Here is a 144,179-nt window from a genome sequence, read left to right as displayed (position 1 = left end):
CCCATTATTATTACTTTTACCAGTCAGACAGAAGATATATTTCATTAATAACAAGGACTGTAGCTAGTACCAGGACTTGGATTCCATTGATAAGAGGGAATTCTGGCAAGATGGAAGTCTCTCTAAAAATACTGATTAGCAGCTTCTCTGTAATACAGTCTTAGAGAGTTGTCTAAAGCATTCAGGGAAGGCATTAATTGGTTTATGAGAGCACATTTTAAAATGTTCAATGTAAGCATTTACATATATATATATATACACACATACATGCAAAATCCACATCAAATATATGCAATACAAAATCTAATAAATCAAGACTCAACTTACTGTTTTTATCCCACTCCTGAATTTTTCTATAAACATTTACTGAGTTCAAGAGGAGTGGAATAGAAGGTTTGAAGAATGAAGTCATCACCTAGTGACTATGTAATAGTAATAATAACAACAATCATTATTTCTATAGCTTTTAAAATCTTTTAAAGTATTCCAGATACATTATCTCATTTGAACCTCACAAAACCCTTGAGAGGCTAAGTGATTTGCTCAGGGTAATATAGCCAATATGTGTCAGAATTGGACTTGAATAGAGGTATTCATGATTCCAAGTCTACTCTCTATCCATTTAAACACTTGGCTTCTCTCAAAAAAATTTTATTAGATAGGAATATAACAACAATAACAGAACATTCATCTTTACTTCAGAGATATATATGTATTTATATGATACATGCAATCATTATTTATATGTGTATATATATGTACATATATATATACATATATATATATATACACACATATATACATATTGTCAGTGGTTGTATAGTGACCAGATGTTAGTTATCTACATTTGGGTTGCATGGATAACTGAGGTCCACATATAGAGTAACTCAATCCTCTAGCACTGTTAAAGAGACTGTATCTCCCAATAATTTTAATATGATACTTTCTATTATATCTATCTCACATCTTATTTCTTAATTCTGTTCCACAGAATTCATGGAGAAAATTCATGGAGAAAATAAAGTGAAGAATGGCATGTTTCAGACTGCATTCAGACCCTTTCAATTCCTTCTATATCAGTGGATAATCTTATTCCTTGTAAGTCCCTTGGAGTTGTCCTAGATCCTTACATTGTTGTTATTGATCATCATATTTTATTGCCATTGCTCTGTACAATATTCTCATGGTTCTGTTAACTTCATTTTGCATCACTTCATGTAAGTCTTCCCAGGTTTTTCTGTAATCATCTTATTTGTTATTTCTTATGACACAATAGTATTCCATTACAATCATATACCACAGCTTGTTCAGTCATACCCCAATTGATGAACATCCCTTTGGCTACCACAAAAATAGCTGTACAAGGAGGTCCTTTTCCTCTGTCTTTGATCCATTCTCCAATTGATGAGCATACACTTAATTTCTTTGGAATTATTTTTATGTTCTCTCTGACAATTCATAAAGTCCTTAAGAGCAAGGACTATTTTACTCTTTAATTTGTATGAAGGGCATTTAGTACAATGCTTGGCACAGAATAAACATTTAATGAATGCTTTTTATATATTGTATCAGTAAATTCAGACAATTCAATTCAATTCAACTCAATTCAACAAGCATTTATTGAATGCTAAGAAGCTAAACCATGAAACTTTGAAAAGGACTAAGAACATTTTCCTTGAAAGAAAGATGCACAAGAAAGTTCTAAATTATGATTGCTTGTCTCCCTTAGGAACCTTTTAGAACTTGGGAGATATTTATTCTGTTAACTGTCTTGTTTTTGACTATCTTCATGGAGCCTTACATTCCAATTGTTAGCTAACTTTTGGTCAAAATATGATTTTAGACTTTAAGCACAGTCCTATCCTCTAGTTGTTGTAAATATCCCTGGCATTCTAATTTTTCTAACTATAAAGTTGCCACGTGATATTTTGATAAAGAGAGTGTTTTACTCCCTTCCAATATTTTTCTAGGAGTACCAATGGCAGTGCTGTATAAAGAAGGTTGAAAGACTGTTATCCTCTGTATCCATTCCTTCCACCTCTCTCAGGATAGTGCACCTTATATGGAGATAGGAAAAAAATGACTCAAGTCCCTGCCTTCTAAGACATTGAAGTCTCCTTGGAGGAAATTGTGATACAATATCATTGTACATACAAAGCAAAGAATGTGTAAATAGTAAAGTCATTTGTGTTCAGGGACTATGGACAGAATACATGACAAGGATGGAGTCTTTAGTCCTTAGAGAGAAATTGTGTTAGCAAAGATGTTATTCTCTATGATAATACAGCAGATCACTCTTCTTCCAGGGTTTTTTTCTAGGTAAATTACTAAAAGTAGTCAGTTCATTTTAGGAAACTGATTTTCTCTTTCTAGGGTACTTTTGGTTTTTTTTTTTGCTTTCTTTTTTTGCTTTCTTTTTCTTTTTGTTCCTATCTGACCTCAGTTATACATCAGATGTCCCAAGTAGGAGGATGAACTTCTGTCTTTTATATTTGCCAATCAAAACTTACATTTAGGATGACAACAATGATTTTAGACTTTCCTGTGAATTCAGTTCTGTGAAAATTGACACAGGCAAATACAAGGTTATTTTCATTTTAAAATATATTTCAAATTGTAAAATTGAATCCTTTTATCCTGTTAAAGGATTCTAGACATTGGACTTTGTAAGTTGACCTTTATATAGAAAAATACTTAAAAGCATTTTTAATAATTCTACGTCAGCAATAGGGCTAAGTGCTAAAAAATCAAATAAGAAAAAGAAAAAGAGCCCCTTCCCTCTAGGAGTTTGTAGTCTAATGGAGGAATACATATAAAAAGAAGTATAAGTGGGAGAAGGACACTAGGGGTTATGATGTCAGGGCCTTTTCTTTCATGGAGTTCAAACCAAGTAGATTTACAGATGGAAAGTTGGATGTATTGGCCCCTGTCCCATATTAAAAAAGAAAGAGTTTAGTTCTCTATCCCCTAGACTTCCAATCAGAGAGAAGAGAAGGTTAAGGTAATTATAGCTATTGACTATGTAAGGCTGAGTTAAACAGGATGATGATGATGGTTAATATCCATGAACCTAGATCTGCTCTATAAAAGGAAACCATTCAAAGACTATTTCTAAGGTTTGTCCAACTCTAATTTTTGCAAACTATCAGAGTGATCTCATGTTCCTAAACCCTTGACATTGTATCATTCTGTAAAAAATTGAAAAATAGAGGAAAAGTAAATGCCATTGACCTACATAACTGGAAAATCAGGAGCAAAAAGAGGATGAGGGAAGTTTGAAAAAAAAATTAGAACAGAGCTTCAGAGAAAAGAAAGCCTTATCATGATTTTGAGTATATATTAGACTCCAGATACCTAATATCTGGTGTTTGGAACTCTTGAGTAGAGTCAAGATGGTAGAGCAGAGGGTAAGGACTTATCTGAACTTGCCCCAATTCCCCTCCAAGCAATATTAAAATAATGCCTCATTGAATTCTGAAGTGGCAGAGTCAACAAAGACAGTGGAACAATTTTTCTACCCAAGACAACTTAAAAGCCAGCAGGAAATGTCTTTTCCACTGGAATGGTGGTTGTGTCCAGAGTGCAGCACAGCCCCACCTCAGAAAGGCCAATAGCATGCCTTGGGAGGCTGCTGCTAAATCAGCAGCACTTGCTTCAGGAGCTATTTAAATAATTCTACCTTAGAAATTTTAATAAGCCATAAATGATCTCCCTAAGAAAACTCTTCCAGGCCAAAATGGATTCACAAGTGAATTATAACAAACATTTGAAGAAAATTAACTCCAGTACTATATAAACTATTTGATTAGGCAAAGAAATCCTATCAAATCCCTTTTACAACACAAATAAGGTACTGATGCCTAAACCAGAAAAAGTGAAAAAAAAAGGAGGAAAGCTATGGACCAATTTCCTTAATGAATATAGATGTGAAACTTTTAAATAAAATACTGGCAAGGAAATTACAGCAATGCATCACAAAGACCATACTCTATGGCTGGGAATTATTTTCATCAGGAATGCAAAGCTTGTTCAATCTTAGGAAAAATCTAAACCTAACTGACCATATTAATAAAAAGCAATAAAATATATAATTGTTAATAAATGCAGAAAAGGCTTTTGACAAAATACAATGTTCATTCCTATTTAAAAAAACAATAGAAAAGATGGAGCTTTCCTAAAAATGACAAGCAATATCTATCTAAATCCTTCAACAAATATCATCTGTAATGGGGATAAGATAGAAGCCTTCTGAGTAAGATCAGGTGTGAAGCAAGGATACCCATTATCACCACCATTATCCAATATTTTACTAGGAATGCTTTTTTTGGTTGTTTTGGTTTAGTAGTTTAATTATGTCTGATTCTTTATGACCCAGGATCTCACACCAGGACCTCCTATAGTCTCCTATCTTCCAAAGTCTATCCAAACTCATGTTCTTTGAATCCATGACACTTTCTATCCAGCTCATCCTTTTCCATCCTCTTCTTTTGCTTTTAATCATTCCCAACATCACAATCTTTTCCAATGACTACTGCCTTCTTATTATATATCCAAAGTATTTACATTTTAGCATTACTATGTGTGCTTTCTATGACTACTCTGAATTAATTTCTTTAAGATTTAACTGATTTCCGCTCCTGGATGTCCAAAGAACTTTCAGACATATTGTCTAACCCCATTATTTAAAAGTTCACTTCTACAGTGCTCAGCTTTCTTTATAGTCTAATTCTCACAGCCAAATATTACTACCAGAAAGATCATAGCTTTGACTATACAGACTTTTTTTGACAAGGTGATGTCTCTGCTATTTAGTATGCTGTTCAGATTTGCCATAGCTTCCCTTGCAAGAAATAAGTATCTTTTAATTTCATGGCTTCAGTCACCATTTGCAGTGATCCTTGAACCCAAAATATAAAATCTGAAATACCTTACATTTCTCTTTCCTCTCTTTGCCAAGAGAGGGATGGGCCAGTTTCTATGACCTTATTTTTTTAAGTTAAGCTTCAAGTTAGCTTTTACATTCCTCTCTTTCACGCTCAGCAAGAAGCTTCTTAACTCTTTACTTTTTGCAGTCAGAAAATTATCATTTGCATATCTGAGGTTCTTATTATTTCTTCTGAAAATCTAAATTCTGACTTTTGATTCATCCAGCCTGGAATTTTGCATGATGTACTGTGCATACAAGTTAAATACATAAGATGACAAGATATAGTCTTTTTGTACTTCTTTCCCAATCTTAAACCAATAAGTTGTTCCATCTTCAGTTCTAACTTGCTTTTTGACACATGTACACGTTCCTCAGGAGACAAGTAAGATGATTTGATATTCATATCTTTCTGAGGACTTGCCACATTTTGTTGTTATCCATTTAGTCAAAGGCTTTAGCTTAGACAAAGAAGCAATAGATGTTTTTCTGGAACTCCCTTGCTTTCTCAATAATCCAGCAAATGCTGGCAATTTAATTCTACTTTCTCTGATTCTTTAAAAACCAGCCTGCACTTTTGGTAATTCTTGGTTTGCATATCGATGTTGCAGAATCATAAGTATAACCTGGATGGCATGTGAAATAAGTGCAATTGTTTAGTAATTTGAACATTCTTTGGCATGGTCTTTCTTTAGGATTGGAATTTAAACTGATTTGTGCCAATCCAATGGCCACTATTGTAGTTTCCGTATTTGCTAGTATACTGAGTGCAGCACTTTAACAGCATCATCTCTTAGGATGTTAAATTGCTCAATTGGAATTCTGTGACTTCCACTAGAAATTCTTTCTAAGCAATAAAAGAAGATAAAGAAATTGAAGGAAACAATAAGCAACAAGAAAACAAAACTATCCTTCTCCGCAAATGATATGATGGTATCCTTAAAGAATCAGAGAGAACTAAAAAATAGTTGAATAATGAACACATCTCAAATTGGATTACGAGGTGGCAATCTTGAAAATAATTTGGTGCTAACTAAGAATTGTGGATCAGTGGAATAGATTAAATACACAAATCATAGTAGAAATAACCATAGTAATCTAGTATTTGATAAATCCAAAGATCCAGATTTTGAGACAAGAACTCACCATTTGACAGGAATTGCTTGGAAAACTGATAAGTAGTTTTGCAGAAAATATATATAGGCCAATATTTTACACTACATATGAAGGTGGGAACATTATTTAGACATAAAGGGTCATATAATTAGCATATCAGGGGAGCATAGAAAACTTTGGCTATCCAAATTGATGGATGAGGGAAGAATTTATGATCAAAGTAGATATTAAGAGCATTATGGGATGTAAAACAGTTGTTTGACTACATTATATTAAACATTTTTTTCCATAAATAAAACAAATGTCCAGATTAGAAGAAAAGAAGGAACTGGAAAAAACTTGAATAGCTAGTTTCTATGATAAAAGCTTCATATATCAAAAAATAGAGAATTGAGTCAAATTTATAAGACTACAATTTTTTCTTCAACTGAAAAATGACCAAAGGTTATGAACATGGAATTGAAAAAATGCTCAGAGTCAATATCAGTTAGAAAAATGCAAATAAAACAGTTATGAGATACCATCTCTCACCTATCAGATTGGATAATATGACAAAAAAGGAAAATGACAAATGATGGAGGGGATGTGGGAAAACTGGGACACTAATGTATTTTTGGAAGAGTGCTAAATTGATTCAACCATTCTGGAGAGCAATTTGAAATTTATGTCCAAAGGACCATAAAACTGTACACACTCTCACCAGACTACTAAGCCTGTATCCCAAAGAGATCAGAGGAAAAGGAAAAGAACCTATATGTTCAAAACATTGATTGTAGCTCCTTTTTGTGGTGGCAAAGAATTGGAAATTGAGGGAATTCTCATGAATTGAGTAATTGCTGAACAAGATGAGTATATGATTATGATGCTATTGGTCTCTAAGTAATAATGAAGAAAATGCTTTTGTTAATTGGGAAGATCTTTATGAACTGATTAAAAGTGAAGCAAACAGAACCAAGAGAATATTTTATAAAGAAATAGCAATACTGTAGGATGATCAACTATAAAATATATAGGTATTCTGAAAAATCAATGAACCAAAATTCAGGATGAAAAATACTATCCACCTCTATAGAAAAAACTAAAATGGAGTCAGAATACAGACTGAAGCATACTTTCTTTATTTTCTTATTTTTTGGTATGTTTTCTTTTTCATATGGCTAACATGGAAATATATTTTTCTTGATTTTACATGTATAAGCCATATCCATTTTCTTGACATCTTGAGGAGGAGGTAGGGAAGGCAAGAAGGAGACAATTTGAACCTCGCAATTTAATAAAAGTTAAGTTTTTTACATGCCACTGAGAAAAGTAAAATGAGTTAAAAAATAAAATAAAAACTTTGTTAAAAAATTTACTTCTAAGTACCAAACCAGGAATAAATTCATGTACATGTTTACATAGAAAAATATTTATAACAACTAAATGGAAATTCACTTAGGCATTTTAGTTACAGAAAGCTGAAAAATATAATTCTTATTTGTGCTTCCAAATCTCTGAGTATTTTTCTTCTTGGTGAAGTTTTTTAAGAATATAATTGTACATGCCATAAAAATATAAAGATTTTACAACTCATTTGTTTTATAATGTTACCTTCTCATTACGTTTAATATGGGGTTGTTTTGTGAATGTATGTATTTATGTATTTCCTTGCAATGAAACATTAAGTTTGAAGACATCAGCAATTTGAAGCACATTTAGGTTAACATAAGAAGCATTAAACAAATATACCCTTCCTAAAATAATATATATTATAGGTTATTAGAATATTGTTATTCCTCATTAATACTTAAAATAAATGTATAATTAAAAAAAACTGATACTATATTCAATAAAACCAAATCCAATCTAAAAATGGCAGCAAGGACTCAAAGTTATCCTTTTGACTACAAAGGATGGCATGAGAGTTTGTGGCCAGCTTTTGGTAATATATGACTCATTGCTGAGAGGGCTTGTGATATAAGATGATGAAGGGGCCTCTAATTCACTGAATTTACACGGGGATCAATCTAACTTTTCTCTCTTCCTTTGTGATATATGAAGACCGGTTAGGCAATTGTGCCCATCTGCCATTTAGTCTCTCAAGTCTACAAGTCTACAAGTACATGTCATGCTTAGGCAAACTTCCTTTTTTTTTTCTTGGTTGTCTTTGACACTTTTGTATTTTTCCCTGCTGAATTTAGGTAAATGAGCACCATGAGGTGGATATGTCAAAGTCTGGAAGTGACTTGTAAGTCTGAGAGGTCTACAAGTTTTGGATCCCATTAAATTGGAGCTGGTCAGGAGAAGAGGAAGTTCCTGTATTAAAGCAGTCATCCAAACACAAGTATACAGCCCCCAGCCTGTTTTTTTTTTCCTCCAGTGTTTTAATGAGGCTTCTAACTAAAAGGGAAATACAAAATGACAATTGGCAATATTACAAGATGCTTTATGTCAATCAATAAGTATTCATCAATAATTTGGGAGTCAGAGTTTCATATTTGAGGAAAAGCAGAAACATGGGCACTGGCCCATCAAAAAGTTCTTGAAGGAGAATAAAGTATAAAAGACTAGAAAGGAAAAGACATGAAAAGTTTTAAATGACAGTTGTTGGTTAGTTCTTTCAATAGTGTCTGACTCTTTGTGACCTCATTTGGGATTTTCTTGGAAAAGATACTGGAGTGGTTTTCCATTTTCTTCTCCAGCTCATTTTGCAGATGAGGAAATTGAGGAAAACAGGGCCAAGTGACTTACCCAGGGTTTCACAACAAGTGTCTGAGATTTGCTTTGAAATCAGGAAGATGTCTTTCTGACTCCATGTCTAGCACTCTCTCCATTGCTCCCCAAATACCAAAAAGAGATTTTTATATTTGTTCTTTGAAGCAATAGGAGGATTGTGAGTTTACTGAATAGAAAAATGACAGGATAATACATTCACTTGAGGAAAATCACTTTGGGAGCTGAATGGAAAACGGATTGGAGGAGAGAAAAACCTAAATCAGTGATATCAACCAGAAAGCTGTGGTATTTGTATATGAGATGATGAAAGTCTTCACTAAAGTGGTGGCTGAATGAATAGAAAGAAAGATGTATGTAAAAGATATGTTATGATGACATATCAATATCCCATCAGAATATAATAGTAATATTAAAATAAATTAATGAATCACATTTAATTATTTTTTTTATTAACACATGCTTGTTGTTGGTCCTTGTATTCTCTTTGTGCATAAGAATAAACTACCTATCTCATACCTGATTCATAATGCCCATTGAGTACTTTTTTTACTCTCTACTTTGAGAAGGTCCAGACATGAACCATAACCTAAGCCTCAAAGAAATGTAATGAGCCAGTGAGTGAGAGATGGGACCCTAAACCCTTTTATTAGAGGAAGATTACCTTAGAAACTAGTCTGCCTAACATCATGCTAGGTTATAGAAAAGGAAGTGGTGCAGTAACCAGCTACTATGGCTCCAGTAGCAATTATTCAAGGTTAGATAATCAGGGATTGATTTATTAATAAAAATTTTGTCTAATGCCTTTGCCTAGGCTGAGGATAGAAACAAATTATTTTTTTAATTAAAAACAATAAAAACAAACAATTCTTGCCTTCAAGTCGTTTACATTCCATCGAGGAGTTACATCTAAAGCTATATGTATCTATAAGATGATTGAGGAGGAAGAAGAGTATCACCAGTTGTAAGACTAACGGAAATATCCAACAGGATTGAGCCTGGAAGGAAGCTCTTAATTTTAGGAGTTTGAGGTGATCAGGTCATTTATCTCGTATGAGGGAGAATCTGTGCTAAGATGTAGAAGAGATGAAGCTTGATGAGGTAAAGAGAATGCAGTCTTTGGATATCATATGCTTTTAGTCCAAATCTTGGTTCTGCTAATCGCTATTGTCTTTTTGAACACTTTATATCCTTGAACTTCAGTTTCCTCACCTATGATATCAGGGATTATATCATATGTATATGAGGCTTCTTCCAGTCCTAATTTTGTGACAATAGGATCTGAGTTCAGAGATTTTAAGTAAAGAAAGTTAGTTTGGCAGAAATGTAGAGGCTATTCAGGGGAAAAATGTGAAATAAATCTGGAGATGGCATTAGAGCCATATTCTAAAAAGCTTTAGAGAATTTCAAAATAATAAATACTTATTAAACTGTATTACTTTCAGTTCCCTTTTCTAGGTGTATAGAGAATACCAAGGTGAATAAGGTATTATTCTTTTTTCATTAGGTGCACAATATAGTATTTGAAATTCTCCTAGACTGCTAGAGCTGGGAAGAATCTTAGAAGCCATCTACTCTAGCCTCCTCATTTTACAAGTAAGGAAATAAAGGTTTTAAGAGATTCTATTAAGTTCTACTTAAAGTGTTGGTATTAATTCATTATTCATTTGGTCTATACCTATCAATCACCTATTATGTCTGTAAAAAAGATGAAAAACTATTTTTGTAACTTAGAATTTTGGATTGTTTAAGAGAGTAGCATGATATATCTATGCAATATACTTTATTTCCCTTTGATTTGATTGTTTGCACTGGTTTTATGAAGAATTTTATTTATTAAGCCTCCCATTTTCAACTTTTCCCACAGAAAAGGAAAAAATTAATATTTTAAAATATAACAATTATAATGGGTTAATGTAGCAAAAACTAAAATAGTACTAGAGTTAAAATGAAATTTATTTGAACATGGAAGGGAGAAGAAATAGGACAAGAAGTAGAAATATGGAGATGCTTGTTGAAAAATTACAAGCTCTAATTAATAAAATTTGGGCTGTTTTTTTTAAGTGTCTTTCAAAACTTGAAAAGAAAAGAAACCTATAATCCCAAGACAAATCTCTCATGCTTCATAGAGTATATGAAAACAGTAAAGGGAGACAAACTAGTAAAAATAAATATCAAGTAGGTTCTCCCAAAGTCAGACATGTGTTTGCATTAGGTCCTTTATATCTATAGGGGATATATTCTTTTTTTAATTGCATAATGAATTAATTTAGAATATTTTTCCATGCTTTCATGATTCATATTCTTTCCTTCCCCTCCTCTTTCCCCACTCCTGCAGCCAACAAACAATTCCACTGGGTTTTACATGTATCGTTATTCGAAACCCATTTCCTTTGTATTATTTACATTTATTTCCATTGTATTATTTACAATAGAGTGATCCTTTAAAGTCGACATCCCCAATCAAATAGGGGATATATTCTAATACCTACTGTGGATATAAGCAAACGCATGCTGACCACAAATAAAATGTGATTTGTTTTTTGGTACATTACTCTATAGTACTGTACTGAAATATAGTTTTCCCTTTTCCTTGGATGATATGTTCTAAGACCATCAGTGCAGGTCTGACATTCAAGACAATTCTTGTTTTAGCTTTTAATATTTAACACTTAACCCCAATGTGAACTTTACTATGGTACTGGGCTTTCTCCCTGATCCTGCCCCTTAGCTCAGTGCTCTATGGCCTTCCATTCTCCCACAAAAAAAAAACAAAAACAAAAACAAAAAATCCTTAAAAAAACCACCCTTCAAGTGAAAGCAGAAGAACTGGCATGGGGCAAAGAAACTGCCTTCGTGGGCACAGAAAGAAGAGCCCCTTGTCCCACCGGGTTGCCTGCTGGACAGCCCATGTGTTTCTGCTCCATAGGATCCCAGCCTCCATATGTCCTTGATCCATGTGCCAGCCCCTGCATTCATCCCGCAGCAGCCCCATTCCTGCCTCTCTCCTTCCCTTAGAAGGACTAGGGAGAACTAAAACCTCAGAAAGTGAAACTACAGATGGGGAAAACTATTGTATACCATTCCATGAATTAAACATTCCCATGGAGTTTGCTGCTTTGTCCTCCTCCAAAATTATATGATTTCAAGGATAGAGGCAGAAACCCAGATGACTCTCCCAATATTCCCCCAAACTGCTGGGAAAACTTAAAAAGCAATTGGCAGAAACTAATCATAGACAAACATCTCACACCATATACCAAAATAAAGTTAAAAAAAGAGGTATAACATTTACATGTAAAGGATAATATCAAAAGAAATTTAGAGAAACATGAAAAATTTTACCTTTTTAAATCTATGAATGAAGAAAAGTATATGACCAAAAGAGAGACAAAGACAATTACAAGAGGTAAAATTTATAATTTTGATTAAAAGAAATTCAAATATTTGTGCACAAACAAAACCAAATTCAGCAAAAATTAGAAAGAATGTAGAAAACGAGGAGGAGTGTAGGACTTAAAACAAATTTCTCTGATAAATATGGAATTGCACAAGATGCATTAAAAAAGAACCTTTCTCCAATTTAGAAATGGTCAAAGGATATGATCAGGCAGTTTTCAGAAGAATAAAACAAAGTTACCTATAGCCATATAAAAAATGCTCACTAAAAATAGATCACTATTGAATGGAGACGCTAATTAAAGTAACTCTCAGCACTACCTCATAGTTATCAAATTGGCTAACATGATAGACTAGGAAAAAGATAAACAATGAAGAGGATGTGGGAAAATATGTACATTAATGTACTGTTAAGAACTATTTAGAAATATAGTAAAAAACTTTAAAACTCTTTGACCCAGCAAGACCACTACTAGCATCCCAAAGATATCAAAGAAAAACAAAAACCTTTGTGTGAAAATATTTATAGCAGTTCTTTTGGTAAAGTTGGTAAAGAATTGGGAATTAATGGGATATCCATCAATTGAGGAATGGCTCCATAAGTTGTGGTATATATTTGTGATGGATAATTATTGTGCTCTAAGAAATGACACATATGGTTTAACAAAAACCTGGGAAAACCTATGAATTGATGTAAAATGAAGTGAGCACATCCAGGAGAACATTGTACGCAGTGACAATACTATTGTAACACTGATCAACTCTGAAAGACTTAGCTACTAAGATCAATGCAATTATCCAAGACAGTTTTGAAATACTCATTATGAAAAATGCTATTCACATTCAGAGAGAATTGATGAACCCTGAATTTAATAATAGTATGCAGTAGTATATAGAAGTTATAAGAAGTTTTAAGTTTTTTACTTTCTTTTCCTTTTCCTTTTTTTTTAAGCAATGTGACTAGTCCAAAAATGCATGATTTTCACATACAATTGATATCATATTGCTTATCTTCTCAAAAAGTTGGAGAGTGATTGAAAGGAGAGAGAGAATTTGGAATTAAATTTTTTTCAGAAAAATAAATGTTAAAAACTATTTAAAAACAAAATTACATGATTTTCAGGTACTAATAAAGATAGAGACACATCTGAAATATTTGCCAATTAGTAAATAAGCATTTGTTAATCACTTACCTATTTATTAAACACCGGTACTATTCCAGAGACAAAAAGACAAAAGAAACCTTGCTCTCAAAGATTTTAACTCTGGATAAATCCTTAGATCCTTCAGCAGGGGAAGCATGAACACATGTAGACATACATAGATATGTTTCATGAAAAATTAATACACATGATGTACATATATGTTTACACACATGTACAATTAGCATAATAAAGAGAACTCCTTCTCCTATTCTCTCCCTTACACAATTGTTTCTGGCTAGAGAATACTCTGTAGAACATGCTGGGAGCTGGGTGTCTTCTTGGGACAGATTTTCCCTAGACCTTTTGATTGGCAGCCTTCATACAAGACATTCACAACCAGAATTTTATAGTAAGGTTCTATGTACCATATTTTCTTCCTCCTCCTTTCCCCACCATTGTCAAGTCTTTATGCTATGTACGCAGCATAGCTGTTTAAAAAGGGTATCTCCTATTAGTAGAGTTGATTGATTGACAAACACTACAACTATCAGAAAGAAGAGAAGAAAACAAATCTATACCTCCTCTTCCCTCCACTCCAAGAGAGGACAAGGATTATTAGCATAAGGCATTTATGTTAATAACATACTACTACTAACAACACAACCTCATCTTCTCTGTTACCCATTCCTTTATTTTTCTCTTATTTTATTTCATTTTAGGTTTTAATATGCTATTTTTATGATTTCTAGTATTGTTGGTCATTTATCCCCACAAAGATTCAAATGAAATTACTTGAATTTAACAAGATATTCTGTACTCCTTTTTTTTTAAAACTCTTGTCTTTTGTCTTAGAATTGATATAAAATATCGGGCTTTTGAGGAAAGAAAATGATTTGGGTTTAAGACATGTATAAGGGGAAAAAGAGGTTATATATATATATATATGAAAGGGTTGAACTGGATTATATTTAAAATAGGGCCACCAGGAATTTATATTAATTCCAAAGAGATTTATTTATAATTTATTTACAAAATATAGAAAGAGTGAAGTAAGAAAATCAGAGAGATGTTAGGTTAAGATATCTAGCTTAAGCACTAAGTAATTTACTCCTGGCCCTTGGCTCAACCCAGGCAGGGAGAGTTAGTCCTTAGGCCTCGGCAAAACCAAGAATCTGTGGAAATCTCTCCTGAGGCTAGTCTCTTCAGAAAATCTAATATGAAAGGAGTCAGCCTTTCACTCACCACATCTCAGGTCCAGTCAGCAGACTCTCCACCAGCCTCAACTCCAAAGCATGAAGAACTGTCAGTAGAACTCCACTCAGGAAGTTGTCACTCCCTTTTAAAGACACTTTCTTTTGCATCACTTCCTGTGCCTTAACCTAATTCTACATCTAGCAATCACAGTTGAAATTCTGCTTTAGGACTGCCCAGGAGGCAATCAGTCAATTCTGATTCATCGTTGTCAGCCATTATTGCCCACGTGGGTCACAGACCTCCCCCACTCAAGTGTGAATGGGGTGTTTACACCTTTGTTGATTAAATCTGGGGTGTTCAGGGAGGGGTAGTATCTCTGGTATGGAGGGCTTTTCGTGCCCTCCTAGGGCAGCTCTCCAGCCTCTGACCCCCACCTGACACCCAGCTCTCACTTGTGGCTCCCAGTAGCTGCTAGCATACGGCAGCTAGCATACGGCAGCGGCCATACCCCGGGCAACGGCTTCGGTAGGCCCGCTAAACCTCGTGAACCAGGGCATGTGAAGACTGCTTCGGCGGAACAGGCGGAAGAAACCAATAAGAAGGTTCAACGGCTGAGATGGCGACGCAGCAAAGCACTGTGGAGTGCTTAGGGCGTGATGGAGCACAAAAGACAACAGGGCCATCCAATGCAGCTGAGGAAGTCTCTAGCTGTAACGACTTTTCGTGCCAATGGACCCAGGCTTCCAACGCCAAGAGAGTGGGACTGTCTCTGTGCATCGACTTTTCCACTTACATCTTCATGCACAGGTGTCTTTGTGCACAAAAACGCACAAAGACAATCGTCATCCTCGGTTACTGAGAGACTACTACTACTACTAGTATCTTAGGATCATTGATTTAGAGTTGGAAGGACCTAAGCAATTATCCAGTTCAAATTCCCATTTCACAGATGAGATGAGTGAGACCCTAACCCTATAGCATCCCACTCCCCCAAACATATAATTGGTAAATGACTCTAGAGTTTTCATGGGTTACATGAAATACATACACAACCAGGGCTTTCATGGGTTATGAACACAAACATGATGGATAAGTACAGGCATCAGAACACAGGCAATGACAGACATCAAGGGGTCAGGCAGACTGGTATAGTCCTTAGTATGGTACAGACAGTATAAGTCCAGAACATCAACCCATCATGGATTGGTCAGGTCACAGCATGGGAAGTAACAGTGCCCAATGAAGTGAAACCACTTGCTTTGTTCTGGAGTTCCAGCAGGGGAAGGAGAGCTATCTGTCATTCTGTTTGTAGAAAGCTTCTGGGTTGTGTCAACCTTGCAAAGCCAGTCCTTAGAGCACAAGGGAGTCCCTAAAGGGGAGATCTGAGAATTTTTCCCCACACTAAGGCAGTAGATAAGGGTTTTAAAAAATAAAGTGCTTGGCACACAATAAATAGCGAAAAAAATCACTTTACTATTCATTCATTAATTAATTTGACTAATAGTTAATATTGGAGGAATTGAGGATTGGTCCTACCATTTTAGAAACTAATCTGAAATTTTGCAAAACAAAAGGACTTACATTCCTTTATCTTCCCATCAACTTGGGAATCACTTAAACATATGGTGACACATAAATATCCTGGAATCGAGTGTGTACTGTATATAAGAAACAATGACAGTGAAGTATAAAGAGTAGCAGAGTCATATGAAATTATGCAGAGTGAAGTAGAAATAGGTAAACAATACATACAATGAGGACAATAATGGAAATGTAAAAAACTAAACACCAAAACGGAATGCTGTATAATTATCATGACTTGGCTTAGGCTGGAGAATAGTAGAGAAAATAAATATACCTCCTCCCTTCTCTGCAGACATGGGGATTATGGGCAAGGAATTTTGTATATCTTTTTAGATGATTCATGGTACAGTAGAAAGTGTGCTGGGTCTAGAATAATAGCATCTATGTAATTCTAGCTTCAGATGGATTAATGTTTGTGTGACCTTGGTCAAGTCCTTTAATCTTAGTGAGCCCCAAGTTTCTCATCTGTGAAAAAGGGAATAATAAGAGACGATCTGTAGGACTTTCAGACCTTTATCTAGTCCTGCTGTGTCTGGGTTGGTTTTTGTTAGACTGCTTTTTTCTTCCTTTTTTTAAAATCTTTGTTAAGAGTGTAGGCTTATCCTACTTGATTTCTCTGCAGCATTGATATCTCCTTGATACTCTTCTCTCTAGACTTTTGTGACACTACACTCTCTTCATTCTCCTCCTCTATGACTACTCCTTAGTCTCTTTTTTTCTGAATTTTCTTCCATTTGCTCACAAACCTTGAGTATCCCAAAGACCTCTATTCCAGCCCTTCTCCATTCTTTCTAAATTATTTCACTTGGTGATCACATCAGCTTCCATGGATTCAATTAATATCTCTATGCTGCTGATTCTCATCTACTTATCTAGCTCTAACCTCTCTGCTGACCCCTAGTCTCATATTTCCAATAGTTTATTAGACATCTTGAACTAGATATCCTCTAGACATATTAAAATCAACATATCCATAACTGAACTCATCTTTCCTCCAGAATTCCCCTTTTTCTCTCTTTCCTTTTATTATGTGTTGCAAGCATTTTCCAGTCTCACACTCTAAGTGTCATCCCTGACTACTCATTGTTATCCCCATGCTCCACTGTCATCCTCACTCCCTTATCTATAGAGAATTGGTCATCAATAAATATTGTTGACAGTTTTCAAAGGAGGAAAATATCAAGGCTTCAAAGGGACACGAGTGCATTAAATTCTTTAATGTTTCTAAAATGTTATGCCTTCAAGATTCTAAAAATATCCCAGTTCTAGCCCAGAAGTGAATATAGTCATGAATGTAGTCAATTTCCAAAGAGAAGGACTTGGGAGGACACTGTCCTAGCATCTAAGACCAAGAACACTGACTCTCAAGTTAGGGAAGAGAAGCTGCTCGTGCTTACTGCTGATCATTATTTTAACAGTTTATAGCACAGCTGAGAGGCATTAGGTTTGCCTTAGGGGCTGCACACAGGGATTAGACAAGGCCTGGAAACTGCTTCAGGCTATGCTGGTCCATTGCAGAGTAAGGACAGGTCAGGGAGAAAAAGTTGAGCAGTTGTTCCCCCCCCCCCAGGTCAATTTATCTAAAACTTCCTACTTGTTCAGTAGCTGTTACATTTGGTATGGAGAGAAGAGGAAACATGAGAAGGAATAGAATTGCTTATTTTCCATTTCTGTTATTCCAAAAGCCAGAAGTTGATTACCAAATATTTATTTTGCCTATAAGCAAGTTTGAATTGTCAGTCCTCTTCCCCTCCAAATATCTACCCCATGCAGGTACTTTGCTCTCTCAAATTCTACCATTACATATTTATTCTTTTGAATGAAATCTATCCCGTACTTAACCTGTTTTAATATAAAAATGATATATTTGTTAGGGATTTTTGTGCTCATCTAGTCCAGTCACAGATTAGACACAGGGAGTTTAAATGACATCGCAGAGGTGAAAGAGGTAAAATTCAAACCTTTATTGTCTGATTCCATAGTTAAATTTTCTTTTCCTCTCTCTGAAGTCTAAAGTATTCTTCTTGCTCATTAAATGCATCTTCCTTTGAAGCACAGCTCAGAGGCTACATCCTTGGAAGATTTTCCTAATTTCCCCCCCATGTATTTCCAATTCCCTAATTGCTCTTATCTTAAGAACAGACTTCTGCTACTATATTGCTAATCTATATAGATAGGTTATAAATAAGTTAATCAACTCTTGAACTTAGAAGGACATTTCAGTGGTTGTGTAAGTATACCTTATCATCTCTTTGATTTAAGTCTTTCAAAATGAAAATATATATCCCTTAACTTGTGATTCTGGGCAAATCACTTAAGGTCTCAGTGCCCCCAGACAATTCATAAAGAGTAAAAATTGTAAAGCATACACTGCTGGTGATTTATATAAATTCCACATTCTATGATGTTCTCCATATCTGAAAACTCCATCCTCTGTTTCATCTCCTGTTTAGCTTGAGATGCATCTCAGTGATTCTGAACTCCTATAGGTTATCATCCAAACATTCCAGAGGGCAAAGTGGAAGGAGTAGGTAGCATCTGGTGAAGACCTTGAGGTGGGATGAGAATAGGGTTAGAGAATGGTGTTTGAAGATTATGGGATTTATGACAAACTATTGTTAAAATTTAGCACCAGCAAAAAGAAGAAAATAAAAACCCACCCTCCATTCATAAACCTAAAGATTTTTAAATTGAGTCTACTGTCCCCCTACAGTCACCAAAGAATATTTCAAAACACCTTAAAGTGGTTTGGACTATCACTAGAGTTTTTATTTCTTCAGGGAACCAAAGGATACTATATGGGAAGCTCTATAACAGAGGAATTTGAGGTGTAATGACATTAGATTTCCTCAGATATACAGGATGGATTTGAGCTTAGGTTCTATTATTCTTGGGTCATAGTTCTTTCATATCACCATAATTCCTGAAGCTATTCTCTACTAGGTGTCATGGAGCAGTAGAATAAGAACATGGATCAAGGAGACACCAATTTTTGAAACCTTCTTCAGGAAATGTCTTTGAACCTCTATCCTGTAAAGAAGTTATATTAATATTTCCTTCACAGCATCAATGAGAGAAATTTTATATATTGTTTTAAAACCTTTAAGTGACTATATAAATATCAATTAATAATATTATATTGAAGGACTAAAATTTTCTGAGAATAGAGGTTAAAGTTTGTTAGCAAACAAGTTCCCAGATTGCCTAACATGGAGACACCCTGCTTCCTTGTGATCCTTGTCCTTTTCGTATCACTTCCCAGATTATCCCAGGAAATTAAGGTTTATAAGCATTATATAAACCTATGAAGAAGGTGATTCAACTAACTTTCTTGGTAAAAAGTTCTAGCATTTGCACATTTCTTCCTTATATGTCACCTAATTCCATTTCTGTTCTCCATCTAGAGACTTCCAGGAGTACTTTCCCTCATTGCTGCCACGAAAGAGAATCTGGAGTTTCCTGCCTCCCTTTCCCTAAATTTTCTACATGCATATTCAGTTCTGGCTTAGTGCCATTAAAGAGACACTTTCTTTACCAGTTAGTAACAAGCAAAACCAACAATCGAACACCAGTATATGCTCAGGAATTCCTAATGAGATTGCAGTATGTATAGGAACATGCTGTATATACTCATAAGGACTGGGCTTTTGTTGACCAGTGTCTCATTACATTTATATTAACTAACTGTTGCTCCAAGGCTCATTAAACAGCATTGCTCTTAGTGGTTAGGGAATGCTTTAAAAATACAACCTTAGTTTGAGATGATTAGAAAATAAGTAGAAGTAATAATAATATATGCCAAGTATCTATTATAATCCACTGATGATGACCCCAAGTCATTTGGCTTCTGGCTTAGTTATTTTTGCCATATAATTTAATTTTGTTCCTCTTAACTCTTCTTTTTCCATTGACTTTTTCCCCCTCCTTCCCCCTCTTCTCCACATTGTTGCAAAATTTTGTCAATTCTACTTGCACAAAACATCTTCCATTAGTTTACTTCTCCCTAATCATCTGGCCATTCTCTTACTTTCACACTTATTTTAACCAACTGTTTTAGCATATCAATTGGATATCAGCTTTCAAGCATTTTCAAATTTCTTCAAGAAGAATCATTCTGACACACAGGCCTAATCATGTTATAGAACCACATAATTTCAGAATTAGAAGGAATCTTACAAGCTATCAATTCTGATCTCTTCCTTAAGAGAATTATCTCTGTTAAATACAAAAGTCATCCACCTGTTGCATGAAGATCACTAGTAAAGAGGAAATCATTACCTCTCAAATCAACCTATTTTTAAGAAAGCTCTCTTACCATCACATGTAAATTTGCTTCTCACTGACATCCATACATTTTTTTTTACAATTTTGTAGTTCTACCCTATGGGTTCAAACAGCACATGTCCAATTCCTCTTGCAATTGACAGGTTTTCAAACAGTCCCTCCTAAATCTCCCCTCAAGGGCCAATCCTCATAATTCCTTCAACCTAACCTCACAGGATGTGGTCTTGAGGACCTTCACTCTCCTGGTTTAGATAGTCTCTAGTTTATCACCTTCTTCCAAAAATGTCATGCCCTAGCCTGAAAATGATACTCTATATGCGGCCTGACAAGAGTGAAGTACAGTAAGATTATTGGCTCTCTAGTTCAGGATGCTATTCTTCTCTTAATGACACCTAAATTCACCTATGCATAAGGGGCAGTTAGGTGGTATACTGGACAGAACACTGGCTTTGGAATCAGGAAGATGAGAGTGTAAATATGGCTCAGAGAGTCACCAGATATGGGCCCTTGAGCAAATCACTTGCCATCTCTGAGCCTCAATTTACTAATCTGTAAAATGAGATGTCTGGACTCAATGGTTTCTAAGATCATTTTTAGCTTTAAGGCAATGGTCCTTATCTTATGCTACCAGATGGCATTGTTACTTGGACTTATTGCCATGTTAAAAGACTAATGCAATAGAATATAGTGGACTTCTCTACTAGCAGCACTGCAATGATCCAGAACAATTCAGAGGGACTTATGAGAAAGAACTGTGGGAGCAGAAACACAAAAGAAAAATGACTGCTTAATCACAAAAGTTGATGGGGATATGATTGTGGATAAATGATAACCCTAGTGAAAATATTAATAATAGGGAAATAGGTCTTGATCAGTGACACATCTAAAACTCAGTAGAATTGTGCATCAACTATGGGAGGGGTTTAGGGAGGGCAGGGAAAACACAAAAAGAAAAAAAAAGAATAATGCACCTGTGTCCATAGCAGCATGTATACAGTGAGCAAGGAATCTGTGTCTAGAATGCCATTGCTGTAAAGATTATTTTCTCAGACTCAAGAGTGAGACATTTTTATTTACTTCTGATGCCATTCTTTCCATGCTTTTAGTTGTACCACACAGTACTGAATTGTTCAGTCTGAATTCTTCTAACTAATCTTGAATCCTACCTAAACCTCTGCATTTGTTTTATTCCAAGAAATCCTTTGGTTTGATGGTGGCAAGGCAGTCTGTTTACCCAGATCCCGGCTTGAATCACAACAGGCTTTGTATACTTAGTATATTTCCTCAATCCTTAAATAGAATGAGTCAATTTTATAATTGTGGGAGGGACCAAGTTCCTAATACGAGGCTTGGAACCATATCCTACCTTTCCTCAACCTGGCCCATAAAATATTCAAAGCCTCTTTCCTCTAACATTAGTTCCATCTTTAGTCATATTTGTAATCATTTTTATGGAATTTCATCCAAAAAGCTAGAGGAGAAAGAACAATGATAAGGCATGACATTGGTCATGATGGGGATGGTATATGGATGACTAGTTTTGGAAAGCTTTCACAAGTCAAGAGCTAGGATCCAAAGATGAAAACTGAGATGTAGGGCAGCAGTAAGGAGAGTATCAGTCATAATTGCAGGTTAGACAGGTCAGGCAGGCAGTCAACACCCAAACTCCAGACTCTTACAGCCAAAACTATCTTCCTTCTCCTGGTCACCACTAGCACATCAGCACAACTATGTTTTCTTGAGAAAGAATCACTCTAATGAGCAGTGGCCAAGTTTTTAGTTAGCTTTCTTTCACCTTTCACCAAGGAGGACAAGGAAAGAGTTACACCATGGAGGGTCATGACAGGCAGCAAAAGATGAAAAAGTTAAATGGTAACTGCTGTCAGTGAACCGTGGGCTATGAAGAGAGACTTCTTTTAGAAGAGAAACCCCATTCCCAAGGTACAATTCCTATTAAAAACATGGAAGGAAAAGAATGAGGCTACATACAACCATGAAACCAGGGCCAATCTTGGCATCTTTCCAGTTATCTGTCTGTTGACCCATTTTTGTCAATTGGGATCTGAGTCCAGAGAACATAACTCTGAAATCAGAAGAGATAAAAATGAACTACAATAACAACAACTACTACAACTACCACTGGTACTACTTCTAGCATTATTACTACTCTTATTACTATTTCCACTACTACAATAATCAATAATAATTTTAAAAACAACTAACATTTATATAATTAGTATGTGCTGAGCACTGTGCTAAGTGGGTTACAAGTATTATGCCATTTGATCCTTACAATAATCCTGAAAAATAGGCATTATTATTATGCTAATTATATGAATAAGTAAATTGAGGCAAAATGGAGACTATGTAACTTGTTCCGGGTCCTACAACTAGGAAGTTTCTGAGACTGGAATTTATCTCTCTTCGACATGAAGCCTAGTATTCCATCCCCTATGCATTGTGACAAATTTGTGTGGTTGGGAGATGAGACTTATAATAAGTAAAATTCTTTGGAAATGTTCTGTCCGGTTCTGGTTCAGATTCCAAGGAGGAGACACACATGGTAATGCAATATCAAGAGGTACTTTATTCCAGCTATAGTTTGGGCCTCCACAAGAAGTGGAAGACCTCGAGCATTGCAGAGGTCTGGTTTATATAGAGGGATAGGGGTGGGGGGTTGTCTTGAGAATCATCAATCTTAGTCCCAGATGCTTTCTTTTAACATATGGTCTGGCCAGTGACCTAGGTCAGGTCAGTGAACATATGGTCTTGAGATAACATATCCTTATGGCAGTACATAAATAAGGATATGTCAGTTGTAGTTCTTGGGACAAGGGGCCCATTAGGGTATCATCTGGAGGTCAAGTTCCCATAGTAACATTATGGTTCTTCAGAAACCATATCTTAATCTTGTAATTATTATTCATTAAATAACAAAAAGTGGGCGAGAGAGAGAGCGAGAGAGACAGAAACAGAGAGACAGAGAGACAGACAGAGACAAAAGCATGAGGTGCTTGGCTGGCCAGTTCTTTCAACTTCTTAGAGTCAGGCTGTAAGCCCTGCTTAGTCCAGGGTAATAGGTGTGACCTTTTATTCCTCCTCCCGCCAATCAATTTATGCTTCTAATGATGACACTTTCCAGAACTTCTCTTATTGCAGGACTCAGAATTCAATCAGAACAAGAGGTAGGGTCTTTAGAGTGACTGCTTGTGGTGTACCTACCCTCTTCCCTACATGTGTCTATGTAGCTCATTTAGTTGTTTTGCCACCCAAGAGACTTCTTGTTTACAGATAAATCAAGGAGTTTGTCAGCAACCTGTCAATTCTTACCAAAGACAAAAGATGTAGACAAAAGTAGAGAGGTCCAGACCCAGTGACACAGCCTGGTGAGAGAAGCGAGTTCTTAAAATCAAATGTTTTTTAAGCTTTAAAATAAAAAGGATATTTTGAGGGGCAAAAAGGGGTATAAATTAATATTAACTTTATACAGCCTAAAATTAATATCAAGATTCAGCAAGTATAAATAATAACATTTCCTCCACTTTGATCTATACCTTTGTGAGATAACTTTTTTTCCAATAGCCATTAAAATAAAATATTGAAAACTGAACTTAGAACCAATCTTTAAATTGCTATATTACAAGACAAAACCGAAGATTTAAAAAAAATGAAGCATATTCAATCATATAGCTAATTAAGAATTAATAATCTTTAGTGAGGGTAAAGAAGAGTTTGTATTATTACTGAATGTAATAAAACTGATTTTAAAATAATCTTTTATTTGAATCATTTGTATTTTTATGTTTTATTATGTAGAAATGTATGCAGAATTATGTGTATGTAATTTAGGAATAAATAAAAAATACAGGATCACAGAATTGGATACAGTGCTTTTGAGAACATTTATTGCTTATTCTACCACTTATTAATATTTTAAGGATTTGTGATTTCATTGGCCTGTCAAAACAGATTTCCATCCTACTTTCCTTAGTAGATCTTTGTAAGTAGATTTGTTTGCAAAACTGTATGTGTAAAAATTTTTTGGAGCATGTTCCAATTACCTAACATGGAGGCAGCCATAAGAGAGATGTAAAAGACCTTCTTTTTTTGTTTGTTTGTTTGTTTGTTCGTCTGTTTGTTCCTTCCTTCCTTCCTTCTTTCCTTCCTTCCTTCCTTCCTTCCTTCCTTCCTTCCTTCCTTCCTTCCTTCCTTCCTTCCTTCCTTCCTTCCTTCCTTCCTTCCTTCCTTCCTTCCTTCCTTCCTTCCTTCCTTCCTTCTTTTTCCCTCTCTCCTTTCCTTCCTTTCTAACTCTCTTTCACTTTATGATACTAAAGACATAAGGAACATGATACAAAGTAAATTCTTCTATCAATACAGAGCAGTAAATCTTCTCCATCTCCAACTTGTAGAAAGTTTCCTGTGACACTTGCCTATGGTCACATTCCTAACAAGTATCAGAAATTGACTTTGTCTTTAACCCAGGTTATGCTGACTCAGTTATTGTCTCTCTGTCTCCTATAACAATGTGCCTCCTGAATTCCTCATGGTCACTAGTTTTATTTGATACAATAATATTGCATTATTTTAAATGCCATAGTTTATTCAACTGTTCTAATTTTGTGACCATTTATTTGCTTTGTTTCCAGCAGTAATTTTCCCATCACTCTAAAAATGCTGCTACAAATATTTTGGCCTATTCGAGATTTTCTGTCTCTAACTAAGCAGGGCTTAGTGGGGAATTGGCAGGGGAGAGAAGAAAACAAGAGGGGAAAAAGGTAAAAATAACTTTTGGATGAAGACATGGTGTCCTCTCTATCACTTCTGTTAAATTGGAATACATATTCTGAATGTATTGGTGTACCCTAGGGAATAAAATACAAGTCTGAAAGCAACAGGGAATTTGCTTCCTCAACTAAATCATAAGAGCAAAACTTCTTTCTTCCTTGGGCTCCAGGTCATATTTGAGGTTGCAAGTGGAACCCTGCTTGAGGCAAATAGCACCCATCTTTATTTTAACAAAATCATGTTCACAAAATGTTCAATGTGAAATATATTCAATGTTAAATATATTTGTGAGAAATCCCAACCCTATCTGCATCAACACAGCAGATCTGCACAGATGGGGAGATGTGATTTGTGTTGAACTCTTTTTTTCATAAAATTGCTGAGTTCACTTACACCAAAAAAGATTCCCCCCCCCCCCCCTGAGGCAAGGTTAGAGAAAGAGTTCTTTCTGGACTACCAAGGAAAAATGTTATAAAAAGCCAAATATTTAAAACATGGATGATCTAATTTTAATAAAGTCCTTGAGAAATTTTCTCCCTTCCTCCCTCCCAGCCCTGTTGAATTGTAACAATTGTAATAACCAGGAAATTGACTTTTAGAGAACAAATTGAGTGGGACTTTCCTAGTCTCAGTATTTTGTTTTTCTTGCCCCTGAAGGTGGTGGTCTGGTTCTATTGATTTCTTTTTGACACATACCTAGAACCTTTTATGTAAAACTCTTCCCCCTGCCCCTTATAGTTAATCTGCTTTTTCACTTGCCTAATAATAGCTTCTGAGCTTTTCTATTCAGCTTAGCACTTAACTCGAGTGTCAGGCTAAGCCTTTTGCAGTTCTCAATATTCAATACTTTTTTGCATCCTATCAAATTAGCTTTACTGGTTGCAGTTCACAGATTCCCCTAAAATAGTTTGTATTAACAGCATTCCCCTGTTCTCTCCAAAATTAAAGCCTCTCTTAGTCATTGCCTCAACGTTATTTTCCCTCCCTCAGAAGTAACCTCTTAACTTGTTATTATCATGTCTCAGTAGCAACTGAGCTTAAATAGAGTAGGATCTTACAGGATCTCAGATCTAGTGTTGGGAGCGGGGCGAGGTCTTCTCTTCCTTTCTTGGTTGATTAGTTAACATGAGAAGAAGATGGGCCTCCTGCCCTTGGCTGTCTGGCATTTGTGGGATTAGAATCCAACACTGGTATTTAATTTTGCCATTAACATCTTGGTAGCAACAAGTTTGCCCCAGCAATATTGTTCCTGACTTTCTTAAGACCTAACGTATTCACAGTCTAGCATTTCATGGAATCATTTTAATACTTTTCTTGTTCTCAATTCAATAATGCAATTCAATTAAGTAAGCACTTTAAAAAAATTCCTGCAAAGTGCCAAATCCTGAAGTTTAAGCTCTGAGAATACAAAGACCAAAAATCAAATAGTCTCTGGACTCAAGAAATTTATATTCTGCTCTCCCTTTTTAGATTCAATTACATTAAAAAAATTGTAATAATTTTCTATGAAGTGACAGGCACTTTGCTCATCCCTGGAAATAAAAAGGAAAAAAAAAGTCCCTGTCCTCCCTCAAAAAGTTTGCAATCTACTAGTGGTGTGAATGTTGGAAGGGCAACATGAACAAATCTTTACCCAAATACAAAAGAAATGAAAAGAACGGGAGGGAGCTTCAATAACTGAAGAAGCAGGAAAGGCTTCTTGGAGGCACCACCCTGGGTGAGATTTGAAGAAAACTAAGGGAATGGCCAGGAGGCACAAGTGATGAGGGATAGCAATCCAAAAATTGGAAACATGAAATGACATAGAGGTGGGCACTGGAATATCCTGAAGAAAAACTGAAAGTAGTTCAGGTAGGGGCAGCTAAGAGGGGCTGTGGATATAATGCTGGGCCAGCGGTCAGGGAAGACTTCTATCAGTTCAAATTTAGGCCTCAGACACTAGCTGGGTGACCCTTAGCAAGTGCCTTTATTTACCTCAGTTGCCTCATATGTAAAATGAACTGAAGAAGGAAATGGAAGACCACTTCGGATTCTCTGTGGAAAAAAAAAAACCCTAATGGGATAAAAAAGCATCAGACATGACTGAAAAATGACAATAACAACAAGAATTCAGTTTGATTAGAAATTAGGTTGCATAAAGGGGAGTAATCTGAAATTAAATAGATTATATATGTATTACATCACAATTACATATATTTCATACATATTACCTTATGAGAAGATATGGGTTGTCTTCTACCCCTAAGGGAAGGAGGGTATCATCTATTATTAGGAAAGGGGGGGAAATCCTCAATAAATCAGTGAAAACTCTTATGTATCTTTCTCAACTTTTAGTTAATCTATTGAAGATTACAAATGATTTAGAAAAAATCCACTATTTTTATTCTTTATGACTTGAAAAACCAACAAACACATACTTTAAAAAATAATTTCTTTTTTATTCCAACAAACATTCATTTTATCTCTGTTCCATCCCAGGCTACAGCCATGATTTAAAATAAAAAAGGAAAACAAAACTCCTGTAACAAATATTCTTGTAATGAACTTCTAACAAATAATTATATATTGTCAAATATAGTCAAACAAAACTATTTTAGTCATATCAAATATAGTGAAATGAAATTATATTAGTTATATAAAAAATGTTTCATCTAGCATCTTGAGACCATTAGGTCATTCTCAAGAAACAGAAAATATCCTTTAAAATATTTGAATTTTTATATTTATTTTTTAATAAGTCAGTTATACATTTTTGCACTCCCTCCAGCCCCTCCCCATCCATTAAGAAAGCAAGCAATATGACATCCCTTATAAATGTGAAGTCATGTAAAACATATTTTCATATTATCCATGTTGCCACAAAAAAGCAAGTAAGATAATTTATAAAAAATGTTTCAGCCTATAGGCAGAGTTCATCAGTTTTCTCTCCAAAAAATGGAGTTTTCTTTGTGAAATCTTTGGAATTATCTATGTTCATGGAACTGATCAGAAAACCTAAGCCTTTAATAGTTGATCACCATTACAATATTGCTGTCATTGTCAATAATGTTTTGGTTCAACTCACTTCATTTTGCATCAGTTCATTTGTCTTCCTAGGTTTTTTCTGAAGCCCATCTCGCTCATCATTTCTTATAGTAAAATAGTATTCCATCATAATCACAACTCAATTAGCTGTATCCCAAATCAATTTCTAATTTTTTGCTCCCACAAAAAGAGCTGCTATAAATATTTATATACATATGGGTCTTTATCCCATTTCTTTGATTTCTTTGGGATACAGACCTCTAGTGGTATTGCTCTATCAAAGGTTATGCGTAATTTTATAACACTGGTGATAATTCCAAAATATTCTAAAGAATGTTTGGAGCAATTCACAACTTCAACAGTGCATCAGTGTCCCTTTTTTCTATATTCTCTCCCACATTTGTTGTTTTCCTTTTCTTCACTAATCAATCTGAATTGTTGTGGAGTAATAGATCAGAATTATCTTAATTTTGATATCTTTAGTTATCAGTGATTTAGAGACTTTTATAAGACTATAGATATTTATTTATTCTTTTGTTTGTATCCTTTGGTCATTTATCAATTGGGATAAAGATCTTTTTCTTATAAATTTGGAACAGTTCCCTATATATTTGAGTAATAAAACTTTGATTAGGGAGATTTTTGTAAAATTTTCTTTGCTTACTATTTTCCTTCTAATTTTGGCTATATTAATTTTGTGCAAAACTTTTTAAATTTCATGTAATAAAAATGAAAAAAATATCTTATTATTGTTTACATCACCTTTATGTCTAAATTTTGTACCCATTTTGAATTTATCTTGGTATATAGTATGAGATGTTGATCTATACCTAATTTCTGTCTAACTGCTTTCCAGTTTCCTTACCAGTTTCTGTTACATAGTGAATTATTGCCTTGAAAGCTGGGATCTTTGGGCTTATCAAGCACAAAATTATTTTGGTCATTCATTTTTGTCTATTGTACACTTAATCTATTTCTTTGATCAAATCCACTTTATTTCCTTTTAGGCTACTATTTTCCTTTTGCCATTTTTCTTCAACTTGTCTTATTTGATTTTAAAATTACTTTTTGAGCTACTCCATAGCCTGTATCCAATACCGTTTTTTTTGTTGTTGTTTTTGTTGTTGTTTGTTTGTTTTTTTAGGCTTTGCTTGATGTTTTCTGAATCTTGTCCCTGACCATTGGTTCTGTTCTTTGGTCCTTACCCCTATAGAAATTTTCAATTGTAACTTTTTTTCCCCTCTTGTTTATTCATTTTATTTACCCCCCCCCCCCCATGGACTATATAAACTTGCCTTTCTGTTGATTTACTGAACCAGAGTGTTTGAGCTGTTATTCCTTGAGGCCAAATATTCTAACTTTTCTCAATCCTCTGCTGGTTTACTGGATTTAGCCAATTGAGCTAACCTGTTGAGCTGGCATGCTCTGAGGCAAATTTTTGACTGTAGCCAACCTATGTAGGGTGTCCAGCCAAGTGCCACCCCTCCAATTCCTCCTTACCAGTCCTTTTCAGAGCCCTAGACCACATGTGGTAGGTCAGAGGCAAACCCTCACAGCTGCAGTCTATGCCCAGGGCTTACACAGTCAACCAGGTCTTTTCATAGATCTCAGTGGTGGGTGGGAGGGAGAGTGTTCATCCAGCTGGTCTCTCTCCTATCCTGTGAAAATTGACATACTGTGCCTACCTTTCAAGTTCTTTTCAGTAGAAGAGTCTCAGGAATTCTTGTTGGGTTTGGATTTCTGTTTTCTTTGCATCATAATATGCAAATTGGTTTGGAAGGATTGTCTAAGAGTTTTGGGCTTTAGTACTCACAAGCCGCCATATTGGCTCTTCCTACACTTTATTTCTTATCCAGTATCAGATTGTGTTGATGTTCATTACTTTGGAGCATAGTTTGAGATGTGGTATTGTTTCGCCACCAATCTTCACTTTTTTAAATTGACTACCTTAATATTTTCAACTTTTTGTTGTTTCAGATCAATTTTGTGATTACCTTTTCTAGCTTTATAAAATAATTCTCTCATTGTTTGATATGACACTGAAGAATTAAATTTATTTAGGTAGTAGTATTCTTTTTATTACACTAATTCAGTCTATCCATGAGAAATTAATATTGAACAAGTCAATTAAATTAGGTAGTATCATTTTTATCATATTGATTCAGCTTCCTTTTGAGCAGTTAATACCTTTCTAGGAGTCGAGATTTGTCTTAATTATAGGAAAAATATTTTATAATTGCGTTCCTATAGTTCCTATGTACCTTGACAAGTAAACTCCAAAGTTTAAAAAAAATTGTAAATGTACAACTATTTTAAATGCAAATTCTCTTTTTATCTTTTCCTCTTGTGTTTTGTTATTAATACTTAATACAATGCTGATTATTTATGTGATCTTATTTTATATCCTGCAACTTTCTCTTAAAGTTATTAGTTATTTCAACTCATTTTTTAGTTGATTTTCATACCACAATTTCATAGGCAAGGAGTAATAATTTTGTTTCCTTGTTACTTATTCTAATTTCTTTATTTTTTCCTTTGTCTTTATAATGTCTTGCTTTCAAGTAGCTATTACTTATCATTTTAAGAAAAGTACCGCTTATTCCCATGCTTTCTAATGCTATTTTTTTCATGTCTAATGTTAGAAATTGGTGTTTTATTCCTGAAACTTTAAATATAATCGTATGATTTTTAAAATTGATTTAGTCAATTACACTTGCTGTATTTCTAATGTTGAACCAACCATGCATTCCTTTTTAAGTCTTAACTCATCATATTTTTATATTAGTATAGTCTCCTTGTGATTATTTTATTTAAATTTTTTTTGCATTAATATCCATTTGGAAAATTGGTTTAGAGTTGTTTTCTCTGTTTTTTTTCTCTCTCCCTGGTTTAAGTATAAAAGTCTTTTTTTTAAAAAGAGGTAATTTGTAGTACTCCTTTACCTATCTTTTTGAAAGTTTATATGTTTTTTGAATTAATTGTTCTTCCATATAAATTCTGTTTATTCTTTAGTGAGCTCACTTATGGCTTGTATAGTTTTTTCTATTTCCTCCTGTCAGTTTGGACAATTTATATATCTTTTTATAAATACTTATCCATTTAATTTTGAGTGGCATTTTTATTGCTATATAATTGAACAGAATAATAATTTCTAACAATTACATTAATTTCATCTTCATTTTTGCATTTATCATTTTCATTATGGATACTACTAAATTGTTTTTATCTTCCTTTTCAAAATCATATGTTATCTATTTTATTGTTATTTCATGAAACTAGCCTCTAATTTTATTAATTCAATTTTTAAAATTTAAAATTCATTACCTTTCAAAATATAATTTTAGAATTTCTAATTTTTGTTTAATTTGTTCCTTTACAAAATTGTATGCACAGTTCATTGATCTATTCTTTCTTTTACTGATATATATTTTTAGAAATAAAAAATTTATTCTGAGTATGATTTTGCCCACATCCCCCAGATCTTATTATATAATAAATGTTTACATTTTTCCAGATTGCATGTCAATATATTTCTAAAAATATTCACTTTGCAACATGTTGCCATCCATGCTTTCTAACTTCCTCTCACCCTTTGTCCTCCCCAAGAAAATAGTCAATGTGATATAAGTTTTTTTTTTTATGAATCTTTTGGAGTTGTCCTGGATCCTTTCCTTGTTGATAATAGTTAAGGCATCCCCAGTTCATCTTCATACATTATTCTTGTTACTCTATACAACTTTTTCCTAGTTCTCATTTCACTCTGCATTAATTTATATGTCTTTCCAGGTTTTTTGCAATCTTTTTTTTTGTCATTTCTTATGGCAAAATAGTATTCCTTTAAAAGCGTATATATCACAACTTGTTCAACCATTCCCCAATTGATGGACAAGTCTTCAATTTCTAGTTCTTTGCCACCATCAAAAGCTGCTATAAATATCTTGTACAGGTAAGTTCTTTCCCCTTATCTTTAATCTCTTTGGGACACAAATCTAGTAGTGGTATTGCTGGGTCAAAGAGTATGCAGTTTGATGGCTCCAATTTATTCCATAGAATGGTTGTAACTGTTCACAGCTCCAACAGCAGTGTATTAGTATTTTGATTTTTCCACAACACCTCCAACATTTATAATTTTTCTTTTTTTTAGCCAGTCTGAAAGGTATAAGATGGTACTTTAGAATTATTTTAATTTGCATGTCTCTAGTCATTAGTTATTTGGAGCATTTTTTCATGTGACTAAAGATAGTTTTATTTTCTCCATATGAGAATTGCCTGTTCCTTTCCTGTATGCATTTGTCAATTGGGAAATATTTTGTATTCTTATAAACTTGCTTAGTTCTCTATATATTTGAGAAATGAAACCTTTATCAGAGACTTACTATAAAGATTTTTTCCACTTTATTGTAAGATACATTTCTTTAACTGAGCATGGATGTTATTCCCACTTTGTGCCAATTTCAATGAAAGTAGTGTTTAAGCATTGATGACTACAATCCCCATCTTCTCGTCCACATTATTGATTCTTTTATTCCTCTTTATGTGAAATATTTTAGCCCCATATTTCTCTCCTTTTCTCTATCCCAGTGAATTCTTTTTTCTGATCCCTTGATTTCTTTCAATATCATTCCATTATATTCTACTCTCTATCTATGTATGCTCCTTTACTGCACTAATAGTGATCACATTCTTTAGCATCTTTAGTACCTTAAGCATTCTAAGTGTTTCAGATACCTTAGATACTCCAAGTATCATAGATATCCTAAGAATCTTACTTATTACCTAATTAGTAGTATAATCAGTATAACCCTATAGTTTCCCTTGATTATTATAAAAAATATTTAAATATCTTTTGTATTTTAAGTAACCCAAGTATTCTAGTTATCATTTGTCTATAAAAGGAATGTAATCAGTTTAGTCACATTGTTTCCCTTAATTACACTAAATATATTAAATACTTTAGGTATCTTTTGTACTAGAGAAATCTTAAGTATCCTAGTTATCATTTTCCCATGCAGGGATATGATTAATTTAACCCTAGTGATTCCTTTGAATTTTTTTTTCTGTTTACCCTTTTCTACTACTTTTGAGTGTGAAATTGTACTGTTTTATTTTCTGTTTAGCTCTGGACATTTTAATCAGGAACACCTAGAAATCCTCTATTTCATTAAAAATCCATTTCTTCCCCTGGATTTTCATATTCAATTTCATTGGGGAGGTGATTTTTGATTGTAGGCATAGAACTTTTGCCTTGTGAAATATCTTATTCCATGCCTTCAGATACTTTAATATAGAAGATGCTAGATACTGTGTAATCCTTATTGTGGTTCCACAATATTAGATTTTTTTTTTCCTGGCTGTTGATAGTATTGTCTCCTTCACTTGGGATTTCTGGAATTTGGCTGTAATATTCTTGGGTTTCAGCTAGAATACTCCCTTACTCTACCATTTTGGCTCCATACCAATAATTATTCTCAACAATTGGTTCTCTGGAATTATGGCTAGTCATTGCATTGATCAGAGCTTTCAATGTCTTTCAAAGTCCTGGATGTTTACCATGTAGTTAATTTATAAACTATTTTCCTAGTTATGCTCATTTTGCAGTGTTCCATTTCATGTTTCTTCCTCAGTTTCTCTGTCATCCTTTCTGTCATCTCTTGTATATTCTATTAAATCTATATACTATAATTCATTCAGTTATTCATATATATATATATATGTATATATATATATATTGTGCAGATAAATTTTTTTACTTACTTGGGGTTTTGACCTAGTAGTTTTTGACTGATATTTTTCAGTATAATTTGAAATTGTTTTCTAGAATGACTAGACCAATTCACTGCTCCAGGAAAATGAATTAATGTGCCTATTTTCTAACATTTTTTTCCAATCTTTGGCATTTTCCTTTTTTGGTCATCTTTGCCAGTGTGATGAAAATCTACCCATTTTTTAAATCATAGAAATTTCAGACTTCAAAAGAGTTAAGTGACTTGCCCAGGATTATACTAGTAAACTAGAAAGGATCTGAGAAAGGATTTGAACCCATGCAGATCAGTATACCTTACTCAAAGCACTGAGCCACCTACTCACCAAAAGTTACATCAAGGTCCTATCAGTCTATCTGTCCCATTCTCTAAACACATCACAAACACAAATTACTCTTATTTAGGTGAAAGGAGCATTGTGATCCTCTTATAATTCCCTCAAGTTGATGAAAAAAAAATATGTGAGTCCAATCTTTTTTCCTAAACATAGGTCAAACTTTTTTTTTAACATTAAATTATTATTGTTTTTCAAGATAATGTTGTATGGCTAAGAGGTGAGAAACACTATGGTCTTCAAAGAATGTAAGTTGAGCATCACCCAAAGGGCAACTGAGAAAAGCATAGTGAGGATGAACAGGCTGTAATTGATTAAAGACAATGAATTATGAAAGATACATGGTATAATGGAGCTCATCAGATAAATGTATAATAAAATTATGATGACTATTCATACAAAAGTAATATGCATTTCAAAAGTCTATAGGCAAAATAATTTGAGTAAGTGCTTCGGAATGTTAGGTTATCTGTGGTAGATTTAAGGGAGGACAGATTAGAAATTCCAAGATGAAATGGAATCTGTGATTTATACTACTTTAAAGATTACTCAAATCAATAAGATCACATACCTACTGGTATACTGAAGTACCATTTTAAGTTAAATCACTCTTAGATGACATTTTTTTTGTTATTATTCTTTGGTTTTCTTATGGTCAAAGATATTTTGGTTGATACCTGAAATATCATCATTATAGGATGTTTCTTGTGATAAAACTTCCTATATAAATGTAGATCAAACTGTTTTGCAGTTTATGCTCTTAGAAGATTGGCTATTGGCACTAAGAGGTTGTGACTTTCCCAGGCTTGTATTGCTTGAACGTGTCAGAGATGAGATTCAAACCACATCATCCTGTTCTGAGGCCAGGCGTTCTGTCTTCTATGTGTGTTTTCTCTCACCTTTTAAAATGGCACTCATGAAAAAGTCAAAAAGGAGAATGTTGAATTGGTGGCATATACAGAAGAAAGAAATGAATGAATGAAATCTAAGTTCTATTAACATCTGTCTGGAGAAATACCTCTTTCCTAATTAAGATTTGCATCTTTTCATGAACATAGTTCATTACTGATAGACTTTTAAAGAATTTCTACAAAAATTATAGACTTTTAAGTGTTAAGTATAGTGTAATAATATACATAATTATATTTGAATCAATTGAGCTTTATCATTGCACATGTATGCATACATATACATACATATGTATGTATAATCTAGCTATATATAAGTGGACTTGTGATTTTATTGGTTTAGAGAGGTTCCAATGAAGAAATTCCCTCTACCAATGTCAATGAGCACTTTTTTGAAAAAAAAAAAGTTGCTGAGGCCTTTAAGAGATTGTTACTTGCCCTTTGTCATCCTTTAGAATGTCATAAGTGGAATTTATAGCCTGTCTTCCTGATTTTGAGAATAGTTCTCTATCCATTAGACCACATTGCCTCTGCTATTGTTTTATAGTTTTAGAAATGAAATGTGCATGGAATGGAACACTCATTGTTCAGTAGAATTGTCTGATAAAGATATGATTTACTGGTGAGAGTTGGGGAGGGGACATATGACATATATTCATCTATAGTCACTGTATCTGTGTTACATAGTTTTGTAATTGAAAAATTAAATTCAAAGACATGAATATTCCCACATATCACCTTCTTATTAATCATATAATGTTTTATAATTTAGGGAAATCTTGATAAAGGAATCCAACATTTTCAGAAATAGAGTTCTAATTAATTAGAGGTACAGTCAAGGAGAATAGACTGCCACTCACATTTTATTTCCAAATTCATTTGTCATAGACAGGATGTCCCTGGTTATTTTAAAATGTAAAACATGACCTTAAAAGTAATATTTTCTGGCACTGAAACTTTGCTCTGAGTGGGGTTGGTTCAGGCAAGGCAGAAGTTGTACTAATGTAGGTAAGATATTAATTTGGAATAATTCCTTGAGAAATATAAGAAAATGTCTCCTCAAGTTTTATGTTGGAATAAATCTGAGAAATCTGTGAAATGATGACTAGCCTAAGGCACTTACTTTAAAGAGCTTCAGACAGCATTTTACCAAAAACTCTTGTGAAACTTTACTAAGTATTGGGTGACAAGTGTTGCAATGCCAACAGAGAATCTCACAATGATATTAAAATTACAGTATTAACACCAGAAAGAATCCATAAAATGCTTTCCTAAGAGCTGATTGATTTACATATTCTTTCCCATACCATCTTCCCCCTAAGTAACTCTCCCAAACCCCATCAAGTCTTTTTCCACCACCTAAGGTTTGGGGATGCCTGCATCTCTGCTGTAAGACATTAGTAATAGCTTTTAGATTTCATTCCAATTGAACTTATTTATCTCTGATAGCAAGAGCATTTGAAGAAGTTTTCTCCACTCTGATTCTTCCCATTTATGTCTAAGGATTTTCATAGAATCTTAGAATAAGGTTTTGATCTTATATCTGAAATAGGCCTCAGGGTCCTCTTACTCAACTCCTTTAATTTATAGATAGGAAACTAAGGTTTTGGAAGCAGAAATTATTTTTCTGAAACAGAAACTTCCAAAACTCAAGCCAAGGACTTCTGACTACAAGATTCACTCCTTTCCTTCCTTCCTTCTTTCCTTCCTTCTTTCCTTCCTTCCTTCCTTCCTTCCTTCCTTCCTTCCTTCCTTCCTTCCTTCCTTCCTTCCTTCCTTCCATGTATTTTTGAAGAGTAATTATTGTATTCATCAATTCCTTGCTTAATATAAAACATGAAACCATTATTTTTATGGAATAACCCATAGCACAATGTAATAGGAAAAACAAAACACTTGAATTTGGATTCAGAATATGTGGCTTCCAATCTTGATTATCCTGCTTTCTAGTTGCAAAAACTTGGGTAAATACCTTTACTTTTCTAGACCTTCAGTTTCCTCATCTACATATAGAGAATGAAGTTTTTTACTGGCCAAAATAAAGCAAGAATGTCATTAAGGCCAATTGAAAAATGACTAGTAGAATCACTTTCAGCTTCCATATTAATGGGAGGGCTTTCCACTGTAATTCCCAAGTCTGTGCATAAATCAGTCTTTTTTATAACTCTCTCTTTGAGTTAGATACCCCCCAATATCTTCTTTGTTTTAAAAAACAAATTAATTTGATCTATAATAAAAGACTTGCTTTGGAAGTTGGTCATTATTCTCCACCCCCCTAGCCAGGATTCTCATTTTTATTATTTCAACAATAAAGTAAACATAAACAACTAAAAAATTGGAAGAAGAATGGCTTCCAACTAAGGGAAGGGCTTTCCTTTGCAATCTTTAGGTCTACACAGAGATAGACTTTTATAACAGAGATAAATTATTTTATTTCTCTAGTGTTATTTTTCAGTCATAGGCGAAACTTCTCACTCTTAACATTTAAAATGAAGGGATTAGACCTCATGATTTCTCAGATCCCTTCCAGCTTTAGATCCCATGAATTTGTTTTATTTTTTCTAACTTTTTTTGTTGCATGCCTAATTTACTGACTTGCCCTTTCTCTCATTTATTGATATAATTTTTTAGAGATATAAAATTTCTGTAAGTATTGCTTTGGCTGTATCTCATAGATTTTAGTATGTTCTCCATTGTTTTCATTCTCTTCAATGAAATTACTAACTGCTTCTACCCACTTAAGATAAGTTGATCCACTTATTCTTTAAAATTAGATTATTTAGTTCCAATTAATTTTTATTCTATATTTCCATGACCTCTTTTTACATTTAATTATTGTTTCATTACAATCCGAAGAAGATGCACAATATTTGTTCTTTTCTTCATTTCTGAGCTTATTATGCTCTGACACATGACCAATTTTTGTGTAGGTACCATGTACTGCTAAAAAAGGTATATCCTTTTCTATTTCCATTTAGTTGTCTCCAGGGGTCTATCATATCTAATTTTTATGAAATTCTATTCATCTCTTAAATTTCTTTCTTGTTTATTTTTAGCTATTTTCATCTAGTTCTGAGAGGGAAAAGTTGAAGTCTCCCACTAGTATAGTTTTGCTGTCTATTTCATCCTATAAGTTATTTAAATTCTCTTTCAAAAATTTGAATGCTATGTTATTTGGTGCATATATGTTTAGTTTTGATATTGTTTCATTGTCTTCCATGCCTTTTAGCAAAATATAATGTTCTTTATCTCCTTTAATTAGATCTATTTTTTGCTTTAGCTTTGTCTGAAATTATGATTGATACTCCTACTTTTTTTTTTCAACTTCTGCTCCAACCCATTACCTTTATTCTGTGTGTTTCTCTCTGCTTCGGATAGTTTTCTTTTAGACAGCATACTGTAGGATTCTGGCTTTTGATCTGTTCCTCTAGCCACTTCTGTTTTATAGGTGAATTCATGCTATTCACAATCAGTCATAATAATTAACTTTCTATTTCTAACCTGTCTCTCCTTCAATCAGGACCTGCCTCCCTTTTCATCTCTCTCTGTCCCTTTGTTTTTCCTTATAGGGTAAGATAGATTTCTGTATCCAACTCAGTGTCTATATATTCTCTATTTGAGCCAAATGTGATGAGAGTAATGTTCAAGTATTGCCTTGATCATTTTTTAAAATCCTAGAATCTTTCTTGGTTTCAGTTGTGATCTTATTCAGCAAAATACACTATCTAAAAAAGAGCTCCTAAAATCTTCTCAAAACATATCCTTCTATGATTGTAATATTCAAAAATCACAGGATCTTTTAGATACCAAAAATGATGATTCTATCACTGTCCTGATTTAGAGAAGATTCTTATATCATTTATGTGTTAGAAGAATGTCCAAAGAAATAGTGTTATTTTATTTTGGTAAAATAATATATTAAAAAGGATTTTTTATATAAATTATGAAAACATTTCCTTTACCAATATATGTTATATGAAGTGACTTTCATCATGCAATGAATCACAGACTGAAGGAAGGGAATCTGATCATTGATATTTCTTGAATCAGACCTAGAGAAAGTCCTAGAAAATAATGCAACAAGAATTTAAAACTGGAAGTAACATTAGAGGTCTAATTCAATTCTGTCATTTAACAGATAAAGAATACTGAGGCTCAGAAATATGTTCAAGGTCACATGGTCAGTAGCAAGCCAGGATGTGAACTTCAGAATTGTTTTCCAAATCTACTGCATATTTTAGTAGAGAGGAATTCCTTAAACCCATTCTTACAATATGAACTTCTATGGCCTTCTGGTAAAACCTATAAACTTTTTCTCAGAATAATATTTTTAAATGCATAACATAAAATTCATAGTATTTCAAAGGAAATTAATTTTATTGAAATACAATTATCTATCTATCATCCTATACTTTAAATTTTAATACCTTCAAGGTTAAGAAATCATGTAGTAGACCATGCTGCCTCTTTTCAGAACAATCATGTAGGATAACCTAAGTTATTCAGCATTTCATTCACATTTCTAATTCCTAAGGCTGATGTGAAGATGGGATTAATTCTCCTATGCCTATTTTTAGATTTAATCACCAGAAGTGTAAACACACCACTTATCCTTAAGTATGGGGAGATCTGTGACCCAGTTGGCTTTAGTGGATGAGAAATCAAAAATGACTGACTGCCCCCAAGCAAAACTCAATTGGTCCACATAAAGTGGAAGGAAGGTACAGGAAGTGATGAAAAGAATGGTCTTGAAAAGTGGGAAAAACTTCCTGTGATGACCTATTTTATCTTCGAACTTGGCCGTGGAGGAGCTCCAGATTGGGACTTTGAATTGCTCTTGGATCTTTCCTTAGGACTACCACATGGGTGAGTGAAAAGGCTGACTCTTTTCCTGCTTCCTGGAAGGACCAGCATTTGTAGAGGTCCCCTTCCCCATCTTGAAGGAGGAGGCTATTTGGCTGGAACCTTTGCTTAATTTAACCCTAGACCCTCCAACTGTTTTTTTTTTTTTGAGCCCTTTGGAAGTAAAACCAAGGCCTGAGCAAATACTTTAGCTCATTAAGCTAGATTTCTCATTCTAACCTCTTTCTCTTTCCTCTACCTAATTCTTTCTCTATTTTGTAAATAAACTATTAAAAAGTCATTTTGAATTAAGTAATAATTTTGGTGACCACATTTTTATACATTTAGTCCAACCTTTTTAATTTTTTAACCCTTACACTAATAAAATCTTATGCAACCAGTACAATAAACAAATGTTTATATCTCATTGCTACTAAACACATGAAAAATAGATCTACTTTCTGGCTTGGTTTCCAGGGTCGCTATTGGCCTATGGACTGATACCAGGAACAGAACCTAAGTGAAGTTTCAAAAGTCTTTTAAAGAGAAGGAACTGATGTGAAAAAGGAAATGGGCTTAATTACTATCCAAAATTTTTTTACTATTCTAAAGTATTGGTATATCCCATTCAAGGGTAAAGAGTAAGGGTTTCTCAGGGTAGTAAGTGATAAGAAAAAAAAAAAACCCTTAGCATAAAGGGCTACAATTTATCTTGACACAACTAGCTTTAAGCAAATTCCATTTATAGCCTGGCAGTACTATAAACAGATTTTTTTTTCATTTGAACTAAGCATATCATAAGAATCATCATAATTGTCTAGTAGCCATGTAGCAGTTTTGATGAAATTGATGGAAAAATGATTGATTCATTCACTAACACATTTACAGCTATGTGTAATTCTTCACTAAAGTCTTGCCCTGATAGGTCATCTTGGTGTGAACTTATCATTGATTCAAGACTTTACAACTCTAGTGAAAGTTCTCACAGGTTTTATCAATTTGAAAATGTTTTGAGCATGAGCCAGCTATTCTAAGGATCATCTAAGGATCAACCTAATACCATCTGCGAGTTTCACTATAAGCAGTGGTTGAAAAAAGAAAAGGGAGAGGTAACCAATCCTTTATCCCAAAACACTGAAATATAGATGGCATGCACAAAGCTGATGTTCCTCTGCAAGGTAAGATCAGCATAGATTTTAGAGCTAATTTGAGGTCATCTTCTCTATCCATTTTATTTTACAAATGAAAAAAACTGACTCATAGAGATGTTGATTGACCTGTAGAAGAAAAAGAAAAAACAAAAAAAAATTATCTTAGTACATTATCTTGTTAGCCGGAATAATTAGTTGAAATGGGAAGCTGGCAGATAGTGAACTTCCTCTTCTAGGCAATCAATAGCCTAGACTAGTTTCTCTTTTGCCAGGTCTTACCTAATTGCCCACCACCCCATTGCAGTGTCCTCAGTTCTTTCCTCTTTCTCTTTGTCATTGGGACTTTATGTCTGAGTTTGTGATTTGTCCTGCTTAGCTTCACTGAATTTTGGAAGCCTGCTTCAGGTTCTAAAATTGATGATAGAGGTTATGCGTAAATCACCAATCAACAAAACAGTTTAAAAGCCTATTTTATCCTGGGACTATGCTTACTATTGGAGATGCTTTAAAAAAATGAAATAATCCTTTTAAGCACTCAAGGAGCTTACAATCTTTCAAACAGAGACAAAATGTACATATATAGTTATATACAAAATTTTGAAGCAGAAGAAGACATTATTAACTAGAGCATCAGTAGAGAATCCAAGTAAAAGGCGGTATTTGAACTTAACATTGAAAAAAAACCTAAAGATTCCCACATCTGGGAATTTTGTTATTGTTGTTCAACTTCTTCAGTCATGTCTGATTCTTTGTGACATCATTTAGGGTTTTCTTGCAAAGACAATGGAGTAGTTTGTTATTTCCTTCTTCAGTTCATTTTATAGATGAGGAAACTTAGGCAAACAGGGTTTAGTGACTTGCTCAGGGTCATACAACTACTGTTTGAAGATATATCTAAATTCAGAAAGATGAGTCTTGCTGACCTGAGACTCTATCATCTGACCAAGTAGAAATACAGAGGGAGTGAATTATGGGTATGGCAACAGTCAGTGTAAATTTATGAAGAAAGGAAATGGGATGTCATGTGAGAGTTACAGTAAGAGGGCTCATTTCTCTGGTCTATATTGTAGGTGAGCAGATTAATGTATATAAGGCAGCAGAAAAAGTAGAATTGGCTTAGGCTGTATAGGTCTTAAAATGCCACACAGAGGCATTGATGATATGGAATCTCTACAGTCTATTGAATAGAAGAGCAAGATGGTAAGAACTTGGTTTAAGAAAAATCACTTCATCAATTGCCTAGAGAATGGTGTGAAATGCTGATATAGTTGAAGCAGAGAGATCAATTAGGAGACTCTGCTGTGGCCCTGGTGAGAGGTGATAAAGGGTTGATAGTGGTTAGGAGAGAAGATGATGAGAAAAATGTTGTGGAGGAAGAAATGACAAGGACTGACAACCAAGCAGTTAAAGTTGTTGTTTTTTAACTTGTTTGTATCTGATGAAATAGGATAGATGGAGCCCTGGATTTGTAGTCAGGAGACCTGCATTCAAATCATGTTTCTGTTATTTAGATAGGTTAATACACAGATAAAACATTTAATAAGTCTTTCTTATGTTCCAGACACTGAACCATTCACTTAAACTCTCTGGGCATTTGTTTTACATATATGATCCTCTTGGAAGAATCATATTCCACGCTATTTGGTGTTGAATCTGACTCAGGAAAATTTTGTTTTGTTTTGTTTTTCTAGTAAGAGATTCAGTTAGCCTGAGAAAGATATTCAACAAGGTGAGACATTGAGGGTTTGTTGAATTGATGATTCAACTAAACTATTTCCTGGCCTAAGTTGCTCACTGTTTTGCCATAGTCAAGCATCAAAGTTAACCATGGAGTTCCTTATGGATGTTTTATCTTGAGAATCAATCAATCAATCAATAAACATTTATTAAGTAGTGACTACTTTGTGCCTGTGTTAAGCAGGAAATAATTACCAAATGGAAGTCACTGGAATTGATAATTTATTTAGGATTCAAAAGAAAGTAGGAAGGACAGTAAGTAGAATCCAGAAGTAGAACATTGCAAGGCATTGAAGGAAGAGAGAATTTATGTATTGTCCTGCTTGTGGAGCAAACCAAGAGGCAAGAGTCATCTATAAAGTCAAAGAGTAAATGGTGAGGGGTAAGGTGTGAAGAGACTGGAAAGATAGGAGGGGCTCCAAGTTATAAAGGGCCTTGCATGTCAGAACATTTTGTTTTTGCTACAGGAGTTAAAAAAAAAAAAACATTAGAGTTTACCGAGAAGCAGAGGTCACATAATCAGATCTACACTTAAGGAAATTTAGTTTAGTGACTGAAAGAAGGATTGATTGAAGGGGACAGAGACTTGAGACAGGCAGTTCCATCACAGGCTGGGCTATACCATAAGGAAAAACTAGCTTAGTTTGCATGTTCATTAGTTTTTCAGTCACTTTGAGGTGTTCTTGATAAAGATCCTGGAGTGGTTTTCTGGGATTTTTCCCTGTAGAAGATGAGAAAACTGAGGCACACAACTTAAGTGACTGGCTCAGGCTCACATAGCTAGTGTCTGAGTCTGGCTTTAATTTAGAAAGATGAGTCTTCCTAATTTCAGGTTCAGTATTCTTCTATTTTTTTCAAACCTTTACCTTCCATATTAGATTCAATATTCTGTGTTGGTTCCAAGGCAGAATAGTAAGGGCTAGGCAATGGGAGTTAAGTCAACAGGATTACACAGCTAGGAAATGTGTGAGGTCAGATTTGAGCCCAGGACCTCCTATCTCTAGGTCTGGGTTAGTTTTTCTTTAAATGTTTGGTAGAATTCACTTGTGAATCCAGCTTCCCCAGGGGATTTTTTCTTAGGGAGTTCTTTGATGATTCATTCAATTTCTTTTTTTCTGAGATGAAATAGTTTAAGCATTCTATTTCCTCTTCTGTTAATCTAGGCAATTTATATTTTTGTAAATATTCATCTATTTCATCTAGATTATCATTTTTATTGTCATATAATTGGGCATAGTAGCTCTTAATAATTGTCTTAATTTTCCCTTCATTGGAGGTGAGATCACTCTTCATTTTTAATACTTTTAATATGATTCTATTCTTTATTTCTGTTTTTTTAATTAGATATAGTAGTACTTTGTCTATTGTATTTGTTTTTCTTTTTCAAATTACCAGCTCTTGGTCTTATTTTTTAGTTAAATAGTTCTTTTACTTTCAATTTTGAAAATTTCTCCTTTAATTTTTAGGATTTCAAATTTAGTTTTTATCTCTGGATTTTTAATTTGTTCTTTTACTAATTTTTAAGTTGTAAGCCCAATTCATTGTTCTCCTTCCTCTCTATTTTGTTGCTGTAAGCATCAAGACATATAAATATTCCCCTGAATACTACATTGGCTGTATCCCATAGATTTTGATATGTCGTCTCCTCATTGCAATTCTTTTTTAACAAAGTGTAATTGTTTCTATGATTTATTTTTTGACCCACCAGTTTTGAAGAACTTGGTTTAATTTTCAATTAATTTTAAATTTGCCTTTCAATGGTCCCTTATTAATTATTTTTATCACATTATGATCTGAAAAAGTCACATTTATTATTTCTGCTTTTCTGCATTTGTTTTCAATATTTCTATGCCCTAGTTTATAGTTGATCTTTGTATATATACCATGCATTGCTGAGAAGAAGGCATATTCCTTTTTATCCCTGTTCAGTTTTCTCCAGATATCTATTAACTCTATTTTTTCTAACGTTTTCACGTATTTCCCTTACTTCTTTCTTACTTATTTTTTGGTTTGATTTATATAGTTTTAAAAGAGGAAGGTTGAGGTCTCCCACTAGTATCATTTTACTATCTATTTCTTCCTTAAGCTCCTTTAATTTCTATTTTACACATCTTGTTGCTCTACTATTTAGTGCATAAAACTTTAGTAATGATATTACCTCACTGTTCATAGTACCTTTTAGCAAAATATAATTTTCTTCCTTAACACTTTTAATTAGATCAATTTCTACTTTAGCTTTGTCTGGTATCATGATTGTTACTCCTGCTTTTTTTTTTTAATTTGGATGATGCATAATAAATTCTCCTCCAGCCTTTTACCTTGAATTTGTGTGTTCCACCCTGCCTCAAATGTGTTTCTTCTAGGCAACATATGCTAGAATTCTGGTTTTTAGTCCACTCTGTTATCCACTTCCTTTTTATGGGTGAGTTTATGTCATTAACATTCAGCATTATGATTACTACTATATATTTCCCTCCATAATATCGTCCCCTTTAGATCCTGCTGTATTGCCTTTCACTTTGTTCCTTCTCACCAGTATTTTGCTTTTTGCCCTCCCTTTTCCCTTTTCTTATTCCCCTTCTGTCGGGTAAGATAGTGTTCAATACCCCACTGATTTGTTTTTCTCTCTCTGAGCTAGTTATGATGAGAGTAATGTTTAAGCATTGCCTGTCATCAAACTTATCCTTCCCTCTCTATAATGATTTTTTCATGCCTCTTAATGTTTTATATTTTACTCCATTCTATCTCTCCCTTTCCTTTTCTCTCAGTGCAACCCTCTTTTACCACTTGATTTTTTTACATATCATTCATATGCATATATATCATATCATATATATTGTTTCATATCATCACATTTAAATACACATCATATCATTATATATCATAATGTACATCATATCATCATAATAAGTTTACTTCCCCACCATCTTTCTGAGTAAATTCCTTCCATCATCTGTACTACTAAATGATTTTTTTAAACATTATTTTATTTGGTCATTTTCATACATTGTTCATTGGAAACAGATCATTTTCTTTTACTCCACCCACAAACTCCTCCCCTCCAATTCCCTAGCTGATGCATGATTCATCTGGGTATCACATGTGTCCTTGCTCTGAACCCATTTCCTTGTTGTTGGTATTTGCATTAGGGTGCTCATTTAGCATCTCTCCTCGATCAAGTCCCCTCAACCTCTGTAGTCAGGCAGTTGCTTTTCCTCAGTGTTTTTACTCCCTCAGTTTGTCCTCTGCTTGAAGATAGTTTTGTTTTTTTTTTTTCTCGTAGATCGCTGCAGGTTGTTCAGGGATATTGTAAAGCCATTACTGGAGAAGTCCATTACGTTCTCTTGTACCACAATGTGTCAGTCTCTGTGTACAATGTTCTCCTGGTTCTGCTCCTCTCACTCTGCATCACTTCCTGGAGGTTGTTCCAGTCTCCATGGAATTCCTCCACTTTATTTTTCCTTTGAGCACAATAGTATTCCATCACCAACATATACCACAATTTGTTCAGCCATTCTCCAATTGAAGGGCACCCCTCATTTTCCAATTTTTGGCTACCACAAAGAGCATGGCTATGAATATTCTTGCACAAGTCTTTTTCCTTATTATCTCTTTGGGGTACAAACCCAGCAGTGCAATGGCTGGATCAAAGGGCAGACAGTCTTTTATCACCCTTTGGGCATAGTTCCAAATTGCCCTCCAGAATGGTTGGATCAATTCACAACTCCACCAGCAATGCATTAATGTCCCTACTTTGCCACAGCCCCTCCAGCATTCATTACTTTCCTTTGCTGTCATGTTGAACAATCTGCTAGGTGTGAGGTGATACCTCACAGTTGTTTTGATTTGCATCTCTCTGATTATAAGAGATCTAGAACACTTTTTCATGTGCTTATTAATAGTCTTGATTTCCTTAACTGAAAATTACCTATTCATGTCCCTTGCCCATTTTTCAATTGGAGAATGGCTTGATTTTTTGTACAACTGGTTTAGCTCTTTATAGATTTGAGTAATTAGACCTTTGTCAGAAGTTTTTGTTATGAAGATTGTTTCCTAATTTGTTGCTTTCCTTCTAATTTTAGTTACATTGGTTTTGTTTGTACAAAAACTTTTTAATTTGATGTAGTCAAAATTATTTATTTTGCATTTTGTGACTCTTTCTAAGTCTTGCTTGGTTTTAAAATCTTTCCCTTCCCAAAGTTCTAATATGTATACTATTCTGTGTTCACCTAATTTACTTATAGTTTCCTTCTTTGTATTCAAGTCATTTGCCCATTCTGAGTTTATCTTGGTGTAGGGTGTGAGGTGTTGATCCAAACCTAATCTCTCCCACACTGTCTTCCAATTTTCCCAGCAGTTTTTATCAAATACTGGATTTTTGTCCCAACAGCTGGGGTCTTTGGGTTTGTCAAAGACTGTCTTACTCAGGTCATTTACCCCAAGTCTATTCCACTGATCCTCCTTTCTGTCTCTTAGCCAGTACCAAATTGTTTTGATGACCACTGCTTTGTAATATAGTTTGAGATCTGGGACTGCAAGGCCACCTTCCTTTGTATTTTTTTTTTATTATTTCCCTGGATATCCTTGATCCTTTATTCTTCCAAATGAACTTTGTTATGGTTTTCTCTAATTCAGTAAAATAGTTTTTTGGTAGTTCAATTGGTATGGCACTAAATAGATAGAGAAGTTTGGGTAGGATGGCCATTTTTATTATGTTAGCTTGTCCCATGAGCAATCAATGTTTTCCCAATTGTTTAGATCTAGTTTTAATTGTGTGGAGAGTGTTTTGTAGTTGTGTTCATATAGTTCCTGGGTTTGTCTCAGCAGATAGATTCCTAAGTATTTTATATTGTCTCGGGTGACTTTAAATGGAATTTCTCTTTCTAATTCTTGCTGCTGAACTGTGTTGGAATTATATAGAAATGCTGATGACTTATGTGGGTTTATTTTGTATCCTGCAACTTTGCTAAAGTTGTTGATTATTTCAATTAGCTTTTTGGTTGATTCCCTGGGATTCTTTAAGTATATCATCATATCATCCTCAAAGAGTGACAGCTTGGTCTCCTCATTGCCAATTTTAATACCTTCAATTTCTTTTTCTTCTCTAATTGCTACTGCTAGTGTTTCTAGTACAATATTAAATAATAAAGGTGATAATGGGCATCTGTGTTTGACTCCTGATCTTTTTGGGAAGGCTTCTAGTTTATCTCCATTGCAGATTGCAAACCTTAAAATTTCTTAGACTTATAAATGTTGGAAATTTCACTATTGGGAAATTTCATACTTGAAAAATTTCCTATTGATAGTGGAACTCTATTGGAATGTGAACCCCATTGGCATGGGAGGTTCCTCCTCCTCCCTTCTTAAGATTACTTTAGGACAGAAACCTTTTGCTGAACAATGGAAAGGGCTTTGACCTATGCTTAAGCATAGAACAGGAATTTCTTTGAGTCATGATTGATTTTAGAATTGATACAATAGAGATACTTGGAATGACAGAACCAGGTCTTGGAAATTTCAATCTCCACCCTACTCAGTCCTAACAGGATTTAGGAAGGGCTGCAGCATAGATCAAAATTTAATTATTCCAATCTCTACCCTACTCAGGGTAACAGGATTTAGGAAGGGCTGTAGCAAAGGATCAAGATTTAATTATTTGAGAATATGACCTTCAACAGACATGTACAAAGCCACAGACCTCTGGGCGGTCCTGGGTTAAGCTAGAGCCACCATTGGCACAGGGAAGACATGGACAGTGATTGGTAGATGTGAGAACTGAGGGGAGGGAACTTGGATGGTTTGCTTAAAGAGAATGGGGTCTGAGGACTAGAGGTGGTTGGTTGGAGAGGTTTTGGCTCTGAGAGGTTGTGCTGGCTCTGAAGGAAGCTGCTCTGAAGGAAGCTGGAGGTAGAGGCCCCTGAGACTGTTTCTCCATTTTGGTCAGGTGAGTAATAGGGACTGATCTCCTTTCTTTGCCTCAGCTATCTAAGGGCTTGGGCCTTTTGGCCCAGCCTAACAGAAGGGGTATTTAAGCCCTATTCCCTTCTCTCCCCTTTCTTTCTCCCCCTCTCTCTCTATCTCTAATACCTTTCTTCATCCTGTTTGTAATTAAACTCCATAAAAGGTTGACTGCTGACTTGAGTTTTCATTTAGGAATTACATAGCTGAATTCCTTGGCGACCTTAAATTTATATATATCAGTCTTTTAAAGTGATTTCCTTGTCACATTGTGGTGACCATGAAGGGACCACACGGGAATCTAAATAATTCTCTCAATAAACTTCTGAAATTCCTTGCCTTTTTACTATACCGTCTCACCACTTAGTCCCTTTTAACAAAAAACTTGGCTTAAAGATACAGCTGCTAGAACACGTGAGTATAAAACACTTTTTCTCTCTTCTCTTTTCTCCTTAAGTTAAATTGGAATCAGTAGTTTTTCTTTTTCTTCCCTTTAATCTTAAGGGACAGCTGGGTAGCTTAGCGGATTGAGAGCCAGGCCTAGAGACAGAAGGTCCTGGGTTCAAATCAGACCTTGGATACTTCCCAGCTGTGTGACTCTGATAGACAGAAAACAGCTGTTTTAAAACTCAGCAACAGGACCCTAAAGTCCTGGCTATTCTAAGCTTATTTTCTGGGTTTTTACCTGTTTCAATTCTTGGAGGATGATGTGATGGTCCCCTCCTCTGCCTGCTGATTTAATTGACCCTTGAGATCCTGATAGCTCAAAGGCTTTATTTAAGTTTGGTTGTAAGATTTTAGTCTTACTTTTATCTTAATCAGGTCAGGACCTACTTAAACTGTAACCTCACACTTACGTGTATGTTTTTGGTCTTTCTGTGTACTTGTTCCAATTGGGCACACCCTTGATTGACCTTCCCTGGAGCTCTGCCCTAAGTTTTAGGCAAGAATGTCCAGGACCCTCTTAATACTAGCAACTAACCCAAATTGTGTACTATGTCCTCAACCCAAGCCCAGACTGGGATTCCTGGCTCTGCTCTGGGCCTACACAGATCAGCCCACTTCAACCCAGACTGCCCTAGGCTAGGACTTTGGACTTATTCACAGTTTTGAAATTTCAAGGGTTGTGGGTTGGCTTGGACCACTGTTTGTCCAGGAGGGAACTTAGGGACTCAATATTGGCTTGGGCTTAGGTTCTGAACCTGACGGGATATATGAGGTGGATGTGTGTGATTAGCTGTTGGCTTTTCTTTATTCCTCTTTTTGACTCTGCTCCCCTTTCACCCCAGTGCCCTGGATGTCCTGTGCCTACCTTTTGGATTTTTCTTTCCTTGAAAGTTGTTTCACTCTATCTCCTTGTTGATTCTTACATTCTTGTATTCCTTTTTTTGGCAATATTTTTAATATCTTTTGGAGAAGATTTTCATGATGACTCAGAACTGGTCTGGTATACTCCACCATCTTGGTTCTTCCCCTGGAAGTTTCCACTTTATCTTTATTCATGTTTTCAATAATGAATCAGGATTGAGAAAAGATTAACCAATTCAAGAGTATTTATTAAAAGTTCATGATATAATAAGCAAGTAGATTAAAATTTTAGTTTTAAAATGATACCCCCAAGCTTATAGTTTAGAAACTGGATGTAATACATAAATATCCATAATACAAAATGACTAAATTGATTTTTCTTTAAAAAATAAGTATATACCTAAAATCATGATCAAACATTATCTATAACATGGATTTTAGCAGCTTTCTCTAAAAGATTAGGAGTAAACAAAAGATACCCATTGTCATCAATGCTACTTAATAATTCCATGCTTGTTATATTTAAAACAAGGTATAATGCTTATGCTAGAGAAAAATTTACAGAAAAAATAAATTGAAGAGTGGTATTGAAATATATTCAGATGGTTTGAGCACGATAGTTAACCGAGAAAGGTACACTGGAGAAGCAGTAGTAGCACAGAGACATTATGGTATGAGTCCTTACCAAAGCACATAAGTGCTCAAGGGGCAGAGCTAACTGATTTATTAAATGCTTTGCAAATTGGGAAAGAAAATGGGTCAATATTTACACAGATTCCAGGTACACATTCTCAGTAATTTATGCCATAGCAGAAATTTATAAACATAGAGGATTTTTACAAGGATTTTTACAAAGAGATCACATATGCCAAAGTAATAATGCAAGTTCTTGAGGCCATAAAACTACCCAAGAAAGTGGCAATGAGGAAGTGGCTAAAGACCATGTGTCCTTAGGAAACCATAGAGTTGAAATTACAGCAAAATTTGGAGTGAGAGAAGGACCTCTAAATGTATTGAATTTTTCAGTAGTTGAAGAGGACAATCTAACTAATGCCTACAATGAACAGGAAATTTAATCATGGATAAAGAACTTAGGGTTGAAACAAATAAGAGCTATATGGTTTTTGCAACTAGTCAAGTCCATCCTGCCTAGAACATTATTCTATCACGTGTGCAATGCAATACATGCACAAGGACACTATGGAACCCAAGGTGTGATTGATTCAGTGAGATGATTTTGAACTGCACCAGGAATATCCTCATATGCCATAAATTTTTTAAAAAATATAAAATTTATATGCAGTTCAATTTGTCAAAAATGTAAAATTTGTATGCGGTTCAATCAGGGAGTTTATGAGGTCAAAAGGTTAGGAGGTCATCCCTTAGCATATACTCTATTTTAATGCATACAGATAGATTTTATCAATATGCCAAAAGACAAAGGGTTTAAGTATTGCCTTGCCATCATAGACAGACTGACTAGATGGCCAGAAGTTTTTTCCTGCCAAAAAGATCAATGTGGCATTTGTGGTCAAAATCCTATCAAAAGAAATCATACCTAGATTTGGGATTCCTACAAAATTGGACTCAGACCGTGGAAGCCACTTTATTCAATCAATATTAAATGAAATTTATAAAAATTTAGGAATACAAGCAACATACCACATACCATATCATCCCCAAAGTTCAGGGCAAGTGGAGAGATTAAATAAAGACATCTAAACATTGATAGGAAAAGTTTGCACAGAAACACACCAAAAATGGACAGACATTCTGCCATTAGTTCTGTTCTGTTTTAGAACAAGATCTGTTGAAGATCTGCACATCTCTCCATTTAATATGCTATATGGACACACAATTTGGCAAGGAAGGACCTGTAAACCAGCTTACATTGCAATGATAGGTGGAGATTGTCAATTAACAAAATATATACAATCTTTACAAACAAGAATAGCAGAGTTGCATGAAATGGGTTTGATCCAAAAAACAGAACCCCTGGATTACAATTTGCACAACATCAAACCAGTAGACAAAGTATACTTAAAAAATTTCACTAGAAAATTAGCTACAGACATAAAATGGACTGGACCACATGAAGTATTGCTTACTACCCCAACAGCTATAAAAATTGCAGGGAATGTCTCATGTTCCACTGTTCCCACATAAAACCAGAAATATTCCACATCACAGTAAAAGGCATAGAAGATAACTAGACAAAAGATAGTGCTGAGAAATGAAAACAAAAACTGATTAACATCAAAAGTATACCACAAAGAAACAATAGTGACACATAATGTTTGAGACAACAAGATCCTAGCAGTTAAGCATGCCACAGAGAGAAGATAACTTTCTAGCCCAGAGGAAAAGCATCCCTGAGGAAAAGATTTTAAACCAGCCTAGAGGAAAAGGTTTTAAACCAGCCCAGAGGAAAAGCATCAAGGAAAGATTCTAGAGAGAAGAAGCAAAGAGAAACGCTGAAATGGACAGCTACGACTTTGAACTTTGTAAATTTGTTTAATATCTACTAGAAAGAAGAAACAAAGAGAAAAAGCTGAAATGGACAGCTAGCACTTTGAACTTTGTAAATTTATTTATATAAGAAAAGGACAGATGGAAAATGAGACATATGTAAGACTGAGTGTGTTGAAATGATAAAACAAAATTAATTTCACATATTAGAGAAATAGCATGCATCACTACATAACTTGGAAGAAAGAAGAGATCCATCAGTCAACATTAGAAGTGGAAATCTGAAGAAACTTGATAAATATTAATTCAACACAACATTATTAGACACAAAACACAGCATCACATACTGACATTAGGAGACCTTGTTTAAATAAACAAATGTCTGAAATTGTATTTATGCAAAATATAAATATGTATGTAGTTAATTCCATAAGGTCTTGGGCAAGTAGAAAGATCAATAGATATTTCTATTTGACTGACATCAAGATTAGGGAACTATGTATATTACTGTATTATATGTAAATAATCTCTATAAATAATATATATGCTATAATTAGGTTAGTAACATAGTGATAGAGTTTGTAAATATTTAGCATAGCATGTATATATATTGTACATAAGATGAGGTTATAATTAGACTAGCGACTTAGATAATAGTTATAATTAATAGGGAATAGATTAGGAGTAATTTAATTTAAACATAGCATAGACAGTTATACTTAGGAATAGACTTAGGCTGCATTTGCAGATAGTAAACTTTTAATTGTTTATTGTAAAGCTGATGCTGAAATTGTGTTTAATGGAAATATATACATATATATATATATATAGAGAGAGAGATAGATAGATAGATAGATAGATAGATAGACAGATAGATAGATAGATAGATAGATAGACAGATAGATAGGTAGATAGGTAGATAAAATAGTTTGCAAATAATACTAGATATATAAAATAGGAAAACTTTTACTTTAACTTAGCAAGAGTAAGTAGTATTAGCACTAAGATTCAAATTTCTTTATAATGGTTTTGTTTAAACATTTATTGTTCTGAAATTATTGTAAAACCCTAAAACTTACCCAAAGTTTCCTGCATAGAATTCCTTAGAATAAAGTTAGCATAGAATATTGATAGAGTAATTGAGGGAAGTTTATTATTTTTGGATAAGTAGTTAGAAATTAGATTTAGTAGATTGGTAACTATAATAAAAATAAGTGACCTTGGGAAGGTTACAACAAAAAAGGGGACAATTGTGGAAAGGAAAACTTTGTCAAGTTCTGAACTTTCTGCTACTGAGTGGAACCAACAGCAGGTGGAATGTTAGAAAGAAGATTTTGACAAGACAGACAGTTGGTGGGGGAAAGGGCAACTGGGAGCGGCAGTTGGTCTTTTGATGAACACTTCCTTCCTGGCCCTGGAACTGGTAGGAGGCCTTTCTCCCTGTTTATGGATAGAAGTGGCTCTATTACTTAATTTCCCAAATGTGTGCTCTCCCTGGATTCCTTGATTGTGTCATCGACAAAAGGACTTCAGGGAAGCAGTTTGGACTGTAAGGTTGGTCTCTAGCGGTATCAGCCTTAAGAGACAGGCCCAACTAGCTCTGAAGGTCAGAACTCTTTTCCTCTTGCTATCTATTGCTAAAGACTTTGAACTTAAGAAAGCTAACATTAGCATAGACATGAATAAAAGAAACCCTCCACCAGTCTGTGAGTCCTGGCCTCATCTCAAAAGCTGAGAGACTCAAACCTCATCTAGGGGATCCCTCTTCCCACTTCCCTGATACCGCCACAATCCAAACTTGTTATTAAAATTGTATCTTTATTTGATTAACTGCAGTCAGATAAGAGAACTATCATTTCAGGGGACACAGAGGGATCTGAACCCCAGGACAGTCATTTAACTATAAACTGTCCTTATTGGACCCCTGCTGGGTGACCTTGGCCTGGGGGAAGGCTTTTCCCTCAGGAGGGTCTGTGCTCACCTGCTCTGGGGTATCTTCAATATCAATCCATTGAGAAGATGTCCCCTCAGGCTATCATAAGTGGCCCATTTCTTGGGAACCCCATTTTTCAAAAATAACCTCTTGGCAGGGGGCACCTCTCTCCTTATACCTCACTGGCAGCCATATTCCCTCTCTCCCTTCAACTCCTCATTTCCCTGTTATAAAACCTTCTGTATCCACTGTTCAATCAAAACACCCCCTTTCCCAATAAATATTACAGTATCAATTTGCATTTGAACTCTGTTCCTCTTGTGGCACTGGATTTTTTTTTTTCATGAGTCCTTTGGAGCTGCCTTGAATACTTAACCTGTTGATAATTTTTGTCTTTCACAGTTGATCATTATACATTATTTTTATTAATGTGTACAACATTCTTCTGGCTTTGCATTACTTCATATAGGTCTTTCCAGGTATTTTTTGTTCTCATTTTGTTTGCCATTTCATATGACACAATACTATTTCATTAAAGTCACATACCATGACTTATTCAACTATTCCCCAGTTGATGGACATTCCTTCAGTTTCCTGTTCTATGCCACCCTCCCAAAATGTAGGGTCTTTTCTCCTATATTTAATCTCTTCAGGATAAGGACCTAGTAGTGGCATTACTGGGTCAAGGGATATGTGCAATTTGATGGCCCTTTGGGAATAGTCCCAGATTCCTCACCAGAATGGCTTTATCACTTCGCAACTACTCTAACTGCTTTTTAGTGTTTCTATTTTTCCACAACACCTATAATATTTATCTTTTTTTTTTATGCTATCCAGTCTGGTGAGTGTGGGATATTATCTCACAGTTGTTTTAATTTGCATTTCTCTAGTCTCTAGTGATTTGGAACATCTTTTCCTATGAGTAAAAGGTTGTTTTAATTTCTTCATCTTAGAACTATCTGCTCATATCCTTAGACCATTTATGAGTTGCAGAGTGCTTTATGTACTTATAAATTGGACTTGGATTCTTTACATATTTGAGGAATGAAGTTTTTGTCAGAGAGACTTCCTATAAAGATTTTTTCTCAGTTTTGGTTTGCCTTTTAGTCTTCATTGTATTGATTCTGTTTGGGTCAAAACTATCAATTTTACAACTCAGAATACTCTCTCTGTTTTATTTTGACCTACATTCTTCCCTTATCCATAGGTCTGATAAATAAACTACTTGGTGATTCTCTAATTTCTAATAAATAATCTTTCTAAATCATGTATCCATATTGACTTTATCTTGGCATATTTGCATGATGTTTTTTTCTATGTTTAATTTCTATCAAATTATTTTCCAGTTTTCCTAGAAATTTTTGTCAAATAGTCATCTTCCAAAAGCTTAGATATTTGGGATTGTCAAACATTAGGTTTACTATTGTTTTTTTGTATCTATTTGTCCACCACTCTTTCTTAGTCAATGTCAGATTATTTTGATGGTTGTTGCTTTCGTATATAATTGTAGCTCTGATAAAAATAAGCCACTTTCTTTCATATTTTTTAATTAAATACCTTAATATTCTGGCATCTTTTGTTATGTCATCTTAATTTTGTTGTTATTTTTCTAGCTCTATGAAATGATTTTTGGATATTTCATGTAGCACTGAATAAATTATATATATATATATATATATATATAATCACATGAAAAAAATATATATAGGCCTAAAGGAGTGTTAGGATATTTTCAACAGGAAATTCTAGTCACTAGAGATAACATTTCACTTAGATATCACACAAAACTCTGTATATACTATTTAAACCACATCTACCTAAGCACTTTAATCCATCTGTCTAAATGATTATCCATTTCACATAGGTTGTATGAGAAACTTTGTGAAATACCTGGAATCTACAGCACTTATGTCACAGTGGATAGAGTACAAGACTTAAGGACAAGAAAACCACATTTAAAATTCTACCTTAGTCCTTTGCCAAGCTTGTGTCACTGTAAGACATTTAACCACAATTTCCTCATCTATAAATGCTGTTATACCTATAATTAGTATTACTGTCCAATATAGAAATAAGAACTTGAACTGCGCTTCAGTATGTCAAGTAATTTTTGTTTCTTTAGTCATTTTTTAGTTGTGTCTTATTCTTTGTGACTCCATTTGGGGTCTTAGCAGCAATCCCACCCAACGTACTGGGAATTTCCTCTACATATGTTGTTATTGTTTGAATAATAATGAAGCAAATAGGCTTTCCATTGGTTGTCTCTCACATTTGCTGTTTGAATAGCTTGCCTCTCTTTTCTTCTCAATTAATCAATCAAGTATATATTACATCACGCCTACTGTGTACCAGGCGTTGTGCTAAGCAATGAGTATATAAAGAATAAAACAATCCCTAATTACAATGAAGTTACAATCTAAAGTGAGGAAGTAATGAAAATAATACATAAAGCATACATCATCATTTCGGCTTCAATAAAGCTGGAAAGGTATGATATGACCAGGTTGAATAACAGAAGATGTAAAGCTTTCTTTGATGATTTCTTTTATAAAATTTCTCCTGGCAATTCTTATTTAAATATATTTCCGTCCAGTAGTGCTAACTCCTCTTCTTTGCTCTTTGGGCATTGCAGGCTGGCAAATGTTCAACAACCAGTTCTCATTCCTCCACTCCCCAACAGAAGAATCCTCTTATTTGTCAATTATTTTTCTCAGATTATTGTCCATATTCAATGTCTCCAGCTATGTGTACTGCCAGATGTGGTCATGCAGACCTACTAGAGAGGGTGCAGCAGTTAGACTATTAGAACTCTGGAGTTCGAGCTGTCAGGCACTATGGCCATCAGATATCAGCATGAAGTTTGGCCTGAATTTGATAAACCCCCAAAAGTGGATTAAGGGAATGTGTAACCAAGATAAGAGAAGTGAACTTCTCCAGGTTTAAATGGAGTAAATGTTTCTGTTCCAATTCCTCTTCCAATCAGCAATGAGATCAAGCTAATGAAAGGCTGATGTATAAAATGCAAACAAGAAAACTAAAAACCAAAATATTTGTACTGATGGATGAACTCTATATATCACTCAAACAAGTGCATACCATAATCTTGAAAGCAGACATTCTTTATCCATTTTGTCTTTCTTGTTTACATAAGCCAAACTCTTTTAAGTGATTATGAAACTCATTTATGAGAGTGCATGTTCTAGGATTCAGATAAATCATAATAATGTCTGAAATCAGTAACTTCCAGAGGACATTTTCATGAAGAGGGAATCAAATCCTGCCTATACTTGAACTTTTCACTGAGCAGACTCCATAACAATGGTTAAAACCTTTGATAAATATAGACTCATTTGATATAAATCACAGAATAGTCAAGCAGTCCTATCTAATTCAGGTATGATTTTATATATACATGGGAGATATAGTCTGAGATTTTCCTTTAATTTTGTTTTGCCATTTTTTATTCTGTGAACAGCTTTTTTTTAGAGAGAAAAGAAAGAAAAAAGTTGGCATTGATTTAAACTATTTGAAAGGTTACATGGCATAATGGATAGAATATTTGGAATCAGTAAATACTAAGTTCAAATCTTAACTTAAACACTAGCCATTTGTCTTTGGGTAAGTAACTTATCCTTTATGCCTTAATTTCAGATCTGTAAAATAAGGAAATTGGAGTAGATGGGCTCTAAGGACCCTTCTAACTTCCAGTTCATGATTTTATCATTCTTTACTTTTATCTGATCATTTAATTGCTTCTTAAGCTTTCTTTGATCAAGTAGGACACTGGGATTTAGTGTACTGTTTGTAGCTAGGTCACCTCAGGCTGCCTTTCCAGAACTTCTACAGAAATAATCTAAGGAAATGAATGTCAGAAACCCTGCAGGAATCACTAGCTACTTTCATCCCGGGTAAAAGCCTAGGAAATTCTGTGAATAGACTGAATGATTTTTTTTAAATGACTCTCTTCAATGTGTTTGGTATGAGGAACTTGAACTCCTTTGTTTAAAATATTTTTATGTTAAAATAGTTTTCATTTAAAAATAATTTTATAAAAAAATCTTTTCTCAGTTGAATGCTTTTGAGAATACCTAACAACTTGGAAAGAAACAAATTAGTAAGAGTTCATGATAACCTAAGTAATCCAATGGATCTATCATTTCCTCAATGTAAGTATTCTTTCAAGTAGTGTATATAAAACCCATCAATGCGTATGTGAATCCTGTTCATATCTTTTCTATGTCCTTTCAGTAGTTTACCTCAGTGGCTTTAGTTAAAATGATGAATATTTTCCTTGAGTTCTTAATATTGTAAAGTTGTCCTTGGGTAAAATGGGCTGTCCATTAGTTATCTTTCACTTTTACATTGTTATGTCCATTTTCTTTTCTGATTACACATTACTTTAATTAAAGCTTTACATTATTTAATCCACATAATTCTTTAAGTTTAATGTCATAGCACCATAGACTTAAAGCTCAAAGAAACCATAAGTTCAATAATCCCTCTCTTGATAGGAGAAGAAATTAATCTCTTCTAAAGTTGTAACATTTCTGGAATAACACAATTGATTGTGAATTTTAAAACTATTCTACCCTAATCAGACCATTCTTTAGAAGATCTGATTTAGCTACTTCCTGATCAATAACAAAGGAGATACTTGGAATAACAGAATCAGGTCTTGGAGACTCTACATTCTCCACCCTTCTTAGTTTAACAAGATTAGGAAGGTCTGCATCAAACTCAAGATTTAATTATCTGAGGAGATGGCCTTCAATAGACGTGCAAAAAAAGGACAGACCTTTGGGCTGTCCTAAGTCAAGCTAAGTCATCACTGGTACTGATGAGATGCAGGAAAGTAATGTAAAACTGTCTATATAAGGCACATCACTTCCTCTCTCCTCTTTTTACCCCAGAGAGATGACTCTGGCTGGCAGTGTGCTAAGCGTTCTGACATCTCTGCATGGTGGCAGCTATTGTCTGGGTTTGATGATGAGTTTTGCCCTGGAGCTGATTTCAGGTTTGGGCATCTTAGCTGAGTCCCTTTGGAGGTCAGGCTGATTCTTTCTTCCTTCATACTCCAAAACCTTATCTCCTAATCTTCTCACTCAGTACCAGCCAGAAGGGGAAGGGGGGGGGGGGGGGACCTACTCCTTTCCTTCTTCCTTCTCCTTAATTTCCTAGTGATATCATTTAAAACAACATAAAATTTCCAGCTAACTTGGTTTTTTCATTAGTATTTTATAAATTAAATCTTTGTCAACGAAAACAATTATTACTTTCAGTTTCAGCCATAATTTTACCCTTTACATGATAAATATCTAAAATGGGTTTTGATCTTTCAGCACACTACCTCTCACAATATTTATGTATATGTGTATGTATACACATACACAAATATGTATAGATATACACACAGACACACACACAAGTATGTGTTTATGTAATTGCTGGTAGTTTTCCTTTTGTCTTTTGAAAACTGTTTATGTCTGATCAATTCAATGACCAATCACAATTCCAGAGGACCAATGATGAAACAAGTTGCCCATTTTCTTTCTGAAAGGTATCAGAGAATGAAACATACTGATGACTTGGAATCTTGTTTCTATAAGACAATTTTAATAACAATCAGTTAATAATGAAAAGAGATCAAAATTATTTTCATAAAGGAAGAGACTAACAGTGATTATCAAATGATATGAAATATTGCAACTATAATATTTATACATATGTAAAACAGATGACTATTTTGATGCCTAACAAGAATAAAAAATGGTATTTATTTAAAATTACACCACTAGTATATGTGTTTGAAGGAATAAAACTTTCAGATGGGATTTGGATAGTGATGGAGAATATATGATCTGTACCACAGTTGTGGAAACTAGTATCTCTTTTGTCCCCTAGATAGAGTGATGTTTTACTTGTGTAAGAGCAATTTAATGTTATAATAGAGGCAGAAAAAAAAGACATGCTATTCATTATAAACTAGAGAAATGTGAGTTCAAATGAAATTTCAAGGGCAGCAAAGAAATGGAAAACTTCAGACCTATAAACATATTTTAAGATAAAATACTATAAAACTAAGAAAATGGGAAATCACTTAAACATTTGAGTTCTGGTGTATGTTTTAAAAAGGACTTTCAACAGTATGTGAAAATTTGGGGAACTAGGACTTTTTAAGTAAAAGATGAGTCACTGAAAGTCAAGAGGCTTTCATTTAAGCCAATAAAGATCCAAAACAGCAGCAGCAGAAGAAAATGATCTAGGACAGATGAATCGAAGTTAAGACAGGTGGGCTGAAAAGTTGTTCAGAGATGAACCAAAAGCAGTTAGATGACAGAAGATTTCAATTTAATTATTCTTGATTAGTCAGAGAATTGGCCAAAACCTGAGTGAAAACTATTATCCTTCACCACCACCTAGAGGTAGAAAAAGGTAAAGCTTTCCAAAGGGTTGGCGTTGCTGCCATTTCTGGTTTGAAAAAGAAGACTTTGCAACCGTTTCAATATCCTGAAGAACTGTCTTAAAGAGTTAACTGAGACTGTGTTGCCATGAGTTCCATTATGATTGACATCTGGGAGAAGGAATAACTGACTTGGCTGGGCTATACTACAGAGACAGTTGATTTGATAAACTTTGCAGTTTTGAACTTAAAAAGAACTCCCCTTCACAATTAAAACCAATACTTATTTTTATTTAATTAACACTCTTTTATGGTTATTTGTTAATTGATAGAACTTATAAAGACTATTTTTGAAGTCAGGAGAGAAACAAATTTCCCTGTCTGAAGAATGGTGACCAAAGAAGCATGGTTTTTTTTTTGGTGGTGCAGACATTCCTAAAAGCACCAGTACACAGTTAATAATCTTTAATCCAAAGTTATGATTTACTCTAAATACATGAGTTTTCCATTCCTCAAGTGCTTCTCTGCCAGATTTCTACAAGTGTGTGCTTGATCTTCATAACAGCTTATTGAGCACATTTGTGCAGTTCTATAATCTAGGTTTTGTAAGGATTGGGGAAATGAGAATATGGAAGGGCTGTTTATATTTGTGACAGGAAATGGAGGAGGTGAGGGCTGCTGAGGTAAAAGGAGAGATAACCACTGAGGCTGAGATGATCTGTGAAAGTCTCTCTTTCCCTCACCCTTCAAACCCAAGAGAGAAGTACCCCTGAGTTGATGTTATGGCCAGGAAATAAACCAGTGGCTATGTCACAATGAGAAGGCTTCTTGGGAATAATGGAGTTTACTTCTTTAGAGGCTTGGCTGGTATTTAAAGCCCCATAAGTCCCACTTGTTTGGCAGGCTTACTTTCCTTATTGGCTTTGTTGTTTAGCCAAAGCTAAATGGCTAGCCTAGTCCACCACCCTCTCTTTCTTTAAACTGCTAGCATTTGAATCTGACTGTGAGTTCCTTCAATATAAAGTTATTTAATAGTTCAGGCAATAAAAAGGGGTGGGGATAGGTTTGTGGTAAAAGGAGACCCTACGGATTGTCTTTGTCCTAGTTCAGCTGAGCCAAATGGCTCAGCCTCAGCTTCTCTTACTCCTTCCTCTCTAATCACTGTCACTATCCTAAACTAAACAGAAATCAAGTGTCCTTCTTGGGAAGGTCAAGGGATGGGAAAGGTCTTTGGCATGACCCTGTGAAGTTCAAGGGATCACCCTCTTTCAGCAGCAGTTGTTGTTCTTTTGCTTTCTTGTATTGATCATCTCAAGATGTCAGGCTTCTTCTATCTTCAGTGCAAGGTTCTGTCACCACAGGTTGGGATCTCATGTTTGTGTCCTTGCTCCTCACTCTCCAGAGTTCAGAAGGCAAAGACTTCTCTTTTCCTCTCTCACTCCCACAAGCCTCTTCTCCTGCTCCAACTGCAGCTCCCCTTCCTGGCAACATTTTAAATCATGGTTCCTCAGTCTCAGTTTTCTTTTCCTCAGTTTCTATGTTTATTGTGATCTTTATTGTTTATTTATTTGCTAAAATTCATTACTATCTATAAGATTATTTCTTTTACTTCACAACTAACCCTAAATAAAGGGCTAAGTTTAAGATCTAAAAGTGTCACTATGGTGAGTAATTGCTTTTATGAATATCTTACATTATATTGTGTATTACCTAATGAGTGAATGGTTGCATAGACAGAAAATGTGAGAAGTATAAGAAGAGGTTGGAGTCAGTAAACCAGATACCCAGAAGGAGAGGGACATCTTTAATTCCTAGGTGATACATATGGGATCCCATATAGTGTTGTTCCGGTTTTTAATATCCTCATGTTCCTACATCAAATGTGTAGCAAATTTCTGATATTACATTATAGAACTATTAAACAAAGCACTTGATTGTGCATATTTTAAAGTATATTTCTCCTTCCATTTCCTTCTTTTTCTTTCTTTCCTCTTCTTTGTTTTTTTTGTTTCTTTCTTTGTTCCTTTGTTTCTTTGTTTGTTTGTTTGTTTCTATATGGGAATGAATAAGAGGGAAAATAAATGTTTTTAATTGTTATAAAATAAAACAAAACAAATTATATATTGTTTAACTACATACTTTTTAGATCTATTTAATTACATTATGCTAGTTTCAATCATTCATTTCAATCTCTGGGGATCTTTTTGCATCTTGATTCTGTGTGTCATCTGGAAATTTTATTCAAGCTTTCAACAACAACAAACTTTGAATAGAAGAGAACAGAGGAAAGATTAGAGTCAATTCAATAAACATCTTTTAAAAGATCACTGTGTGATAAGCATAGTAATCTTCATTATAGAAATCTTAGAAATTATAGAAATCATAGAAATTTTAATTTCAGTGCTTTGGAAATGAGAGTGTTCTGTGACTCATAACCCTATATTACCATATTGCCAAAAGTATATTGGTCTCCAAAAGATAGATCTTTGTTTCAAGAAGAAGCCTGGAGTCATGGAAAAAAAACAAAACAACTCTGCTATTTCCCAAAATCTTTCTCCATCTGACTCTTAATAAACCTGTGAATTGATAGACAAGCTCTAAAAGCAATCCACTAAGCCCATGAACATCTTAGTTTGGTCAATAGATATTTTACTTCCTCTTGTTTTTTCTAGGGAGGGGAATTAAGTCAAAGTGAAAAGATATTATGAATATAGTATTCAAATCTATTTTAAATTTATTTACTATAAAAAGAACAAAATTTGACTAATTGAGAAGAGTACAATCTTAACATTTCTCCTGGAATAATAGTACTTTACATTTTCCAAAGCCCATTAGAAATATGACCTCATTTGATCCTCTCAACAAAAGTTGTTTTATTATCTCCATTTTAGAGATAAGAAAACTGAGACAGGGGGGTAGCTGGGTGGCTCAGTGGATTGAGAGCCAGGCCTAGAGATGGGAGGTCCTGGGTTCAAATCTGGCCTCAAACACTTCCCAGCTGTGTGACCCTGGGCAAGTCACTTGACCTCCATTGCCTAGCCCTTACCACTCTTCTGCCTTGGAACCAATACACAGTATTGACTCCAAGACAGAAGGTAAGGCTTTTAATTAAAAAAAAAAAAAAGAAAACTGAGACAGGCAGATGTATCTTATTTAAAGCCATATAACCTAGTCTGAGCAGGATTTAATCTCTGATCTTTCTTACTCCAGATCCAAGTGCTCTATCCACTGCACCATCTAGCTGCCTGCTACTTCTTTCAAAAAAGCTACTCCTGTGCATATTTCAAAATTAAGCATCATTTCATGAAAGGAATAAAGATAGACATAATCTTATTTGACAACTCAAGTCATTAATAAACAGTGATGAAGGAAGGAGAAAGACATAATATTCATCAATTATGGTCACCACTATCATGAAGCAAATCCAGCAGAGTCCAAGTGCAATCGAGATTTGCTGTGGATGGTCTGATTAATGTGAATGGCATTGTGTTTTGTACCAAACCCTGGAACACTGTGGCATCTCCTAATGAGATCTTTTACTCACTCAAAAATTGCCTTGCCATGTATAGAAATGATGCAAGCTTGTCAGTTTAAAGGAAAAGCTTACAAAAATACAGGAATAGATCAGTAAAAACAAAACAAAATAAAAAATCTCATATTTTCTAAGTACCAGTGACATTACAGTGAACCATATTTAAAAAATCTGTTTAAATCTCTTTTTTATTGGGAAGAATATGGTTACAGGAATGTTCCTAAAATGGGAAAGAGAAAGAAGTAGATAACCTCTGTTTGTTCATTCTGGAATTTAGTTCAATTTTAACAATAATTAAATTCCTAAACGTTTTTTGATCATGGACAAGCACTCACTTCAAGACAGTGTGTGGATAAAAATAGCAATTAATTTGATATAACTGACTTTGTCCTTGCTTTGGATGCTTCAAAACTAATGGTAATAATATGTCCTAATAATTGAACCAAAACTTGCAAATATGCAGGGAAGGTTTAAAATCCTATCTTAATGTAGATAAGAGATCATCACAAAAGGAAAGAATGGAGTATAGTTAAAAGTAAGAAGAACCCCCAGGGAGAAAGAAGAGGCAGCTTGTTCTAGGCATATCCACAGCCTCCTTGGCCACCATCTCATCTCAGACTCTGATGGAGACAGTGCAGGAACCTGAACCCAAGAGCCATGAGAATAGCAGTGCTTCCAGCCTAGTCTTCCCCAGCTATCTTCCTGGGAAGAAGATTCCATGGAGATGCAGCCTGGGAATTACTGCTGCAGGTGCTACAATCAAAGCTTCTGAATATCTGGAAACAAAAGTTCATGCCACCAAAGTCCTTGACAGTGTTAAATGGCTCACCATCAGAAACTCATATAATTTTTATCATTGGGAATGCTAAAAAGAAGCATTATCATGTGAAACCTAAGTAACATAGAACTTTTCCATCTGACTTATAGCTGACACTTTCTACATGTATTGTCTTTCTCACTAGAATGTTAGTTCTTTGAAAGCAGGTAATTTTATCTCTGTTTTTATTCTCAGTGTTTACCATAGTCCTTTGCTCATAATAAATATCTAATAAATGCTTTCCTCTTTCATATACCAGTCCAAAAGACCTATAATTTAAAAAAATCTATTAAAAATAGATGCCATTAGTGAAAAAGACTATTGTCTTAAAAAGAATTGATGGAGTTTAAATGTACATTTATGGATACCATTCTTCTCTTTATTTCTTCCATGAATTTTTCTCTAGTGTAAGTTATATGAGTCTTCTTTCACAACATGATTAACACATGTACGATCTATATCATATTACCTACTGTCTTGGGGAAGGGGTCCAAGGAGGGAGAGAACATAGATTAAAAATTTTTATCAAATACAAAAAATTAGATGTATTTCATGCCATTAGAAAAACATTTTTATGGAACTTTTCCCAAATATTTTGATAATGTAGAAAAGGGCAAGTGACTAGGAAGTAAAAGTAGTCATAGGTCTTGACATCCCAAGAAATTGTCACCACCTAGTGGCTACTACCATGAATTAGGGTCATAAACGTTCTTACATAGTTGTCTGTCAGATATAATCCATTTGAGAGAGAAATATCCATGTTACATATGAGAAAGAAAGGAGAGAGACAGAGAGACAATTTCAGAGTTTTGCTTGGTGCATTGAGATTAAGTGACTGACTGCCTAGGGTTATGCATCCAGTAAATGTTGAAGGCAGTATTTGAACCCAGGTCTTCTTATATATGAAGACAGGTCTTTATCCATTATACTACACTAACCTGGTGAAATTACTTAAAAATTCTAATTATAGGGCAATCTAATGTCATGGATATCAAATATAATTTTATATAGCAAGGATATTCTGATGCCAAGCTGTGAAAGTCCAAGGAACTTCACTAGTTATTATGAGCATGAAGCACTGCAGCACTAACACTGGGAAATGTTAGATATTGAACTGTGTGTAGGTATTGGAATTTGGCAACTGAATGTTTTAATGAGTCACTATTGTGTGAAGATTGGGTTTAGCTATCTCCTGATTGTAACAATGAAGGTACTTAGCTCTTCCTTGATTGTGAAGATTGAATTGTAATCCACAATCTATTTTTAGATTTTAATCTCCAAAAGGTGATAACTCAGTATTTTAAGTGAATCTACCCATTTTAACTATTTTAAGGTGTTAAATAACTAAAAAGGTGAACTAACCAAAAAGGTGTTATTTAACCCAAAAGGTATAATCTAACCAAAGAAGGTGTGAACTAAAGAGTGGAAAGTCCTGGAGAAAAGTGTCTGCTGTGATTGGTAGAGGTGAAATTTAGGGGAGGTGACAAAAGAGAAAAAGATCTTTAAAAGAGGACCAGAGGCCAGAAGAGATATTCGAGTCCATAGATCGAAGAACTCTGACTCGGAGTTGGACTGGAAGTTATCCGAGCATTTGAGATTCGTGATAGAGTGAAGAAGAATAACTTGGAGGAGAGACTGGAAGATGGGCACTCGAACTTGGTTATTGAACTGGACCCCTGGAGGAGCTTGTGCAGTAGACCTCAGAATGCTTTCCTTTTAGACAGTCATGTTGGTGAGTTAAGGGCTGACTTAGTGACCCTACCTTTTCTCAGAGGTGTAAACCTCCGAGAAAGGCCCATCATCTTGAGACTCTTTTCCCTGATTAGGGCCTTGGTATTTCTACCTGGCTTAGAGGAAGCCAGAATTTTCTCTCTCACTCTCATTCCTTAATATCTTCCCTCTATTGTAAATAAACTACCATAAATTCCATTTACTTTAGTAATTCATTTGGGATTTAGAAATTAAATCCCTGGCGACCACCTATATAAATATTCAGAGAACAACCACAATTTAATTTAACAATTGTGTCATACTGAATTGGGAAGTTGTTGTATTAAAGGTTAAATATAATAGATTATAATCTAATATTCCCTAAGAACTACAGTACTTTCTAAAGTAACTTTAGCTATAATCCTGTACTTTACTTTCATGTTCTCTGTTATTATTTAGTGTTTCTATGGGTAATTACACTTTGTTATAGTTGGGAATGCTTATGTGTCCATAAATTCTAGATAAGGAAAATAATGTTACCTGGTGAGGTTCATAGTACAATTAACTGGACATTTCTAGTTGGTACTTATTTAATACTAATGCATACATTTATAATGAATCGTTCTCTCAGGAGCACGGATATATATATATATATATATATATATTATATTATGATATTTTGTTGATGCCATAGTATAGTGCAAAAGAGTGCTGACTCTAGAATCAGAAGACCTGCATTCAAATTTCACCTCTGTTGCTTATTATTCTTTTGATTTTGGTCAAGTCACAACCTTTCTAAATCTCAGTTTCCTATATGTAAAATGAGGGGGTTGGAACAGATAGTTTCTGAGCTCCCTTTCTGTTCTAGATACCAAGATTTTGATCCTGATAGTAATATAGTGGATTAGATCAACTAATAAGACTTGACCTACAATATCCATACCTCTATTTCTGGAGTCAGGAAAACAAGATCAAATCCCTCCTCAAAAATGCCTTAGCTGCATGATTCTGGAGAAAGCATTTAAATGATATCTGTTTCACTTTCCTCTTCTATAAAATGAGGATGATATTACTAAAAGGGAAATGATATTTAATTAGAAGACTTTCAAGTTTTCCTGATGAAAAGACCAGAGCAGAATAGAAAATTTGACTTTCAAATACAAAACTTAAGAGAAGTATAAAAAGTAAACAGGAGTGAGAAATCTTAAGGGATTCAATAAGGTTGGAGTGTTCACATTCCTATGTGGAAAATTATACTTGTATCTCCTAAGAAAGTTTTTTATTATAAGATCAGTTAGGAGGATTATACATTGATAGAGGGCATGGGTATACAATAACTGTGATGGGATGATATCTAAGAAAATAAAATTAAGTTGTGAAAAAGAAGGATGTAATTGGAGAAAGGTGGAGAAAGAGCTAGAATGAATAAATTATTTCACAGTAGTGAAAAAAGTTTTCACAGTGGAGGGAGGTTGGGTAATACAGCAGACAATACTTGACCTTTACTTTCACTGGAATTAGCTCAAAGAGGAAATAATATACACATTCACGTAGGTATAGAAATTCATCACATTTAAAGTAAAGTAGGAAGGGAGGGGATAAGAGAAGTTGGTGGAGGCTTATAGAAGGGAAGATCAAAATTCCATTCTTTTTGACACCAAGTCCAACTAACTTAATGTTCTACCATGTTGGCTCTCCTTTTGAATTGGCAATGAACAGACTTTTCTCCAACCTTCCATATATATCAGAAAACAGCTTCTTTGATGAGTAAAGAGAACTGAAGGCCCACGAATGTGCCCTAAGCCATGATTACCCCTTTTTTACTCCCTTAAATCTTTACCTTCTGCCTTAAAACAGATATTAAACATTGGTTTCAAGGCAGAAGAGCAGTAAGGGGTACATAATGGGACTGAGTGTCTTGCCCAGGGTCACACAGTTAAGAAGTGTCTGAATCTGGCTTTGAACCCAGGATATTCTATCTCTTTGCTTGGTTCTCTGTCCACAGAGTCACCTGGCTGCCCTTATCACTACTCTTAAGTACTTCAGTGGATGTATAATTATAACTGATATATGCTTTCTCACTCTAGGTAAGCTTATTCATTTCAGAAGATATATCCTATTCTAAAGAAGTCTTCCCCTAGGTTAGTGATGGCAAAACTTTTAGAGATGGAGTGCCAGGCCCCACACCCAATCTGAGTTCCATGTCTACCCCTCACAACCAAATGCTGCTCCCCACACTGTCCCCCTAACCTTGCCTTCTGACACCCCTCCTTACCCCAAACAGGGGAGGGAGGAAATGTTCCCATTGGGCTGCTGGGAGGAGGGGCAGTGAAAAAAAAATGTCCTCAGTACAGGTAAAGAGGGGAAGGGGAGTAGCCTCAGCACTGTGCTCCCCTCCAACTCTTCCACCTTTGAGCCACTGGCCTTATGCCCTGTGTACTCCCATTAGACTTCTGGGAAGAGGTGTGGGTGATGTGAAAAAATGTCATTGGGCACAGTGGATAAGGGAAGGGAACATCTCCATGTGAGTCCCTCTGCCTTTCTAGTAATGAACTTGGTGGGGGGGAGGGGAAGGGATGATTCACATGCCCATGAAGAATACTCTGCCTGCCATCTTTGGCACATGTGTCATGGGTTCACCATTACTGCCCTAGGTCTCTGAAGTTTTATATGCATAAATTATATGATGTTGGTTGTACTTCTGATAATCCAAATCTTGCTGAATGACTAACCTACTTCTGTTTCCAGACCTGAATTTCCTGGGTGATTCTTTCATACCATTTTTGATTACGTTAGTACTGGGAAAGTTGCAATCAATTTATTCACACTCTGGAGTTGTTGCCCACTGATCTTTAGATCACTTACAGATTTGATTCTTCAAATACTGTGATATTTGCAATGAAAAATATCCATTGGAGAAAGCTATTTTTAAAATGGATGATCAATTGAGGCCACTGAAAACAGTCTTCATTTTCCTAGATTTAACCCATCTTACTGTCTTCCTATATCTGAACCCAGGTCATAACACATCTGAATCAGTCCACTGCTCAAAATAATCTGTCCTAATTCTCTACAAGTTTATGTTCTTAACGACTGAAGTCCTTGATTTTCATATTTCTACTTGGGAAGATGATCAAATGCTATTAAGGTGGTTTCTAGACTTTTTTTGGTCATTATTATAGTGGTTACTTTACATCAATTAAGCTATTATAGGAAATGATCATAATCAGAGTCAATATTTATTCCTTTATTAAATTTTCATCATCAATTGAAACTTTAATGTCATGTTAAATCTGTTGTAATTGCAGGAAATATATTCTTTTTGTCTTTCTTCTTTTTTTATAGTTTAGGTGTTGATTTTGGCCTTTGCTCTGAGTAGTTATGAGTCTGATTGCACATATAGGTCTTATTCAGAAATGACTCCTGCATCAGTAATCAGTCATTTCCCATTTCTTAAAATATAGTTTCATTTTTTGTGATATTGTTCTACATTTACTACATCTAGTGCCTTCTAATTACTGTATTCTCTGGCCCACTCTGGACCTCCAAACTATGTCCCTATGTTCTTCATTGCAGCTACTCAGTTTTGAAAATGTTATTATATATATTTATATATATATGTGTGTGTGTGTGTATACATATGCAATATATGCCTTTCCAAACTTTACAAAAAATATTGCTTTGTATGTATATACATGTATATAGAGCAATTATATGCAAGAGTTTATATGTATGTCTGGTTAGTATTCATGTTCATTTATTTGCTTATACATAGCATGAATGCTATAAGATGAGATGACTAAATATCTCTTTGAAATTATATTTTAGGTTGTTTCTCTGTGCATATTAAAACCAATTCCAACAACTACTTTAAAAGCTTCTCTGAAAATATTTGAAATATCCTTCCTTTAAAAAAAAAGCAACCTCGACTTCCGGGTAATCATGGCTGCAATCTAGACGCCACACACTTCCTCTCCCCAGCACCGAACGAAATAGACTACATCAAAGGAGCATAAAATCACCTTTGGAGGAACAGAAGGACTCCCCAGTACCCCACAGAGGCAAAGGTACGTGGGGCTTGAACATTTCCACACCAAAATAAGAAGGAAAAGCTTGCACAGAAAAGTGAACTGAGCCGCCCCTCCCCCACCCAACCTCCCCCACTAAACCAGAGTGAGCTACCTGAGCGCTCACCGGGACAGCGAGTGAGTGGGGAGCGTCTCTGTCTGGGGGGGCACTCCAGGGTCCTTGGGATCTGGGGACTGCCAGGAAAAAACGTCTCAGGGCGCTTTCACTGGAGAACCCAGCGGAACTGTACTTGGGGCAGGCTGCGCTGAACAAGGTGAGCTGATTATCTGGGCGGAGCTGAATACCTGGGCTCCGAGGCTGGGAAGAACTAGTCTGAAGCAACCTAAATTCACAGAAAAACTGCTCATATAACCCAGACCCCAGACCAAAAAGGAAAGGGGAATAAAACCACCAAAGGGATGGCTCACATGGCCCAAAATCAAGCCTCCAGGAAGAAAGGGAAAAAAGTGACTATTGAAAACTTTTATGGTGGAAGTACCCAAGGAAAAGAGGAGAATGAGGAGGAAATCCAAAAAACTTCAGAACACGCCTCCCAAAATGGAAACTATCAACAAGCTCTGGAAGATCTCAAACTGGAACTTATCCAAAAGATGGAAACCTTCTGGAAAGAAAAATGGGAGAAAGAGATCAGCTGTCTGACAGATAAGACTGCTCAATTGGAAAAAGAACTCGAAGCATCCAATAGAAGGGCAGACAAGGCTGAAAAGCAAAACCAGTCCCTAATGACCAGAATTAAGCACCTCGAAGAAAGTGAGATGATAAAACAGCAAGAATCAATAAAGCAAACCCAAATAATTAATGAATTGGAAGAAAACATAAAATATCTCACTGAGAAGGTCACGGACCTGGAGAACAGAGGAAGACGAGAAAATCTCCGTATCATCGGTCTCCCAGAAAAACCAGAGGTAAACAACAAATTGGATATTATTCTACAGGAGATTATAAAAGAAAATTGCCCTCACGTTCTGGAGCAAGGGGGCAAAATAGAAATAGAAAGGATTCATAGAACACCTTCTATACTAAATCCCCAAAAGACAACGCCTAGGAATGTAATTGCCAAATTCAAGAGCTTCCAAGTAAAGGAGAAAATCCTACAAGAAGCCAAGAAGAAGAGCTTCAGATATAAGGGGGCTCCCATAAGGATCACACACGACTTAGCGGCTAATACACTAAGAGACCGCAAAGCATGGAACACGATATTTAGAAAAGCAAGAGAGCTGGGTCTCCAACCAAGAATCAACTACCCAGCAAAACTGACTATATACTTCCAGGGGAAAGTATGGGCATTCAACAAAATAGAAGATTTCCAAGCATTTGCTAAGAAAAGACCAGAGCTCTGTGGAAAGTTCGATATCCAAGCACAGAAAGCAAGAGAAACATGAAAAGGTAAATATGAAAGAAAGGGAAAAGGAGATAAATCTTATCTTTTTCTTTAAGTCAAACTCTCTTCTATAAGGACTACATTTACATCAAATTATATATATTAATATGTGGGGGAAATGTTTTGTGTAACTCTCATAAATTGTATCATCATAAGAGTAGTTAGAAGAAACATGCATAGGGAAAGATTGGGGCATTAAGAAGATTTGGGGAAAGTTGGGGCAAAAAAAGGAAAAGGGAGGGGGGAACCGTGATAATACTAAGATTAACTTCAAGAAATAGGGGGGAATCAATAGAATAAATTTTCCCATATAAAGATACACATGGGAAGGGGAGGGGAAGAACTCTCATACGAGAAGGAGAGGAAGAGAGCGTGAAGTGGAATTACTTAAACCTTACTCTCAGTGAAATCAAATCTGAGAGGGAAGAACATCTAGATCCAGTGGGATCCTGAATTCTATCTTATCCAGTAGGGCAAGAAAGAAAGGAAAATCAAGGAGGGGGAGGGGGGAGGGAGTACAAAAAGGGAGGGAAGGAGAGGGGGGAGGGGAAGGGAGCATAAAAAGGGAGGGGCTAGAAAGGGAAGCATCTCAAGGGAGGGGACTAGGGGGACTGACCTAAAGTAAATCACTGGTTCAAAAGGAGAAAGCTAAAGAAGAAAGGTCAGAACTAGGGGAAGATATCAAAATGCCAGCGAATCCACAAATAACAATCATAACTTTGAACGTGAATGGGAACTCACCCATAAAACGCAGACAAATAGCAGATTGGATTAGAACCCAAAACCCTACCATATGTTGTCTTCAAGAAACACATATGAGACGGGTTGACACTCACAAGGTTAGAATTAAAGGTTGGAGTAAGACCTTTTGGGCCTCAACCGATAGAAAGAAGGCAGGAGTTGCAATCATGATATCTGACAAAGCCAAAGTACAAATAGACCTGATCAAAAGGGACAGGGAAGGTAAATATATTCTGCTAAAAGGAAGTATAGACAATGAGGAAATATCACTAATCAACATGTATGCCCCAAATGGTATAGCATCCAAATTTTTAATAGAGAAACTAGGAGAATTGAAGGAGGAAATAGACAGTAAAACCATATTAGTGGGAGACTTGAACCAACCACTATCAAATTTAGATAAATCAAATCAAAAAATAAATAAGAAAGAGGTAAAAGAGGTGAATGAAATCTTAGAAAAATTAGAATTAATAGACATATGGAGAAAAATAAACAGGGACAAAAAAGAATACACCTTCTTTTCAGCACCACATGGCACATTCACAAAAATAGATCATACACTAGGTCATAGAAACATGGCACTTAAATGCAGAAAAGCAGAAATATTAACTGCAGCCTTTTCAGATCACAAGGCAATTAAAATATCGATCGGCAAGGGTACATGGAGACCCAAATCAAAAATTAATTGGAAATTAAATAACATGATACTCCAAAATCGGATAGTTAGAGAAGAAATCATAGAAACAATTAACAATTTCATTGAAGAAAATGACAACGGCGAAACATCCTTTCAAACCTTATGGGATGCAGCCAAGGCAGTACTTAGAGGAAAATTCATATCCCTGAGTGCATATATTAACAAATTAGGGAGGACAGAGACCAAGGAATTGGAAATGCAAATCAAAAAACTTGAGAATGAACAAATTAAAAACCCCCCGAAGAAAACCATACTAGAGATCCTAAAAATTAAGGGAGAAATTAATAAAATAGAAAGTGACAGAACTATTGAGCTAATAAACAAGACTAGAAGCTGGTACTTTGAAAAAACAGACAAAATAGACAAAGTACTGGTTAATTTAATTAAAAAAAGGAAAGAAGAAAGGCAAATTAATAGCATCAAGGATGAAAAGGGGGATCTCACCTCCAATGAAGAGGAAATTAAGGCAATCATTAAAAACTACTTTGCCCAACTATATGGCAATAAATATACCAACCTAGGTGATATGGATGAATATTTACAAAAATATAAATTGCCTAGACTAACAGAAGAAGAAATAGTTTTCTTAAATAATCCCATATCAGAAAAAGAAATCCAACAGGCCATCAAAGAACTTCCTAAGAAAAAATCCCCAGGGCCTGATGGATTCACCAGCGAATTCTATCAAACATTCAGAGAACAGTTAACCCCAATACTATACAAACTATTTGACATAATAAGCAAAGAGGGAGTCCTACCAAACTCCTTTTATGACACAAACATGGTACTAATTCCAAAGCCAGGCAGCCAAAAACAGAGAAAGAAAACTACAGGCCAATCTCCCTAATGAATATAGATGCAAAAATCTTAAATAGGATACTAGCAAAAAGACTCCAGCAAGTGATTAGAAGGGTCATCCACCATGATCAAGTAGGATTCATACCAGGGATGCAGGGCTGGTTCAACATTAGGAAAACTATCCACATAATTGACCACATCAACAAGCAAACCAACAAGAACCACATGATTATCTCAATAGATGCAGAAAAAGCCTTTGATAAAATACAACACCCATTCCTATTAAAAACACTAGAAAGCATAGGAATAGAAGGGTCATTCCTAAAAATAATAAACAGTATATATCTAAAACCAACAGCTAATATCATCTGCAATGGGGACAAACTAAATCCATCCCCATTAAGATCAGGAGAGAAACAAGGATGCCCATTATCACCTCTATTATTTGACATTGTATTAGAAACACTAGCAGTAGCAATTAGAGAAGAAAAAGAAATTGAAGGCATCAAAATAGGCAAGGAGGAGACCAAATTTTCATTCTTTGCAGATGACATGATGGTCTACTTAAAGAATCCTAGAGACTCAACCAAAAAGCTAATTGAAATAATCAACAACTTTAGCAAAGTTGCAGGATACAAAATAAACCCACATAAGTCATCAGCATTTCTATATAATTCCAACACAGCTCAGCAGCAAGAACTAGAAAGAGAAATCCCATTCAAAATTACCCAAGACAAAATAAAATACTTAGGAATCTATCTCTCGAGACAAACACAGGATCTATATGAACACAACTACAAAACACTTTCCACACAACTAAAACTAGACTTGAACAATTGGAAGAACATTAACTGCTCATGGGTAGGATGAGCCAATATAATAAAAATGACCATCCTACCCAAACTCATCTATCTATTTAGTGCCATAACCATGGAACTTCCAAAAAATTTTTTTTACTGATTTAGAAAAAAACATAACAAAGTTCATTTGGAAGAACAAAAGATCAAGGATATCCAGGGAATTAATGAAAAAAAATACAAAGGAAGGGGGTCTTGCAGTCCCAGATCTCAGACTATATTATAAAGCAGTGGTCATCAAAACAATTTGGTACTGGCTAAGAGACAGAAAGGAGGATCAGTGGAATAGACTGGGGGCAAGCAACCTCAGCAAGACAGTATATAACCAACCCAAAGATCCCAGCTTTTGGGACAAAAATCCACTATTTCATAAAAACTGTTGGGAAAATTGGAGGACAGTATGGGAAAGATTAGGCTTAGATCAACACCTCACACCCTACACCAAGATAAATTCAAAATGGATGAATGACTTGAACATAAAGAAGGAAACTATAAGAAAATTAGGCGAACACAGAATAGCACACATGTCAGACCTTTGGGAAGGGAAATACTTCAAAACCAAGCAAGAATTAGAAAGAATTACAAAATGCAAAATAAATAATCTGGATTACATCAAATTAAAAAGTTTTTGTACAAACAAAACCAATGTAACCAAAATCAGAAGGGTAGCAACAAATTGGGAAACAATCTTCATAAAAACCTCTGACAAAGGTTTAATTACTAAAATTTATAAAGAACTAAATCAATTGTACAAAAAATCAAGCCATTCTCCAATTGACAAATGGGCAAGGGACATGAACAGGCAATTCTCAGCCAAAGAAATCAAAACTATTAATAAGCACATGAAAAAGTGCTCTACATCTCTTATAATCAGAGAGATGCAAATCAAAACAACTCTGAGGTATCATCTCACACCTAGCAGATTGGCTAACATGACAGCTATGCAAAGTAATGAATGCTGGAGGGGATGTGGCAAAGTGGGGACATTAATTCATTGCTGGTGGAGTTGTGAATTGATCCAACCATTCTGGAGGGCAATTTGGAACTATGTCCAAAGGGCGATAAAAGACTGTCTGCCCTTTGATCCAGCCATAGCACTGCTGGGCTTGTACCCCAAAGAGATAATGGACAAAAAGACTTGTACAAAAATATTCATAGCTGCGCTCTTTGTGGTGGCCAAAAATTGGAAAACGAGGGGATGCCCTTCAATTGGGGAATGGCTAAACAAATTGTGGTATATGTTGGTGATGGAATACTATTGTGCTCAAAGGAATAATAAAGTGGAGGAATTCCATGGAGACTGGAACAACCTCCAGGAAGTGATGAAGAGCGAAAGGAGCAGAACCAGGAAAACATTGTACACAGAGACTGATACATTGTGGTACAATCGAAGGTGATGGACTTCTCCATTAGTATCAATGCAATTTCCCTGAACAATCTGCAGGGATCTAAAAAAAAAATACTACCCACAAGCAGAGGATAAACTGTGGGAGTAAAAACACCGCTGAAAAGCAACTGCTTGACTACAGGGTTGGAGGAGATAAGACTGAGGAGAGACTCTAAATGAACACTATAATGCAAACTCCAACAACAGGGAAATGGGTTCGAGTCAAGAACACATGTGATAACCAGTGGAATCATGCGTCGGCTATGGGAGAGGGAAAGGTGGGGGGGCGGAGTGGGGGGAGGGGAGGAAAAGAAAACGATCTTTGTTTCCAGTGAATAATGTATGAAAACGACCAAATAAAATAATATTAAAATTAAAAAAAAAAGGCAACCTCACTTATGTCTCTCTCTTTCTTGCTGCCTATACAATGACCACACTACTTCATAGCCTCATCATTTCTTTCCTGGAACTCTGGAATAGCTTCCCAATTGACTTCTCTACTGCAAGTCCCTTCCCTCTCCAAATCCTTCTGAAAACAGTTGCCGATGTAATTCTTAGACTGTTGACCCAACCATGAGACCCTCTGGCTAAATACAGTAACTCTAGGATAAAGTACAGCCTTCTCTGTTTGACACCTAAAGCCCATCACAGCCTGACTCCAATCTACTTTTCTAGTCTTATTATAGATGACTTCATTTCAAATACTTTTTGGTCCTGCTAAATTGACCTTCTTATTGTTCCTCATACATAATCCTCCAACTCCAGCATCTGTGACTCTCTCTTACTTCTATTACCAACAATCTGTTCTTTCTCTCAAAGCTTAACAATGAAGTTCTGCCTATATGAGTCTTTTGTTCCCTCAATGACTCGTGGCAGTTCTCCAAAGTAACTTTGAGTTTATTTTGTAAATAATCATATGTGTATACATTTTCTTTTATTATAGAATATAAGCATCTGAGGATGGAACTGCTTCATTTTTGTTCTTATAATCAAAACCTAGTGCTTCATAGGTGTTGTTGTTATTCAGGTATTTTTAGTCATGTCTACTCCTGATCCTTTTTTGGCTTTTGGCAAAGATATTGGAGCAGTTTGCCATTTCTTTTTCCAGCTCATTTTATAGTTGATGAAACTGAGGCAAACAAGGTTAATCACTTGCCTAGGGTTATACATTCGTAAGTGTTTGAGACCACATTTAAACTTGTTAGTTTCTGACTCCAGGCCTGACACTCTGTCCAATGTACCACCTCGCTGTTCTTGTATATGTCTAATAAATACTTTTTGGTTCATTGTTTCATTTGATTTTAGAGTTTTGGGTTTGTAATTAATCATTGCCTTGCTTGGACGATGATCCTTTTGCATAAAGTCTAGATTTCATGGCTATGCCAATATATTTTATGTTGTTGTTTTTTTTTAGGATGGGGAGTATTTGGAATAAGTTAGGAATATTTCCAAGCAAGTGATGTTACAGAAATATTTATTTCATGAGATAGATTAAGAGAATTTTCCAATGGAATTTTTTTGTCTTTATGGGTAAACCAGAAAGAAAGAAATTTTATTAGTATCATTGGAACATAGGCTTAGAAATAGAAATGAGCTTTGAGACCATTAACTCAAATGTTTCATTTAATAAGTGTGGAAATAGAATTGGAGAGATTGAAATGACTTACCCAGGTCATATAGGTGGTTAGTAACAGAACTAGAATTTAAAACTGCTTTCAGTATTTCTAAGTCCAATGCTTTTTACTACACCACACTCCCTTTTCATCACTGGGTTGATAAATTTTTAAACGAGGATTTTTTGTGAGGTGTCCCATTCCCCTTGTCTTATTCTCATGGTAATAAACATTTTTTTTTGTCCATGACAAACAATAATGATAATAGTAAACATTAGTATAGAACCTTATAAATATCATGCCATTTGATCCTCACAACCACTCTGGGAGATAGATGTTATTAATATTACCATTTGGAAGATGAGTTGACCATTTCATTTAACCATCAGAACAGTAGTGGTCAACTTAGTTCAGCATTTTATTTCAAATAGAAATGTGTAAGTCTACTTTTATGAAAGCATATTGTTGGTTTTTATAGTATAATGTTTAAAATGTTAGAACATAGAACAAATATCCTGGATGTTCTTAATGTCTCAAGTTATCTATGTAAATGTGTGTAATAATGAAAATTGTCTTTATCTTTAATCTATCAAGTGATGAGAATTACATTAGTACCTAACTGAGTAGATATTGATGAAAGAATACTTTTTTTCTGATCTGTTGGCATTCTTAAACTATGCATATATTAGGTATTCTATATGCTGTATATCATGTCCCTCTAATAAATCAATAGAAATGAAGCTTTTAATAAAACAAGGAAGACAAGGATTAACATGTTGGCTCTGTAATGATCCTCTTCAAGCTGATCAGTGCCAAAAATGCCATACTGTTCACTATTTCCCAAAGATCCTTCCACAGGAATATCCACCACCACAAATCAGCTCAACAAAGTTCACCAACACGGAGACTCTACTAAACCATTGTCATTATAAATGAACCTTCAAAGTATTTCCTCTAGGATTATGTCAGTTAATGGAATCTTCTCTAAGTCACTTATAGACTACAATCATGTCTTTTCAGCCAGTAGAAAATTATTTATTATAGTTATTTTTTCCCTCTGAATAATGGACTCCCAATTTGGAAATATAGTATAGATAACTCTGTTAACATTTAATTGTGATATTCTTAAAGAACAATTTAAATTATGAAGATATAAGCTAAATATTTGGTTCAGGTGCTAAAAATATACATAATTAATTTGATATTTCTATGAAGAGATGTGAGTATTTCTTTTTTGACAAGTTCTATTTCTGGAAAGAAAGTGTCAAAATAAGCATGTGCTTCATAAATATTAGATTTATATTGCTGGTGTATTATAGCACCCAACAAAATGTAGAAGAGTCCATTTTAAAATTATATGTGCTAATTAAGGAGCAATGGCTATATAAATAATAAAAAGTCCAGATAATTAAATACAATTTATATATTGATTTTAGACTACATTAGGCTGAAATAGATCTCTGTTGTTGGTTAATAGACTTACTATTCTAATCCTGCTTTGCATATTACACTTAATTTGGCATTTCTTGAAGCTATATCAATGGAAAGATGAGCTGAATTATAAGGTAGAAGGAAGAAACTATCATAGATTTGTTATTGCAATGAATTATCCATAAAAGGATAATTGATTTTGTCATGTATATAATTCTGTGCTGCATCATTTTGGCGATATACGTTGTTTCTTGATTTTAAAAGTACTAGGAAAAATATTCTAAAAGGAACTGGTAAAATTAATCTTATTCTATTTCTTTTCATGCATCAGTGGTACCACACTAGAAGCACAGGTCATGTTGAACCCAGTCAGTCAACAAATCTTCATTAAACCCCTACTGTCTGTAGTAGTACCATGATCCCTAGCTTCCTCCCAGATTTGTGAATCTCTTCTCACACCAGGGACTCCATATAGTCTTTTTAAGAGTAAGGTCACTTCACAAACCCTGACTGATAAACAGTTATTAAATTGGACTTTTTTTCCAGGACACCATAATAAATCAGTCAAAACATCTATGCTAAGCCATTCCTTTTAGTTCCTCTCAGCTGAGTCCTTTTAGAATACTTCCATCAGCATCTAGACTTCGTGGGCTACATAGTTAGATGAGCTGTCCATCCAGATTAAAAGTAGTATGAAATTTTCATCCACTTTGTTTTGTCAGTGTCTGTAGCTGAACTAAATGCATGAATTCAGAGAAATATAGATGCAGAGCTAGAAGGCATTTTACAGGCCATTTAATCTATACCGGTACTCCCTTTATTTCAAAGATCATGAAAAAAAGTGAAAAAGGCACATTAAGTGATTTGTCTAAAGTCACAAAAATAGAGAATAGGAATGAACCCATATCTCTTGACTTTATTAATATATACATATAACATATTATGTTATATATAATATCATAATTAGTAATATTATGATGTTATTATCATTTGATGTTATTTATGTTATTTTACAGATAAGGAAACTGAGGCTGAAAAATGTTAAGTGACTAGCTCAGTATTGCCTGGTTAGAAACATATGATATGAGATTTGAACCCTAGTTTTGCTTCCTCCAGGTCAAGCAACCAAGGTTAGTCATTTACCTGCCTCAAAATGGTCCTTGAAGTTACTTCTAGATCTATGATTTATTCTATCATTTGTTAAATGATAATCTCTTAAAATTTATAAATTTCAGTTAGTCAGTGTCAGTAAATAGCATTCATAATCTTCCTTTTCAAAGGTGTAAGGGCATTGAGTATCTTTTTTTCTTTTCATAAAAAAGAAATGTTCTCTACTGAGGACAAGGGAAATGGATATTTTATCAAGCACAGCTATCACATACTTGCTCATGTCTTAGGACATAAAATAGGCCATGAAATTTTGTTTTCTTTTCTTCCAAATTCAGTTTTTCAGAATATTCCCTTGACCTCTTCAGCTTTGTTGTGCATAGCAAACAAAAAAAATAACAATCATTTCATCTTCAGTGTGACTTCCAAAAAGTTCAACATTAACCATTTTTTATGTTATCTTTATTAAACTTTGGTGAATTAGTAAGAATATTTTTGCTTGCTTGTTTTGCTTTATTTTGTGGAGACATATGAAAGAAAAAAAAAACAGATACAGAAATGATAATTGATGCACCCAAGACAAGGAGTAAATTAGTGCCTAAGGCAAAAGTAGAACCAATATGTGATATCCTGAGCTAAAAGTAGCATTCATTTCCAAGGTGTCTAAACGTTACAAATGTTTGATCATAAATCTTTAAAATAACTTAGAATTATAGAATGGTAGAATTTTAGATCTGGGATAGATAATAGTGCTAATTGTGATCTAGGGTCTATCAAGAACTAGCTTCACAAGAACTTTGTTCCATTTCAGGAGGGTTTGAACCCCTAAATGTACTGTTTATTTCTGTCTCATTATACCTCCATCATAAAATTAGTCCTCAAGGAGAATATTAGAAATATTAGGTACAAGTATAGGTTAACACAAATGTGCAAAGATTCTTGATGTACATTATGGGTATCAAATTCAGAACAACTTATTTATTTCTTTATTCATTCATTCATTCATTCATTTATTTTTAAGAACTTAATCAATCCATATTTATTTTCCTTTTAAACATTATTTTATTTGGTCATTTTCAAACATTATTCATTGGAAACAAAGATCATTTTCTTTTCCTTCCCCCCTCTCCCGCCCCCCTCCCATAGCTGATGCTCAATTCCACTGAGTATCACATGTGTCTTTGATCCAAACCATTTCCGTGTTGTTGGTGTTTGCATTAGAGTGTTCATTTAGAGTCTCTCCTTAGTCATATCCCCTCAACCCCTGTAGTCAGGCAGTTGCCTTTCCTCTGTGTTTTTATTCCCACAGTTTGTCCTCTGCTTGTGGGTAGTGTTTTTTCTCATAGATCCCTGCAGATTGTTCAGGGACATTGCACTGACACTAATGGAGAAGTCCATCACCTTTGATTGTACCACAGTGTCTCAGTCTCTGTGTACAATGTTTTCCTGGTTCTGCTCCTCTCGCTCTACATCATTTCCTGGAGGTTGTTCCAGTCTCCATGGAATTCCTCCACTTTATTATTCCTTTTAGCACAATAGTATTCCATTACCAACATATACCACAATTTGTTCAGCCATTCCCCAATTGAAGGGCATCGCCTCATTTTCCATTTTTTTTGCCACCACAAAGAGTACAGCTATGAATATTCTTTTACAAGTCTTTTTCCTTATTATCTCTTTGATTATTTATTTACTTAAATACATAATGGAAAATAATATTCAAGGGTCCATGAACAAAAATAGAATCATGAACGATCAAATATCCTATTAGGCTTATTTGATTTCCCCAGAATGTATATGTTAAACTGTTTACAAATAATTCTTTTTTCATCTTAGACCTGTACTGCCTGAGCCACTTTTAACAAAGTTATGGAGGGTTGTTGAGAACCAGGTCTCCTGGGTAAGTTAGAAATTAAGATAATTTCCCTTTGGAAGCTGTTTCCTCTCTCAAACTAATGTTTGAGGATTCATGTCTTAGGGACATTTTTTCATTATTAAGCATAAGAAAACATCCAAAGCTGGAAACATGCATTCTCAAGATCAAAAATTTCTCACCTGTGTTCAGAAAAGGAAATAAGAGAAAAGTAGAAGAAGGCAGCCAGGATTCAGAAGTCCAGGTCCTGTGCCTCTCTCTGGTTTGTGTGGGGAAATGTAAGTGGCTTGCCATGTGATTGATTCCCTTGCAAGCCACTAGTTTTTAGTTCCTGGATGGGGGCTGGACAGAGAGGGGGAAAAAATCTCCTCCGGCTCTTTGATGCTCTAGAATCTAAAGACCAAGGAAGAGAGAGAGTAGGAAAAGGAGAAAAGAGTTTAAAGGAACAAGCTCTTCTAAATGATGGAGGAGATCCATCTGGATAGTCTTCCAATAAGACTATCCTACTGAACTTCCATCAAGCAATCTTCAGAAGTTTTCTCAGTCTCTAAAGTCCATTTAACAAAATGTGATTGTACAAGTTCATCTCCATAAGAAAGTCCTTCCACATATCTCATAACATAGGCATTCTGATACTGTGGCTAGGACACTGGATTTGGAGTTAAGACAATATGAATTCAAATCCTTTGTGGAATACTTACTAGCTGTGTGAATAAACAAGTCATTGGCTTTTCTAGGCCTGGTGCCATTATTTGTGAAATGTAGTTAGACTCTATGACCTCTATGGATCTTTCCATCTTGAAATCTGTGATTCTATGATGCTTTTATGATATTTGGGAATAGTCTGACCTGTTCTGTCATCAAGTTGTTTGGAGGAAAGTCATCAAATTGATCAGAGGTTTCTTCAATCAATCTCCATCACAAAAAAAATGGATTAGTCTAAACTCTTCATTTTGGAGGTGAGAATTCAGAGTCCAGAGTGAAATGTGTTGAAAATGATCATTATAGGGGAAGAAGGGGGAAAGGCCGTTTTGAGTAGATGATTTCTGTTCTTTTCTCCACTCCCTTTAGTATTACCCCTGTCCTGGAGTAGTCTATGAGATTCCTACAAATAGAAGCAAATCTACATCCTGTTATCATCTAATATAGAACACAGTAACCCTATATGATCTTGTGGGTTGGAGATTTAAGTAAAAATTCTCCAGGGTTGTGGATATTGTTTCCCAGACTCAGGATTTACTCTATTTAATATTTAAAATTTATCTTTATAATTTGTTCTTTACCTATCACAGATTACCATCTTCATAAGCTCCTTAATGTATTTTCTTTCTTCTTTTTTTAAATGCGGAATTATCTTTGCCTCTGTTTTCTCTTTCTGCCTGGGAAGCTCCCCTCGCCTTGGTCCCATTGCTGTCTGCCTAATTTCTGCCCTACTTTCAGAATTTAGAACAGATATTTTATTTTGCATAGAAATTTACATGATCCTCCATTTGAAAAATCTATTCCTTTTCTTTGGTTATAAAAGAATTAGTTGTATATCTTTTCCATAGTATTTAACCATAGTTTAAAATTTTTTCTTAAGGATTTGTTCTGGTGAAGATGGAAAGAAGTCATGGCTCTTATCTTTCCTTTTTTCTCGACTTTTTCTAGCTTGTAGAACAATTGTCTTGATTATTTATTATGTGTGGCATCTAATAACTTATGACTAGTTCCCAATAACATCTGAAGTTTCTGTTAGTAGACTTTCTCCTGTAAAGATTAAAATTTAGGGGAGACTGAGGCAGGTGAGGCAGGTAGAAATTAGTTTCTCTCTGCAAGAAGTATTATATTTTTTAGAGGTTTATTAAAGGTTAAAGATTAAAGAATATACAAGTAAGAAACATGTGCCTAGGCCAGAGGCCTAGACAAAATAACCTCACATCACGCAAGAGACGCGCCTGCTCCAAAACAGAAGTCCAAAAAGAGCCAAGAGAGAGAGCCCCTCAAAAGCCTTTGCATCAGCTTAAATACCTTCTCAATTTCTGCCCAGGTGAGATTACAAGGCACTCTGGGGAAGTGGAGCAAAGGCTCGTGGGGATTGTAGTTCTGTATTTGAGTCTATTTTTTACATTTCCCCGTGTGATCATTTTTGGAAAAATTAATTTTTCCCCAAAAAGAATCATAAAAACATGATAAACTTAAAAGATTACAATAGTGTGAGGATAAGAGAAAAAAGAATAAAACCAATAATTGCTGAACACATTGACAAAAAGCCATTAGGGGGCAGTCCCCTTTGGCATAAAAGTATACATACAAATAAATGTTCAATCAACCACACCCAAAGTTCAATTTTGTGCAACTTGTGGTCTGGAGGCTTCTTCATGGTGGCTTCTCCAACAGTTCAGTTCTGGATTCAGAGAGGTAGCATCTTCTTTACCTAAAATTCTTCTCAAAAGGAATTAAACTTTGCAATTTAAATAATGATAATTTTTTACATTCCCCCGTGTTGTGGGTGATTGAAAGATTCAGAATCAGTTAGGGATGCATGGCTGAGGTATGAGGTATATGAATCAATTGGCAAGAGATATTAAAAAGACATCAGAAAATCCAAAAGAAAAGAAAAATTTCTGGATGAAAATATAGACTATCAAAGTCTTATGTGTAAAAATTCCAAGTAGAAGAAAAATAAATCTATAACAGGTCCTTCAATCAGGGCCCAATCAAAATGATCTAAGTAATGATGCATTTACCCAGTCAGTGCCAGGACTACAGAAAGGTACCACACTATGAGAGGCAGAAAAGAAAGGGACCAGATTATAGAAGCCAAGTTTGGGGATACTCGTCTGTGAGTATCTTCAGTGTGAGTGTGGATACAAGGAAAGCCTATGTCTTAACACATGTTAAACATAGTAACCTCAAGTCTTCACACTAGGTTCAAGACCTTTGTATTGGCCTAGAAGTGCATCAATCCATCCTAGATTGGCCTTTCTTTGGCTCTGTGCAATGGCTCTTCTGTGTATATCTTCTCCTGGAATCAGACAGAATCATTAAGCAAAGTCCCATAATTTATTTAAATAACTAGTGGCATCATTTTTATAGTCACAAGCTTTTTGGGCATGCTCTGACAAATGTATCTTACACTTGTAGTACTGAAAAATCAAAAGGTTAAAGAAAATCTTAATGCTGGTGACATGTGCTTCAAATATAAAAAGGAGAGAAAAAATAATAAAGGGGTGCTCCTTTTTCTTGGAGGCTTTTTAAGGGTACAAATGCCCTGAGATTAACTGCCCAACTTCCATTCACATGTGGGAAGGTTGGGGGTTATAAAATGAATTTCACTTCAGCTAATGGGCCTTACCACGTGGTAGAGGCAGGCAAAAATAACCAGATTGTTAAAAAAAAATTCCAAAAATCATATTTAAAAAACCCTTAAAATCAAATCATTTGAGGTATTTAGCACATTAAAATTCCAAAGTTGTTAATACAATTATAACCAGTTCTGAAGTCCATCTATCTTCAGCAAAATAGAAAAAAGCTGTTTTTTCACATATGGGCTTATTCACAATAATATTTGTTCAACACAGTTATAGGGAGAAAACAACAGAATTTCAAAACTCAGTACATTCAAAATAAATTCAATCAACCTTCAGTTCAAGCAGAATAATATTGAATCCAGTAATATATGAACTTAAAATCACAAAGTTAAACCTTAAACAAAAAATGCAATAGAATACAGAGATGTTTAAAAACCACTGGAGTCTGAAATGCCTTAGAATGTAGCCTTTAGTCTCTTCAAAGTTCCTTGGGTTTTTTTTTTGTTTGTTTGTTTGTTTTTAATTATCCATTTAAATGTCTATTGTCCGAAGGTAGAGTAGTAAAAGCTAGGCTATGGGGTTTGAGCTATGCTCGTTATGCTCGGAGCCCCACAGCTGAGGAGTATCTGAGGCCAGATTTTAACCCAGGACCATGCTCTCAGTTCCCTGAGCCACCCATTTGCAAATTCAAAGTTGAATCTTTGGGCTGAATGTTTCTTCTGGCACACAGGTGAAATCAATGAAATTACCAGAACAGTCAAAAAGTATCTTTTTACACAGCCCATTGCTTTTTAAGTTTCTGTTTGAAAAAATCTGTTTCTTCTCCTCTCCCTTTTCTCTCTTACCCCTCTCTGATCCCCCTGTGGCCAATACCCCCATCCACATGGAGGCTTAGCCTAAGGGAAAATTGCCCGGTCTCCTTTCCCTCTCTTCTCTCCCCTCTGCCTACGTGGCCAATACTGTTACCAGCTGGTCGAAATGAGTCCTCAGCGATCTGCTCCAAGGATCTGGGTGATGAGCCGGCTTGGTGTCACGCTCATGGGTCTGGGGCGCAGAAATAGGCAGGCAGCGGGCCGGTGAGAGGCCAGGAGCAGGAGCGGCTGCGGGGTGGGCAAGGCCGGGACCAGGTACCAGGTGAGGATCAGGGCTGCAGGCTGCAGGCAGGAAGCGGCCGGGCCGAGCCAGGTGGGGTGGGCAGCAAAGGCAATAGGTCCGGAGCCTGTAGCAGCTTTGCAAGGGTAGAAAACCTTGGCCAGAGAGATATGGCTCAAAAAAAATTTTTTTTCTAGGTACTAGCTATTAAAAGTTGAACTAAAGATCAGAAAAGAAATCAGAAGATTGAAAGTTTTTTTTTTTCCCATTAGGTCGCCAACTGTAAAGATTGGGGAGATGGGGAGACTGAGGCAGGTAGAAATTAGTTTCTCTCTGCAAGGAGTATTATATTTTTTAGAGGTTTATTAAAGGTTAAAGATTAAAGAATATACAAGTAAGAAACATGTGCCTAGGCCAGAGACCTAGACAAAATAACCTCACATCACGCAAGAGACCGCCAAAAAGAGGAAGGAGGGAGGGAAGGAGGGAAGGAGGGAGGGAGGGAGGGAGAGGGGGAGAGGGAGAGGGGGGAGGGGGGAGGGGAGAGGGGGAGGGGAAGGGGGAGAGGGGGAGAGGGAGGGGGAGAGGGGGAGAGGGGGAGAGGGGGAGAGGGGGAGAGGGGAAGAGGGGGAGAGGGGGAGAGGGAGAGAGGGAGAGAGGGAGAGAGGGAGAGAGGGAGAGAGAGAGAGAGAGAGAGAGAGAGAGAGAGAGAGACTCAAAAGCCTTTGAATCAGCTTAAATACCTTCTCAATCTCAGCCCAGGTGAGATTACAAGGCATTCTGGGGAAGTGGAGCAAAGGCTCGTGGGGATTGTAGTCCTGTATTCGAGTCTATTTTTTACACTCCTAACTGGTTATTTAATAATATTGAGATTTCACTTAAAACATTTGATTTCTGTTTGATAGCAGAATGAAAGCTGTAGAAATATTGATTAAATAGAATTATCATAAATTCTTTGCTGGATACTTTTATCATTTCAACCCCATTATACTTTTTCTACTACTCAAAATTTTATATCCCGTTCATTTATCCTTGAAACTTTAATGAATTAGGTTCTGGGACTCATGTCAATTAGATACAGTTCTAAAACCTAATTGAGTATGAGAGAAAATCTAGAACTCTTTGAAAGTTATTCTTTTTATAGTCTTTTTTTTCATCACATCTATTTCTCAAGACATTTCTTCTTTCTCCTCTAAGAAGGGAGCCGGTCCTTGAATGAAAATTTTAAGGAAAAAAATCAACTCTGCAAAACCAACCAATACATCAATTATGTCTGACAATATAGGTAACACTCCATACCTATAACTCCCTGCTTCTTTAATGAAGGGAAGGAGGTACTACTTCTCAGTTATTTTCTGGGTTCATTTTTTTCCATTAAAATTTTCAATTTATTTTATTCTAGAAATACGCATTTTAAACCATCTATGACTATTAAACTATTTGCCCCATAGTAGTGAAATAACAAAGATTTTGCTTGATTTTAATGGCCTGATGCATTAAAATACACATGATTGCATTGGCTAATTTGTGTCCCAAATGATATGTTAACTACATCCATCTATACATAATTTTTGACCATAGATTGCAATCTATAGTTCAAAAATTAAGCCATTTTAATTTGATATTTGTGTCAATGCTTCCCAGAGTGGGAATTTACTTTATCATTTGTATTTGTCCTTTGCCAGTCACAGGTTGAGTCAGTGAATTTTTTTTTCTTCTTTAATCTCTCTCTTCCTTATTCTGACTTTGTCTCTGTTAGCTTGTCATTCTTTCTGCTGGAGTACAGAAAGCTCAGGTGCCAGCTCTTATGACAAGAACAGCACTACCTCATATGTATTCTAGTATCCTACTTCAAAGCAAACTTTCATTTCAACAGCCTCAGTAGAATAACACATTTGTCTTTTATTTGTCTCGCTTCTGAGTCAAGGAAGCTTTCTATACCAGCAGTTTTCCCAAAAAGAAAAAAAAATCCAGCATTAAAAACAACCACCTACACAACACTCTAAACACGGCTTCCTGACTTAAAGTATAAAAGATTTGCAATAGAGAAAATCACATAGAATGTCTATTTCTGTGTAGATACAAGGAATTAGAGAAGAAACCCAAAATAAAGAGGTTGAAAGAAGTACTGCCACTGACTCAGTGTGTGACCTTTGGCAAATCACTTAACCTCTTCTCATTGCTTCTCAAACAAAATAGAAACTTTTTGGTCCTCATCTCTCAACCTCACTATCACTTTGCTCCTATCTATATTGCTTCTCTATCTTTCTCTGTTCTTTTGCTCCCTCGCTGCCCCTGTCTGCTCTCACTAAACATATCTCCTCCTTTCTTTTCTCCTTATTTTCCCTCAGTGGAGTGTTTTTTCAGCCTGTCTTATTAGGTCCCTAGAAAAACTCAGTGAAGTGACTCAGTTCTGGCTTTTAAGGACTACTTGTTCAATCCATTTTCTATTACAAGCATAGTACTCCCCTCCAAGATTAGCTAATACTTTTTTCTATAATTATAAATGATCCCCTTTTGGCAAATTTATTTAGACTTTTCTCCATTGTTACCACAAAGGGAAAAAAAAATAATCAGCAAGAAGAAATGAAAAGAGTAGAAAAAGAAAACAAAACCGGCACTTCATCAAGAAGCTCAAACTTTTAAGTAAAAAACAAGATAATTTAATCAACAACCTCTTCTATAGACTGCTGTGCCATCCTAATTTTGGACACAGGGACAAAGGAAGTTAGTTATTTTTGACCTGGAAGAGAAAAAAAAAAGGAGTTTTCAGAATTGGCAAGAGATAGGTAAAGGTGGAGGAAAAACTTTGTAGAGGAAATTAGAAGTCATATACTGACAACATGGCACCATCACTTGGAGAAAAAAAGAGTCATTGGCCAATGGTTCTAGACCGCATAGTATGTTCCTACACACACATACATATATGTGTATGTATATATTCATATGTATATATGTACATATTAGATTTACATAAATCTTTAAATTTTTTAACAATACTTAGAAGTGGATGTTACATGCACTATATTGAAAGAATTTTTGAAAATTCAAATGTTATGTATTAAAAAATGCAATGGGGGGCAGCTGGGTGGCTCAGTGGATTGAGAGATTAGGGGTTGTAGAGAGGTTGCTCTCCTGTATTGGAAATAGTGTGTTTTTTTACTGAGAGTCCTTATTACCAATGAAATCACAAGTTTGACTCCCCTCCCCCAAAAAATAATAGATGACATCCCATTCATTCCTGATCACCCTCTCTTCCTTCAAGTTGTTGATGGCCTTCTTTCCTATTCTTTTTTTGGGGGGGTATTTATTATTTTTTATTAAAATGTTTTTAAACATATTTTCCCATGGTTACATGATTCATTTCCTCTCCCTCCCTTCTTCCCTCCCCACTCCCGGATCTGACAAGTTACCCATGAGTTATCACAGCCTTCCTTTCTTTCATATGATCTCAGAAGTTTACTAGTGTTTTCTATCAAACTTCCATTAATAGTGCACAACATCATATTTGCTTTTTCAACTACCACATCACACACTGCCACAGTTCTGTGTGAGAATGCATGTTGTCCTACTATGTATGTGTCTCTATATCCATATTATCTATATATTATATCATATGAAACAGTATGACAGTTCCACACACACACACACTGATGGATGAGCTTTGCAGATGGTCCATCTTTCTTGGGAGAGTCGTCATCCTTTGTCCACTTAGTTTTGCTTGTGTGGATCTTTTCTGAGAGATCATGGATGTCATTTAGCAGGTTCTCCCATAGGAGACCTGCTCATAAGAAAGTCACTAGGGGGTAAAAATGGATAAAGAGGAAAACGGATCATTAGCCTTTCAGTTTTTGTTTCCACGTCCCTTTTAGAGCAAGCTCACTCATCGAGGGTCCCTGGTGACAAGGTAGAGAAGACAATTAGTGTCGACTTCACTGACAGCCAACGTTAAGTGTCCTCGTCCTTCCTGTTCTGATTTTCAGACAAGGAAAGTCAGCTGTGCAGGACTGTTACAATTCGACATCAGCACCGTGGCGTTTGTTATTGCCAACTGACCCTGAGAACAGGAGAAAATACACATCAGGCACTTCCGTGCTGGTAAGCACAATTTAACAGTGTGATGTGTCAGTTGAAAAAGCTAATACGATCTTGGACACTATTCTTTTTAAGTATAAGGGAGGTGATGGACCTGTTACACTTTGCCCTGGACAGATCATGGCTTGGGTCCTGGGTTCGGGGGCAGCCTGGTTAGATTTTTTCCCCAAAGGGTAGAAAAAGGAATGGGTAGTCAAAAATAGCGACGAGATGGATAAATCCACAGAATGCTAAAGGAATTTGACCATAAAGGAAATTTACCCAGCCCAGTATGCCTGCAAATATAGCTTAGTCATGACTCTTTTCTTCAAAGATGTCTAGCATCCGCTTAGCCTCTATTCATGTATTTATAAAAGTCCCTTGCTCCTGTGGTTTATTCCTAAGAATAAGTCAGAGTAAGCCCCGATGTTCAAGAGCCAATGAGGTCAGTTGCCAGTCCTGGTAGAGCTGGATAGCTTCTGATGTCGTGACCCATCTGAATAGAGGATCCTGATATCAGTGTTCCATACGGGTGCAGATGCTTCCTGAAATCTTTGTTTTAATACTGGTGAGTTTCCTTCAATGTAAATGAATCATGAGCCTTTCAGTTTAGGATATCATCCGATGAGGAGATTGACAAGTTGAAATCCTCACTGAGCAGGTTATCGTAATGGTGAGAGAATTTGAATGTATTAATTCCTTATGAAGTCCCTTGTTGTTGCAATGGATAGAACAATGGACGGTGATTATCCTGAAGTCCGTAAGTTTAAAATTGACTTCATATACTGACCAGATGTGTGAGTCTGGGCAATTCACTTAATCACTGTCTTGGTTTTCACCTCCATAAAATGGAGATAATAATAGAGCACCTTATTGTGAGTATCAAATATAAGATTTTAAAAGCATTTAGCAAACTCAAAGTACTATATAAATGGCAGGTATTATTTGTAGAAACTTCCTAGAATGTAAACTACTTGAGGGCCATGGTTCTTTTCATTTTTATTTTTAGTTCTTAGTGCCTACCACAGTGTTTGGCCCATATAAGGGTACTTGATAAAGGCTTGTTGAATTGAATTGGGAGATCAAAAGATAATTGTCTTTTTTCGAGTATTTAAATGATAGATAGGTAGAAAGGGTCCTGGTCTTATTCTGGATCTCTAGAGAGCAAAACTAGTGTAAAAATTAAAATGAATATAATAATTAAAATATTTAATTATTTAATTAAATATAAAAAATTAAAATATATTTTAAGAGATTTATTAGTGATCATTAGAAGGAATAAAAGGGTGAAAAAATAAAAAACAAAACAAAACATGTGCCCATGGCTAATCTACCTGTTCAAAAACCCCCGCTTAGCACCACAACCACAACCCAGGAAGCAAAGAGCCCAAGACCAGGAACCCCACCCAATATATCTCCCAGTCTACCTCACCACATAATAACAGGAAGTCAGTGGGCTCCTGGGAAATGCAGTTTTTAGGGTAACAGATTTCCAATTAAATACTAGGTCAAGTGGGTGGGATTTATAGACAACTGTTTAATGAAACTTTGCTTTTAAGGTTTTTTTTTTTCTTAAAACTTACTAAGAATTAGGGCTACCCGCAAATGGATCAGGTTGCCCAGGTAATATTGAATCTAAGATTGCTGTTGATAAATATTTAAGCAGAGTTTCTATGGCTGCTTATTGGGGATCATAGTGCTTAGAGTTATGAAGACCTTAGAAATCATCCAGCCCAACTCCTTTATTTTACAAATGAAATAATTGGTGCTCTGGGACATCTAGAAAAGTTCAATAATGTTCCCAAGCTAATATTGAAAATAAGCTATAGTCAGGGTTCAAATTCAGGTTATTTGCCTCGCAATTCAGTGATCTTTTCAGTACCACCATACATTGTCTCATATTTAGGAGAAACTTCATGTTCTACATAGAGGTTGAATTTAGGGGCACCTTGAGTCCCTTCTAATCCAAATACACAGGATTGACTGATGAACAATAATTCCTGCATTGTCCTTAGAGAAACTGGCACACAAAATGATCTGAGCCATCTATATTTAATAGGAATATTGGGTGTGGGGAGAGCGACTTCCCATTAAAGAAAATCGTGACTGAATATGATGTTTAAACTTGCAAATTTTCAGAATTTTCCAGTACAAACATTTTATTCTCATTTTATCTCAATACCATTTTCAGTAGCAGTTCTTCTTGCCCTTTTTCAGCTCTTTCAAATGAAATATGTCCATTTCCCTATATGACTGGACTTGGGTCTAGTTCTCCCTCTTTCTATTTTTTCCCCTTTTTTTGTTCACAGAAGCTAAAGCTATTTTTAGGTAACTCTACACTTTTTTCCCCTAGGTTCTACCATATCAGCTCTTATAAGAGTTTAAAATGTTTGAAAGAGAAGAGGAAAAAAAGAATTGTTTTGATGTTCTTAGGGGATTTTCAGTGAAAATGTTAGTAATGATGACCTTTGTACCAAGTGTTACCAACACATATGGGCTCTTTACTAGCAATTTGATTTTGGTGGAGGTCTGACAAAAATGTTATCCAGAATATAAACTACTTGCAAGTTAATACTGGTAGATATATCACTTGCCCTTTAGGTAATGGGTATCTTCTCAAATCCCACAAATGAGCTGAATAGTTTTTAAAAATAGTGTTACAGAGTGTTAGTGCTAAAAGGAATTTCATAGGTCACCTAAAACCACCCCTTTATTTTAGAAATTAGTCAATTGAGGCCCAGAGGGAAACTCACTTGCCTAAGGTCACACAGTTAATGTGGGACAGAACTGCCAGGGATCTTTGACTCCAACTCCTAGGAGCTTTTCCATATATAATGTAGACAGCTGCTTGTCTAAACCTACTCACCTTATTGATGTAATGAATCTGAAAGTATTAAGAATATTTAACCTGAAATTTAGCATCAGTGATAGTTTCTTTCAGCTTTTACTAAAAGTCTCCATAAAAGTCTTATTTTGATTACTCACTGTGGTATGGAGCTAATTCTGGATTCTTTAAGGCTATGCCTATTGACAAAATTGGGACATTAATGCATTGTTGGTGGAGCTGTGAATTGATACAACCACTATGGAGGGCAATTTGGAACTATGTCCAAAGGGCGATAAAAGACTGTCTGCCCTTTGATCCAGCCATAGCATTGCTGGGTTTGTACCCCAAAGAGATAATAAGGAAAAAGACTTGTACAAGAATATTCATAGCTGCACTCTTTGTGGTGGCCAAAAATTGGAAAATGAGGGGATGCCCTTCAATTGGGGAATGGCTGAATAAATTGTGGTATATGTTGGTGATGGAATACTATTGTGCTCAAAGGAATAATAAAGTGGAGGAATTCCATGGAGACTGGAACAACCTCCAGGAAGTGATGCAGAGTGAGAGGAGCAGAACCAGGAAAACATTGTACACAGAGACTGACACGCTGTGGTACAATCAAATGTAATGGACTTCTCTACTAACAACAATGCAATGATCCAGGACAATTCTGAGGGATCTATGAGAAAGAACACTATCCACATCCAGAGGAAGAACTGTGGGAGTAGAAACAGAGAAGAAAAACAACTGCTTGATCACATGAGTCAAGGGGATATGATTGGGGATGTAGAGTCTAAATGAACATCCTAATGCAAACACCAACGACATGGAAATAGGTCTTGATAAATGACAAATTTAAAACTCAGTGGAATTGTGCATCATCTATGGGGGAGTAGGGGAGGAAGGGAGGGAAAGAACATGAATCATGTAACGATGGAAAAATCTTCTAAATTAATTAAATAGAAAACTTCAATGAAAAACATGCCTATTGAGGAGAATAAGAGGAAAGAAGAAATATTTATTAAGCCCTTACTCTGAGATAAGAATTTTACAACATATTGTTTTACCTGAACACTAGTTCTGACAGATTATAGCATGCTCTAATATTTTAGGATAGACCTAGCTAAGAAAAAAGGGTTTCATTTCGAATAAGCTGGTTTTGAAGTAACAAAATCTTCCCTGGTCATGACAACATATGAAACAGAAGAAAGAAAATACAAAATGCTTCAAAGTTCAATATGGTTTATTTTGCTTACGATATGCAGTTCCAGAAAAAAAAAACATAGACAAGGTGCTATGAATCATTGTTTTTAGTTCATCTAGAAATAAAAAGTATCTAATGATTGGTACTCTAAATATTTAATCCTTGTCTAGTGAACAAGTTGGAATAATTCAATAGGAATTGAATCTTATTAATATTGACAGCTTGCTGTAAATAAAACTAGGAGTTATATGGAAGTTGTGGCCAAATTGAAAGAATGGTCTCAAATGCTCCACAGAACTGCAAGTAAAAAGAAATTGAAGAGCTAAACTTACTATACACCTCAAACTAACAAGAAACATCTCATGGAATCCATTTTCATTTTGCATTGTAATTTGTGTGATGAATATAAGAATAGGAATAAACAAATACCATAAAGACAACTGTATTATATTCATCACTGCTTATTGCAAGGGATCAGGAAAGAGATACATTCTGCAAAGAACTCAATTACTCCATCAAAATCAATTCTGCATATAACTTAAGATTTACTTCAAAGTAAAGGTTGCCATTAGGGCGGTTAGTAAAATATATTGGCTGTATAAAAATATATCAAGAAAACATTGGCCTTCAGCTTTTAGACTAAACTAGAGATACAATTTGTGATGAGAATGTGATACTTGAATATTTAAATTATCATTCTGGAGTTCCTTTTCAGCAATAGACATGATAACCCCTCCATGTCTGCCCATGCCATATGACTTTTGTCCATGAAGAAACATAAGTTCACCACGAGAGGTTATAACCCAAACTATTTCCTTTCCCCGGGGAATTATGAGGGCTCCAGAAAAACACCTGTCTTAACGATTCTCTTCTTTCATCAGAAAAACAAGTTTAAATATTAATTTAGCCACTTAGCAGCTACGTGACCACTGGCCAGTTACTTAAGTTCTCAGTCTCAGATTCCTCATCTGTAAAATAGAAATAATGATGGCACCTACTTCACAAGAAGGATCAAATGAGATCATAAGTGCAAAGCACTTTGAAAACTTTAAAGTGTCATATAATGGTAGCTGTAATTATTATTTCCTCATTCATTACATGCTGCATGACACACCAATCTTTGATGCACCTCCTCTCCATTTCTTTTGAGATCAATTTATTACATGTTTCTCTGCCATTTGTCAGTGTCTGAAATAGGAAGCTTGGGACCATGACAAAAGATCTTTATTTTCTCATATTAAATTTATCCCATATTCTTCCTCCTATTTAAAATTGGACCTAATTCATCAGTCATCTGCATGTCTGTTTTATGTATTTTTACTGGTGGACAAATTATTCATCCATTTGGATAATGTCATAATTTGTGTTGTTGATATTCTACATTCATTTTGTCTTTTCTTCATGGATGGCCCTGCCATAATCTTTTTGGATCATTATACTTTCCTTCCAGGAGGCTCTGCAATATTCCAGAGCTTAATGGAACCAAGACAACATTACCAAGAACAAGAACATCTAGAGGATCTCACTATCCATAGAGAAATATTCTTTAATTTTGATTTGGATTAGGATCTCCTCCATCATAGTCATAAAAACCTTTGTCAAGCATACTTCTCCCTGTTTTATGACCCTCCTTATATTAACTCACAGGTTAGTTGAAGGCCATTAACTATTGTCATTTGTTTCAAGGAATCTTGTATGAACCTTGTTTGAAAAAGAGCTTCTAAGGGAGTATTTTGCTTTACCCAATCACATACTGATGCATTATCAGCAAACACTGAGCATAACAGGATCTCAAATTCTTTCCATTTTTTGGCCAATTACAAACTGATTGAGATGTATTCTACTGTTTACTATCATTTGTGAATGGCTAATTGTTTTCTAATAATTGTCAGTGACCATGTTTTCAATTTATGCAGAGATGACAGGCATAAAGATTCTGTAAAGGTATGAGATTAGGCCTTTAGGATGGCACTTGCTGATTTATTTCTCCACTATCCTTTTGTGGTGGAGGCTTCCTTTTTAATAAAGTTTGCATTTTTCCCTGCTTTTAGTATTTTCACATGACTTATATATCAGTCTCTTGCCACTTTCACAATTGTACCTTCCTGAGTATGGATCTACCTCATAGATACTTATTTAGATACAGTTTTTTTTTCTATCTTTATTATCTTTAGTGAAATTTTTATCTTTCTTTTACATACATCTGAGACTGTGATGTTAGGGTTCAAATGTGATGGTCCTACTGGAAGACCAAGTAACAATGAATGAAGTGAAATTAATTCTTTCTTAACAGACAGGAAATGACTAGCTACTGACACGGAGCACATTTCCAAAGTAACTATTATATGTCACAAATTAGTTGGAGCAAATATGGAAATCAATTCCTCATTAGAAAAAAAAATCTGAAGTATAATAAAAGTCCTACTTTGATGTAGTCAAATAAGATTCTAATAGAATAAAATGACAGGGGAGTAAGGAAACAGGCATCAACAGAGGTCATCATATTTCTAAGAGAAATTTACATGATATAATAAAATCACCACAATGACGAGATTGAAGGAGTTCAGGAGCCACTTAAGACATCAAATATATAATCTTCTTAGCAGAAAATGCCCAGGGAAATAATAATCCCACTGGCCTCTGCCCTGACTATCCCATATCAGGAGATATATTTTTTTCAACTTAGGAAGGATGTTGAGAAGGTGAAGAATGTTTGGGGGGAGGGCAACAAGGATTCTGAAAGATCCTAAATTAATGCCAAATGATTATTTCACATTAAGAAAATGACAATGTTGAACACTGAGAATAGATTCATGTGTCACATAATATCTGAAGAATTGCCACATGGTTCATATATACAGAAGTAGGAGAAATGGTTGGATGTTTCCAAAGAGACAAATTTAAGTTTACTCTAAGAGGAAAAAAAATCTTACATTTAATGACACTATTCCTTATCATTTTTTCAACCCTATACTTGCTCAGATTGGAGCATCCATTTGAATTAACTGTTTCCTTCCTACCTTTTCAACTAGACCCCTAACCAAATTCCACTAGGGTCAATATTTTTGACACCATTCCCATTTCCTTTTTCCTTATGAAAGAAGTCCAACTACTCATTCCTCCATAAAGAGTTTAGTCCACTTTAATCCCTTGGGTTAATCATATCCTTTTCAATGTTTGGGCCCTTTTATCAAGCCAGAAGTATGGTAGGTCAAGCAACTCAGACCTCTGGTGAGCCAATATTCACTGATAATTGTCTGGGCAGTTAGGCAGTGCAGTAGATAGAAGCTAGAAGCCTAGAAGCTCTGGGTTCAAATTTGTCCTCATATTTTTACCAGTGGTGTGAAACTGGACAAGTTATTTAGTCCTGTTTGCTTTAATTTCCTTATCTACAAAATGAGCTGGAGAAGGAAATGACAAACGACCCCAAAATCTGCCAAGAAAACCCCCAATAGAGTCATGAAGACTCAGATATGATTGAACAACAACCCTTCTGGTAAGATGGTGTTCATTGGACTTTATCATCTATGTTTTCACTTCACCCAAAGGACCACTGGGCCTTTCCATCTGCTTTACATTTCTACCTTCTTAAATGTGTTGCTACTTTCAATTTGAATGTGAGAACCCTTGAGATTTGAGACTGTATTGCTTTTCTATTTGCATCCCTAGCACTTATGACATAAAATAAAACTTTCATAAATGTTTTAAATTTTAAATAAAAAACCAATCATGTAATTTTTCTTCTACCTACTTTCTCCCTCCATTGAAAAAACAACAACTAAGAAATAACATCTTGTTACAAATATGCATAACCAAACCAAAGAAATTTCACACAGGCCAGGTACAAAAACATATCTTATTCTGCATCTTGAGTTGATCAGTAGGTAGCATGTCTAATCACTTGAGCTCTATAATCATAGTTGGTCATTACATTAATAAACGCTTTAAAATTCATTTTCATTTAACACATTTGGAATGGATGGCTTTGGCTATCTAAAAAATTTTAAACCCTTATGTTCAATTTTAGAAACAATGCTATGTATTGGTTCCAAGATAGGAGAGTAGTAAGGGCTAGGCAATGGGAGGTAAGTGACTTGCTTAAGGTTCACATAGCTAGGAAGTGTCTGAGGCCAGAAATGAAATCAGGACCTGTCTTCAGGCCTAGCTTTTTATTCATGAGCCACCTAGCTGCCCTCTCTCTAAGTATTTTTAAGACAGGGGAAAGGTGTCTCAGTATGCACTTGACTAAATAGTTTCTGAAGTCTAACCTACTTTAAAAATTCAGTGAATTACCAGTGAAGGGAAATAATGGTTTAGAGTAAAAAAAAATCTCAGTCATGAAATTTTACATAAGAAATTGGTACAAGATTATGAGCAATGTCACTTTATAAAATAGCAAAAGTGGTAAAGGGATATGCATTCCATGAATTTTGGCATGAGACATAATTACAATAGAATATATTCTCAGATTCTTTAAGGATGAAATAGGAAGGAGGACAGCAAACTCAAAAAAATGGAGAAAAAAACTACCATGATCACTTTAACATATTAATTTCTTCTTCAATGGAAGCAGAAAGACAACATTTTTAATATGAAATCATAGCCCCTAGTGCTCTACATGGCCAAGTAAGTATAGTGCAAAAGGGCATTGGAGAAGGTCAATAACCAAGTATTGTATAATGTAAAAAACACAAGATATGGATTAAGAGGAATTGGGTTTTAAGCCATGGTTTTGCTTTTTATCAGATTTACAACCATGAAAAAATCAAATAGTTTGTCTTGGCCTCAATTTTCTGATTTGTAAAATGAAAAATTTGGGTTAAATTATCTCTAAGTTCTTTTATTATTCTGCTCTAATTCTAAGATTTTAAGATTCTATGAAATGATCCAGAACTGGATAGGAGGAAGACAACAGTTCTTCAATATTTCCTTTAGATAACTGTGTGATGCTTCATATAAACCCAGACTTATTGTCAGAGAAAAAAATGTAAAATTTTTGAGAATGGAGGATGTTTTGGAGTTGGGAGAGACATGAGGCTTTTTATTTCCTCTATTTCAAATTCTCGGCTTCCTTCCATGCTTGCATCACCAACTGTCTTTCAGACATCTAAGCCATCTTCAATTGGATGTCCAGAAGACATCTTAAACTAAACATGTTCAAAAGAAAACTAATTATTTCCTCCCTAAAACTCCCCCCACCTCAAAAACTTCTCTTTTATTGTGGAGGGTAACATCATCTTCACAGGACCTTAGGCTCATAACTTAGGAGTCATCTTTGACTGCTCACTATCTTCTTTCATCTTCAATTTCTTGTAAACCTTCGAAACATTTCTCAAATAGATCTTCTCTCCTCTGACACTGCCACCACTCTAGTACAAGCCCTTATCATCTCATGCTTGGACTATTATATTAGCCTACTGGTAAATCTGCCTGCCTCATATCTCTCCCAACTCCAATCCATCCTCCATTCAGTCACTAAAGTGATTTTCCTAAAGTACATGTCCAGCCACATCCACTCCATACTCAATAAACTCTCGAGATTGCTATTGCCTTCAATAGCAAATGCAAAATGCTCTCTTTCACATTCAAAACTCTTTATAAGCTAGTGCCCTTCTATCTTTTTTATACTTTACTCCCCACTTTGTACCCTTTGATCCAGTGACACTATTCTCTTGACAAATTCATGAATTAAGACTCTACCTCTCTCAGCTCTGAACATTTTTTCTATTATCCATGCCTAGATGTTCTCCCTCCTTCATTCTATCTTCTGACTTCTCAGATTTTCCTGTATTCCATCTTAGTGTCATCTCTCTGTTAACTGTTGCTTATTTTTTCCATCACAGACCCCATTTTGTATATATTTATATGCTGTTTTCCTCATTAGATTGTAGGTCTTAAGAGCAAGGACTATCTTTTGCATTTTCTTGGGGTATGATTATGAGTAGAATTAACTCATAAAAGAGTAAGAGGTTGTGAAAGGGAATGAATTTTATCATAAGACATACTTATACTAGATTATATTATCACATCACTTAAGGATAAAATAGAAAGGAAGACAGTTAATGTAAAAAGTTGGGAAAAGGCTGCCATAAATAATATAACAAATTAATTTTTCTATCAATGTCAGTGAAACTACCACATTTTTACTTTAAAATCACAAGTCCTTCTGTTTTACATGGCAAAGTAGAAATGATACACTTAGCACTTAGTAGAATGCCTAGAACATAGTAGAAATTAAATAAATGTTTGATTGAAAAATTCAAATTTAAATACCAGAGTTTTTCCAGTTAAGCTCTTTTTGTAGCATCTTGATGATTCAAAATGGTGGATCATACAAAGAGAATTGTAGAAGGTGTATAAAGGATAAAAATAATAATAGTCATATTTTAAGTTATGTATTGTGCATAAGGAATGACATAAAAAGAATCACCATAGAAATGTATGCAAAAAAAGAGATACTTATTCATGTAAGTGTAGGTGAACCACAGACTGCTTACTACATTGATATCTACACAATACCAGAAAATGAAGAGAAAAGCCCTAACACATGTAATAAGTACCATCTATATCTAGAAGATGAAAGAGTCAAGATTCCCACAAGATGAGAAGAGCATATTAAATTCTGCTTTGAACATGAATTTATATGTGACAAGATTGGGGGGAAAGGTTTTTATTGGAGAATGAGTAAATGGCCAGTGACTTATTTTTTTTAAAGGAAAAAAGAGCTCCAATAAACTTAAAATATATGAAAACTAAGTTAAGACAGCATCACAAATAAGGCAATTTTGTTACTACCTTGTTCGATTTAATATATTATTAAAATACATTATGTGCACATGGTATGTTGCCCATGTAAATTGCATGGGGCATTGCATGTGTGTATACAGAATCACAGTAGCACAAAGTAAATGAGAGCTGCTCAACTCCAGAGACAGATCTTTCCTAAATGTTCTAATGGGTACTTTTGCCTGATCTGTGGTAGAGCCTTCTGAATTGGTATTGGACTGATCAGCCACAGTCAAACATATAGATTTCAATAGTGTAGTGTTATTGGTCTTTTTCAAATAGGAAGGATGAACAACAACAATTAATGTGTGTGTGTGTGTGTGCATACTCATAGGGGAAGAGAGACAGACAAACAGACAGACAGACAGAGAGAGAGACTGAGAGACTGAGAGACAGAGAGAGGGAGGGAAGGAGAAAGGGAAAGGGGGAGAGAGGGAGGGAGAAGCATTGATAGATCTCTCAATTTTGGCCAACTCTGTCTAAGGCAGATTGTGATTCCTGCCTTGAGGGGAGATTGATCTGTGATTCCATCAATTTAGGCACTTCCCCTCATTGGTTTAAATTACAATAACATCTGCTCTGTTCTTTTCTTTTTTTAAAGTTTAAATTAATTTATTTAGTCAATTTAGAACATTATTTCTTGGTTACAAAAATTATATTTTTCCCTCCCTCCCATACCCTACCATTCCCATAGCTGATACGCAGTTTCACTGGGTATTACATGTGTCCTTGATCAAAACCTATTTCTAGGGGGCAGCTGGGTAGCTCAGTGGATTGAGAACCAGGCCTAGAGACGGGAGGTCCTAGGTTCAAATCTGGCCTCAGACACTTCCTAGCTGTGTGACCCTGGGCAAGTCACTTGACCCCCATTGCCTAGCCCTTACCACTCTTCTGCCTTGGAGCCAATACACAGTATTGACTCCAAGATAGAATGTAAGGGTTTAAAAAAACAACAACAACAAAACCCCAACCTATCTCCATGTTGTTAGTGTTTGAATTAGGATGTTCATTTAGTCTATATCCCCAACCATATCCCCTCAACCCATGTATTCAAGAAGTTGTTTTTCTTCTGTGTTTCTGCTCCCACAGATTTTACTCTGAATATGGATAGTGTTTTTTTTTTTCTTACAGATCCCTCCAAGTTGTCCAGGATCACTGTGTTGCCACTAATGGAGAATTCCATTAAGTTCAATTGTGCCGCAGTGTATCCGTTTTTCTGAACAAAGTTCTCCTAATTCTGCTCCTTTCACTCTGCATCAATTCCTGGAGGTGATTCCAGTTCACTTGGAATTCCTCCAGTTTATAATTTCTTTGAGTACAATAGTATTCCATCACCAACATATACCACAATTTGTTCAGCCATTCCCCAGTTGAAGGGCATCCCCTCATTTTCCAATTTTTGGCCACCACAAAGAGTGCAGCTATGAATATTTTTGTACAAGTCTTTTTCCTTATTATCTCTTTGGGGTACAAACCCAGCAGTGGATCAAAGGGCAGACAGTCTTTTATCACCCCTTGGGCATAGTTCCAAATTGCCCTCCAGAATGGTGGTATTAATTCACAACTCCACCAGCAATACATTAATGTCCCAACTTTGCCATGTCTCCTCCAGCATTCATTATCTTCCATTGCTGTCATGTTAGTCAATCTGCTAGGTGTGAGGTGATGCCTCAAGTTTTTTTGATTTGCATCTCTCTAAGTATAAGAGATTTTGAACATGTTTTCATGTGCTTATTAATAGTTTTGATTTCTTTAACTGAAAATTACCTATTCCTGTTCCTTTCCCATTTATCAATTAGAGAATGGCTTGATTTTTTGTACAATTGGTTTAGCTCTTTATAAATTTGAGTAATTTGTAATATTTATTGAGAAAAGAGAAATGGGGGAATTAAAAAAAAGGGGATAATGGGACGTTTATATGGAGGTATGTGGGAGTCAAGGGGAGAGAGGGAATATTGCTTGGTGAATCAAAGTAGAGAGATAACCCCTGCTGAGAGGAAGGAGCAGGGGTCTGATAAGGACTGTTTTTCCTGGAATGACTGAACTGAAGTTCAGCTCCCTCTGTGACCAGAAAAGATAGTCCACTTATCTGACTGCGAATTTTAATTTAATAACCAGTTGGGATTGGAGTTTTTTTTTCCTCAGCTTCAGAGTTGAGGCCAGGCACCAGAGCCTGGAGGAGGGTTTCTCCCACTTCTGTCTACTCTATATCAGTCCTGCTTTGTCTAATTCAGAATCTTAGCAGTAGGCAGAAAGCAATCAAGAACAGTTCTGACCTTCAGAAGTGATTTGGCCTGACTCTTTGGGCTGAACCAGATGAGGCACACCACACCACACTGGGCTGAACAAGCTCCTCCTTCCTCCAACACCAGGAAGAAAGTCAAAACCCGGCAGGAAGGAAGTGCTAGTCACAAGACCCAACTGCCACTCCCAGTTGCCCCTTCCTCTACCAACTGTCAGTCTTGTTTCCTTACCACAGTCATCCCCTTTTTTTGTTGTGACCTTCCCAAGGTCACTTATTTATATTATACTTACCAATTTACTAGATCTACTCTAAGGATTCTTTGCAGGAAAGTTTGGGCAAGGGCAGTTTTGGGGTTTTACAATAATTTTAGTACAATAAATATTGAATAAAACTATTAGAAGAAATTTGAATCTTAGTGCTAATACTTCTTACTCTAAGTTAACTAAAACTAATACATTATTTATAGAAATTATTTACATAAAATACAATATACATTGTTCCACATCATGATGTCAGTCAAATAGAAATATCTATTGATCTTTCTATTTGCCTAAGACCTTATGGAACTAACTATATACATATTTACATTTTGCATAAATACAATTCCAGACACTTGTTTATATAAACAAGGTCTCTCAATATGTTAGTTTGTGATTTTGTTTTGTGTCTAATAGTGTTGTGTTGAATTAATACTTATCAAGTTTCTTTAGATTTCCACTTCTCATGTTGACAGATGGATCTCTTCTTTCTTCCATGTTATGTAGTGATGCATGCTATTTACCTAATATGTGAAATTACTTTTGTTTTATTATTTCAACACACTCAGTCTTACACATAAGTCTCATTTTTGATCTGTCCTCTTCTTATATAAACAAATTTACAAAATTCAAAGTCTTAGCTGTCCATTTCAGCTTTTCCTCTTTGTTTCTTGTCTCTAGCTTTTCCTCTTTGTTTCTTGTCTCTAGCATCTTTTCTTGATGCTTTTCCTCTAGGCTGGTTTAAAATCTTTTCCTCTGGGATGCTTTTCCTCTGGGATGCTTTTCCTCTGGGCTGGAAAGTTGTCTCGAACATTATGTGTCACTATTATTTCTTTGTGTTGTACTTTTTATGTTAATCAGTTTTTGTTTTCATTTCTCAGCCCTATCTTTTGTCTAATTATCTTCTATGCCTGTTACAGTGGTGCTGAATTTTTTCTAGTTTTACATGGGAATAATGGGACCATGAGTCTTTCCCTGCAACTTTTATAGCTTCTGGGGTAGTAAGCAATACTTCATGTGGTCCAGTCCATTTTATGTCTGTAGCCAATTTTCTATTGAAATTTTTCAATTATACTATATCTCCTGGTTTGATGTTGCACAAATTGTAATCCAGGGGTACTGTTTGTTGTATCAAGCCCATGTCATTCAACTCTGCTATTCTTGTTTGTAAAGCTTGTATATATTTTGTTAATTGACAGTATAGTTTGTGAGAAGTTCTACGTCAGAGAAAGGAAGATGTGATAGGATCATTATGTTGTTTACTTCTTCTTCTTTTTGTTTTGGATCACATAGATGATTTTCTTGTACTGCAAATTTAGTGTCTTTATCCACTTCCTCATACTTTTCACATAGTTCTTGGTAATTCTTGACTCCCAATGCTGCCAGCATTTCTTCTAATGAGATTGTGTAGTTTATTTCCTTAACTAACTCTTCTGACTGGATCCTTTGTTCTTGATTTGAGTTGTTAATGAAATCATCTGTCTCCCCCTCTGGTAAAGCTTTGTGTCCTTGATTATAAAGTTTGATGTATTCCTTGATTCCAGATCTGCAGTTGGAAGAGGAACCCATACATAATTGCCAAGAAACAATATCAGTAGTAGAAAAGCCAAGAAATGATTTTAAAGACACTCCCCTGGAACAACCTGACATTGAAATGTATACCGATGGTTCAAGCATGATAGTAGTAGTCTCTCAGTAACCGACGATGACGATTGTCTTTGTGTGTTTTCATTTATGATAGATGAGTGTGCACAAAGACACTTGTGTGTGAAGGAGATTTAAATGGAAAAGTCGATGCACAGAGACAGTCCCACTCTCTCGGCATTGGAAGCCTGGGTCCAGTGGCACGAAAAGTCGTTACACCTGGAGACTTCCTCAGCTGCATTGGATGGCTATGTTGTCTTTTGTGCTCCAACACACCCTAAGCACTCCACAGTGCTTTGCTGAGTCGTCATCTCAGCTGTTGAACTTTCTTGTTGGTTTCTTCTGTCTGTTCCGCCAAAGCAGTCTTCACATGCTGGGTGAGCAAAGCCCTGGTTCACCAGGGGTCTACAACAACCCGATGGCTACCCTCACAAGGTTTAGCCAGCCTGTCAAAGCCGTTGCCCGGGGTGTGGCCGCTGCCGCCTGCTAGCAGCTACTAGGAGCCACAAGTGAGAGCTGGGTGTCAGGTGAGAGTCAGAGGCTGGAGAGCTGCCCTAGAAGGGCACGGCAAGCCCTCCATACCAGAGATACTACTCTTCCCTGAACACCCCATACACCCTTCAAGCATGATAGTTAACAGAGAAAGGTATACTGGAGCGGCAATAGTAACACAAACAAAGACATTATGGTATGCGTCCTTACCAAAACATTTGAGTGCTCAAGGGGCAGAGCTAGTTGCTTTATTAAATGCTTTGCAAATCGGTAAAAATAAACGGGTCAATATTTACACAGATTTCCAGTATGCATTTTCAGCAATTCATACCACAGCAGAAATTTGGAAAGGTAGAGGATTTTTGACAAGTGCAGGCAAAGAGATCTCATATGCCAAAGTAATAATGCAACTTCTTGAGGCTGTACAACTTCGCAAGGAAGTGGCAATAATGCACTGTAGATCAGACACAGGGGCTAATGATCATGTGTCCTTAGGAAATCATAGAGCTGACATTACAGCAAAATTTGGAGCTAGAGAAGGACCATTATATGTATTGAATTTCTCAATAGTTGAAAAGGACAATCTAACTAATGCCTAAAATGAGCAGTAAATTCAATCATGGATAAAGAACTTAGGAGTAAAACAAATAAGAGAAACATGGTTTTCGCAACTAGGCAAGCCCATCCTGCCTAAAAATTTATTTTATCACATGTGCAATACAATACATGCACAAGGACACTGTGGAACCCAAGCTATATTTGATTCAGTGAGACAATTTTGGACTGCACCAGGAATATCCTCATATGCTATAAGAGTTTATGAAAAATGTAAAATTTGTATGCAGTTCAATCAGGGAGTTTATGAGACCAAAGGGTTAGGAGGTCATCCCTTAGCATATACTCCATTTGAATGCATACAGATAGATTTTATCAATATGCCAAAAGACAAAGGGTTTAAGTATTGCCTTGTCATCATAGTACCATGTTTGTGTCATAAAAGGAGTTTGGTAGAACTCCCTCTTTGCTTATTATGTCAAATAGTTTGTATAGTATTGGGATTAGCTGTTCTTTGAATGTTTGATAGAATTCACTTATGATTCCATCAGGCCCTGGGGATTTTTTCTTAGGGAGTTCTTTGATGGCTTGTTCAATTTATTTTTCTGATATGGGGTTGTTTAGGTAATCTATTTCTTCCTCTGTTAGTCTAGGCAATTTATATTTTTAAAATATTCATCCATATCACCTAGATTGGCACATTAATGCTATGTAATTAGGAAAATAGTTTTTAATGATTGCCTTAATTTCCTCTTCATTAGAGGTGAGTTCTTCTTTTTTCATATATGTTAATGTTTATTTGTTTTTCTTCTTTCCTTTTTTATTAGATGACAAGTACTTTGTCTATTTTATTTGTTTTTTTCAAAATATCAACTTCTAGTTTTATTTATTAGTTAAATAGATCTATCACTTTCAATTTTATTAATTTCTCCCTTCATTTTTAGGATCTCTAATTTGGTTTTCTTCTGAGGGTTTTTAATTTGTTCATTTTCTAGTATTTTTAATTTGGATGCCCAATTCATTGACTTCTACCCTCTCTAATTTGTTAATATATGAACTCAAGGATATAAATTTCCCCCTGAGTACTGCTTTGGCTGCATCCCATATATTTTGCAAGGATGTCTCATCATTCTCATTTTCTTCAATGAAGTTATTTCTTTTTTTCTATGATTTATTCTTTAACTTACCAATTCTGGAGAATAGTATTGTTTAATTTCCAATTAATTTTTTATTTACCTCTCCATGTACCCTTACTAATTATTATTTTCATTGCATTGTTATCTGAGAAGGTTGCATTTATGATTTCTGCTCTTTTGCACTAGTTTGCAATGTTTTTATACCCTAGTACATGGTCAATCTTTGTGAATGTACCATGTGCTGCTTAAAAGAAGGTGTATTCCTTTGTCCCTATTTATTTTTCTCCACATATCTCCTAACTCAAAATTTTCTAAGATTTCATTCACTTCTCTTACATCTTTCTTATTTTTTTTTGTTTGATTTATCTACTTCTGATAGAGGAATGTTCAGGTTCTCCGCTAGTATAGTTTTTCTATCTATTTTATCCTTGAGCTCCGCTAGTTTCTCCTTTAGAAATTTGGATGCTATGTTATTTGGTACATACATGTTCAGTACTGATATTTCCTCATTGTCTATACTGCTTTTTATCAGGATGTAATTACCTTCCGTATCTCTTTTAACTAGATTTATTTTCACTTTGGCTTTGTCATATATCATGATTGGGACTCCTGCCTTCTTTTTATCAGTTGATGCCCAATAGATTTGGCTCAATCCTTTTACTTTTATCCTATGTGTGTCTACCATCCTCATGTGTGTTTCTTGTAGACAGCATATGGTAGGGTTTTGCATTCTAATCCACTCTCTCCCTGCTATTTGCTTGAGTTTTATGAGTGAGTTCATTCCATTCACATTCAGAATTATGGTTACCATCTGTGTATTTCCCAGCATTTTGATTGCTATTTCTAGTCCTTCCTTTTCTTCTTTCTTTATTTCCTTCTACACCAATGTTTTGTTTTTTTATCAGTCCCCTTAATTCCCACCCTTATTTTACTTCCCTTTTTGCCCCCTTCTTATTCCTTATTTTCATTACAGTCTTTTTATACTACCTCCCAACTTCTCCCTCCCTTGTACTGCTTCCCTCCCCACCATTCCATTTGTCACCCTTCTACTTCCCTATAGAGTGTAAATCAATTCTCTTCCCCAATGTTTTTGATTGTTGTTCCCCCTTTGAGTCAATTTCAATGCATGTAAGAGTTGAGTATTTCCTATCTCCAACCTCTTTACCCTTCTTGTGTATTGATGTTCTCCCCCCTCCTGCCATTAGCTTCTTTGTGACATATAAAAAAATTACGGTCTTTTTTTTCTTTTCCCATTTCTTTTAGTATTAACCTCTTTCTTTGTTCTAATTGTATGTATATATATATATATATACATATATATATATATATACACACATATTTGTGTCTTGTCATTTCATCCTATATAGTTTGTCACTGTTCCCTCTAAGTGTAATTCTTCTAGCTTCCCAGGTGATAATAACAATTTTTAAGAGTTACTAATGAACTCTTTTCTTATATGGATACATATCATTTTACCTTATTGGATATCTTAAAATTTTTTTTGTTTTTCTTTTTTCCCTCTTTTTAAATTACCTTTTGATGATTCTCTTGAGTTCTGTGCTTGGGCATCAAATTTCTGTTCAGGTCTGGTCTTTTCTTTACATATGCTTGTAATTCTTCTATTTTGTTGAATGACCACATTTTCCCCTGTAAGAATATAGTCAGTTTTGCTGGGTAGTTGATTCTTGCTTGTAGACCTAGTTCCCTTGCTTTCCTGAATATCATATTCCATGCCTTTCAGTCCTTCATTGTAAATGCAGCCAGATTCTGTGTTATCCTCACTGTGGTTCCATGGTATCTGAAAGACTTCTTGGCAGCTTGTAATGTTTTTTTCCTTTGTCTGATAGTTTTTGAATTTGGCTATTACATTCCTGGGTGTTGTCAGTTGGGGATTTAAGTACAGGAGGTGATCTGTGGATTCTTTCAATCTCCACTTTTCCCTCTTTTTCTAGAATATCGGGGCAGTTTTCTTGGATAATTTCCTGTAGTATGATGTCCAGACTTTTTCTTTTGTCATGGTCTTCTGGTAGACCAATGATTCTTAAGTTGTCTCTCATAGAATGATTTTCTAACTCTTCTGTTTTGTGAATGAGGTGCTTTATATTTTCCTCAATTTTTTTGTTCTTTTGGTTTTCTTTTATAGTGTCTGTTTTCTCTTTGTTTATTGCCTGTATAGACGTTGTCGATTGCAATTCATTTTTTCTCTTTCTGTTGTTTGCTTATATTTACCCCTTCTGTACTTACTGCAGTTGTCTGTAGTCTTGCTCCTCTCATTTTTTTTTTTTTTGGTTTTGTGGTTTTCCGTCATTCTCCCCTCTTGGAGCTTTGTCAGGAGATCTCTCAGTGCAGTCTGTGGGGGAGGAGTGAGCTTCCCTGTCTTCTAGAGGCTTTGATTGGATTAATGTCCAGCAGTCTGTGGTGGAAGGGTATTGGAGCTTGAGCTTCCCTGACCTCTGAAGACTTTTGATGGGATTATGTTGAGCTGGGTTGGGCCAGATGTATCCTGAGACCAAAATCTCCTGGGAGGTGGGAGCAATATGGAGGGTCTCCACTGCTGTGACAAGGCTGCCTGCTCTTCACCCCCTCTTCAGCTCCTTCCCCACCACCTCTGCCCACAAGGTACTCCCTCCAGACCAGTGCCTTTGCCCGCCCAGAGATTCCCACTGTCACTGGAGGCTTAGCCTGCTAGGTGGGAGAAGGGTCCTGTGACCTTCCTTCTTCCCTCCCCTTAAACCCTAGCAAATTCTGGCTTTTGTGGAGCTTACCTTTTGAATCAAGTCCAGCAATGAGGGTTCATTGGCTCTGTCTTGTTGTTAGGCTTGATTTTCAGTCCCCTAGAAGCATTTAGTTTGTAATCAGTAAGGAACGGTTTTCAGAGGTCTGAACTTTTGCTCCCTCTATGCTGCCATATTGACTCTTCCCCTCCTCAGCAAACATTCTTGAAGGACCTCTAGTGTTTCCCAAGCACTGTTCTAGGTATTAGATATACCAGGATAAAAATGAAATAGTCCACTTGGTCAAAGATCACATTCTATCAGGGCAACTATGAAATCAGAGCCTTAGAACTAAAAATGTTTTATTTGACTTCAGATTGAGCTTCTTTAAACTATGATCTATTTTTTCAGGCCCTGTGCCAATTTTTCTTTGAAAAATGTTGTATCAGATGGAATAATTATGTAACAGAAATAGGAATACCATTTTTTCCTATTATTTACAAAGCTATTGTTGAACAGAGGCAGAATTAAAACAAACCCTACTTTCATATAAATAACTATATTTCCAAAATGAGTTTCTATGCACTGAAATCATGGTGTTATTTTTTCAATCAGGCACCTGTCTTTCAGGCAAAAATTTTTATCTTTAATCTGAGGATATTTGTTTCATTCTCATTTCCTCCCTTTCCCCCCTGAGATTACATTTTTAAGGAGTGGCAGAATTGAATCTCCACTCTCTGCTTTTTTGAAATAGATTTCTTCTTATGGCAATGATCTTTTTCAGTTTCCCCATTAGCTCCTTAGTATTTGAGAGACTCCTTACTTATGTAGGCAGGTGTTTGAGAGATTTTCTTACTTGGCTCTAACATCTGAACTTCAGTGATCAGTATTTTGAACTATGTGTTCTCAAACAGGCTGCTGATGCTGGAAATTAATTGCTTCATAAATAGAAGAGTATAGATAAAGTTGCTCTGACTAGGCACCTTTCAGGGAGTTATTCTGGCTTATTTACTATTCTCCCAAGATTGTAGTGACTGACAGAACTGCTTCCTTGAAGTAACATTTATTTTGGACCATTAACTTTTACTGGTGAACTTGGCAATTCTACTTAATGTAAACTGATTGAATTAAAGAATCACACTAAGGACTCATGGAGTCCAAAAGAGTGGGAGATATCTTTGAGGGCAGAGGCAGTTTATTAATTTGTTGCTAACTGGAAGTGAGGATCAATCTTTAAAAAATGGAAGCATGGGAGAAATGATATGCATCCAGGAAATAACCATTTGTCAGGCCCTATATTAAGGAACTCCACATTTAATCTTACATTACAATCCGACTGTCCAAACCCAATAATGTTATAGAGGTAAACTAATGTAGTCAATTTCTGGTAGGACCAATAAATAATCAAATTATGTGGTTGAGGACAAATTAATCATGAAGTATGAAGATACTCCTGAGGGGCAATCTAGTGTAATGAATAGAATGCTGGACTTAAAAGTCAGAAAGATGAATTCACTCTTGCTGAAGACACTTACAAGCTAAATGACACTGGCCAAGTTTGTAAGCCTCTCTCCATCTCAGTTTCCACATCTATAAAACAATTATGAAATTGGTGCTTCCATCACAGAATTGTTGGGAGAGTCAAATGAATTAAGGGATTTTAAGTGCCTTTAAAATATAAGGTAACTTATAATTTAGTCTATTGTTATTCCTATTATAGTTATGTTGCTAGGACCCAAATGGTACTGAAAGTTACACTGGGACTCTCTGTTTCTGTAAAAGAGATTTAAAGGAACTCCAAGGTTTACACAGTGAGTCTGTTCCATTGATAGCAATTCAAGGACTTTTTTTTTTTTTGGTGACAGTGGAAAAAACCAGTCCCTGTGAATTTGGTCCCATTTTAGCAGTTCATGGGCAGTTACTGTGCCATTCTTTTGTGAAACCTATCATATTGTGCCTAAGGGGATTTTAAATTGAAAGTGACTTTAGGAGAGAGGTAAGGAATATGTTATTATTCTCATTTCAAAGATGAGCAACTGGAGGACAAGAGAAGTTAAGTGACTGACCAAAGGTCAAGGGTCTGGTAACTAACAAAGCCAGAATATGAACCCAGGACGAAGACTCTAAATCAACTGTGCACTGCAATATACCATGAAGACTTTGAATTATTCATATAAAGAGACAGTTTATGTTCTGTTCTCTAGACTGGACCATAGATCCTTTTCAAGGCAAAGAACTTTGATAAACTATTTTTAATGCCTCAGCAAGATCACAGGGTCACATGCTCAGAGTTGGAAGGAACCTTACAGATCCTCTAGTCCAACATTCACCCTTTTACAGATTAGGAAATTAAAATCAACATGAATTAAATGATTCAACTAAGATCACACAGGCAATAAGCTTGTGTCAGAGACAACCTTTGAACTAAGGTCTATACGCCAGTACCAAAGGTCTTTTTACTGGGTAGTCTTTGTAGTTCCCATCACCCACAGAACAAAATAGCAATTTATAAGTATTCTTTAAGGATCATGTGAGATAGATAATACAAAGATTAAGGCCTGGTTTTACAGATGAAGAAACTGAGGCTCAGAGAGTTTAATTAATTGACTGAAATGACAAAGCAATTAATTACTCTTTGGAGGTAGAACCTGAATATAGGATTCCTGCCTCCAGGACCCAAAATACAGTATGATAGATAGAATTATAGACTTGGCCTAATAATAACACCTACTTAATTAGGTTGTGTGGGTGGATCTAATTGATGAAAATAAAGTGTTTGAAAATTTAAAGTGTTACATAAATGTCAGTTGATTATTATTATTATTATTATTATTAATAGCAGTCCTATTAATCTTCTCATTTTCTTTGAGGGAGTTTAAATAAAAATAATACAGGATCATGTCACTTTCCTGCTATTATTACTTTATATTAAATGGTATGTAGATTATTATACAAGTAGATAAAATGGCTTCTTATTATAATTTAATTTTTAATGACATAAGTTTATATTCTGTAGGTGCATTTTCAGCTAATTATCATTAATCTCCATTCTCTCATTTAAATCTCATTCTCATTTAAAACAAATTTAAAAATTAGAAAATCAGCATATATATTCTTTATAATTGCTAGAAAAAGCAAGTAGCTTTGAAATTATTTCATATTGTCATATAGTTTAAAATATATAATTTAAAATGATAATGCCAACAATACCCTGCTTATCTTTCTCTCTTTCTAAACTTCCTTCTGCTTTCTTTTTGTCTTTTGTATTAGTCACCAAATACTTAGTAAGCATTTATTATGTACCTGGTTCTTCTGGAGATATAAAGAAAGGCAAAAACATTTTTAAATGTCTAATTGATGCTCTTCTTTTCTTCCTTTACTCATTCCATCCTTCCCTAATTCTATCCTTCCCTTGTTCCCTCATTCCTGCCTTCCTTCTTTTCCTTCCTTTTTTATATTTCTTCCTTCCCTTTTAACTCCCTTCCTTCCTTCTTTCCTTCTTTTCCTTCTTTCCCCTTCTTTCTTCCTCCTCTTCTTGTAAATATCCATCAATTACATCTTTTAAAAAAATTATCCTCTGTTTTAAAATCAATAGTATCTTGGTTCTAAGACCAAAGAGCTGGGCAATGGAAGTTAGGTGATAAGTGTCTGAGACCACATTTGAACCCAGCATCTCTACACTCTTGGTCAGGCTCTCAATCCACTGATTCTCCTAGCTGCCTTCTTTCCCTTTGACTCTTATCAATGTTTCCTTAACTATAATTGTTAAAGGCATTTCCTCCCCTATTTTCTGTATTTTGTTTCTTTTCAGTAGTGCTCTGACCTCCTGTCTCCCAGAACAATGCCAGCTGCATCTTCCCCTTCAGGATTTCAGGAGTACCCCTAAGGAATTGGAGGATCTTTTTCTAAAGGTATTGATTTCAGCCTCAATTGTGTTATCCCCACTGTTAACTCCTGTCATTGGTGTCCCATAACTATTTAACCAATTAACATGTATTAGCCTTACAAAGGGGTACATATTTCACAAATTTATATAGCAAAAACAGATGCATACATATTTCCTATCAATACCTGGAGGGAATTCTCTCCTTTATAGCACTTGGGTCCCCAAGGAGATTATCTCACATTGAAAATAGTTTCTATATAACACTGTTCCCCTCAAGTTTTTATCTAATATACTCCATTGAAACAGTACATTTCTTCAGCTTTTTATTCATTTCTTCCCCAGATTTTTAATTCTCTTTTCTCCTATAACCAATAGAATAAAGTCATAACTATTATCTCTGACTCCTTTATCTCTTTCTCTGACTATAGAAAACATTAGAAATCTGAAGAGATACTTGGCTTTTCCCCCAACTTAAAAGTTTTAAACATTATCATTTAGTCCTTTCTTATTATTCAAATGTATTTGTCTTCCAAAGTTTCTCTTGATTCCTAAGTCTACTTTTCAATTTTTACTCATCTCTGGCCTTTTTCCCCAGGAATTTTTAAATTATTTTTCTTATTAAAATCAATCTCTTTCTTTGGAATTATGCTCAGTTTAAGGAAATAAGTTGGTTGTAAGACTTGTCCTTTTGATTTTTGGAATATTGTTTCCTAATAATTTCCCTCATTGCTACCAAGTCTAATATAATCTTTACTGTAATTCCTTGGTATCTTTTTTTTTTTCTTTTTAGTTGATTATTTTTTCTTTTATTTTAAAGATACTAATTTTGGAGAGTTAATTCTTGAAAATTTTTATTTTGGAATTTATTTGATGATGTAATATGGATTTTTTCTTTCTTTTTTTACTCCACTATCTGATCTTAATTGTTATAGACTCTCTTCTCCCAGAAAAAAAAAATTCAGGTCCATCTTTCCCTTCAGTATTATAGAAGCATTATGAGAGGTTCAGGTTATCTTTTATGATTTCTTGAAATTTGGAGTATATCTTTGATTTGATCATAGTTTTTGGGAAGTCCAATAATATGTAAACTATGTCTCCTTAATCAGTTTTTTACATGTTTGTTTTTTAGTAGATATTTGCATTTTATTTTAGTCAATCTTTTGACTTTGTTTTAGTATTTCTTATGAATTAATTGAGTGCTATTTGTTCCATTATATTTTCAACTACTTGCATAATTACTCCCTGTCTTCTAAGCTATTTATTCCCCTTTTACTTTTTTCTCCTAATCTCTTTTCATTTCTAATTTTATTTTATTTTTGTTTCTTGCCTTATTTCTTCTAACTGCACATAGTTCTTATGATCAGGATTTTTTTTTTCTTTCTGCGGCTTTGCTTTTGGCTGGTGTGGAATTATTCTCTTTTGAATTCATCTTTTGAGCTTATCTCAATCTTTCATATTTCTCCCCCTATTTTGCTTATTGTTTTCATCTTCAATGCTTGGGCTGTGTTTGTGCTTGGGTCAACCCCTTCCAGAAATCTTAGATTGGACGGTTAAAACTTTTTATCAACCTATCCATTCTGTGACCTGGAAGTTATTATCCCTGCTTATCTGGATATGGTGGCTGGCATTAGGCTTCTACCTAGGCACAAGGAGAGAAGTTCATACTAATTTCCCTGTTGCTACTTTTTTCCTGAGTATGATGGCTTTCATGTTCATCTGAAGTAGACTCTTATTCACTTGCTGAAGGTCCTTTTCTTACTCTTCCAGTCTTTTCATGCAATTTTGAATTGGACAAAAACACTTCTATATCCCTTTTGGAGTCTTATCGTTGATTTTTCTTGAAACTTTTTTTCAGATGTTTAATATTAAATTGGAGAAATGTATTTCCCTATAAACTTTTATATTTCCACATTAACTAGATTGTCTGGTGGAATATTTTAAATAGAACAAATGATTTCTATGTGGACATTAGTTGTTCTTAGTTTAATTGTGTTTGTTTTATATAGTGAATAAGCCATGGGTGTGGAGATGAAACAAAGACTGAATGCACTTCTGAATAATTTGTTTAATAATAACTGAATCAGCAACAGGCATATCGATGAGATATTTCTGTGAGACTTTCAGCTTAGGGACATTTTAAATAAATGAAGTATAAAGCTATTGTCTATAACTACTAATATCTGTTTCTATTTTTGTCATGCTAGAATACTGACTCATCATGAAAGAATTCATATCTTCAGCTCTTTAATAAGCCCTCAAGATGTGCCCCCATTGATCATCAGTATCACCTACATCGCAGCATTTCTGATTATGGAATATTGATAGTTATGATTTGTTGCAGTTTACCTTTCCTTCTTGTGATACTGTAGCTTAAGCAGATACTACTCTCTGCAGTCCTCTTACTATCATAGTATCTCTGATTTGGGTTATCCTGAAACTGTATGTTGCCACATCTATTTTTGAGAGTCCAGAGTGCCCATCCAGAGGCAAAGGATCATCATTTTGGGGGGCTTCCTACACCTTCTTTGCCATTATATTGGTCTCAGGGCATACATCACTGTGACTGGTATGCTCTTCCTCTGCCATTGTTCATTTTCTACTCCTATTAACCTATAATGCTTCTCCTTAGAGGCAGAAGGTACTTAGAACTCATCTTGTTTAAGCCTTTCAGTTATAGGGGAAGAAATTGAGGTTCATAAATACTATATGGCACCCAAGTTCACAGTTAATTAGTAGAAGAGTCAGTAACCCAGGTCCCTTGATTCCCAGCTTGTGCCAAGTCATAAAGGTATTAGAGCTCACAATGGAGTTGGAGAGATAAGACACACACGTGAAGAGGGCTAATATAAGAGAGTGCATGACACTTCAGAACAACAAACACCATTAAATAAGCACTTTGTGTAAATTGCAATGAAGTTTAAGAAGACATGGATTTATCTCCTTCCTCTGGTATTTTCTCAATTCAATCAACCTAAGTCATTTAACCTCTCAAAGCTGGAGACTACTATCTAAGATTTTAATTTGCAGGGCAATTGCTCATCCACATTGGTAGAGGGAGTTCTTCATCAGAGGTCTTTGGTTATACTATAAAAAAATCACAGTTTAGTAATTTGAAAAATTATTTTTAAAAAATATTAATTAAAAATCCAATATAATAAAATGTACAAGGGAAACTGTGCTATGTACTTAGATATTTTACAAAATTGTCTACATAAAACTTACATTCTATTATGGGGATGGGGAAAGAGTTCAATATGTATCCAGCTAAATATATACAAGGGAATTGGAGGAGGAAAAGTACATAACTGATTCCAACTTCTCTTTCAGTTTTACTTCTTCTCTGCTCAAAATACATTTACTAATATATCACACACCTTGAAAAAAGAATTTGAGGGGCTTAAGTGAGATAATACATGTAAAATACTTTTCAAATCTCAAAGTGCTATGTAAATATAAATAATAATTATTGTTTTATTATTATTGTTATTAATTTACTGTCACCAGACTTCCTGTTTGGTGTTGATTACATTCCCTGCTCCTTCTCCTACATGTCTATTTAGCGAAAGTAATTTTTATAGAGCAATGAAGAAGTGTACTGACAAATATTTAACAATCAGGCTCTCCAGAAGAAAAAGGTATGCACACATAGCATTAAGTTTAAGCTGTATTACTATCACTTTTTTGAGAAGAGACATTCAGCAAAACAATAAATCAAGCCCTGATTTGAAGCAATTTACTCTTTCTGGAGTTAAAAACTCCCTGTGAAAATTTAATATTTTCAAGCCAGTCACAGCTGACTCCAGTTTATCTGTGTCTCTTCTACTTCCTCCAAAACCATTTCTCTTCTTTAAAAATTTTTTGATTACATACAATAACAATTTTTGTCAATTGCTTTATGACATTTTGAGATTCAATTTTTCCCCTCTGTTCCTTCCACTCCCTATCCCAAAGTAGTAGATAGTCTGATATAGAGTATACCACTGCTTATTCCTATCTTTTTCTGTTGAAATTCTTTCCTTCAAATGCCACTTCTTCCACGAAGCTTTCCTAGTTTTCCTTCACTTACAACAGAATATATTATAAAGAGTTCTGGATTTCAAATAAAAATTTTGAGTTCAAATCCTGATTTTATTTGATCCCCCTATGCTTTATTTTCTTCCTCTGTAAAATCAGCATAGTGATATGACCTCTGAGATGCCTTCCAGGCATAAATATATCATGTTTTTTCCACTGAAATAATAATGATAACTCACATTTATATAGCCCAGTAAGGTTTACAAAAGGCTTTCATCATAACAATCTTATGCAATCATCAGTAAGTCCCAATTTTCTCTATTTAAAAATGAAGAAAGTGAATTTCATCTTTCCTTGTATAAATTGAGTGAGTTTTGGAAATAGGATTTGAGTCTATGTTTACTGAAGCTAAGCTGAGAATAATTTCTGCTGCATAGATTATCCTCCTGGTTTTGGTGATTTTTATGCATTTTTTATGTACTGACTTGAATGATTGTGTATGCTTGTTCTGAACAACTGTTTTTCTTGACTTCATTTTTTAAAGAGCCATTTGACTTTTATACATATCAAGTTGATACCTGAATTGCAAGACTCCAAATATAGAGCTTCCATTGTCATGGATTATGACCAAATATCATTATGGAAACAAAAAGGATATAGTTTAAATTTATTAAAATTTGATATTTCACATTAATATAGCTAATTAAACTTTTTAGTTGCTGTTTAAATTAATTTCAATGCATAAAGTATTGTAGTAACTTTCTACTTAACTTCCTCAAGTCTTCATTAGGATTCCCTTCCCCATTTATTCACTCTCCTTTTTCTCTTCTAAGGTAGCAGTGACTATTTACTTTTATATCCTTTCCTTGACCATCTTCTTGCTGAATGCCTTGCCTGGAATGGCAAGTGATCATTTGTTTAAGATCTTAATCCTTGCAGCTGCATAACTCTCACCTTTGCTGCCCTGATATTGTAGACAGTCTTCCTTTTATTTTAGAGTATGGTGTTCATCATTCCACCAACTCCTCTCTAACTACCCAAACACCCTGATTTCCAATTTTGAAGTTATAATCAAATTAGAACTAGGTGACTTAGTGGCTAGCAAACTGAATCTCAAGTCACAAATACTTAAATTGAGATCTGGCCCCACATACTAATTGTGTGATTCTAGGTAGGTCATGGTCATTTAACTTCATTTTCCTCCTCTGTCCAAGAGAGATAATGATGGCACCCACTAACCAGGATTTTTGCGAGGATCAAATGAGATAATTATAAAGTATAAGAGCAGTGCCTGGTACATATAAGTATTACTGATTGTTATTATTAAAGTATTTAAAGCAATGCCTGGAATATAGTAAGCACTTTATAAATGTTAGTTATTATTACTATTGTCAATAATAATAATCTTATTAAATTATTGTTCCTGGAAGAGGTATGTCTATTCTCCTGTGGCAGTGCCATGTGCCATCTCTATAAATTTCCAAACCAAAATGCTGAACTCTTCCTTGGCCACCAATTCTCTATATGTGTTGTATTCTCCAAATTAGAATATAATCTCCTTTATGGCAGGGACTATATTTATTTTTGTATTTATATCTCTAGTATATAATACAGATTTTGTCTGTTTTTAAAAACCTTTACCTTCTGTTTTGAATTGATACTACCAGTTCCAAGGCAGCAGAGCAGTAAGAGTTATTCACTTAGGGTTGTGACTTGACCAGGGTGACACACCTAGGAAGTATCTCAAGTCAAACTTGAACCTAGCTCTCTATCTGCTGAGCCATCTTAGAGACTGTATAACACAGTGTATGTGTGTTACCATTAAAAAAAAATAACTGTGTACATATATATATAACACAAAATTATATAATATATGGTTTAAAAATACATAATAAATTGTTATAAATTTGCTTATCCAAAGGAATAAATTTTTACATTAGTTATGTCCCAAAATCTGTTTCATTTTTCCCTTCTCACACCTTTCCTTCTTCCCCAAGAAGGCAGATGATATGATATAGATTATACATATATTATCATATAAAGCAAACTTTTCTGTTCATTGTTTTATGAAACTACACACATTGCTTAAAATTTTGTGTAGGAAATAAGTGAAAATGGTATGTTTCAATCTTCATTCAAACTCCATTTGTATCCTTTTTTTTTTCTTTAAACCCTTTACCTTTTGTCTTAGAATCAATACTTTTATATTGGTTCCAAGGCAGAAGAGTGGTAAGAGCTAGACAATGTAGGTTAAGTGACTTGCCCAGGGTCACACAGCTAGTAAGTGTGTGTGGCCAGATTTTAACCCAGGACCTCCCTTTTCTAAAGTTTGCTTTTCAGCCCACTGAGCCACCTAGCTGCCCCCTGTGGTTTTTTTTTTTTTTTTTTGGGTCTGAAGTCCCTTGAAGTTGTCCTGGATCCTTGCCTTGTTGATAACAGTTAAGTCATTGACAGTTGATCATCATACATTATTGTTGTTATTGTGGACAGCATTCTCTTGGTTCTCCTCATTTTACTTTGCATCACTTCATGTAAGATTTTCCAGGTTTTTGGTGATCATCAATATTGTTTGTCATTTCTTATGGCACAACAGTATTCCTTTGCAATCATATACCACAACTATTCCCCAAACGATGGACATTCTTTCGTTTTCTAGTTCTTTGCCACCATAAAAAGAACTGCTTATAAATATTTTAGAATATATAGTTTCTCTTTTTCTTTGATCACCTTAGGAAATAAATCTAGTAGTGGCATTACTGGGTCAAAAAGTACACATAGTTTCATAATGTTTTGAATAAAATTCAAGATTACTTTCCAAAATGGGTAGATCAGTTCATAGTTAAACCAATATATATCAGTGTCCCTATTTTCCATATCCCCTCTAATTTGTCATTTTGCACTTTAATCATCATTTTAGCCAATCTGATGGGTATGAAATGGTATTTCAGAGTTGTTTTAATTTGCATTTCTCTAATCAATAATGATTTAGAGCATTTTTCATAATTTATCTATAGCTTTGATTTCTCCATCCAAAAACTGTCCATATCTTTTGCCCATTTATTAATTGGAGAATAGCTCATATTCTCATATATTTGACAAAAGTTCTCTATATATTTTTGACATACATTTGACAAAGTTCTCTCTATATTTTAAATTTGAGAACTTTATCTGAGAAACTGTCTATAAAAATTTCCCAACTTATTACTTTCCTTCGTATCTTGACTACATTAGTTTTATGTATACTAAAACTTTTAATTTGATGTATTCAAAATTATCAGTTTTACATTTCACAATGCTCTTGTTTATTCATAAATTCTTCTTCTCTCTAAAAATATGAGGGGTAATATATTCCCAGTTCTCCTAATTTGTTTATAGTATCTCCCTTTATAACTAGGTCATGAAGCCACTTTGATCTTATCTTGGGAAATGGTACAAGGTATATTGTTCTATACCTACTTATTCTCAGCAATGCAGTGATCCAAGGCAATCTCAAACTTATGATGAAAAATGCCATCTGGCCTCTGAGAAAGAATGGAACTTGAATGCAGACTGAAACATACTATTTTTCCTTTTCTTTCTTCTCTCTTCTTTTTTTTTCATTTTTGATCTCTTCCACAAAATAACTAATATGCAAAAATATTTAGCATAATTGCATATGTAAAATCAATGTCAGATTCCTTACAGTCTCAGGAAGAGGGGAGGGAAGAGGAATGGTCAGTCAAAGAGCAAGAATTTGGAACTCAAAATGTAAAAGTATGAATGTTAAAAATAATTTTACATGCAATAGCAAAAAAACAAGATGATATTTAAAAATATATTAGTCTATCTCTCGTTTCTGTTGAACTGCTTTCCAGTTTTCCCAATGTTTTTTTCCAAATAGTGAATTCTTATTCCAAATATTTGAAACTTTATCTTTGTCAAACACAAGGTTACTTATAATCTTTTTTGACTGTTTGTTGTATGCCACTTCTGTTCCACTGATCTACTTCTCTGTTTCTTAGCCAGATAGTTTTGATAGTTACTGCTTTATAATATATTTTGAAATCTGGTACTGTTGGACCTCTTTCCTTAACATTTTTTCTTTATTTCCTTTGTTATTCTTTTAACACCTAACAATCTGGATTTGGATCTTATAATTTCACCAAAATTGTAGTCTCCAAGTTGTTTGCCAAATTTAATTACCTTTTCTCTATCCTCATTCCTCTTGATCTTTCTTCAAGTTTTTGATGCTATCAATTATTTTCTCCTTGATTCTGTCCTCTCTAGGTTTTTAAGGACACTGCTTTTTCCTGATTTTCCTCCTACTTTCATGGCTTTTCCTTTGTTAGATCCTTCTCCATAGCATGTCCTCTATTCATAGCTTTCCCTCAGGGTTCAGCCCTGGACCCTCCTCTGTTCTCCCTCTATACTACTCTACTCAATTTGGTGATCTCAACAACTCCCATAATTGTAATTACTATCTCTCTGCTGATAATTCTCAAATGTACCTTTCCTGCACCAATTTCTCTGCTGTCCTCAAATATTGCATCTTCAACTACCCTTAAAGCATCTCAAACTGCATGATCAGTGGCCATCTTAAACTCAATATGCCCTAAATAGAACTCATTATCTTTCACTCTGAGCTCTCCCTCCTTCTATCTTCCCTATTAATGCAGGGACAACACCTCTTCATGTCCCTCAGGTTTGCAACCTAGGAATCATCCTGGATTCCTCACTAGCTCTCATCCCTTCCCCCCCATATAAAAATTGTCAAACCCTTGGGATTTCACTTTTGCAATGTTTCTTGAATGTTCCTCCTCTTCTACTCGGTTAATGCCACCACTTTAGTGCAAGCCTTACATCCTGATTATTGCAATAGCATGCTGGTGAGCCTACCTTCCTTGAGTTTTTCCCCATTCCAATACATTCTCCATTCAACTAACAAAGTTGTTTTTTTCCCTAAAGTACAATTTTGGTCATGCCACCCCCTACTCAAAAAAACTCCAGTGGCTTCCTATTTCCTCTAGGAGCAAATACTAAAAATGCTGTTTGACAGTCAAAACCCTCCTAACTTGCCAGTCTTTTTATGAATTAATTCTCAACATATATCCTTTGATCCAGTGACATTGACCTTCTGGCTCTTCCATGGACAAATCACTCCATTTTTCAGCTCTGGGCATTTTCTCTGCCTGATCACCATATCTGAAATACTCTCCCTTCTCTCTGACTACTCACCACCTGACTTCCTTTAAATCTAAACTAAAATACCATCTTCTTCAGAAATCCTTCGCAACCCCTCAACTTCAATGCCTTCCCTCTCTTGATTGTTTCCTATTTATTCTAGACTAGTTTGCTATATATATACACATAAGTATGAGTGTGTTTGTATGTTGTTTCCCCCTTTAAATTATAAGCTCTTTTGGAGCAGAGACTATCTTTTTCTATATCCCCTTTGTTTAGTACAGTGCCTGGTACATAGTAAGGACATAATAAATAGTTATTGATTGATCAAAGAGAATGGAGATCAGGCAAGAGATAAGTATAGCATGATAAAAGAGTAATTTGTCCATTTTTTTGTAGTCCCTCCAATAAGAAATAATTTTCTATAGCAGATGACTCCTTCATAGTCACAGAAAACTGTAGAAAATGTAAGGATATGCTAAAATTTTTGTTAGTTCATTCATTATATATATAAATATATATGCATGTGTTTATATGCATATATGTATATTATATGTGATATATATATATATTTTTAACTTAACAAAGGAAAATGTAATCTTAAAGGGTCTCCTCTAATAAAAATCTTTCTGGTGCATATCCCAAAAGATTCGTTGTTAGATATATAGAAATAAACCACTTTCTTCATTGATCTTCTAATTATTAATATCAATCAAGTCATAAAGCTGGTAGACATATTTTTGACAAATGTGTTTGCCTGTACAATGGTGAATGTCCTTTTTACATTCTAAAGGATTCTCTATAGAAGAGTATCCCTTGAAGAAGATTATCTCTACAGATAATGAGGCCATTCAGATTTTCTTTTTTACAGATGACATTACCCTGATTTCCTCAAGCACCACAATTCTACTTGGTTTCCTTCAGTAGCAAGGCTACTTAAAAGAGATTAACCTATTACCCAGAGTAAATGCCAAACATTTTCAGAATGCACACTTACAAATAATGATATGTAGTTGGATTGGCCATTCAGTGAATTAGTCCATCATTACATATTGGTTATTTGGAAAGGTACTGAAGAAGGACAATGGGCAAGACTGAAAAATAAATAGAAGAGAGTCTAGGATGCATAAATTTGGTAAAATTGTTCAGTATTTCAGTTATTTCAAGTTGCTCCCTAACATAAAAAACCCATGTTTTTAATGCAAAAATGCTTTTGATAACAATAGTTGGATGTGAATCATGGCTAAACACAATCACTGAAGAATCAAATTTTAGTGATCCAAAGGGTAATTGAAAGATGAATGCTGGGTGGGAGCAGACTCTAGCATATTGCCATTCATCATTTGTAAGCCAGACATGGCATATAAGGATATGTGAGATTGAAAAACAAGGTGGGCTGGTCATAAAACCATAATGAGAAATAACAAATGTATAACTCAAGAGCTTGCAGTAGTATTCATAGAATGTCAAAAGACCCTAAGTGAGAACTTCAAAGATTTAGGGGAAGGCATGGAAACAACCAAAGGATGAGAAGATATGAATAAACTACAATATACATTATTTGAGAAAATATTCATATTGGGGTCACAGGAGTTTGAATACTGCTTCAGACAAGAGTCATATAGATTTGTGTAAGTGACACAATTTTTCTCAGTCTCAGTTTGCTCAACTATAAAATGGGGATAATAATAGCTCCAACTTCACAGCACTATTGTGGAAATCAATACAAAAAACATAAAGCATTATAAATATAAACTTTTAGTATTATTATAATCTATTGAACATTAAATTTAGAACTTATATTTTTATACCACATCACACAAATACATTATAAACTCCTCAAGGATGGGGACTATAATGTAATTTAATATTATATCCCTTAAATACTTGAACCATGCCTTATAATATGTAGACAATTATAAAATACACAGCAAATAAAATAATGAGAGAATTAAGTCTTTCACTAAATAAAAATTGGAATGATTCCAGACATGAAAATAGAAATCATAAATATTTATTCTTTAAACTCAGTAAAAAAGCATGAGTGTGTCTATTGGGGTATGTGTATATGTGTGTATGGCTAGCCTGTAGTCACGCTACTGGAAGATATTGGAGCCAGGACAGGAGTTTAGCTTTCTTGAGCCCAAGTCCAGCATTCTTCTCATTGTTTCAGGCACAAGTCATGGGATGTCCATATACTGAATGGATCCTGACAAAATATGACCTTGCATTAAGCATTTAACCTATGTGCTTTAGATTCCTTACCTGTAAAATGTGCATACTTATAGCACTAATTTTGCAGGGTTGTTGTGGGGCTCAAATAAAATAATATCTTTAAAGCACTGAGCACAGTATAAGTAGTACCTGGCACCTAGTAGATAGTAGGTGATATAAATTCTAGCTATTTCATATGTTTAAATATATGCATATTATACACATATGTATATATATATGTGTGTATGCCTTTAATTGATTTTCATTTAAAGGCAGAGGACTATTCAAATTCTAGATACACAGCTCTCTATGCATCTGACCCAGGACAAATAATTTTAAATCCATGACTTACTTTCCTCTTCTATAAAATGAAGTTATTAGACTAAATGATCTACTTTGTTCTTTCCATTTCTAACGGCTTATGATTCTGTGATTTTTGATCTTTATGTTACTAAACTACCATTCCAACTCTTGACAATCCAAAGTGGAAATTAAAACCTACAATGTTTATTTGTTGACAACAAATAATGTGTTAAGAAATACCCATATATTTTCAAAGGTGGTTTTTGAATAACAATACCAAGTTTGTGACTGTGAATAAGGTGGGAGTAAGTGAGGAATGTGGACTTAAGTTGCTGTCTATGTAAAAAGAAATTTGAATTTCTCTCTTCAAAAATTTTTTTATACTCAGTTGAAATTTGAGTGGTATATAGACATTAATAAAATATTTTTGAATGACGTTTTTAAGAGTAGATCAAAATGTATGAAATTGTGAACATTTAAAAATATTTGATGATCATAGATTTAGATGAAAATCAGTATAATTCATCAAAATGATGAATCCTGTCAGAAAAATATAATTTTCTTCTATGAAAGAGTGATGATTAGTAGATAAGATAAAAGAAGTGGATAGACATTCTCTATCTTAATATGGATATTAGTTATCTTCAAATGATAGTTCATTGAGAAATTAGGAAAATAGCACTCAAGTTAAGCTTATAAATAGCTGGAGAATTTCTGTTGAAGAGGAGTAATCAGTGAATCACCATAATCTGAAGATAAGTAGGCTATATTTAATGGTGACATTTCCATCTGAAGTGGTATTTGCCCTCATGCCATCCTAAAAGAGATGGTGTAGTCAAGAGTTTTCTTATTAAATTTTCTTTAGTGACTAGTACAGCGACTAACTATGTTAACATAAATTGATCTTTACAAGTTAGTGAATTGAATGGTATTAATAAGGCAATGGTCAGAGGGAATTAGTAAAAGTCTATACACTTAGGAGACACAAATGACAGAGGTAAAAGATGGAATAGGATTCAAAATCCTTAAGCATGATGTGATTGCATGATTATAGAGATTAAAATGGACCTCAACAATGTATTCTTTTAATAAATAAATGATGGATTATCTTGGTATAAACAAGAGTATAATGTTTAAGAAGTTTGAAGAGAACTTTTTTACTAACTTAAAATCAGTCAATAGGACCTTCCCACCATTTAAGAACAATTTCATCTATATATCCCTGAGGATAGAGAAATGTATAAAGCCAGCTACTCTTACTGGTTCCTATTCCTACTTCACCATATAACTCATGGCAACCATTAGTGAGTCAATTATGGGAGGAGGGAATAGGAAGTGGGGAAGGCATTCTTATTTACTCATCTTTTTCTTTTCTCTTTTACACCAGAAACTCAAAAGAAAATTCATATGTCTTCCCTTCCCCCTCTTCCTGGTGGAGGGAGAAAGAACTGGTTGGATTGAACAAGAGGACACTTCCTGAAGTGGGAAGATCTATATAAGCTAATCTTGAAATAATTAGGATATTAGCTATTATTTATATAACCTTGTATAGTTTTCAAAGCTCTTTCAACTTTAATTCATTCTTACCAACAAGTAAGCTCTTAAGTCAAGTCAAGAAGGCAGATATTATTATCTCCATTTTAAGTATTATAAAAGTGTTAAGAGAAGATGAGTCAAGATTTCTGACTCCTAGTCCAGAAAAATAACATCTACTGGTATTTACATTTTTCTCATTTTCAAAAGTATATATATATATATATATATATATATATATATATATATGTATATATATGCCTATAGGCCACAATAAAAACAAAACATAATTATTTTTGTTTACAAAACACTTTCCTCACAACAACTAGGTGAGGCAGGTATTTTCTTCATTTTACATATGGGGAAATAAAAGTTTCGAGATGTAGAGATCATGGATAAAGGAAATGAACCTCTATGTTATATCAAAATATTTATAGCATCTCTCTTTGTTGTGGCAAAGAACTAGAAATCGAGAGGGTGTCCATCATGAGGAATGGTTAAACAAGTTGTAGTACATGTAATGGAATACTATTGTGCCATAAGAAATGATGAGCATAATAATATTTTTAAAACTTTGGAAAGGACTTTATAAGACAATGATGAAGTGAAATTAGCATAACCAAAAGAATATCATATATAGCCATGAATTTACTATTTGAATAATAATCTGTAAATGTTCATCCCCAGATAATGAACTGAAAAATAGAAACACAAAAGATACAATCTATATATTTTGCTGGATGCTGACTTCCATTGAGTGGGAATGAGAGAGAAGGGCTGAATAAAGGAATGCATTAATCAATGAAAAAAGATCAAATCCATACTACGTGCTAAATATTATGCTAATTGTTGGGAAGATGAATGAAAATTGGAGCTAGTTTCTGCCTTCAAGGAGCTTATATTCCAATAGAGACAATGTATATAGAGTAATGGAAACATATAAATAAAACCCAAGGCAAAGGATAGCTACAAGATGATTCCCCTTTTCACCACAGGTTCATCATCCCAAATCAAAAGATATTGTCTGGACCACTTCACAATTTCTTAAGCTTACCTTTAAACAGGAAAAGTTGATTTAGGATTTGTGAAATTTCAAGTGAAGTAATGAAGTTTTATGTAAAAGATCTGACTCTATAACCAACCTGTATTCCAGAAGCCTGATGATGAAGAATGCTACCCATCTCCTGAAAGAGAGGCGATGAACTCAAGATGCAGAATTGAGACATACTTTATAGGACATTTGGAACTTTATTTTCTTTGATTATATTTGTTGGTTAAACAGTTTTGTTTTTTTCAATGAAGACTGTAGAGAAAATAAATGCTTTTTCATTATATAAAAAGGTGAAAAAATCAGATTCTTGAGGAACTGAGCAATTGCCCACTTTGCTCCCTTGACAATTTCTCCCTTGTATCCTGCTGAGAATAGGGAGCAATACTTCTATGACTGATGAAAAATACGAGGTTAAAGTAAGGTGAATTGTTTCAACACAGTTACCATTTCACTATTTCCCTTAGAAAAGTAGGTAAATTATTACATATTTTGTTTTAAAAGACCTTTTCTTCCCAGTGCTTCTGAGAAAAAAATAAATATCTTGTTTATATGAATAGAAATCATCCAAACAGTAGGTGACAATGTCAGAATGTGAAAAGACATTTAGATTGGAGGTTTCCTTCATGTATAGAACAGTTAAAGACTGTGATGTGAAGAATTTAGGTTTGTGATTAGAAAAAATTCATATATGATATAAAGAAAATATGTTACTGAGGGATATGATTCTTTTTGTAGATCTTAGAGACAGTTAAAGATTTTTTTGAAACTCTTACTGCATGTCGGAGAATTGATATTGGTTCATAGGCAGAAGAGCAATGGATTTAAGTGACTTGACCAGGGTCAGGTAGTGTCTGAGACCAATTTGAATCCAGATCTTCCCAAATCCAGGTCTGGCTCTCTATTCACTGAGCCACACAGCATCCCCTAGAGATGTTCCTGTGAGAGTAATTGAAATTTAAACTTTCAGTCCTATACTTCTAGGATTTGTTGTTCAGTAGTTTTTTACTTGTGTCCCTACTTGGGGTTTTCTTGGTGGAGATGCTGGAGTGATTTTCCATTTTCTTTTCCAGCTCCTTTAAAGATGAAACACTGAGGCAAACAGGGTTAAGTGACTTTCTCAGGGTCACACAACTAATGTCTAACGTGGAATTTGAACTCACAAAGATGAGTCTTCATGACTTCAGGCTTGTCATTCTTTCCATTGCACCACCTAGCTTCTATGCTAGGATTTAATAAACTCAAATATTGGAAGTAATTAGAGTAATAAACTATAATATTGGAATCAGGAAGATGTAAATAAAAATACCGTCTCACTCACTAGCTCTGTGACTCTGAGAAAGTCATTTAAGCCTGGATTACTGCAGTTCCCTCAAATATAAAATGGAGTTAATAATAGAACCCTTAGAATAGTAGTGGGGATCAAATGAGATAATATTTGCAGAGGGTTTAGCACAAGGTCTGGCACATATTGGTCACTTTATAAATGCTTATTCCCTTCCTAAATTTGTGAATTATCATAATATTCACTTTCTCCCAAGAGTTTGTTTTTTGCTTATTATTCATATTTCCAAAATGCTTTTGATAAACATGTTTCCATAAATCTGGACTCCTATGCAAATTATTATTCAGTTTAGCAAGCTAAATTGATACAATATTAATCTCTCTGGGCCTCTATTTTATTGTTACCTCCTTCCAGCTCAAAATCTATAGCTTACATTTCCTTAGCACTTTTGAGTTCACAAGATATATTGCTGAGTTATCTGCATGAGTTAGGTTGCTGACCATTATCACTCAAAAATATCCAAGTCCACTACTATTGCTAGTTAGTGATAGAGATTAAGGTAGAAGAACTCAGACTTTTTTAGGTCAAGTTCAGTATGCTTTTATATTAAAATGTATTTTATTTTTTTCACCAATTACCTGTAATTATGATTTCTAACACTTTTCAAAGAATATTGAGTCTTGCATTCTCTTCCTCCCTCTCTCCCCCTCTAACTCCCCATCTCCCTTGAGATGGTAAGCAATCTCATATAGATTTTACATGTACAATCATATAAAACATTTTCTCATATTAATCCATTTGTAGAAGGAAATTCAAATAGAAAAATATTACTAAAGTGAAAAAAAATTTAAAGACTCAGTTCTTTTTCTCTGGATGTAGATGATTTTTTTTTTCATGAGTCCTTTGAATAATTTTGGATCATTGTATTACTGAGAATAGCTGTTATTCACAAATATTCGTTGTATAATTTTCCTGTCACTGTGCATGATATTCTCCTGGTTCTACTTTTATTTCACTCTACTTCAGTTTGTGTAAGTTCTTTCAGGTTTTTCTGAGCTGTTCCTACCTGTCATTCCATATAGTCCATATTCCATTACAATCATATACTACATTGTAACTCACTCAGTCATTTCCCAATTGTTGGGTATCCTCTCATTTTCCAAATCTTTGCCCCCCTAAAAAGAGCTGCTATAAATATATTTTTACATATAGGCTTTTCATCATTTTTGTTTTTTCCTTATCTTTTTTGGGATACAAACCTAGAAATGGTATTGCCAGGTCAAAGGGTATGTACTGTTTCATAGCCATAGGGTATGGACCAAAACTGCTCTCTTGAATGATTGAATCAGTTCACAACTTCCCCAAAAATGCATTCATGACTCAGCTTTCCCATATCCCCTCCAAATTTTGTCATTTTCTATTTCTGTCATAATAGACCATTTGATCAGTATGGGACGGTACATCAGAGTTGTTTTAATTTTCATTTTTCTAATAAATAATGACCTAGAGCATTTTTGCAAGACCATAGAAAGCCTTAATTATCTTATTTGAGAGCTGCTTGTTCATATCCTTTGATCATTTTTCAATTGAGGAATGACTTGTATTCCTATATGTTCAACACTTTTCTTGTAAAACATTTTTGCACTATTATGATTATTTACTGTGTATTACTTTCCATTATATTTACCACTATTTAGTTTCTCATCTCCCTCTGCCCCAATTTTCCCTCTTTTCAATCAGCCCCATAACTCTTCTTTTATTACCTTCCTTTCCTACTTTCTTGTTGGGTATAAGATAGCTTTGTATACCTGACTGTGTATTTTCTTCTCTCATTGAGCCAATTCTGGTGAGAGTTAAGGTCCACATACTCTCCTCCCCACTTCTCCCATCTTTCCCCCCACTGTGCACACTCTATAATGCTTCTAATATGCAATAATTTATTCTATTTGCCCCTTCCCTCTCCTCCCAAAGCATTCCTCTTTCTCATGCCTTAATTTAATTTAATTTTTTATATCATCCCATCATTTTCAACTCAAACACTTGCCCTGTGTCTATATATACTCCTTCTAACTGCTCAAATATCTTTGGCATTATGAGAATCATCCCCACATGTAGGAATGTGAACAATTTAACCATATTAAATATCTTTTGATTCTCTTTCCTGTTTACCTTGTTATGATTCTTTTGGGTGTTGTATTTGAGAGTCATATTTTCCTTTCAACTCTGGTCTCTTCATTAGGAATCTTTGAAAGTTCCCTATTTCAGCAAATACTCATTTTTTTCCCTGGAAGAATTATGCTCAGTTTTGCTGGATAAGTGATTTTTGGTTGAAGTCCTAGTTACTTTTCCCTCTGTAATATCATATTCCAGGCTCTCAGATCCTTTGATATAGAAGCTACTAAGTCTTGTGTTTTCCATACTGTGGCTCCACAATATTTTAATTGTTTCATTTTAGATGCTTGCAATATTTTCTTCTTTACCTGGGAGTTTTAAAATTCGGCTATAATATTCATAGGTGTTATACTTTTGGGATCTCTTTCAGGAAGTAATTGGTGGATTTTTTTCAATTTCTATTTTGCCCTCTGGTTCTCTAATATCAGGGTAGTTTTCCTTGATAATTTCTTTTTTCCCCTTTTTTAAAAATTTAGAATATTTATCCATGGTTACATGATTCATGATCCTATCCCCTTGCTTTCTCCTTCCTCCTCCCAAAGCCAACAAGCAGTTCCATTGGGTTATATATGTGTCATTGTTCAAAACCTATTTCCATGTTATTCATATTTATAGTAGAGCAATTTTTAACATCAAAACTATGTGGTCAATCATATATTTTTCTAATGCATTTCTGGTTTCACAGTTCTTTCTCTAGATGTGGATAGTGTTCGAAAGAAATCACTTGAGAAATCACAAGTTCCTCTGGATTGTCCTGGGTCAATGCATTGCTAATGGTAGAAAAGTTCGATTGTACCACAGTGTATCAGTCTCTGTGTACAATGTTCTCCTGGTTCTGCTCCTTTCACTCTGCATCAGTTCCTGGAGGTCGTTCCAGTTCACATGGAATTCCTCCATTTCTTTATTCCTTTCAGCACAATAATATTCCATAACCAACATATACCACAAATTATTCAGACATTCCCCAATAGATGGACAACCCCTTACTTTCCAATTTTTGCTACCTATATAATTAAAAAATTGATTTGACAAAAAAAAATAATGGTTAAATAAGAATTGTTATGGTCACTGTTTATAAAAGTTAAAATTAAACTATGAGTCAGTAGACTGCTAATAGCTTTATGTATAGCAAGGTAGAGATAGTAAAGTGGGAAATATAGGAAGGAGGTAGAAAATATCACCTAGCTAAAAATACCCTAAGTCCTAATCCTAGAGTCTCCAGACCGCAAATGCGAGTCCGAATGTGGATCTCACTAGAATCCAGTGTTTGGATCAGGAAGCCAAAATCTAAAGAACCAAAGAAGTTGAAAAACTACCGAGAACCTTCAGTGTGCACAAGGCCAAGATGACCAATAATAAGCCCAAGAATTCAAGAATGAAGAGCCAAGCATGAAGAGAACTCCCAAGAATTTTTGAATCTCCCTCTGGCTCCCACTTATATACAATTTTCTCCACCAATCAGCATTCTTTCTCACATTTCATGAATCAATCACAGCCTTTCAATTTGCCTAGCTCTGCTAGCAGGTAGGGGGCCCAGTGCTTGTGACCAATTAGGGCATGAACATTCTTTGTTAGAGACTTACTAAGTGTTAAGTAGGTGTACTTTAAGTTCTCACAGAGTGCAACTATGAATATTTTTGCACAAGTCTTTTTTCCTTATTATCTCTTTGGGGTACAAACCCAGCAGTGGTATGGCTGGATCAAAGGGCAGACATTTTAGAGCTCTTTGGGCATAGTTCTAAATAGTCTTCCAGAATGGTTGGACAAATTCACAACTCCACCAGCAATATATTAGTATTCCAATTTTGCTTCATCCTCTCCAACATTTATTACTTTCCTTTGTTGTCATATTTGCCAATCTGCTGGGTTTGAGGTAGTACCTCAAAGTTGTTTTAATTGGCATTTCCCTAACCAGGAGTGATTAAGAACACTTTTTCATGTGCTTATCGATAGTTTTGATTTCAACCTGTGAAAATAGCCTATTCATGTCCCTTGACCATTTGTTGATGGGAAATGGTTTGGTTTTTTTGGTAGATTTTATTATTTCCTTATATATTTAGGAAATTAAAGCTTTGTCACTTTGTCATTATAAAAATGCTCTTCCAGTTTGTTGCTTTCCTTCTAATTTCAGTTGAATTGATTTTGTTTGTACAAATATTTTTAAATTTAATATAATCAAAGTTATTCATTTTACACTTTGCAATGTTCTCTATCTCTTGTTTGGTATTAAATTCCTTCCTTTCCCCCAGATATAACAGGAATATTAATCTATGTTCATCTAATTTATTTATGATTTCTCTCTTTATATTAAAGTCATTTACCCATTTTGAATTCATCTTGGTATAGCGAGTATGATGTTGATCTAAACCTAATTTTCCCCATACTGTTTTCCAATTTCCCCAGCGATTTTTGTCAAATAGTGAGTTCTTGTCCCAAAAGTTGGGATCTTTGGGTTCATCTAACACTAGCTCATTGAGATCATTTACCCTTGGTTTGTTGCATTGATACACTCTTCTGTCTCTTAGGCACTACGATATTGTTTTGATGGCCACTGCTTTATAGAACAGTGTTTAAGATCTGGTGCAACCAGGCCCCCATCCTTCACATTTTTAAAAATTATTTCCATTGATATTGTTGATCATTTGTTCTTCAAGGGGAACTTTGTTATAATTTTTTCAAATTCTATAAAAAGCATTTTGGTAGTTTGATAGGAATGAGACTGAATAAGCAGATTAATTTGGGTAAGATTGTCATTTTTATTATATTAGTTCATCCTACCCAGGAGCAATTATTTTTTTCCAATTATTAATTCTAGTTTTAATTGTGTGAAAAGTGTTTTGCATTTGTGTTCATATAATTCCTGTTTGTTTTGGAATGTAGATTCTGAAATATTTTATATTATCTAGAGTGATTTTAAATGGAGTTTCTATTTCTAACTACCGCTATTGAGCTTTTTTTTTTTTTGAAATATATATAAATGCTGATTATTTATGTGGGTTTATCTTGTATCCTGAAACTTTGCTAAAGTTGTTAATTATTTCCTCTAGCCTTTAGTTGATTGTCTGGGGATCTTTTAAGTATACCATGATATCATCTGCAAAGAGTGAGAGTTTAGTCTCCTCACTGCCTACTTTAATCCCTTCAATTTCTTTTTCTTCTCTGACTTTTACTGCTAGCATTTCTATTACAATATTGAATAAAAGAGGTGATAACTGGCATCCTTGCTTCACCCTTGTTCTTACTGGGAAGACTTCTAACTTGTCCTTATTGCAGATGATACTTGCTGATGGTTTTAGATATATATTGTTTATTGTTTTTAGGAAAGATCCTTCTATTCCTATACTTTCTAGTGTTTTCAATAGGAATTGAGTGTATTTTGTCAAAGGCTTTTTCTGCATATGGTGAGGTAATTGTGTGATTTCTCTTGATTTGATTATTGATACTGTCAATTATGTGGATGGTTTCCCCAATATTAAACCATCCTTGCATTCCTGGTATAAATTCCACCTGATCATAGGGAATAATCCTTGTCATCACATGCTGGAGTCTTTTTGCTAGTATTCTATTTAAAATTTTGCATCTATATTCATTAAGGAGATTGGTCTGTACTTTTTCCCTCAGGTTTTCATCTGCCTGGCTTTGGAATCAGTACCATATTTGTGTCATAAAAGGAATTTGGTAAAACTCCTTCTTTGCTTATTTTTAAAAATAATTTATATAATATTGGGATTAGTTGTTTAAATGTTTGACAGAATTCACTTATGAATCCATCTGGCTCTCAGAATTTTTTCTCAGAAAGTTCCTTGATGGCTTATTCAATTTCTTTTTCTGAGATGGGATGTTTTAAGAATTCTATTTCCTTATTTGTTAATCTGGGCAATTTATATTTTTGTATTTCATTTCACCCATTTCACCTAGATTGTCACAGTTATTACCATATCATTGAGCAAAATAGTTCTTCATAATTGCTTTAAGTTCCTCTTCATTAGAAGTGAGATTACCCATTTTATCTTGGATACTATTAATTTAATTTTCTTCTTTCTTTTTTTTTTATTTGATTCACTAGTACTTTAACTATTTTATTTGTTTTTTTTCAAAGTACCACCTCCTAGTCTTATTTATTCAATATTTCTTTTACTTTCAGTTTGATTAATTTCTCCTTTAGGTTTTATGATTTCCATTTTTTCCCCTGGGGATATTTAATTTGTTATTTTTTTCTAATTTTTTTTAAGTTGTAAGCACAATTCATTGATCACCCCTTCTCTATTTTGTTGATATAGGCACCAAGTGACACATTTTCCTCTGAGTAATGCTTTGGCTATGTCCCATAAGTTTTGATATGATGTCCCTCTCATTGTCATTCTCTTTAATGAAGTCTGTAATTGTTTCCATGATTTCTTCTTTGACCCTCCTGTTGTGAAGAATTAGATTAATTTCTAATTAACTTTAAATTTGCCTTTCCATGGACCTTTGTTAACTACAATTTTTACTGCATTGTGACCTGAAAAAGTGGCATTTATTATTTCTGCTTTTCTGCATTTTTTTGCAATATTTCTATGCCCTAGTACATGGTCTAGTTTTGTCTATGTACCAGGTACTGCTGCAAAGAAGGTATATTCCTTTTTATTTCCTGTTCACTTTTCTCCAGCTATCTATTAACTCTAATTTTTTTTCTAGCATTTCATTTATTTACTTAAATGCTTACTTATTTCTTATTATTTTTGGTTTGATTTATCTAGTTCTGAGAGGGGAAGGTTATGATCCCCTACTAGTATGTTCTTACTAACTATTTTCTCTTTGAGCTCCTTCAATTTTTCCTTTAGAAATCTAGGTGCTAGACCTTAGGTGCACTGATGTTTTGTATTGATATTACTTCATTGTTTATAGTACCTTTTAACAAAATGTAATATCCTTCCTTATATCTTTTCATCAGATTAGTTTCTACTTTGACTTTGTCTAGTATCATGATTGCTACTCCTGCTTTTTAAAAAATTTTAGATGATGCATAATATATTCTGCTTCAGCCTTTTACCTTGAATCTATGTGTGCCACTCTGCCTCAAAAGTGTTTCTTGTAAACAACATACAGTAGGATTCTGGTTTTTAATCCACTCTGCAATCCCCTTCTGTTTAATGAGTGAGTTTATCCCATTCACATTAAGTGTTATGATTGCTAACTGTGTATTGCCCTCCATCTTATTATCCCCTTTAGATCCTGTTCTATTCCCTTTCACTCTGTTTCTTCTCACCAGTATATTTCTTTTTGTTATCCCCCCCACAAGTTCTCCCTCCCTTCTATTCTTCTCACCACTTCCCTTGTCTTTTTCTCCTTCTACTTCTCTGTAGAATTCTATGCCCCACTGAGTATACTTGTTTTTCCCTCTCTGAGACAATTACAAAGAGAGTAAAGTTTAAGCACTGCCTGTCACCAACCTTATCCTACTCTCTCGGTTTTGATTTTTCATACCTCCTTATGCTCTATAATTTGCCCCATTCTATGTCTCCCTTCCATTTTCTCTCAGTGCAACCCTCTCAGCCCTGACTGATTTTTCCATGTCATTCATATGCATACATATCATATCATACATACACATCATGCCATGTCATCACATTTACATATATCATTATATGTCACCATATGCATCATATTATATCATATTATATATCATCATATACATCAACTTACTTTTTCACCCTATTTCTGAGGAAGTTCCTTCTATCTTCTCTACTACTGAGACTAATTTTGAGCATTATATAAATTCTCTCTCCATGTAGACATATAAACATTTTTACCTTAATGAGTCCCTTAAATTTTCTCTTTCTTATTTACTTTTTGGGCCTTTTCTTGTATCTCATGCTTATACTTCAAATTTTTTGTTTAGGTCTGGGTTATTCCTCAGAAATGCTTGGAAATCTTCTATCTTATCAAGTGGCCATTTTTTCCCCTGAAAGAATATACTCAATTTTCCTGGATAGGTGACTCTGGGTTTTCAATCCAAATCTTTTCCCTTCCTTTTGATCCTTTAATGTAGAAGTCACTAGGTCCTATGTGATTATGATTGTAGCTCCATGGTATTTGAATGTTTCTTTCTGGCTGTTTGAAATATTTTTTCCTTAGCTTGGTGGCTCTTGAATTTGGCTATTACATTCCTAAAAGTTGTCATTTGAGGAGTTCTTTCTGAAGGTGATCTGTGAATTCTTCCAATTTCAATTTAATTTATTATTCAAGGATCTCTGGGTAGTTAACTTTGATAATTTCTTACAATATGATATCCAAGGTTTCTTTCTTCATCATATTTTTCAGGTAGTCCAATAATTCTCAGATTGTCTCTCCTAAACCTATTTTCTAGGTCAGTTGTTTTTTCAATAAGATATTTGATGTTTTCCTCTTTTTTTCATTCCTTTGATTATACTTTATTGTTTCTTAATTTCTCATTAAATCATTAGTTTCTAGATGGTCAATTCTGATTTTAAAGATATGTTTTTCCTGTGAGTTTTTGGTTCTCCTTTTACAATTGACCAATTTCTTTTTGCATTACTTTCATTTCTCTTCCCCATTTTCCCTCTACCTCTAATAACAGATTTTTAAAGTATTTTTTGAACTCTTCCAGAATCTGTGTCCAATCCATATTTTTCTTTGGGACTTTGGGGATGTTTTCTTTGCTTTTTCTGTCCCCTTCTGTGTCTGCACCTTGATGTTTTGTCTCCATAAAAAGTCTTTAGAGTTAAGTGCTTTCTTGATTGTTTGCTTATTTTCCTATCTAATCTATCTAAATCTACCTAATCTATCCAAAAGTCTTTGTTTTCTGATGAGTTGGGGTACCCTCTTAAATTTCAGTCCTTCCTTGTTGTTATTTTTGCTTATTTTCTGGGTTGTTACTAGTTTACCAGATAGACTGAGAGCTGAGAGCTCTGAGAGCCTCCTCCCCCTGATGATTCAATTGGCCCTTGAAATGCTGATATCTTAAAGACTTTCCTCAGTCTTGGGTGTAAGCATTTGATCTCAGTCTGAACTTGATCTGATCAGGTGCTGATCAGATTCTAGCCTGACTTGGGCTCACCATTTTTTGGTCTCAAGTGTTCTTGATTCAATCAGGAACACCTTTGATTGCTCTGACCTGGAGCTCCACCCTTAGTTTTGGGCAAAAAGATCCAAGGGGGGATCTCCCTGAGAACTGTGTCCTCAACACTCTCCTCAGTTCCCTAGATTATCTCTGCATGCCTTTTGGGTTTTTCCTTTTTTGAAGGTTGGTTCCCTCTGTTTCTGTTGGTTCTTTCACTCTTGTATTCATTTTGTGGTGATATTTTACTCTTGGTTCAGAGAAGATTTGTGTGGTGAAACTAGTGCACTGTTTCCTAAGTTACTCCTCCTTCTTGAATCCACCCAGGAAGTCTCGATAATTTTTTGAAAGATGATATCTAGGTTCTTTTTTTATTGTCAGTTTCAGGTAGTCTAATAATTCTTAAATATTCTCTCCTGCATTTATTTTCCAGGTCAGTTGTTTCTCCCAGGAGATATGTTAAATTTTCTTCTATTTTTTCATTCTTTATATTTTCTTTGATTGTTTCTTAATATCTCACGGATGATTGTATGATGTAAAGGGAAGTGTTTTTAATGTACTCCAGGCCTGTGCTCTAATCTGTGAGTAAATCAAAGTACTCTTTTACTCCCTTGGAACTATGACCAGGGTCCCCTATTCCTCTGTAGCTGGTTTTTGCTGGTGTTCCTTTCCACCCTGCAACTACATCCCGATACTGTGACCTAGTTATGTATATGAGCAATGCAAAAGAACTTTGCACCCAGAGGGAACACTGTAATCTTGTCCTGAGCAGTTGTCAGAATCCCTCATCACCCATGGCTGAGAGTTCCAGAAACCTTGGCTGCTGCTTCAGTTGCTACCAAAGTCTGTTGCCAATGTGGTGCCTAGACACTGCTATATCTCAATTAGGGGTACTACATCCCTCTTGCTGACCTTCTAAGATGTTCTGAGTTGAAAAATTGCTTCACCTTATCTTTTTTGAGAATTACATTGTTGCAGTTTCATTTTGAGGTCTATAGCACTGATTTTTGAAGGGTTAGATGGTAGAAATCAGAAGGTACCCTATACCTTCTCCACCATCTTGGCTCCACCTCCTAGAATTATTCTTCTTCACTTTTCTTTCTACTGTAAGAAGCTTCCTTTTTTTAAACTCATATTCCCTCTTATTCCAGAAATTTCTTATAATAATAACTAACAGAGTACCATATGGCCTTTTCTTAAACATTCTTGGTGTTGTTTGCTATTTGGTTAGTCAGTCTGTTCCATTTTGGTGCAAATTTTTGTTAGAAAATTATTCCTGTATTAAAGTATACATGACTTCCTTCATGCTTCTATACATTAATCTTAATTCTGTTCTCAGGAACAAATATAATTCATCTTCTTTTTTTAACTTTATATATCTGAAGATGGCAACAATATTTCCCTCTCAAGTCTATTCCTTTTTGCTTTAGTCTTTTCTCCTCATTAATCATGGATTTGTTTTCATATTTACCATCCAGAGCCCTTTCTCCTAGAATTCTCTTTTAATTCATGGAACACAGAACTGAACACAATGATTCAGGTATAATTTGATTCTATCAAGAGAATAACAGGAATTTTTTAATACTTTAATCTCAATGCCATAATTAATAAGGCCTATGAAGATTTTTTTAGCAAGGGTATTATACCATTGGCTTGTATTAATATTTTAATCAATGAAAATCCCTAAAACATTTTAGTAAGAATTAATGTCAAGCTAATTATCTCCCATCCTGTATTTGGGCAAATGATTATTTGAACCTAAACTTGGGAATTTATATTTATCCTTTGGAAATTTCATCTTCATTTTCAGCTTAGCCATTGAGACCTTATAGACTCTATTCTGCCATCCAACATTAAGTATATGAATTTTAGCTTAGAATCATTTACAAATTTGACCAACCTGACCATTAAGGTTGTACTTTTAATCAAGCTGAAGAGAAGGTTAGATTCCTATGGAATTCTATGAAACCTTTCTCTAGGCTGACATAGCTTTTTAAATCAAGTCTTATTTGACCTGCCAAGAATACACCCACTTATGCCATAATTTCTTCTCATAATTTCTTCATTTTGTTAAAATAAGGCTTCCATGAGAGACTTCTAAAAATCTGCCTTACTGAAATACAGACATATCATGTCTACAATACTTTCCTCACCTGCCAGTTTAATAAGCTTTTTTACTTAGGGTTAATAATGGGCAGTGAATGCTGGCCTCATTAATTTGAAAAAAAGCTTATGGGTGATTCTTTAAGTAAAAATTGATCATATTATTACAAAGCTACTGGATAATGTTTGTACAATTTTCAGTTCAAGGTATAAAACTCATTTTATAATAGAAATAATATTTTAATTGTAACAGACTGTCATCTAAAATCAAGGAGAATTATAATTTTAAACATGTTTAGAAATTATAGGTGTAGGAGGAAATAACAATTTTCACTTTGTGACATTTTCATAATGATACTAAAAATATTTGCAAAAGAGTTAACAGTATTAGATATGAAAATTCATACAATTATGCAAAATCAAGCTAGAAGAAGAAAATTATTAAATATTTTACTGGCTTTAAAATGATGTATAGGATACATGTTAAATGTAACAAAAATATATTCCTAGATTTGGACTCTTCTTGCTTAGACTAAAGAAGTCTTTATTATCTATTCATTGGTGAAAAAAATGTTTGTTGAACATTTATTTTATGTAGGATTCCACAAGACCTTGTTGGCAAACCCATTGCATCCCTTTCCCTTCTTCCCAGCACCTTAGGACATTTTTCACATCTCTTGCCCTTCTGTCCAACAGAGTGATGGGAGTACTTCCTCTGTCCCTCTGTCTGGGGTAATGGTAGGGGCAGCTCAAGGGTGCAGTTTGGCCATGTGATCTCTAAAAGGTTCACCATCACTGCCATAAGTGTTCAATAATATGTGAGATGACATTCTTTCTCTTCATAGGCAGGCTATTAGGATAGAGAAGATATTTTATCAATCTAAATGAGACAAGACAATGATCTCTGAGTGGTAGAGAAAATAAAGATGATAGGATTTCAGAGATGGAGATCTGTTTTCTCTGAGGTATTTGAGAAATATTCCATTAGGGGACTGACAGAGGAGTTGGGCCTTGAGAAATGGCTGGTATTTTGATAAGATGCAAATGGGGAGGCAAGCATTCTAGGCAGAGGATATAGTATCCTAACTCAAATTCATCTTCAAACCTACTCAAGTAATGTTTCTTTATATCCGGTTTGATTGTGCCAATTCACTGGTCAGTTACCTTAAAAATATAAGCCCACTTGATGCCCATTTTACCCTAATTTCTCTCTGTACCTTCAGGAAAGTCAACTTTTTTACTACAACTTATTTTTTCTTTATCAATCCTTGTATACTTCATATAAAAATTCTAAGTGCTCTTCACTCTTGAATTTCTTGTGTTCCTTTAAATTCAATCCTAAGACTCACAACTTGTTTACCAAGGAGTGTACAGATTCAAAGCACCATATGATGTGCCTGTTGTTTTCTTCCCTTCTGTCTTCACAAGTTATAATGATGTATCTTGTGAAGGTGAGAAAACTTTGGTCTTTCTGTATCTTAGATTAAATGAGGTAGAAAATCTAAGAAGAAAGAAAACAAAAGTAAGATATTCTTCCTTCCTTGCTTCCTTGCTTCCTTGCTTCCTTGCTTCCTTGCTTCCTTGCTTCCTTGCTTCCTTGCTTCCTTCCTTCCTTCCTTTCTTCCTTCCTTCCTTTCTTCCTTCCTTCCTTCCCTTCCTCCCTCCTTCCCTCCTTCCTTCCTTCCCTCCTACCCTTGTCAACATGGAATCTAGGAATCACAAACTTGTGGCCTAGTTGGATCTGATGAACCCCAAGTTTCAAGACTAGCTTATAGGCTGGAGACCCCAAAGTTGAACTTGTTCCCTTTTCCCATGGGAATCTACCCTCAAGGGAATCCCAGGCTGGCAGTTTCAGACTGAGTGGGAGACCCTCAGAGGAATAGACAATCCACTTCAGGCGGGAGCTAAGCCCAAGCTGAAATCGAGTGACTCTTGGTCTCCAGCAGCCTTTCCCAGTATATCACACCCTCCTTCCAAGGAGCCAACTCAGGACCTTCAGCTTGCAAGACTGAGCCTCTGTCTGTAGTGCCAGAGTCATTTGACCTTGGCTTGGGCTTAGCTTCCACTTAAAGTGGATTGT

Source organism: Monodelphis domestica, chromosome 4 (genome assembly GCF_027887165.1).
Source record: "Monodelphis domestica isolate mMonDom1 chromosome 4, mMonDom1.pri, whole genome shotgun sequence".
NCBI lineage: Eukaryota > Metazoa > Chordata > Mammalia > Didelphimorphia > Didelphidae > Monodelphis > Monodelphis domestica.
Note: the sequence above shows the minus strand (reverse complement) of the source record.